Source organism: Musa acuminata, chromosome BXJ3-9 (assembly GCF_036884655.1).
Source record: "Musa acuminata AAA Group cultivar baxijiao chromosome BXJ3-9, Cavendish_Baxijiao_AAA, whole genome shotgun sequence".
NCBI classification, from domain to species: domain Eukaryota; kingdom Viridiplantae; phylum Streptophyta; class Magnoliopsida; order Zingiberales; family Musaceae; genus Musa; species Musa acuminata.
Window position 1 is genome coordinate 1,183,357 of NC_088357.1, and position 106,666 is coordinate 1,290,022.

The following is a 106,666-nucleotide window of genomic DNA, read 5'->3' on the forward strand; positions in this document are numbered from 1 at the left end:
ATCAATCTAATAAAACCGTTACCCTTTTTTAACATAATTTAATAATTTTTTATTTATTTTTGTTGATGGAAGACTCGAGAGGAATTATACACTATAAATGACTCTACATAGATTTACTTTTTCAAGATGAATTCAAAATGTATGAAGAAATTATTGACGTCTTAATCAATTTAATGTATCCCCTTCGAGCTCCCGATATATCATCTGCATGAAAACCGAGGTTAAAAAAAATTTCTAACATAATCTATCTGATACTAATTTAATAGCCTGAGATATATGGGTATGAACACGAATTGCCAAAAAAAATAATCCCTTCTTTATTGTGTTGAGAATGAGCTTTTATACATGATCACAAAATGATAGAATATTTCATGAAATATTTTACGATAAGGTAACTTTTAACTGCATCTAATAGCCTCCCCTTGGGCTCTTATCTATGTGGGTGACAAAGGAAGGCAGCCTATAACCACATATCGTGTACATTGGCCCACGTGGGCAGATGGGTGGAGGGTGACCTCCGTCTTCTCATTTCACCTTGGATACCATGTCACGGTTATATGTTAGTTGATGATTAGCTGATGGAGTACTCTCTATTATTTGCTTATAACCGACCATCTAAACTTTTCATATTAATATAGAAATCCAATTATAGTTAGGGGGATCCCAAAAGCTGCCTCTAAGAATAAAGAGTGACTCGTGTTTGTAAAGTCATTACTCTTTACTACATATGAGATTAAACGTAGTTATCAATCTAATAAAGTTGTTATCCTTTTTTTATATAATTTAATAATTTTTCATTTATCTTTGTTGACGGAAGACTCGAGAGGAATTATACACTATAGATGACTCTACGCAGTTTTACTTTTTCAAGATGAATCCAAAATGTACGAAGAAATTATTAACGTCTTAGTCAATTCAATATATCCCCTTTGAGCTCCCGATATGTCATCTGCATGAAAACCGAGGTCAAAAGAAAATTTCTAACATAATCCATCTGATACCAAGTTGATAGCTTGAAATATATGAGTATGAACACGAATTGTCAAAAAAAATAATCCCTTCTTTATTGTGTTGAGGATGAGCTTTTATACATAATCACAAAATGATAGAATATTTCATGAAATATTTTACAATAAGGCAACTTTTAACCGCATTCAATAGCCTCCCTTTGAGCTCTTGTCCATGTGGGTGACAAAGGGAGGCAGCCTATAACCACATATCGTGGACATTGGCCCATGTGGGTAGATGGGTGGAGGGTGACCTCCGTCTTCTCATTTCACCTTGGATACCATGTGGCGATTATGTGTTAATTGACGATTAGCTAATGGAGTACTCCCTATTATTTGCTCCCCCACCCCCAAGTGTGCTTCAAGGCTCTCGTGAGAAGGGTTCAAAGTGTGACGTTGAGTTCATTTGGAACGTTAAGCTTATTCCTCTTCGATCCATTATTGATTTGGTGGCATGTCTAGTTCGTTTGACATAGGATCGTCTGACATGTCTAGTTCGTTTGACATGGGATCGTCCAGCATGTCTAGTTCGTTTGACATGGGATCGTTTGACATGTCTAGTCCATTGTGCCCCTCGTATCATCTGACACGAGTTCATCTGATACGTCTATCCGGGATCGCCTCCCTCTAGCGTTATCGATGGCGATCTATCATCGACTTGCCCCTCGTATCGTCGAGGGACACACATTGGTTGGATGAGGTCAGGTTTACCGACCTCCCCATCTCTTCTCGACTTCCACGTCTCGACAGATCTAGGGGTTGAGCTTCCCGACCTTTTATGCCTTGGATGAAGGTGGGAGTCGGGCTTCCTAACCTTCATGCCTCGAGCAAAGGCAGGGGTTAAGCTTTCTGACCTCCACACCTTGGCAAAGATGGGGGTCAAGTTTCCCAATCTCCCTTCCTCGGTAAAGGTAGGAGTTGGGTTTCCCGACCTCCCCACCTCGAGCAACGATGAGGGTCAGGCTTCTCGACCTCTATGCCTCGGTGAAGCGGGGGTTGGGTTTCCTGATCTCCCTACCTCAATGAAGGCAGGGGTCAGGTTTCCCGACCTCCCGATCTTTGATGAAGGTGGCAGTCGGGCTTCTCGACCTTTATGCCTTGATGTAAGGTGGAGGTCTGATTTCCCGACCTCCCCGCCTTGGGCAAAGATGGGTATGCACTCTTTTTTTATTATGTGGAGGCATTGTTTCTGCCAGAGGTGCTCGTATACATCTTTTCTTTTCTTTTTTTCAAATTTATAGGCCTTCATGATGATGGGATGCGTTGGGCAATAACCTACCCACCTCGAGTAAAGGAGGGATCGATACTCTACCTCCATGCTTTGGGCATTCTTTCCCTTGTGTCTCCTGCCATAGAGGACTTACTCTCATGCAGGTTAGGTTTTGCTAACTTATGTGCCCTGGACACATCTCGCCTTGTGCCTTTCATCGTAGTAAATTTCTTCTTACGAAGATTAGGTTTTCTCAACTTGTGTGACTCGAGCACATTTTATCATGTGTCTTCTATCATGGTAGGTTTTTTATTACATAGTTCACGTTTTCCTAACTCATACTTTGGTCACATTTTATCTTGTGCCTCCTGCTATGGCATACTTGTTTTATGTGGGTTAGGTTTTCTTAACTTATGCACCTCAAGCATATTTTGTCATATGCCTCATATCGTGGTGGGTTTCTTATTATGTGGGCCATGCTTTTTAAACTCACATACCTCGGGCACATGTTATCTTTTGCCTCCTACTGTGATAGGTTTCTTATTATGTTGGTCGGGTTCTCCTAACTCGTGTTTCTGGCACATTTTATCTTGTGCCTCCTAACATAATGAGTTTCTTCTTACGGATCGAGTTTTTCCGACTCATCCACCTTAAGCACATGTCTTATACCTCCCGCCATGGTGAGTTTCGTATTATGCAGGTTGAGTTTTCTCGACTTACATACCTCGGGCATATTTTGTTTTGTGCCTCTGGTTGTGGTAGGTTTCTTATTATATGGGCCAAGTTTTTTCGATTCACGTGCCCTAGGTATATTTTATCTTATGTCTCTCATCGTGACAGGTATATTTTATCTTGTGTCTCTCATCCTAACTCACATAGCTCAGACATATTCTGTTTTGTACCTCCTGTCATTGTTTTTTTTTTTTACGTGGGTCAAATTTTCCTGACTCATGCGCCTCGGACATATTTTATCTTGTACTTCCCATCATGATGAGTTTCTTATTATACCGATCGGGTTTTCTCTAGTCACGTGCCTAGGGCACAATTTGTCTTGTGCCTCCCATCGTGACATATTTTTTTGCTCTTTTTGAGGTGATCTTCACACATCAATGACTTTTGCACTTTCTAACGTGATCTTTACATATTGATCACTTTTGCACTATCTGAGACGCCTCTTTGTCTTTAACTTACAACATCACTATTACATCATGGTTCTTCTTGATCGCATATGGGATGTCATCATTTATCAATAGTCCCTTATGATCGATAATTTCCATGAGGAGGTGGAGCGTTGAAAAGGAAAAAGGAGACCCAATGCTTGTCGCTGAGGCAAAGGCTCGAGGAGTCATGCTAGTGATGTAACTAGAAGAGACTGAGTGATGCCTCGTCGAGAATTGGGTTTGATGAGGGTCTACGATTCTGAGCTCATCGAGCAAGTTACAAGGTTTCAGGAAGAAGTGATCCTTGTCTTGTCTTATGAGGTGTTGGTCCTTATTGAGTCATTGAGTCTACCTACACGTCTTAGTTATTGTGTCTTTTTCTTATTGCATCGTCGGCTTGTCCAGCAACTAGTCTCTACTTCGGTAGATCAATATCTCATTTTAAACGTAGAGGCCCGACCAAGTTGGTGTAGTCTTTTCAAGTAATAAAATATTTTTTTCCTCAACTTGCGACACCTATACCTTGTGTGTGTGTGTGTATATATATATATATATATATATATATATATATATATATATATATATATATATATATATATATATATATATATATATATATATATATATATATATATATATATCTCACAATTGGCACCAAAGACATGGTAGACAAAGACTTGACGCTCGGGGCATAGTCATCCTAACCTAACCCCAACGGATGCCCTAGGAGTAGAACCTCTTTTAAATTTGCAATGTGTCATATCCTTGGAGGCACCACCTCTTTTGTTATCCCGAGGCAATAGGTTCTGTTTTGGACAACCTCGATGGCTTAATATGACCCTTCCTAATTTGGCGTTAGCTTACCCTAAGATCTAGTTGGGTCGTTGACTTCAGCTTTTCAAAGCATTAGGTCTTGTCTATGGGATGCTTCAATCCGTGACTCCACCGGCTCAGGACATAAGATGAACTTGGCAAAGTGTTAGGGGTCCATAGGTGCACCTTAGGTCGGGCCCTCTTTAATAGGGAGACCAATATTAGGTAGCACTAGCGCGACTCTCTTGGGTTACTTCTCAACTCCCAAATGTCGGTTTTCATTAGAAACTTCATCACCTTATGGTAAATTGACACCACCTTCCTTAGTTTATTCAATATATGTCAACCTATGATCATTAAGTATGTTGAGGGGACATCCGCCACTATGAATTTAGCCAATATTATTTTAAAGTAAGCCTTTTTTTCGAATGTGATGTATAGGTTCATAGTCCCGAGAGGAGAGATAGAGTCGCTAATGAACTTTGTCGGCAAAGAAGTCATAAGGATAAAGTTGTTAGTTGACAGCTTGAGTTTTTGGAAAGCATTAAAGTAAAAAATATTAGTAGAATTACTTATGTCAATTATGACCATCTTCACTCGAGCATTGATCTTCCATATAGAAACTATCAAGGTATTATCATGATTCGAGTCAAGGTATTCTATCTCTTCGTCCTTGAAAGTTATCTCTAAGCCTTACGACTCGATGAATTGTCTCCCCTTGAGATAGGTCCACCAATAATAATATTAATATGTCTCTCCATCGATTCTTGAGGTCGGGGTGAGGGTTCTCAGTGCTTTTAGATGAACCACCTAAGGTGTCTCCAATGTATGAGTTTTTCAATATGCTCTTTCAAGTCAAAATAATCCTCTATGTCATGCTCGTAATCCCAATGGAACTAATAATATTTGGACTCATATCTTTTCGCTAATGGGATCTTCATCGGATAAGGGTCTTTTAAGAGCCTCTACTTTTTTTATCTATAGAAGAACTTTAGTTCTAGTCATATTTAGAGGGGTCAGTTCAAACCTTATGCGAGATAACTCAGGTCATTCGTTTTTCCTTTGCCATGGTGACCTTGGGGTCAAGGCTAATTATGGACACTCCTACTTCACTCTCTAGTGTGACTCATCACGCTTTCCCGAGACCATATCCTCGATGATGACGTATTAATTGGCCCTATGAAGTGCCTCTGCTACAATTGCTAGTGGTCTCTCTATCAACAACCAAAAGAAGGAAAAGAGCTTTAGCCCTATCATGAAGGTCTATATTATGAGTAACTGATAGGTATCTAGCATGTCATGAATTTGCTAGTGAACTGAGTGACGAAGTCTATGAGCATTTCTTCCTCTCCTTGCTTAAGTCCAAGGAGCATTATCATTGATGGGCACGAGCATATATTTCCAAGGAAGTGAAGTTCAAACTCCTTCATGAGTTGAGCAAAAGAACTGATGGAAAGCAGTTTTAGGCGAGTATAACATTCTCATTAAAAGCTGCAATGTGCTCCATCGGGTCAACCCAGCCATTGAACGCCTCCAAAGATAGGAGGCGAAAGTTCATAGGAATTGGTTCCTCTTAAATTTTTCTTAGTGAACGATAACTGACCCAATGGGGGATTGACTAGTATTTCCCCTTTTGATTGTTAGAACTCTTATATCATCTCCTTCAATTGTCAGTCCATCTGTAATAGTTGGATCCATAAGGAATCCTCCGTCGACTCCGTCAATTGGGCCTTAGATTCAAGCATGATAGAGTGATAGTATGGTCCGTTGAATTCCACGATAGGTGATTGAAGTGCGCCCTCGACTGATGGTTCGACGGGTCTTAAGCACTCTTGAGATGTTGGCACCATGTTGGGTTAGGGAACCTCGGCGAGTGCTAGTGTCAGTCGTGGTAGAGCCGATGACAACAACTAAGTTGGTGTATCGCCTCAATGACCTGTATCATGCCTATTAGCGTCTGCACTTGCTAAGTAAGGTTTAAGAATACCTCGACGGGAATGAGTAGGTAGCTTGGGATCATCCTTAGGAATAAGAGACCTAGGTCGTTGACTAGATGCTAGTGTTGCATTGGTGTCTACGTAGCGGTGGATGCACCCATGTGGGGAGAGGGCGACTATTGCTCCTCTTAGGTGAAAGTATTGTGGGTTGGGAGCAAAACCTCTTCGCTCGAGCATTCATTGAGAGGGTCAACGGGCGATTGTTCTTATGACAATAGGCCCTCCTTCTAGTACCAAAAATGTTGAGGGAAGGAGTTATTGACGTCCTGATTAGCTTGACGTGGTCCGAAGTCATTTGTGCATGGTTGTCCAAGGTGCCTTAGAGGTAAAAACTCCGAGCTCTCGAGGTGCCACCTACATGAAAATCAAGGTCGGGAGAGGTTTATACCAAACAATAAATGGACAAAATATTTCATAGAATATTTTATGGGTAGGCAGCCTTTAATCGCCTCCAACAATCTCTCCTTTGCCTCTTATCCAAAATATAGTTTATAACTATGTGCCTTGGACCCTTGTCCACATGGGCAGGCGAGTGGATGGCAACCTATGTCTTCTCCTTCCACCCTTGACACCACTTAGTGGTTATGTGTTGGATGATGATTAATTAATAGTGTACTTTCTATCACATCTTTTGTGCCTTTATAGTATCATCTAATAAGTCATCGTTTGCAAAGGGCTAGAATAAAAAATAAAACTATATAGACCCATCTAGAAGAGGCAATTTCTCTTGATTGAGCTTATCCAAAACCTTATAAATCTATTAAAAATACTATAATTAATTATTAATTAATTTAAATTATCATAAAACTTTATTTATGACCTTAATTATATATTTCAAGATTTCATAAAATGATTTATTTGAAGGTTTCTATTTTGGATAGCGAACAAGAAGGTTTTGATATATTTAAAATAAAAGATGACAAGTCCCTTTTTTTCACTTAGCCTTCAAATTAGGTCTATATATTTTACAATATATGAAAATATTTATATTAATTTATTGTGAAAAAAATGAGAGACATTATCTCGTTATGATATTCCTAAATGGACTTTTTTGCTTATTAAAACAGTGCAAAACACCATATATGAGCTTCAACTAGCTCAAATAATGGCCAGCCTCAATTATCAAGTCTATTTCAAGTTTTATAAAATAATTTCTTTGAGAGTCGCTTTGAATGGAAATTTAAAATATTTTGATAATTTCAAGACAAAGGACTATAGATCCTAAGCTTTTTTCTCACTTAATATTATATATATATATATATATATATATATATATATATGATGGAAAGAATGTCAACAAAAAAGATGATGCATTACTTAGTTACAATGCTTTTATAGACTTACAATATGCTAGTTCATTGAACCAAAATACTATAATGTTATTGAAAAGCATTGTGATCAATCAACTGGAATCTCTTTTATCTACAATCATCAGCTTTAAATTATGATGAAACAATAAAGATTTTGAAATATTTCAATATAAATATTTTTTGTTTATTCTCAAATATAGGTTTATATATCTAAAAAATATTATAATATTTATGATCATTCATTACAAAAGAATTATTAAAAAAAATTGACATGACAAACCTCTAGCAAATGATATTGGGTCCAACTACATCATAATCATATATTAAGACTTATAAGATTCTATCATCGGATCTATCTACCCGATCTTATAATATTAGACTTGCCATACCGAGTTTAGCTTAAGTTTGATAAGCCACTTATAATCTATTTAATAATATAATATAAATAAAATTATCTAAAAATTACACATGAAGAACATAATAGAGATACATATCCAAAACTAATCCAAGTACAATGTTAAGCCTCAAGACTCATCCAATTGGGTCTCCATCATAACTTGATTCATGAACACATGTATATATATATATATATATATATATATATATGTATATATATATATATATGTATATATATATATGTATATATACATATATATACATATATATATATACATATATATATATATATACATATATATATATGTATATATATATATGTATATATATGTATATATATACATATATATATATACATATATATATATGTATATATATACATATATATATATATGTATATATATATATATGTATGTATATGTATATGTATGTATATGTATATGTATATGTATATGTATATATATGTATATATATATATATATATATGTATATATATACATATATATACATATATATGTATATATATATATATCCAGAAATAATTTAGTTGTATCATTGCAGATATTGTCGTGTAAGTGATTACCATAGTGAATTTTTTTTATTTGAAGAATATAATTTAGTAAATCTTAGCCGTTGATTAACTGATCGACCGCTATAAATAGCAACTCGCTTACCTTCACCACTGACCCGTTCTTTATTCTCTTCCCTTGGATTTTGGGGCGGCCGCTTAAAAGCTCGCGAGGCGACTGCTTTCCTCTCCCCTGCTTAACGGCTCTCTGCGCTTTAGCTTCGTGTGCTCTGACCTCTCTTCCGTGGAGGTATGGATTTCCAGAGCAGCAGTGGCTACAGCGTCAGCAGCAGTAACATGTCAGTTCCGTTCCTGTAATTTTTCGGATTATTCGGTGTTGGATGTGATGTTGAAGGGGGAAGAATCATCAGAATGACTCGTGGCTGACTAGAATTGTTCCCCATCATCTGTTTTCTTCTCTCTCTTTTTGGGATTTTTTTCCGATTTTAATTCGATCTGCATGCCTTTGATCTTGATCTTAGTGTTCTCTCCATGTTTTCGCTAGTTCAGCGAGGACATTTCTGCCCGATGCCTATCTTGATTGGGGAAAGGTATCATATTTCAATCGGCTTCTCGTTTGACTATTTGTCCTTCCAAGTTTGAATTTTCAATAGTGCCACCTATTGGGTTTGATTCTGACGTTTTACCGGATACCCCATCTATCCGCTTCGGATGTGAACTGCATGATTGCTCTTTATATTTTTCTTGCTTTCCCTCTTGAATTATGATTCCAAGGATTAGAGATGCTTATTTTCTGTCAATTATGTGCGGAATGTGCCGCAGTGATATGTGGGGATGGCAAGAAGAAGGGTTTTGCCTGCCGAGAGACTCCCAGCTTGGTTTGTTGTCATCTTTATTATTCCAGAATTTTTTTCGGGGAAAAAAGTTTGATATTCGTGCTTATGAGATCTGGAATTCACAATCATAGGTTTACCCCAATGCCTGTGGGGTGATAATAACCAAAAAGACGAGAGTTTGCTGTCTACGCTGGGAGATCAAACTCCGATTAAAGATTGCAGAGATCTAGGCCTTGATGTCATGCATACATCAGGTACACTTCTCAACTTCTGCTTGTCCCTTAGACTGTTTCAATGTCCTATTTTGACGATAGAAAGGTTATATCAGATAAGGCAAAGAAGGTTGTGGAGGAAGGACAAGAAGCATCCCGAGGCAAAAGGCGTCGGATTTTACAGTTTACTTCTGATGCCGATGGTACCACAGCTGACAACGAGCAGCTGTCGGCTCCAGTGCCAATTTCTAAGGTCATTAATTCAACAATATTAATTACTTTAGTTCTTGGAAATTTGTTCTGATCATACTAAAGGATCTACTTCCTTGGGTTGCAATTGAGTTTCAGGAGGATTCAATGGTGGACGATGGTTGCCCAAAGGATTCACAGTATAATCCCATCTGCAGTTCAGGTTTCTCTTTTTGTCTACCTTGGATTTCAGCTTTAACCGATGCGGATATGTTCCTAGTCATTCTCATTAAGAAATATATCTCAGATGATGTGCTTCTGTTTAGCAATGAAGTCTTGGATCAGTCATCGGATGAGTGGTTGGAGTACTTCAATGATAGTGAGATGTACTGCAGCTCTAGTGAAATGTCTGTTCTTTCTATGCTTGATGTTTTTGCTGCTTTGTCCTTTTTCAGTCCATAACCTGAGGTTGTCTTTCATGACAGATCTTCCAGCAAAAATGATCATGCCAAATCCATTGCTCAAGTAAATGTTTCAGGTCAGTATAGAACCTGTGAGTTTTGCTGATGTGATCATTTTTTGCGATATGTTTTTAACAATCAACAAAATGGATACCATATTTCAGAAATCAAATGCTGTTATCAACATATATAGACAGAAATTACTTGGTAATACTTTCAACTGCTCCTTTGTTCTCTCTAGATTTCTGCAATATGGAACCCGATGCAATGACTAATCGCATGCTGGAAATGCCTAATGCTGCTACTCCTAAGATTTCCAAAGGTACGTGTTTGCTTAACGAACTCGGTTTGTGTTCAATCACTAGGTTTTTCTTTCTGTGCTTGATCATCCCTGCCATTATAATCAATTTCCTTACTGTTCTTTCAGGTACAGAATCCTGCATCAATTCTCCAACAAAGTTGACTACGTTTGTTGCCTATCCTTTTACCCTCATAAAACCATGTCAACTTCAAGGGCACTTGACTTTGAACGATATAAATCAGCGAATTCATGCTCCACCATCATCGAGATCAAGAGACAAGAAGGATGATAAACCAACCTTTGTTTATCCAACAAAGTTGACTACCTCTGTCGCCTATCCTTTTACGCTCGTAAGACCATGTCAAGTTCAAGGGCACTTGACTTTGAACGATATAAATCAGCGAATTCACGCTCCATCGCCATCAAGATCAAGAAACAAAAAGGATGAGTAGGTGGCTTCCTTTTAACAATACAAGCGAACAGTGTGGCAAGGCATCACCAAGATCCTCACTACCAATGGCTGCTGACCACATAGGTCCATTCTAAACTATGTTGTGTGCGTGGCATCCCAATGATTCTTTGTTTCTGTCGGGCTTATGATAAATTTTGGGTGGCTACTCTGTAAGTTCTGAGCACAATCCTTACTTTTTACCAGATCCATTGCACAGTCGTTAGTTTGGCATTTCCTCTGAGTCTAAGTTTGTGTGCTCGTTGTATTCGAATGAAATATAAGTTATATGATGCTCCTATTGATTGAGAAGAATGCTTTCACTCCTGACAAAATTGTTTTTGCTCTTGATTATGAGCACTTACCTAACATTTCCTTACTGTTTTCTAGGATAAATCAAGAAGTGATACATGCAGGGTAGCAAACATAATGTCATTCATGTCCATGACACAGCTTGTAGGTTCGATACCTCAGGGTGGAGCCTTGTGGTCTATATTAAATAGGTTGTTCTTAGCCTAAGAAGAGTTTTTGTATGCAAAATGGGAAATTTAGGCTTAGAATTGTTAGATTTTTGCACAACTGGAAGAATCTGATTTCATGACATTGCTTTCAGCATATAGGTATAGAAGGCAGCAGCTTGTCAGGAAGTCTGCTGGAAGTGGGGTTGTTAAGAGAATTGAATGGACTAGCTCACAAGGTACTCATGAGGTTCTTTACTCCTAGAAAGAGCAGAAATAAATGTGCACATGCGATGCATGTGAGGTTAGTAGCTTGTGTTATGGACTGGCCACAAGCCACATTGTAGCCCAGATTTATGAACCGGTCAAGATTAGGAATATGCTGTTGCTGTCTACTGGGAATGAAGGCTTCGTCTATTTATAGGTGAACATTTTATTGACTCTTCGACTTTATTTAAGAACAATATCTTTGATGATAGTATCCATCAAACTTCCATAGACTAATTTAAGCTTAAACTAATCTAAGTCTTATTGTTCCCGATATAAGATTAAATTATTACAAGTACCTCCATAGAGACAGCCGAACTCCTATCTCTCCATGCTTTTAAAGATGATTGTGACTTTGGAAAGCTTTGCTGCATTCATTGGAATTAAGTTTCGTTATGACAATCCCGATCTTATTTGAAGGGAGACATGGACTCAATTTTTCCGCTGCTAAGCTGTCATTTCTGTATGAATAATACGAAAGGACAAAACTTCAAGGGTGCTGCAGATTTCACCGTCGCATCATTTCAAGTCCAATTCTAAATGAATGAAACCATCATGGCAACACCAGTTCCCAACCTAGAAATCTGTAAAGTTGATACGGTCAAATGAACATTCAGTGTCAAATCAGCCTTCATCGTCCGCTGGGTCTCTTCTCCATTTTGACTCATCAAATTTCTAATAGGGTTAGAGAGAGGACATAATTTGAAATGAATACAAACAAAATACTACTACTCATGGAAATATTGTTTTTTCTTTAGTATCGGGTCTTAATTGGATGTTCATATTTAATAATAGGCATAATGATTTCCATTTTCACTATCAGAAGATGAAAATTGATTCCCACAAAGACAAAATTTTCTTATCTACATAAAACCCTTAATAATTTTCGAAAGGAAAACTTTGTGTGACAATAAAAAAGAACCAAATGCTCGTTCTAAAACAATAAAAAGAGTAAAAAAAAAGAAGGAAAAGAAATCATTCGAGATGAAAGCTAGAGAGAGAAAGAAACCAATATGGGCATCATAGCGAGCCGAGAACCCATCGGAACACAAGAGCACTGGCTTTCTGAGATGCCTCCTTTGATCTGCGATCCTTCCACTTTGGCAGGGATTTCTCCGATCGGTTCCGAGAAACCCCCTTTGACGAGAGGAGCGGGAGAAGAGGCGAACCCTTCTCCCGTCCTCCGCCGAGATAGAAAGATCCGATATTAGGTTTGTTCGAAGACGATCATACCAGCGTTATTTATGCCATGTGGCCGGCTGTCCTCGGCCGTCTGATGGATACCTCCTTGTTCGCGATGACGTGGACGGTCACGATTCAATGTGCGTGCTGCGGCAATACGGCTACAGTGCGACCGCCGCCCTTTCCTCGTTCCGAAAGCTACATGTATGGATAGATGTGGCTCAAGTGGCGTAGTTGTGTGAAGCGTTGATTGCATGCGTTAAACGAAGGCGGAGTCTTGAACAGAGGGGTTTGACTCATTATACTTAAGAGGAAGAAGATATTGATATGACATTTTTCAAAAATGAAGCGAATTATAAGTGAAGTTTGCAATATGACATTGATTTCTTCATAGTCTCTTACAGTCGAGTTTGTAATATGCCACATCAATCCGAGTTTTTCCGATTCAGGTTCATTATAAACAAGACTCGCTTCAGATTTGATCCTCGTGGAGTTGACTTTCTTGCAACTCCACACACTAAGGTGTTAAGAACTAAGTCAACTAGTAAGACCTACCACCCTATAACGAGCAAGGAACAGATAAGAATTTTCATAAGAGCCAATTGGATTGATCACCGACTCTAAATGACCAATATAAACTAAATTATTATATAACAATCTTCAGCATCAGCAATTTATTAATAATGTAAGCCAATAATACTACTTTATGGGACTAATTCTGCAGCAAAAGCTGATTCAGAATAGAACTTACAGTGCTGTCTCAGCCTAATACTGCAGCATATCCGAGACTGGTTGGTTGAATCATGCAAATCTGACAACTTTAAGCTCATCTTTTTCTTCAAAATCTGTAAAAAAATAAAAGCTAAAGAAAAACAAATGAATAATCAAACAATCGATAGATGAACACAAGTCACAAATGAACAAAGTCTGTGCAAATAAGGCAAGTCAATTCAAGCTACTTATCTTTAAAGATCCAATTTATGAGCATACATCCCATGTTCTGACAATCTACTTACACTTAATGAAGGCAGTAATGTAGTCAATAAACTTGAGATTAACTTCTGAGGGAAACAGCAGGGGAGAAGCTGTTTATGTTAATTAAAGGTAAACAATAGCACCTTACATCGACCAGAAATTGGCAACTTCCCTTGCCAAGAAAAATAAGGGCCTTTATGCAAAGAAAATTATTAAGAAATAAAACTAAGCTATAATCCTATATATATACATACGCATTAAATAGCCTCAATATTAAAAGTATGAGAGCTTGTATTTTGGATTCCTTGGATCTCAATATTTACAGGACACATGTATTGGCATCAACATCTTCATCATCATCTGACATGGATGAAACAGGGGTGCCTCCCTCGTGTTCCCAGTTGCTATTTGGCATGTGAGTCTCTGACTTCTTTCGCCTCCCTACAGTAAGCTTTCGCTGGTGCTCTGTAAAAAAAACCAACCATCACTAGTTCTGTATGATTCTTAGTTAAGCATGGGATACAATCAATAGAAAATAGCTTCATTTTTACTTTTGTCATTGATTGCACTGCGCGTCTTTTCCAAGAACTCATCCCAGTTGTACTGTCTTAGCTCTTGTTTCTCCTCCTCTGAGAGCTGAAAATTTGGTTCTCTCCCACACATAAAAGCTGCTCTGCAGGTAAAGATGAATACTTGAGAAAAAGAATAAGCAGGAAATAATTGAGTCCTACCTAGAAAAACACAGTAACTCTTATGGCCATGCAATCAATATCTAGGCATGAGATATTGTGAATACTTTTCTATCCAAACAATTAAGTCATTTCAAATAGAGTCGATCATAATCAGTAGAGAAAATTCAATTGAAATAATTTGTACAAGCTGCATCTGTGAGATGTATATCACCTATAAATTATGAATAGCAATATGGGATAATGGTAAAAGATGATATGGATGCCAATACCACAGGTCTTAAAAATGCTTAATAAGATATGGCATATATACAACAGTCAAATTAATGCCAACGATTTATATTTTATGTACACCAAAACACGATATTATTCAAAGAATTAGAGGTTATGAGGATGTGTCCTATACATCCTATAACAAGTAACTAATGAGCATCAATAACTCATCAAGGAAGAAAATTTAACTATATATACATATATATATATATATATATATATATATATATATATATATATATATTAAAAGTATCAATAATACTTGTGATGAAAGGAGAAGATATTCACGTTAATTAAATGAACAATCATTTTGATGCTCAGTACACAATATGTATCACGTCCAACATCAAAAGGGGACAGCCATCCAAGAGAACAAAGTCCTTCCTAAAGTTAATCATAAATTGTCCTTAAGTATCCCAAAAGTATTTAAATATACATTCATATAAAAAAACAAGTATCAAACCAAGTTCACAAAATGCAACGCCCCAGGGCTCATGATTTAAATTTGAGTTAAGAGTTTCTTCCTCAGCAACAGAACTATAATATCAGGTAACCGAATCTAATAGCCTATACCTGTCATACAATCGAGCAGCTTCTTCCTGAGATCCAACGGTCCCTAAGTGAATTTGTTTCTTGTCAACTTTTATTGCTGCTTGCCATTTCATATTTTTGAAATAGACACCTGTCATAATGCATGGTTCCTGATCTTCATAGTGCTTTCTCCTATGTCGTTTTCTGCGTTTGCCTGCAAATGGAAGCAATGAGATGGCATATAACTTAGATGAACACTCATAAGAATAGCTTGAAACAAAAAAATTATCATGCACCAACTAAATGGTTGGATTTTTAGTATCTAGGACAGTTTTCCCACAGGTCAAGGGATTTGATCCCTTATACACACACACACACACACCTTTTGCAAGAGTTTGATATATTCATGCTATCAGAAAGAAGCTCTCAACTTTTTATATTTTTGTTTGATTGTTTCAACAGGTATGGCAAGTTTATTAAATCTGAAATACAAAAAAATATTTGTGCTTTCTCTTCTAATTTGTTTCTCCAAGAAATCATTTTTTCTGATTCTTTTAAGCATCCAATCCCCATTAATAACAGCACATGGAAACTTCTGCCTAAGAAATAAAATGGAATTTGCCATTTTCTTATATAAAATTGTTTTGTAAAAGAAACAATTTGAAATTTTCTTCTTGTACATGAAAGTAACAAAAAATCAGTCATGTTTCACACAACAAGAATTTAGGATAAATTAGTTAAATGAATTATATTGCATTTCAACTGAAAAGTATATTATTTGTCTAATCAAATGTTTCTGACTGTTAGTCACTTATTTTGTCTTTCAAGCAAAAAATTTAAAACAAATTCACCATTATGCAAGAAAATTTATACACAAGAATGTCCCAGATTCAGTGATATCAATATATAAAGGTTTCAATTCCCACAACATCAATTGTATACTTATAACAAACCAGGAAAATTATTGTTTGGCTCCTCCTTTATCGTGCTTGAGCCAAATGTACTCGAGGATCCAGGACATATAGATTCTTTTACCTGTGAAACAACATGATATGCATGGAGAAATTCAGCAAAGGATTTGACAGAAAAATGTTAATAAAATTATAGTAGCTCTCGAGAAAAAGATTTGACAGTAATAAGCTACTGAAGTTGAACCATGTGAATACCAGAAAAAAGGCCTATTGGTTTGAAGAAACTAAGAAAGCACATCAATCAGTAGAACAACCACTTTTTACCTAGGTCACCTTTTAAAGACCAACTTTCCTCTAAAGTATTTGGTGTAGAAAAATGTTCACATTTTTAAAGGAAAAAAAGGTACCCAGTTAAAATTTAATTATGGTAGTAAGTGAAAAATTCATGGGGCATAATGCACCAACTTAGGAAGCAAATCAAAACCAAATAACCATCCTTTTGGAAGTCCATACGCTCTCCAGCATGTTTCATTGCAAAAACAAATTAAAAAACACATACATTTTCTGGCATAATTCATTGATCCTTGTATTCACATCCACACATGCATGACTTTGTGAATGGAATAAGCAGCATATGTCATAGGCTCATAGCAAGCTAAGACAATAAGTTACTCCAATGAGAACTACAGTACTAAACGAAAGACAACACCAAGAAAATGTATCTTTTCCATAAAATTGTCCTTAGCTTTTCGTTGACAATATTTGGATTTATGATCTGAAATAAGGACATATATATAACATACATCTGGTGGAGATTTTGCAGTTGCAGCAAACCACTTCAACCTGTGGCTATTAGTTTGATAATGATAGCTGGCCTTTGAACAGTAAAACTAAAAATAGTGGCATTTGCTAGCAACAATGTATGAGATAGCTGTTCTAGAAAGGGCAATCTTTTCATGTGTTAGGTATCTTGAATCAATTAAGATGAAGAGATAGATTAAGATATTATTTATAAAGTAAAAATTGTGTGATCATCAAGTACAAAAATCCTATAAGGTCATTGTTAGACCAACGATGCTTTATAGGTCGGCTTAATGAAAATACTGAGGTGGATGTCTAAAGTTATTTGAAAACATAGAAAAAAACATATTTTTATTCGTGAATGAATGTGTAGTTTCAATAGAGGATTTAATGAGGAAGACCTATTTAAAATGGTACAGAAATGTGCTAAGGAGACCAGAAGTAAACTATTAATATTAACGGTATGAGAAAAGCCAAATGGAGACCTCATTATTGGAAACTAAAAACAAGAAATTAAATACGTTTAATTTAACTAAGAATATGAATTTTTTTATAGAACTCAATGACAACAAAAGATCCGATAGCCTACCCCAAATAGTTGGGACTTTACAGATTTATTGTTGTTGTTGTAAATTATGGTCAACAAGACATGAGTCGTATCCAAAGCATCATTTATCAAGACATCTTGGAAAAGTTCTTTTGTCTATATGCACGTAAATTTTTAATTGATTATTCTTTCATGATCCATAAAATAAAACAAACTCTGATAAATATTAGTTGCAAGTAGAGCTATCAGCTATGTTATACATTTCATAACTGCTTATCAAACACACAATCAAAGTCAGATAGGAAGAGCTGTAAAGCTTATTTAGTTACCATTCTCTTCTTTAGTTTTCCTTTTCTTCTCGTGCTTAAAGGCCTATGAAAGTAGACCAAATGGTTTGAAAATGACATGGTTTGATGTCATCATCCATGCATGAAGCATATCTTATGTGAGGGCAGGACACTGGTTATTATGCCTAGGAAGAAGAGTGAATCTGTGACTATCTTTCGCTCCTCTCTCTCTTTCTTTCCCATTCTCAAATATTTTCTTCTTTCTAAAAAGCCCTTTCATGCGCTTGTCCTACATTATATCGGTATCAAGGAACTTGGCCTACATCAATTTGCTGACCTAATTTCCAAAAAAACAACTTTCCTACCTAATTTGCACATTCACGGAGAGCCACCAAAGGAAACTGTGATGCCCTTCTGTGTTTGTCTTTTAGGTCTCCTGCCTTGGAGAGTTAGCTCCCGTCTCCTCCAATGAACTAGTAAACTCTCTCAAGAGATTAGGCATCATACAACTGTCCAACTTGCCAGCCACTCTACAACAATATTTGGTAAGATACATTAATCTTCGTCCTTAAATGTTATGAGTACTAGTAAATTTCATAAAATTGTTGGATCATATTACCTCACGTTCATCTAGAATAGCATCTTCCATATTCTCGTATTTATTTACTCTTTATATTTGTGATTGTGATAATATTTCTACATATCAGATGCCAAATTAAACAAAGTAAGAGCTTGCAATTGTTAAGGCAAACTATAATTAAGATGCCTACAAGCAGAAACTTTGAAAATAAAAGTTACTACTATAAGGCTTATAATGTAAAAGAACTGCATATTTTAGGAATCTTTATGTCAAGTTTCAAATTTTGTCAACTTATGTCAAAAATGGGCCTTCAACTTACAAAATAACTTCAGTCAAGGTAACATCGGTCCTAAACAACTAAGGAGCTGAAAAATCACCAAGGAGTTCGTTCAGGTTAAGTAATCATGAGATCGTCGTTAAGTAGATTACTACAATAAAAGAAAACTATTTTTTAAAAATAAATTTCTCTAGGAAAATAACAACACGATGCCATAATGTTGCAACTTTCACATGTAAAAGGAAAATAAGTAATCTTCAATGTGATTCAAAAAGTATATAAAAAAAAACATGCAACATAATGATGCTAATTGGTAAAGCATGGCCATAAAGGAAATTCACATCATGAAAGCAGAGCTTAATTTGTCTTATATGTCTAAGAAAATAGCTTAAGAATGTATAACCTTTCAGTCAGTGGTCAGATTAAGCCATCATACATGTACAAATGACAACACAAATGTTTCATGCAGAACATTAAGCAGAGATATACTGGAAAAAGTGAAAAATGAAACCCAGGATTATAAGTTCGATCTATACCAGCTTTTGAAGGCTTGACTCAGGTGAAGGCATGGGATGCACACTGACTGGCTTGACATGTTGATTAGAATTATCCACAGCATTTCCATTTTCAATCAGCTTAGGAAGCACAACAGGGAAGGAACTTTTTCCTGCAATATCATCTTCGAGCTTTTCACTAAAATGACAAGCTCAATACATGCTAAAGCTCATTCAATTATCAAAATGAAATAGTTCCACTAGCAGATAATCCAAAGCAAGAATGCTGAGAACATAAAATAAAAATCCAACCATGTCCATTAAAAATGTAGTTGACTATGTTTTAAGTCTTCAATTATTACTTAAGATAACAAAACTTCCCTCATTAACCAATATAACTGTTTTCCAGTCACAACAATTAGAAGCTTAAAAGATCATAAAATAAAATATCAGTTTCTCAAAAAAGATCAGAAAATCCAAAATGCAAGTGGATCAAATAGGACAGATATCTTTCACCACAAACAGAAATTAAGGATATCATGAATGAAAAACAGCTAAAAATCAAGGTCCAACCAACAGAAACTGACTCATCAATTCCAAATTATGGAACCTAAAGGGGAAAAGTTCCTTTGCGTCATCCATGCAATGAAAACTTTTCACATCAAACAGAAAGTATTACCAGAACAGAGCCCCAAATATCTTCTTCTCCTTAAGCTAACCATGACCGATCACTGCTAACAATGGAAAAAATAATTAATACGAAATAAAATACTTGTTAAACACTATAACAATGCACAATAAATGAATAATGAAATTTACAGCACAGAGATCGCATGAGTACTGATGTAGAAATAGTTTCAGCTAAGAAGGCCTACCTAATTAATAGACTGGAAAGTAGTAATATATTAGACTAACTATCATGAAGGTCTATCCGATAAAGTTTCTCAGTTTTCGATGAAGCATAGTGGCTTAAATTCAATTCCGCTAAACAAAGGAGCAACTTTAACATCTATCTAGTTGTCAAACTCTTACCAACCCCAACCACATTGAATCAGACTTACTAACCAGCTGAGTAAGTTGTCATCCAACCAAAAGACACCTGTCATCATTGAACTCCATCTTTGATCTCCTTTCCATCAAAGATTAATAGAATTGAGTTCCAAACTAGCTTGCCACTGTCCAGGACAAAGTCTCAGTTCTGAGCACCACAAGATCCATATTCTAGAGGATAAGAGGTTTTGGAGATCTGTCAATAAGAGATGTGATCAAGGAATTGTCAATAAGAACTCCGCTATGGTAAGTTTCGTCAGTCTTGAAGGCTCTGAGTTCAGGTTCAAACTATACTCCATTTTAAATGAAAAGTACACGAATATCTATCGTAATTCTTGGGATGTTTCCTGGGATTTTTCTCTAGAAAGATGTTGGGTTCTATGGGGGCTGAAACTCAATCAAGCTAAAGGAAAAAGACTTTTGGAGTGAAGCCTTGCATCTTTTTGGAAAGAGCTAACTCTACCATGTGTCACAGTTCGGTTGATTGATATTGAGAAAAATCCAGGATTTGACTAGAACAACAACAAAAAGCTCAAGTCATATATTCTCAGACCAATTGATATGGGCCACCATCAAAGCATGTCAAGGCTAACAACCAGAAGCATAGCAAGATACCGCCATGCCACGAAATTAAAATTCTTGATACAAGGCATTTAGCAACAAATTGAATTTTAAGGAAAAAATTGACACTGGAGCTAAAGTATGGGGCAAGTAATTTGGTGTAACGTGCATCACTCTATGATGAATGGTATGTACCAAATGGAAACAAAGGTGATTTGAAAAATAGGAGTGACAATCAATTATGTAAACAACTCTTAACGAGCCTTATTCAGAATTATTTTACTTAAATCAATTTGAGGAGTAAACTGTTGAATCATTCCTCATTCAAATACACCTAGTACATTATTGTAACTATCAAGCCTAGGTTTTAGATGCAATCAAGGAGATCAAATGGGGACTTCGGTGAATAGGTGGATAAGTGCAAATAAGTTTCCCATAAAATCTCAGAAGTTATCAGTAGCCAGAAACAGGTTGTGGATGATACAGTCTTTGGAAGACCAATGTGCATGGAGACAGAACTAGGAAGTTGTACATTCAGAGGGCAGTCCAAAGCGAATCAATGTTGGCTTGCCTGCTCATACTATCATCAGCTAATCGAAAAAAAAAAGGACTATGAAGGTACTATTCAGTCGCAAGGTTCAAATTAAGCAGAAAAATAATAAAAATTTTGAACTAAGGATAAACGAGCTCTTTGAAACTGATTTGCCCACCACAAGGATGTTCGCATCCTGTTGACACCTGAACTCTTGAGTCAAATATCATTCTAACTCGCATTACAGAACAAGTACTAGTCAACGAATGGCATTACCATCATCCATCCGAGCAAGATTAACGGTAAACGCCCCTAACAGAAATTTATCAGGGTGACGACCAACAAAATCCACAATTAACCCAAGAAGGAGTCCTTTTCCTCACAATACAAACTTCCTCAGCACACAAGTCACAAATTAATACTTTCTGAATACATCAGTCACTTGGATTTCCAGAAAAACATCCCAAGTCACCATCCAAGTTGACACCCACCACCTCTAACCAGATGCCCATAGACTTCCTCCGCAATCCGATTCGCCAGCCTCCATCCACCACCTTACGCCCCACGAGCCCCGATGGCGCAAAACCATGAGCCAAGGTGGCCGCCAACCCATCAAGAACGGAACCCGAAATCCAACCCGTCGACTCACCATGTATAGACATGAAAACAAACATCGGAGTCCAAGAAAGGGAGGACGATGGCTTCGTACCGGTTGATGCCGTCCACGGCGTCGAGGCCGGAAGAGATCACGACGCGGCGGCGGGATCCAGGGAGAGACCTAGAAAAGGTGGCGGAGAGGGAGGCTCGGCCCGCATCCACCACCTTTCTTCTTATTCTTCGTCTTCGACTTCGATCTCTGTTTGGTTTCGTCTCCCTTGTGAAGGCATTGAAGGGATGGGGAACGTATGCTGTGTGTGTCTCCTTCTATTACTCGGTGAAATTACCGCCGTATCCTTAATCATTTTGGTGTTTAACCCCATCGTTCGAAGTATCGGTGAAATTACCAAAACAAGTTTTTCCATGGTTGGTTCAGTGCATAAAATTCACTTTTTTTTATTTCTAAAAAATAAAAATCCAGGAAATATGTTTTCATCTTAATTATAAAAATAAATTAATTTTATATTTCTCAAAATTACCATAACAATGTTGGAAGTCTCATTTAAATTATTTTTTAGAAATAAAAGTCTAGAAAGAATTATATCGAGGTCTTACTTTAAAAATAATTTAATTTTGATAATTATCTAAAATTGTTTTTAAAGAAGTTGATTCATTTTGATCGATCATATTTAGTTTAGACGAAAGCAAAATCTTAGACTGATCATGGTACTAATCGGATGATATATTTTTAAATTAAGAGCAAATCCTCACTATTTGATGTCTCTATAAATTTTTTTATTATTATATTTTAAAATATATATATATATATTCTATCAAAGAAAGTCCTTCATCTTTTATGAAAAATATAATTTCGTTTTGTTCTTCAAGTATAAATATAAAGATGGTTGATGCAAACGGAATAACCTTTCACTAATTCCAAATAATAAAAAAATAGTAAACGATTACAATTTGTCCTGAATATGAAAATAATAATTTTTGGAAGGCTTTCATTTTTTTAATTAAACTTTAATATAAATTTTCTTTTTTGGAAAAAATCCGGAGGACAAATCGCATCAAAGAAGAGTTGAATCCAACGGAGGGCAAAAGCAGGAGGGGGCAGACTCGGAAACCCAGCAAGAACGAGAGGCGTTTTGGGAAGAAAATGGGAAAGACGGGGGTATTATGGGGATTACGACATGGGTTTAGGTTTGGGTGAGGCGACAGGCACCGACGGCGGGGTGGTTGGATTGGGGAGAGCAAAATAAAGGGCTAAATTAAGAGAGCTACCTTTCCCCAAGGCGTGAGAATAACGTCCAACCCAACTACCTTTCCCTCCCTAAGCCCGAAGGCACCCACCACCCTTATCTGACGCGCACCCAAATGCGTAGCTAAGAGCTAACTCACACCCAACTTTATTTGGGCAAAACCCGAGTCTAAGGTTTCAAATACCGATTTCGATAGTTTATGAGATTGATATGGTCCGAATTTGAGTGTTTTCGAAGTGGAAATGCTAATCTCAAGTTTGAGGTACCATATTCATGAAGACTGAAGTCGGAAGAGGTTTTTTTGGCTAGACCCATCTGATACCCAAGTTAGTAAATCAAAATATATAAATAAGTATATGTACGAGTAGTTTAAAAAATATAATTTTTTTTTATTATATTAAAGGTGAGTTTTTATACTTGATCATAAATTAGTTAAATATTTTATAAAATATTATGTGAGAGAGACAGTCTCTAACTACCTCCAATAATCTCTTATTGGTCTCTTATCCGCATGGATGAGAGAGCAACTCATAATCACCTATCTTCGAACATTCCCCATGTGGGTAGATGATGGGTGGAGAGTGATATTCTTTTTTCTCCTTTCATCCTAAACATCATGCAATTCTTATGTGTTGGATGAGGATTAGTTAACGATATACTCCATATTATTTATCCTTTTCTAAGACATGCTTTCGAGTTCTTGCAAGAGGGGTCTAACATTTAGTTCATCCAAAACTTTTATATATTGTCCCAAAACTTTATATATTAATATTAATATATATCACTTGATATTATAAACATTATATATAAAGATTTGAATCCAAAACTTTTATTTTGAAACTAATAAATCATTTTTATAGTTGTCCGACATGAATGGCACTCGGATTCAACGTAGGTCCAACATTTAATTCTATAAACGATAGTAATATGAAACTTTCTTATAATATGTTGAGTAATCGAGTGAGATGATAATTATCTTAAGAAATGATTGTGCATCATTGAATTATAAAGTTGCACATTGAATCATCGGATAGCATGGGCATGAGATACTGATTTACTAAGGATAGTCAATCGATGTTTAAGGTCAAGTTGACCTTCGTGGCACCACATGCTGATCCTCATAATATAAGATCCGACGATCGTGTTGAGCTGATAAATATCATGTACCGTTTTTGATAGGAAAAATAAAAGTATTGCAGACTCATCCCATGCCACCTCAACTGCAACTGACGGAAGGTCTGTGCGCACCCATTGCAGCTAAGCGACATAGTGCAAGTTCCTCAGCCCTATCTTTCGGATGAACGACACAAGAGTCATCCCCTATCTATTCTAGGGAGGCCAAAAGTACTGACAAAGCATATCATCATGAGCGTCCTACTATGATATCATCATTCAGAGAATGCACTCGTCAGCTACCATCATTAATGATCTTTTGATAGGGTGAGGGACATCCTAACCCATTGTTGGCCTCACGCCACCAATTGCTCAAGTATAAAACCCAAGCCCCCAAGCCAAATAGGGGCAAGCAAACTCTATCTCAATTCTTCTTAGCTCTACTAAACCCTCTCCACCTACATTATTATCTTGAGCGTCGAAGAGGTCAGGTCGGGATATCCCCTCGATATTGATCGCTTGTACAGGCCCCAAGCGCATCTAAGGAGTACCTCAGAGTGACGCTAAGTATTTTTGGATAAGACCAAGGCACCCCCTGTGATAATCCTAAACTTCATTCAATATACAAGTCGCACCTCGAGACGACCCCGAATTTCCTCCCGTAGAGCCATTGTGAACTAATAACGCGTCAAGAGTCTACCTACCACCTCATCCATCCTAGCATAGGCCTCGATCTGTACCTTCAAGATCGAACCTCAGCCATATATTTAATATAAATATTAAATATATACATATATTTAAACAAATTTATCAATTATATATATATATATATATATATATATATATATATATATATATAATTAGTATTATCTTGTTCTTTATTCTTCGTTCTTTGTACCTCACGGTTCTTCACGGTCAACATCCCCTCTTAGCCACTGTTGGAAGATAAGAGAGCGGCATATGCAAGCTTAGACGGCCGTGATGTTGATATCGAACTTGGAAAGGAAGCGTGATGATAACGGAGGTAATGTTGATATTTGATGGCGGCAGCAATGGTTGGAATATAATCTAACGGAATTGGAAAGTAATAAATGTATTAGAATTTGTAATAACGTCAATATATATTTAAGTTGGTGTGTGAATAATTAATCTTAATAATTAATAATTAATATCTTGATCCTTATACTTTAAAGACTAATATTGATCCCTACACTTATCAAAATAAAATCTTTAATCTTAATTTTTCTTACATCGTTAATTTTGATGATAAAAAAATCACATGTATTGTCACGTGCGAAAAGACACGAATGAAAAGGATAAACATATAATTTTATATAAACTTCTCATCTCATATGAAGAGGGGAGGACGTGCGGTTCGTGGAGTCAACGAAGTACGAAGTAACGCATGTCAGGATGGGGTTTTACAACAGTAATCATAGCGATGACGAGCACTTTGACGGGGTGCTGAGGATCTTAGCTCATGCGTTCTCGTCGGAAAGCGATAGTCTGCATGTTGACATGATAGAGCGTTGAGAGATGGACTTTGGGAAGGAGGAGTCACAGTGATAGTGGACACATTAATGGATGAGCGGGTGCGACGGGGCAAGCAGGAAAGAGAAGAAAAGTTTATATAAATTAATAATTTAAGAGATAATAAAATTATATTTTTATTCTTTTTCATTTCGATTGATAACAAATACAATTTTTTCCGCCGATAAAATTAATAACGTACGATTAAATGTTTTACTATCATAATTATAATTAATTATAATCATAATATATAATTACTCTTGGCATATGAATAATTAATCTTAATAATTAATGATTCTGATATGGTGAGTGCAATTGACTTGGGAGATTATTTGATGTGACAATAATTAACCCTAAGAGTATATGTTTGATCTGTTGTTTAATTTTTGATGTGGGCAGGCAGCTGATCGCTCCCGCCGCCCGATCGATCCGCCGAGAACTCACCAGCAACGATGGCCGGGAAGCCACAACACTCAGCTTTCGCGCCAGCCTGCTCCATCCGGCACTCTCTCCTCGCCGTCGCTGTCCTAGCCCTGATCTGTTTCGCCCTCCTCTCCCTCAGATCGCTACGCTCCCCTCCCCAATTTTCCTCCCCTAAGGTACTGGGAAGAACCACAACAAACGATCTCTATTCTGTTTCAGATTCACCTTTTGTCTTCTTGGTTTCTTACAATGTCGTCGATTCTTGATGTTAAAGATGGCCGTGGCCGAAGTTTCCCGCGATCTGGCGAGCCCGGGATTGTCTTCTTCCTCGATCTACCACTCCCCGGAGGTCTTCTTCAAAAGCTACGCCGAGATGGAGGGAAAATTTAAGGTGTTCATTTACTCAGATGGGGATCCGAATACGTACTTCCAGACGCCGAGGAAACTGACCGGCAAGTACGCCAGCGAGGGCTACTTCTTTCAGAACATCAGGGAAAGCCGGTTCCGTACGGAGGATCCGGATCAGGCAGACTTGTTCTTCGTACCCATATCGTGCCATAAGATGAGGGGAAAGGTTAGTCGTGGTGTCATTTCAGGCTAATTACATATTACCCCGTAGTTAGCTATGTTTACTATCCTAATTCTTATATTTTTAAAAGTTACATTGAGATATCTGTACTTACAAAAATAAAACATTTAACCTTATTTCTCTTTACGTCATCGACTCTACTGACGGAAGATACTGCGTGCTGTTACATGGAGAAAATTATGTTAAAAAAGGGATAAAATTATAATTTTGTAGTTGTTATTCTCACCATCCAAAGAAAATGCTTGCACCCAAGCTGTCTTTCTCCGTCTCTTCGAGCTCTTTAAAGATGTCGGTAACGACGGTTTCCTCTCGAATGAAGTCGGGGAGCTTGAAGAGGACTAGGTGCACAAGGTGAGGGAGATCTGGCATGAGGAAGGACTTGTTGCCGAAGGTGGCCAGGTGGGGTCTATTGCGGATGACGGAGCCCATGATGCATACAGGGAAGAGGCCCAACGCTTAGAAGGCGATGAGCGAGATGCTAAGATCGTGAGTGATGTAGGTGGTCCAGGGGAAGTGGGTGTCAACGATGACAACGTCAGGGCGGTGGAGGTGCTCGTGTTCGGGGCGTGCGAAGGGGGTAGCGACGTCGATCTTGTAGGAATCAAAGGGAGGCAGGGCGTTGATGTTCTCGATGCTCGGGGGAAGGCTACACTTGGAGGAAGGGAAGGGGTAGGGAGGTCGGAGGCGACAACGTCGTCGACGGTGGTGTTAGTAGGGGTGATGAGGATGGTGGAGTCGATGCCCCAGACTGCGAAGAGGCGGGCAATGTTGGCCAAGGGGATCATGTGGCCAGTGGCAAAGGAGGGGATGAAGAAAATGCGGATCGGCCTTGCATTGTTCTCCGAGGCTGCGGAATCCATCACATGCTTCCCAGGTGGAACACGAAACCACTCATTTAATGGTATTTATGGTGCTAAACCTGCAAAGCACGTCCATTTCTTTAATCACACGGGGATTGCGTGATGGATGACCACCAACTTCTTCAGTCTCGTCTTCGATTAGGATCACCTACATCACTTATGATCTTAGCGTCCCGCTCATCACCTTCCAGGCACTGGGCTTCTTCCCTGTCTACGTCATGGTCTCCGTCATCCGTAACATACTCCACCTGGCCACCTCCGACGACAACGAGCCCTTCATTGTGTCGGACCTCCCTCACCTCGTGCACCTAGTCCTCTTCGAGCTCCCTGACTTCATTCGAGGGGAAACCATCATTATCAACATCCTTGAAGAGCTCGAAGAGGCGGAGAAAGGCAGCTTGAGCGTATGCATTTTCTTTGGACGTGAGAATAGCAACTGTGAAATTATATTTTTATTCTTTTTTTTTTAATGCCAGTGACAGCACTTACGGTATCTTTCGTCAGTACAGCCGATGGCGTGATGAGAAACGAGATTAAATACTTCACTTTCGTAAGTATAGGGATCCCAAAGTAACTTTTTAAAATGTAGGGACCGGGATGCTAAACATAGCTAACTACATGAGGTAATATGTAATTCGTCCTGTCATTTCTTGGTTTTATGTCTTTTCTTAGTTATTAAACTCGGAGCTTTGTGTTTCTATGGTTAGTACCAACTGACTACATCGTTTTATCATTTCAGTTGAACAAGATTTCTTATGTGATTTGGATGGATATACTTTTGTCACATCATTATTTTATCATCTATTGTCCTTAATTGCACTAGAAAAGGAACAGAAAGTATGAATCCAAGATGTGACTCTATCTCTGCCAAGAAAACTTTATGGACAAATGACTGAAGATTCAAATTAAATTGGCTCTTACAGGAGACTCAGACAACTGAAGTGGAACATGAAATATGACCCGAAGATAAGTAACTATAAAATTGCTACCCCAGACTCATTCTAGCTCACTTTGGCTCAATGAATAACTTGTAGAGATGAAAGGGCTCACACCTTTGTGCATCTCATGCATGGATGATGAGATCATGCCATTGTGAATTAAAATATGATCTAACACCACTCATTTATTTTGTGGGAAGACACACTTCCATTCATGAATTCTCTAGACTTCAACTGCAATCTCTTCTCCCTTATCATAAACCTCAAGTACAAAAAGAGAAAATTACCAAAAATAGAAAAATGCATTAAATCAAGGCATATGAATTGTTGCATCTTTACTTCTTTAGTAAAGGTTTATTCTATACTTTGACAACTAAAATTCCTTTATAAAATATTTGATTGATAGACTTTTTTTTTTTGTTGTAGTACCTTTAATATTGATGGATCTTTCCTGTAGGACAAAATCTCTAATCAACCTTTGAAATCTTCAATCTAGCCCAAGATGCATTTCTTTTTTTTTTTCCTTTAGAGTCTCTAATGAAATATAAGATAAATCTCCTTTTCTTTTTTTTTGGTTTGTTTTTTCTTCTTCTAGGCAATCTTAGTAACTGATATAGAATATTAGAAGATGCCATATGATAAATCATCACATTTGAAAAAGACCCCCCAAACTAGTATAATTTATTAAATAATAATAATAAAGCAAAATGGTATTGCATCACTCTCACATTTTATATTAAAATTTGGCCAAATATGGAAAAGTTTGTTAAAAGATAAAAGGATGTGAGACTTGTGTGATCAGATGTAACCGTGGGTTCATCTTGTATTTGATTAGCTCATTAGAGAAGTTGCAATGCAAAGAGAAGGGGGTTGTTGACAATCGCTTGGACCAAGTAGTACAAGAAACAAAGGATGGAGAGGAGAAAATACTAGTAGCAGTTATGGTAGTTTTGGTGATGCTGAAAGTCAATATTGGTTTTCCATTTCAACTATGAATTCCAGATATGTAAAGGTAGTATTGGTGAATATAAGCCTTGATCTAGATGTATAAGGATGCTTACTCTATCATAAATGGGGTGCTGTTTAGGCCGAGATGTGACTATAGAGAAGAAAGGAGTTTCTACTATGAGTTAGGAGTTCTAAATGATAATTCCTATATAGAAACATACATTTAAACTGACATTGCTTAGTACTTACTGGTTCATTTGTGCACATATTTCTAACATCTATTACTTTTCTCAAAGCAAAATTATCTTAAAATTAACATTTTATAGATCCACGAATTTTTCATTAATAATGATAATTTTCATCCAGCATTGTTTCACTTGCATGCATACAAATATCTCTGTTTCTCCAACAGATTTATATGTAGTTATTATAATTCATGGCATAATTTGGTTTACCTATATGGAGATTTAGATGATTGAAATTTTGAATTAAAAAGAGAAGGCAGGTGACTTTGCCTGAGGTACACAAATTTGAGTTTGATCCTTCGAGTTATATAAAAGTTCTTTGATTTTAGATGAACTAACATTCTGTGTTGACGAGTATCGGAAGTATCATGGTGTGATCCAGATATCAAGCTGATTCAGAAGCTGATTGAATTTGCTAATGTAATCGATGATGATTGTATATATTCCTAATTTGAATTATATCCAAGGAGCAGAATTTCATAGATTAGCTAATCGATAGAGCCAGTAGTGTTGCTTTATATGGACTTGAAAGTCTGTTCGAACCAAGCACCTGTTTCTGATCATTAAGGTGGGACGATTAGATATGAAGGAAAGTTTAAGAGAAGCCTAAGAGCCAAGAAGTTCATTGGAGTTGCGTAATTTTTGGCTGCCATTTAACTTCTATGATCAATTCATATAATGATGGGATGCATATCAGCAATATTTCTGTGTGGAGTATAGCAAGTGTGCACAGATCAAATGCCTTTTTGTTCCCTTGTGTGCATCAAACGATATAATATGCTACATGAAATTCATGCCATATTTTGTTCATTTATCTATTTGAGAATTCCTCTACAATTTTTTGAGAAATCAAGCTATTTATTTAAAATGTGGAAATTGTGACAAATTAAATATTTTTTTATTTTATTCTATCCACTGGGAAGGAAGGAAAGAGTGGCCATTTTGTAGTGTTGGGTGGGGGGAGGGGGTGTGGAGGGTGAGTCATTCATCATGTCCACTCCCATTCTGACAGTAAGCAAGTAGCCAAGCAGAAACATATTTACTAAGTCTGCACTTGAACATTTAAATTGTTTCCCAGTTAAAGATAACCTTTACTGGACATTAGTTGTTTACCTTTAGTGAACATTTCTCAGAAGCATGAATAGGTCTTATATATCAGTTTTACTTGGGTTGATCTTACAGTCACTGGAAAATTTTATATGAAATTTGGTCGTCTTATTATGTTTGCTGAACAAGAATGCTTTCTACTGCAACTTGTTTGATTTTTTTTTCCTTGTACAAATGATTTGAATTTTGCAGGGAACATCCTATGAAAATATGACCATGATAGTACAAAATTATGTTGAAAGCTTGATTGGTAAATATCCATATTGGAATAGAACCTTGGGTGCAGATCACTTTTTTGTAACTTGTCATGATGTTGGTGTGAGGGCATTCGAAGGACTTCAAATGGTTATAAAAAATTCAATTCGGGTTGTTTGTTCACCAAGCTATGATGTTGGATACATTCCGCACAAGGATGTTGCTCTTCCTCAAGTACTGCAGCCATTTGCTCTCCCATCAGGAGGAAATGATATTGAGAACAGGTTAAATCTGGCTTGGTTTCACCCTACCAATACTAAATTTGAAGCCTGATATATTTTCAATAATTTTGTATCTATTGATGAAAGTGGATGTTGTAGGGATCTTTCTCATTTACCATTCAAGATTAAGATGTGATAAGTACCCAGTCATACTATAATTGCATGTTATTAAAGGATATACATAGTGTACATGTTAGTGGATGCCAAGCGTAGATGCCAGAGCACATCTGCATCCATATTATGCAATGCATAGCATGTGCTATGCAAATTGTCACACATCAATCTCAGGCATACCTTGGAACATTCCCTCATGCAGGCTTGGCATCTCACCTAAATAAATGGTGTATTGTCGCATGGTCTTATCATGTGAGACCTTAATACATTTCTTGATGATTTGCATGCTTTTATAGAGATTATGTGGTATTCATAATCTTCCATCGATTAGACAATTATGTAAATTAACTGCTTGCTCGCGCATTTTATTGAGCCAGTTCATGAAGTAATTGATTTCTTGTCACCAAGGTCATGGGTTGGGTTTACATTTTAACAGATATGGATCTCCTCAAATTTGCCTGCTGTTAACTTCTAAAAGGTTCTTTTCACACTTCATTAAATATGCTGGAGCTCGTGCTAGAGAAGTGGTCAAGGATGTTGGAGTTGATACTAGAGAAGTGGTCAGCTTTACATCCATAGAAGTTGATGAATGTGCAGCATGGATTTTATTCTGGGATTTCTCGTCTGTTAGAATAGGAGTAAGATTATATTATGATATAAGATCAGTTGGTGTTTGTTGAGATGGAAACAGAAGGAACTTTGATGTTTGATATAACCAAATGTGATTAGTTATTTGGTCATATAAGTCATATGGCAATTATAGCAAGAGATTTAATTTCTTGATCATTTTATTTGGTTCATTGCTTTATACCAGCCTACATAAACCAGCTATTTTACATATGTCCAATGCTGATATATCTATGGGTTGTATGATACACTTATATTGATTTATTTAATTTCAATTATTTTTATTATTCCAAATATATGTAAGGGGTTTATTTTTGTTTTTCTATTGGTGCTAGCCTATAGTACAATTATCTTTTTGTCTCATAACCTTTTTTTTTCTCTGATGACTATGATGTTCCCTTGGAACTTTGTTCATAATCTATAAACTTACTTTCATTTACCTTTTATCTTTACCAAACACCAGGACCATACTTGGATTTTGGGCAGGTCATAGAAACTCAAAGATAAGAGTAATATTAGCTCGTGTTTGGGAGAATGACACAGAACTTGCCATCAGCAATAATCGCATAAGCAGAGCTATTGGAGAGTTAGTCTATCAGAAGCGGTTCTACAGGACAAAGTTCTGCATATGTCCAGGTGGTTCTCAAGTGAACAGTGCTCGCATAGCAGACTCCATTCACTATGGATGTGTTCCAGGTTAGAGTCCTACCATTTAATTACTCATGGTTAGATGGAAACTTTACAATTATGACATTATCAAAGGCCTAGCTCACTTGAATCTTTTATCAGCTTTTGGTTGCTTCATAGTTGCAGTTTGCTGACCATGGTTTAATTTTGCAGTAATTTTGTCCAATTACTATGACCTGCCGTTTAATGACATCCTTGACTGGCAGAAGTTCTCTGTTATACTCAAGGAGAGTGATATCTATCAACTAAAGTCTATTCTGAAGTCTATACCTCATGAAAAGTTCATTAAGTTGCATAAGCACTTAGTTGAGGTATGCCATATTTCTAGTGTGAAGACTGGCTTGAAGCTGCTTAAACCTACTTTTATCTGTAAATTACACTGCTATTCCTTGAAATTTTGGAAATTTTCAGTTGTGTTCAATCGAAACCCTAAATGTTAATAAGGTATAAACTTTCAAGTTTCAATCAAATCCTGCAATTGGCTTCCATCCATATTTTTTGGAAATCTGACATTGTTGCACATTAGGGCTTGACTTGCCACCTAGTACAGATGTCAGCAAGAGATGTTGTCCATTGTGCCCATAGCTGTTGGCAAACAAGGCAAGTCTGGTGTACCCTACATTTTGGTTTTTGGACCATGCTAGACATGTCAGACAGTTTCTTTTGTTGAGGTGCTGAGTTTGCAAGTCAAGTCTTTTGAGTGTTATGAGTGCTATACACCAAGGCAAGTCAAGTCTTGATAGAATTTGTCTTGATTGGAACATTATTTGGAATTATAAAGTCACTGAAAAAAATTGAAGATGGACCTGATTAGAATTTGTCCCAAAGTTCAAGAACTAGTGGTGTATTTAGGATTTCATAAACTTGTGATTCTTAAGTTGCAAAAAGAATGCCTTGAAGTAGTCTTAAGTAACTTGGAGTTGTTGTGGTGCAAGAGTGGCTTAAGTTGGATTTTTGGATCCTTGAATGAAGAAATGCCTGAGGATATAAAAAGACTATTGTCCAAGGATCAGCCTATGGGTTAGGCAGTTGTGAGTTGTAACATGAACTTCTAATGGTATAGGTGATGACTAAAGATCTGTAGTTGGAATGTAATTCCCTCGCTTAAGCTCACATGGGCCCATAAATTGTGACCTCAAGGAGAAGAAACAACCATAATGTGGTCATTTCTTGATCATGGTGTCCCTGAAGAGAAAGTGATAATGATTCCATTGGAAATGTTTAGAGCTTCCCTTGACATTACATTCTTTTCAATTTCCATGATCTATCAATATTTTTCACATCATCTTTTCTTCTCACTTCAATCTTTTAAGTTATTCATTTTGGACTACCTCATAGGACTTTCAACCAAGCCCCCCTCCCTTCTTTTTGGTCCATCAGCTAATCCTTTTGAGTCACCACCTCTGTGCCTTTTAATGATAAGACTATGCACACACTCTTCTAACACTTCATATTGGTGGAGTCTCATGCACTTGACGACTCTTTTTCTTTGTTGGCTAATTCTTGGGTGGAGTAGTGTATATTTGTTATGTGGCAAATAGTTTATTACTTCCTAAACTAAGATTTATTATGTAATCTTCTTAACAAAGATTAGATATGATCTTGAACATGCATCAACTTAGCATAATATATGAACTATCTGGATTTTGGAAGTGAAAGTAGGATGTTCCTTAGTGTATCTAAATAATAAATACATAATTTATTATGTATGCGTGACCATAATTGCAAGGTAAATCACCTTGGAAATATAAATTTAAGTGCTATGATGCAGGACATTGAAATAAAGATGGGTTTTAATGTGGGTTGGGTTAGTGCCAACTGTGGCGTGAGATATCCATGTACTGTATGTTTTAAGTGTCATTTCTCTATGTATTGTTGCATAGACTGACAACTTTGTTTTCCAAACAACATAAGAATTACTGTGAGACATTAAGTAGTTTAGGCTGTTCGATATAAGATTACAGGAGAAAGGCAAAAGGAGAAGAGGAAAGGGAGAGTATGACACATGATAAATGGGAATAAACCAAAGGAGCTTGGGAAAGGCAAGCCAAGATATAAGATGGATGTCATAGGTCTGATCTTCCCATGAGCCTGGCAAGAGATGCAATGCAATGAGGAAATGAGAACAAGAAGATTGTTGCTATCTATATAAAACATGTTGAGAAGGGAGTCAGAATACTGTAGAAGGGGTCAGAAAAATTGATCCGGAAGATGCTACAACTATATTTGTTGAGTTTGTTAGTTCTTTACCATAACTTCTTGTATCTATACAAAACATGTAGAGAAGGGAGTCAGACTATTGTGGAGTGGGGTCAGAGAAATTTGAACCAGAAGATGCTACAAGCATATTTGTTGAGTTTGTTAATTCTTTACAATGACTCCTTGTACTTAATTACTTAATTTTTCAGAAACAAAACTAGTATCTTATTAATCCAGATGACGATTTGATGCTAGATATATTGTAATTTGCAAATGGAGCTAGTTTAGCTTTGAGTTTGGGCTACCAAGCCAAGTCAGGCCTTGCATTTAACAAAAATTTGAAGCGACGCCAGCCTTGAAGCCTAGAATTGTTTTAGAGACAGGCCTGGGGTTTGAGGAGGCTCAATATCTCCATCTTTACCTGTACTGTATAGAGTTTTTCTTTTCGTTATTTCATAAATTAGTGCATCTTGTTTAAACTGATTGTGCCCCATCTGTCTGAACATCAATGGCTCAGTTTTAAGCATCATTAAAGTTGCTTCTTCTGATTTCAACTCACTATCTGTACAAAACTTCATCAATATTTCTCCTATAATTTGGGAAATTGTTAACTTACACGGACCTTCAAAAGAGTAAAATGCTAATTCTTTTAGATATCATATTCATTTTTCTTGGATTCAACTAACCATTTTGTGTCATGTTACAGTTGAAGGATTGTTGATACTAAAAATAGTTGAGTAGATCATATGTTTGATTTGATGATAAATGTTTACATTTTCTTATAGTGAGCCTAATAGAAGTTCGAGGATAGAAACTTCTTTCCTGATTTTTTTATCTTCATTGCTGTTCAATCTTTTAACTGTGTCAATTAGCTGAAAGCCTAAACCATGTGTTATCCTAAGACTTCGACATTTAGTAGTATCATGAAGGAAATGTTAAGTAGGGAGAAAAATATGCCCAAGAGCAATAAATTTTTTTGGTTAATATCATGAAAAAGAATTGGCCCATGTATCTAAGGGAAACATGTTGACTTCTTCATAACTGAAATTCATATTATCTCGTAGACCCTTGGAAATTCACCACGGACAAAACCGGAACCTGATTTATGTGAATATATTGTTGTTGGCATTTGTTCTAAAGCATTGCCATATCACTTAAATTATCCAAATAGTATAGTTAAAACAATGGAGTTTGACTCGGTGTTGATTTTGTTTTTGTAGCTTGTGAACTGTGGATAGATCTTCTCCACTGCTTATCAATTTTTAAGTTTGGTTGATGAAAAGTAAAACTTTTTATCTGCAGCATCTTTAATCTTCAACATAGTTTGACAGTGATTTCATGAAATTGGCATGTGGACATACTCCATCAAATGGAGCAAAGACAAAGTTATTGTTAAGTTCCAACTTGACATCTTTATTTAAAAGGCTTATCTCTAATAGCTTTATCAAATTTCAAACACTGCCAAATGCTTTCATGTTTTGATTTTTGTTCTTACCAATACATTCAATCTGTTTTCAGGTTCAGAAGCACTTTGAATGGCACTCACCTCCAGTACCTTATGATGCATTCCACATGGTAATGTATGAGCTTTGGCTCCGACACTATGTCATCAAGTACTGAGTGAGACCAACTTCATGGACCATATATTTGATTTCACTTATGACCAAACTGTGAAATGATCCAAAAGATGCCCCGAACTCTGGTCTATATAGCTACGGAAGGTCTGCGAGAGCATATTCAGTTTTTGCTCATCCATCCCATGCAAGTGGATTAACCAATATTCAATCATATGGAAGTCTGAACAGAGAAGGCGGCAATTCTACAGGTTCAGAACTTGCTTCTTGAGCACCTTTTGTGTTCAGTTAAACATTGATAATTTGGCTCGAGTGACAGATGAGTGTGGCAGAAAGTAGGAAGAAATCTGAACTCAGAGGTAGGTAGCTCCTTTCTTTTACTGGTGCTGCCTGGCAGCTGATCGGGTAATTTAAAGGGCACTCTCTATGTTTTCCTCAGTATTTTTGTTTTATTATGGTTCTTCCCCGATAATGCTGAGTTCCACGTTTTGTCTTTTCATTATATTTGCATAGATTATATTAGTCTTGGGTTGTGCGTTGTAATCCCATCTGTTTTTGTACTAGCCTTTAAACAGATGGGAGATGACAAAACTATCACTGGTGGAAATAGATTTTCTTATTTATTCCATTAAATCTTGTATTACCCTTTTTGCCTTTTTGGCTGGATACAGGATGTCCTTTTTCTGCCTTAAGCAGGAGGCTTTAAAATTGCTTCAGGGGGCAACACTGATCTGCTACTACGATGTATGGTTGATCACATTGTTTCAAGCAGGTTGGCCACAGTCAACAAAGAATTTATGTGAGAGCTTTCTACCGCAACCTTTTCTGCTGAGAGCATTTAAGCACAGAATATAGAACATTCAGATGGTGATGTTGAAGCCTCTGAAGCAAAATGCTGTGATAGATATGATATAAAGTACGTACAGTTTGAACTAACTGGTCTGACTTGAGCCATATTTGTTGCATAATTAATGAACAATTTAACCTGTGCTTGTATCATATCTATCAGTTCACTGCTACAACATTGTTTTAATGCTGAGATGCTGCAACTCTTGAACCATGCAGGACCCCTCATCTTAATACTGCAAATAGATACTGGGATTTATTAACTGTCTACTGCAAGGTTTAGAATAAAATATCTTTGGGGATGAAAATATTGTGGAATGTCTGTCTACAAGGTCTAAATCTATGTAATATTCTCGATGCGTTCTACTATTTTTCTCATTCAAATTTGTCGTTTTAGTTTTTTTTTCTTTTAGGTTGGGAAGAAGCAAGAGATAGGGAGATTATCAGTGTCAAATTGGGAATCATAATTAATTAGTAATCGATTAATCAGAGGAGTTAATCCCAAACATCAGTTGTCATACTGGAAACGTCCATTCTCATTCTATGGTCTATTTATGATCCTTTTCTATAAATTACTAGATGCATTAATCATGCTGATGTCACCAAACCTAGAAGATTTATCTTTGGTTCATTCCAATCATGGAAGTCGGCCTTTTTTTTTTTCTTCTTTTCTTTATCTTTCGTTTTCGTCTTAGTTCTGATTCAGATGCCCTCAAATTCTTTACGGATGACCCTTGGAATCTTTGAGGGGATGTCCTGTAGTTAATTCCATAAAAGTCAAGCTTCAATTGATCGTTCACTTGTTATTCAGAAGGATTTGCTTTCTGCTAAGTCTACATCTAAGGTTTCTGTCCATGCTAGTTTAAAAGCCATAAATGGTGCTATGATAATATATAGTTGAAGTTGTGATGGCATAAGACAAAAACCCGTAAGGGAGTTTTTATCTTATGCCTGTCGTGCTATTTTATTGTTGCAGGAGACTCATGCTAATGCTGAACAGTCGATTAATGCTATTAAGAGCTTTGGAAAACATTAGCAAGGAGATCTTCAAATAATTCTTGCTTGGTCAACTTTACTTTTACATGCCCAGGTGATATTCAAATATTCTCAGTTTATAGTACAGTTTCATAATGATAAACATTTGACTTTTAAACGGATATTTATGCTACTACTTTAATTTTTAATCGTAATAAGTTAATGGATTGATTTATCTGCTCTTCAATCCTAGTTGACTTCCTCGATTCGGATAAGCAACCTCAATGTATCAAGTACTTATTGATTCTTTTATAATATTATATTATTTTCGTGAATGTAATCTGATAGTCAATTGAACAATCGAAAAAATTCAAGATAGATAAATTTACTACTGTTTGGGAAGATTCGTTCACCCATAACCTTTATGTCACTCTTCAAAATTACCTCTTTAGATCATTTGATAGAGTAATAAGATCTTAATGGATTTTTTTTTTTTTGGAAGAAAAAACGTCATATCTCCGTCATGCTTCTGTTCTAAGACGGTAATCTCCGTGATATCTTGGCAACCTTAGTGTATGGTTATCCTTCTTAGCTTCACACACAAGTCTTAGCATCCCTTCTTTCTCCACAGGGAGTACGACTGTCGCCAATTTGCGTACGGGAGTCGGATGACTTCGATCGCGTGGTCTGCGCCATTCCGAAGCCTGCACCGCGAAGTCGGGTCTCCCGAACGTGTGAGCGGAAGACCGTGCGGCGCCCGGCAGGGTTCACGTTCTCTGCGACGTAGCTGCACCGAAGGAGTCGGGTTCGTGGGCCCGGCTTGGTTGGAGAGCGTGGAATGCCCTGAACCCTGCGCCTATTGGGGGTAGGGAGTCCCCACGCCTGGCACGTGCCCGTCGACGGTTTCCCACATGCGGGGCCTATAAAAGGGCGTCGGCTCCATTCCCCCCTTCCTTAGAAGGTGAACGACGGCTCGGGCTGGGACTCCTGCTTCGACTTCCGTCGCCTCTCCTCTTTGGTTTCCTTTTACGGAGCTCGAAAACCCTAGAGGAAGAGGAAACCCCCCGCTCTCTCTCTCTCTCTCCATCTATACTCGGAAGTTTTATCTAGATCGTTTCGTCTCTTTCAATCGGTCGCGTTTGAATCACAGTGACCGAGAACTCTGTCACCGCTTTCTACGGTTTTCGGTCTGGAGATGGAGGCCCAACCTTCGACTCCTGCTGAGTCTCTATACTACGCCCAAAGGGTAATAGATTATCCTCTATGTTTAGGATTGTTCCTTTATCAATATGATAAAGATTGGATTTTGTTTTCTTTTTTGTGTATATATATATGTTTCTGTCTGTCTTTGATTTGGGATCTGGGTTTAGGTCGGTGAAACGTTCGTTAATCGGTATTATCATTTTCTTCGCAATTCTCCGGAGTTGGTTCACCGATTCTACCAGGAAAGTAGCAGGCTTGGCCGTGCTGATGACCATGGCAACGTCACCTCCATCACGACCATCGATGTGAGTGTTTGAGAAGTTCAGATGTTTCTTGTTTCAGATTATCCTTCTGATGACGGGCTCCTCAATCTGCACTCTTGGTTTGATTCTTGTATACATAATCCTCGCTCTGTATTGATTGAATTGATTGGAAATAGGCAATCAACAAGAAGATAATGTCGATGGACTTCTGCACGCTAGAAATAAAAGCGGTGCACAGCCAGGACTCTTTTGGTGGTGGGATGATGGTCCTAGTGACCGGGTTTCTCACCAGGGTGGACAATGTCAAGAGGGATTTCGTCCAGTCCTTCTTCCTGGCTCCCCAGGAAAGGGGATATTACGTCCTGAACGACATACTTATGCATGCTGGAAAAGTCACTCCTCGATTGGAGAACAAGGGCTTGACGAATGGTGTTAGCTCACCTGTTGTGCCCGAGCATGGTTTCTTTCGTGAATACTAGTTGAATTGTCATGTATATTTTTTGAAATTAATCGGTTGGCTTGTTAAGTATTGATTCTGATCGGAATATTCCCTTCCAGGACAAGAAGAAAATGTCTCAGTGCCCATTGTCAAAGCGAGTGGAGTCTGTAATCCTCGGAGCAATGGGGAGAGCTGGAATTTGCAGGAGGAAGAACCAGGTAATGAGGTCGTTGATGAAGTTTCAGATTGTTTTCAGGCTGTGGGGGTTAAATCAAAAGATACGAGCGTTCAACAGGAAATGGCCAAGAAAACATACGCTTCAGCTGTAAGTGTTTTATCTTGAAATGTTGCAATGTTTTTTAGTTGATGGACGTTTGTCTTTTATGTTATGCTATTTTTGGTGGCATGCAATATTTAAAGTCAGAGGCTATAGTGCGGGTTCTTGTTTAAGATGTAATTGATTTCTTTTCATGAACTGAGTAAAGAAAAGTAGGATTGATGATACAAGTGAAGTATAAAAATCATTATTAAGCTACTGTTATGTTGAAAACTTTGATATCAAGATCTAAAATCAAATAATAATATATTTATTTTATGATGAGTACCTTTCGATGTCATTCAGAAAGCTTTTATCTGATTTACAAGCATACCATCGTTGGATCCAAAATTTATAGTGATGTCGATCTCTAAGAAGAATTAGACTCGTTTTCTTCTTTCTTCTTATCCTTCACATGACTGTTATTAACGATGGATTAGGGACAAAGATATGATGAGAGAAGATCTATAATCTCTATAAGTAATTATGAGGGTTCCTCCCATCAAGACCATCTCCTGAGGAATCATATCATAATTGGATTTTCTTTCTATTGGTCGATAATCGTAATCAGAATCCAATTAATTTACTTTTTAGAAATGTTTATGATTGGATTCTGATTACTATTATCGACCAATAGAAAGGAAGTCTAATCATGATAGAATTCCTTACGAGATGATCTTGATGGGAGAGACTCTTATAATTAGTTCTCATACACCCTATAAATAGACAGAACCTCTTAGGGACTAAACACACAATATGTACATAAGTGGATAAGATGGGATGAGGATACGTATTATTATTAAGAAATTACAAATATTCTCTCATCTCCCCTTAGTCACGTGAACTAATCAATGAGAGAGTACAAATATTTTCTCATCATCTCTTTGTCCTTAATCTATCATTCATAACGGTCATGTGAAAGATAGGAAGAAAGGAGAATACGAGTCTAGTTCTCTTTACAGATCGATATTGATGTAGCTTTCGGATCCAACGACAGTATGCTCGTAAATAAGATAAAAGCTTTTTTAATGGTATCAAAAAGTATGCATCGTAAAATAGATCTATTGTTATTTGTTTTTAGATTTTGACCAAGGTCCGCAATGCCATACCGTACCGGAGTTTCGACTTGGGCTCGGTATCGGTACGGTACGGTATACCGAGCGGTACACCCAGGTGTACCGCTCAGTATATTTAAGCGTGCCGAGCACTGTAGCACTGCAGCACTGCTACAGTGCTACAATGTTGCTACAGTGTCGGAACGGTAACAGACGGTCCGCGTATCGGAAGCCTGTCGGACCGGTACGTACCGCCCGTACCGGGTGGTACGGTCCGGTACTGCAGACCATGATTTTGACATTAAAGTTTTTTGCATAACAATAGTATAATGATGATTTTTATGCTTACAACAAATGCTAAGAGAGAAGCAGCATGCCCAATGCAGAAGAAATGATCTTTTAAATTAAATGTACATTTAAAAAAATCTGAAAACCCCTCTGTTGAATAAATTATAAACCTATGATTACGTTATTACTTTTTATTAAAAAAATGAAATTGAGGACCTGAAAAATAACCTCTAAGGTTATGCAATGGAACATATGTAGGACATGAGAGCTCGTCTCCAGAAGACTTTGTTGCACAAGTATTGGTCATATATGCTTGTAGTTAGGTCTTTGACTTATTATACACCTGTGTTATCTACTTACTGTCATGTTATACAAACATCTTGAAATTCAATGAGAACTTGAAGTGATCTAAACATCTTGATAGGTATTCTCTCTTCTAATGAAACACATACTGCCCATCTGTGTCCACAAAGGTGCTTACTGTTTTTAAGAATATATTACATTATTGATCGCTAAAATGGTTTGTTTGAAGGAATTCCTTGAATGCAAGAAATACTTCTAGTCACGTTGACATTCCCTATGGTTGCTAAACTTTGAAAAGACATGTCCTCGACTTATTCGATCAATGTTCTTTTTATGTTTAGTTTGGTGAGAAGTTTCATATAGATACATGTTTCCACCATCTCAAAACAATTTTTAGTCCAAAGATTGAAATATCATATTCCAGCACGTTGATTGTATGATAGAAATTCAGTATGTCTTGGTGGACACAGGTGAAAGCTAAGAAAGACCTTCCTTGGGTTTCAGTGGTGAAAACAGAACAACATCCAATCTCTGCTCCTCCAGCATCTAATGGGCCTACTTTCAGTTCTAGTGCTTCCAGATGGCAGAATATTCAGATGGCAGAATGTAACAGTGATTTTTTCATCAAGATCTTTTTCTATTTCTAGCTTTATAGAGATAATTGTTTAAAAATTGTTCACTCTAATAAATTCAGCTGATGGTCATTCCATATATGTGAAAAATTTACCTTTGGATGCAACACATGCTCTACTTGAGGAGGAGTTCAAGAGATTTGGTCCTATCAAGGCTGGTGGCATACAAGTTAAAGGCAACAAGGTTGTTTTTGGTTATTCAATGACTTATTGTTTTTTGAGGATACCTATCATTCTATGTTTCTCATCATCTAATAATAAACATTTTAAATTGAAGCTACAAAGCACTTGTTTTGGTTTTGTGGAGTTCAAGTTGGCTGGTGCTGTCCGGTGTGCAATAGAGGTCAGTTTCATTTACTCTTATCAACATAACTTCTTTTACATTGCATCTTTAATTTGTTTCTGATGGCGTTTGAGTATACATAGCTCATGTTGTTGATGCTACATTTTCATTTCTGATTCTTCGGAATGCTGTTCTATTTTTCATTTATTATAATGCTGCAGCATACTACATTATTTATATTTTTCTACTCTTTTTTTTTTTTTGCTTTTCTTCATTATTTCTCAGTCACTTTGACAGAGCACAGTCTACTGTTCCATAGGGTTGTTGCTATATGCAAATAGCCAAGTGAGGACATAGAACTTATGGGATGTTGGTATTCACGTGGATGCCTGAATTACAAATGAAAAAAGAGAAGGATAGTAGAAAATAGAAGAGAATATGAGTTTCTTTGACCTCCTAAAAGATCACAGTGATGGGAGCCATATGTTTTCGGTTGCTTCCATTGTCCAACTAGAGTTAGCTTTTTGAGCCTAGGTGTAGAATGACTGCATCCCGTGTGTCCACCGAAATGAATGGAGTTTAGATGTGCAGATTCAAAATCCCATTTAATGAGGAAACTTGGGACCCCCAGAAGAACTTAACTAGTAGTCTTTCAAGCACTTCTTCCTCACATTCCATCATCGTAGCTATTTGTTATGCCAAAATTAAATGCTAGTTCGGTATTGACCCTCGCATGGTTTATGATTCAAAGTCAGATGGTATTTATAAATTTAATATCATCAAATAGTATTTGCTACTTTCATGAGATTTTATAGCACTGGTACTTAGTTTTTGGAGTCTCAATTCCTGACTGAATCAACAACTAGGCTATTTATGGTATTCTATGTGATTCATTTTAAAATTCTATATAAACACAATATATGATAGATTTTTGGACTTGATATTTGCTTTACATTCATGGAAGCTACTAGTACATTTTCTACTGTAATTTTACACACTTTGTTATTGTATCTTCTAAATCCAATTATGTGGATTTATACGTAGTAAAAAGATGAAATTGAAAGATTTTGCTGAAATTCTTCATTTAAAAATTTTCTGAAAAACTAATTTACTTTATATGGAATTCTGTCTATAGATTAAGCATACTCCCACATTCACAAATTACAAGAACCTTCTTTGGATGACACCATTGAGACCATAGACTTCCATGTATGATTAGATATTGTCTCCATGAAAATTCAAGTACAGAATGCTTTTCAAAAACCATCATAACAAAAAGATAAAAGCAGATAAGGTTACATGAAGCTGGTCAAATTAAACAATTGTCAGGTGAGTCCCATCTAGTGCTTTTGATTATTAGCATCTTTTATGTTGATTAATTGTTAATATTTCAGGCTTCTCCCATACTTATAGCTGGCCGTCGAGTCTATATCGAGGAAAAGAGAATATTTGGTTCAGGAGGCAAGTCTGATATAACTCTTTATACGCATATTTGCATACGATAGACTATGTTCGTAATTGTTTTATTTATCGAAGATAACTGTTTGACATTATATCACTTGAGGAAAAAAAGAAGAATAAACTGATGAATTTGAACTAACCGTAAATGACTTTATTTCTTACAATGTCAATGCAGCAAGCAGATTAACCAATTAGGTACCCAACCTAGTGAATACAAAGCAAATTATTGCCAAAGACTTTCACCACTAGGCTCACAAAAGACAGCATCATGCATGCACTTCCTTTTCCAAGGAAACCGGAAACTTTCATGGTCATCCATCATATTGTGCTCACTGTTAGTGTTCTGCAGTTAATAACAGAGGAAGATTCCCCCTCGGTGAAGGGGGTGGGCACCAAAAAGATGGAATTAGCGAGAGGTTCCATAACAGATGAGATCTTGTAGGCAGCGTCGGAAACAGGAGAGACTCTTCAAATGGAGTCGATAACGGATCATGGAGAGTTGATCAAATTGACCCAAATGATGGCCAGGGAAGCCATTACGGATCCAACATCAGTTAAAACTAATGAGCTTTTTTCATCAGGCCCCCTAATCAGTTGGATAATCCAAAGTCATTACAAGGTTTTTAAACTACAAGGTTCATTTTGTTTGGATCTTTGAACATATTTTTGCCACTCCTAAGCAACTAATTTTCTCGTGGCTACCATTTATATTAGTCTTTCAATTTGGTTCTGTTCTCTTCTGCTAGTTTTCCCTCAAAATTTTCTTTGGCAGTGGAAATCTTAAATTTAAGTTTATAGTGCATGTGCATCTTTCATTCAGAATCAATGTTTCCTTTGTTGGCATGTTGTCGTTTGTATTTGAAGTGTTCGATTTGCAACGCATGGGATGGAAATCTCATCCCACTTGCTAGTTTTCATTCATACTAATGATCTGAAAAGTGAGATTCATGCTTTCTTTTGCACATTTTGAGGAATATATATGAAAGAAAAAAATGAAAAACTAATGATGAACACTCACAAGGTTCCAAGGATTTATCGGAAATAAGCCAAATGAGTAGGCTCATTCCCAATATTCCTCGACATAAAAATCACAATCTTTTCTTGTGGCATGCTGCTGTTAATTGAAATAAGTATTCCTTCGATACCTGCTTTGACTATGGCAACCGTCCCAGAAATCCATATTCTTTTATACGACGTAGATTGTTTGGTTGGAACGAACTTATGAGGTTTATAACTGGTTGTTATATAACTGGGTAATTAGGTCAAGTTCTACTTCTAATTAAATTGAAATATCCAGGAAACAAGATAATATTTCTACATCACAATAATGTAAGTCTTTAAATACTGACATGCATTATGATTAACCACCACAGGCAGCGCAGTAACAAACAACAAATAATAATATAGATTTCTGAAAAGAACTACATGCATCACAAGAAATGGTAGGATAAATATTTTGAGAGTACATCAACTAGCGTCAGATAAGGAACATGCTGCTCATTCCATGGGTACATCTCAAAGAAGATTTGGATTGGCAAACAAAATGTTCAACTGTATGATGAAATAAGCAAATTTGTCAAAAGAAAAGGGATTCTTGAACATGCGCCTCCTCACACAAATTTTAGTGTCCTAGTCCTTGTACTTCATTGCGGACATTTGAAAGCCAGGCATGTCAAACGATGCAGAAAACTTTTCGACTGCTGCCTTGAGCTCCTCGATGTCCTTGTTGTTCACCAAACCTTTATTGAAGTCCTTCAGCAGCTTTCCATGCTCCTTCTGAATGCTCAAGCAGAGAGTCACAGCCTGGTGAAGGAACTCGGCAATCTGCTCGAAATCCTTTTCAACCAAGCCCCGTGATGTCATGGCAGGAGCGCCTGAAAAATGAGACATAACCGAAGCAGATCTAAATACACTAACAAGGGATAAGTTTCTCATAGACTCGTGCTGCTCAGAGGTAACAGTAATAAAATAGGTCTTAAATCACACAAGACCTAGAATTAATAGAAGATTAGACAGTTGTGACAGCTTGTATTATTTTCAAAAGGAACCCTGATGAAAATTTTCTTATTATATCAGGATGGCATCACACAGAAACTGACAGAGGGATGGAGATTAAAGGGTCTTGTAATCCGATGTTACATATGCGCTTGCCACACACAAGGAATGTATTTGTTTCTGTATTGATAACACTTGGTGCCAAAGTGGCAAATGAAGGCCATAAAACAAATTTCCAGAATTAAAACATTTAGTTCAACTCAAGACAGAATCGATCTAACCTCAAACCAGCTTTTAACTGAGATATGGCTGCATCAAACATACAAGAAGTACTGATTGCTATTTTCCATTTTACCCAAGTATAAAGCAGATAAGCAAAGACGTATACCATCTCAAAATTCTTGATAAAAATTTGACCCTTTTGTCTCATCTACATAATGTTTTGTTCACCAAGAATTCTATCTTTGATTTAATTGAGGAAGAGAATCATCGCCATATACAGGAGTTGTCATATGAATTTAATTGTGTGAACCAGTTTTGTGGAATAAGTTCACTCGACTAGTTAGTTGTGCTCCTGGTACAAAATGCAGAGTTCTAATTTTATCTGCAGGATTACTAACAGGAGAAAGTCTTGGGTGAATTAAGAATGCTGTGTAATAACTACAAATTGTTTAATATCTACTTAAATATGACATTTCTTACATGAGAAACAAGTATGGCAGAATTTTGAATGGATGCTGTCATACTTATTGCTCATGTAAGAAATGTCATATTTAAGAAGATTTTTGAACCGATTCTGCAGAATATTGAAGACGACAAATAAACCTAAAATATCTCTCTGAAAGTTGAAAACCAGCAATTATTTCAGATATTTCACAGATCAACGTCTTCAGAGGCATTAAAAAACTGATGCAAGTAAATCATGCTCCAAAAGGCAGTGTTCTTACCGATACGGACACCACCAGGAGCCAGTGCACTGCTGTCACCGAAAACTGCATTCTTGTTAACAGTAATATTGCAAAGATCACAGAGTTTCTCCACCTTGTTTCCTACAAATATCCAAGGTGAAGGGAAGAAAAATTTAAGAAAAATAAGTAACAGCAAGCTACATTAAAAAAAATGTAATTGGTTGTACCAGTCAAGCCAAGAGGTCGAAGATCCCAGAGGACAAGGTGATTCTCAGTTCCATCTGTCACAAGCTTGTAGCCCTTGCTCATTAGATAATTCCCAAGAGCAACAGCATTGGCCCTGACCTGCTTGGCATATGCTTTGAACCCAGGTGTCATGGCTTGCTTCAAAGCTACAGCCAAAGCAGCAATCTGATGATTGTGAGGACCACCTTGGAGAGCTGGAAACACTGAAAAGTTGATTTTGTCCTCGAAATCGTAAACAGCATCTTCTGGCTGTCCCTTCTTTGGAGGCTTAGGGCCTTTCCTGTAGAAGATCATTCCAGACCTTGGTCCTCTGAGACTCTTATGAGTAGTGGTAGTGACCACATCACAGAACTCAAAGGGGTTTGCAGCTTCCTACATTGGAGAATACCATTCTAATCAATAAAGTGCATCAATGCACACAGGCCAACAGGTAGTTTCTCATCAAAAATAAAAAAATAAAAAAAACTCTGAAACAAGCAACTTCACCATCATTCTAACTTTCAACTATCCTGAGTCGCAAAAGCCCAATCCTAATGATCAGAAAGATAACCTAATAAGAATTATTAAACAACTAAATACTAGATTGTTCCATAAGAATGAATTAAAAAAATGTATTAATACTCATGATCTTTTGTTGCATCTACAAAATGAAGGAATATGCATCTCAACCAACAAAGCACCAAAACCAAGTCAAAATTTAAGAGTACATACATATCAGCACTGAATTGTCCATGTGTTCTTACCAACAGCTCTCATATGGATGAAAGAAAAAGTATTAAAAACTGTCTTCATTGTCAATCAACAATCAATAATGATAATAAATTTACCAATTTAGTGATTTTAGCCATCATCAATTAACAAATAATCAGGAATTCAGATCTAGTTATCAACTAATGAGAAGGCTCATAAAAAGAGTATACAGAGTTAGTATACGTAATGCTATCTTTACTGGTAGATCTGTTCCATATAATGTTAGTATGAGTTTTGGATAAAAGCAATCAACAAATAGTAATTTAGATATAGTTACCAATTGATGAATAGGTTCTTGAAAAGAGCATATAAAGCTAGTATATTTAATGCGATCTGAACTTGTAGATCTATTTCACATAATGCAAGCATGTGCGTGGACCAAAAGCAATCAACAAATACTCAAAACCTCAGATCTAGATGCCAACTGATGAATAGGTTCTTGAAAAGCGCATATAAAGGTAGTACGTTTAATGCAATCTACTTGTAGATCTATTCCACACAATGCAAGGGTTCTACCAGATCCATCCATTGAAGACGGATCTATAGAAATCTCAGTGAAAAACCGAACGAAACAACACTCGATCAATCCAAACACCATTCTCCCCGATCCATCAGATCTACCTTACCGACCAAAACGCAGAAATCAATTAGAACTGTTTTCGGAGGCCAAATTGTTATCAAGATCTGATTTTTCGATCGAAACCGATCTTAAGAGAAAAATTAAGACATAGGACGAACAATATCAGCATTCATTACCTGAGCGGCTACGAGGCCACTGATGTGAGCCATATCGCAGAGCAACAAGGCCCCGCACTTGTCGGCGATAGATCTGAACTTTGCGTAGTCCCAATCCCTAGGGTAGGCACTGCCACCGCAGATGATGAGCTTGGGGCGAAAGTCGAGGGCTTTCTCCTCGAGCTTGTCGTAGTCGATGTACCCGGTCACGGGGCTGACCTTGTAGGGGAGGCTCTCGAAGTAAATGGAGGTGGCGGAGATCTTCTTGCCACCGGAGGTGTAGTAGCCGTGAGTGAGGTGTCCGCCGGAGGGAAGGTCGAGGCCCATGATGCGGTCATGGGGGTTGAGGACGGCGGTGTAGGCGGCGAAATTGGCAGGACTGCCAGAGTATGGCTGGACGTTGACGCCCCACTTGGCGGGGTCGAGTTGGTAGGCGGCGAGGGCGCGGGAACGGCAGAGGTTCTCGATGGCGTCGATGTGCTCGTTGCCGCCGTAGTAGCGGTTGCCAGGCATGCCCTCGGAGTACTTGTTAGTGAGAGCGCTGCCGAGGGCCTCGATGACGGCGAAGGAGGTGAAGTTCTCGGAGGCGATGAGCTCGATGCCGTGAGACTGGCGCCGCTTCTCGTGTTCGATGAGGTCGTGGATCTCCGGGTCGACGGCGGAGAGCGGCGAGAGTCCCCATTCGCTCACGGACTCCATGGGTACAGCAGCCGGGGCCGGAATATGAAAGCAAAGATGCCGGACGGGGAGAGGGAAAGGGGGAGAAGGACGATGAGGAAGAAGTCTTCCGAGGGGTAGGGGAGAATGGCGTAAATGACGGTGTGGGAAGGGCGTCGGATTTATAGGAGACGATGTGAGGGTTTGTACCCGCATGATTTGGTTGGTTAGTGTGGCAGGCGAAGAGATGAGGGTTTTGCATCGAATTAAAATTACTCATTATATATATATATATATATATATATATATAATTGCTGTATAATAACCCCCATGTTTTACCTAATGATTTTTTAAAGAAAATAGTAAGATTGTTGAAATCAATTTTCATCATTTTCATTTATTTTTTGAAAAAAAAAGGTTTTCTTTATGATGATAACATGACTCATCAGATCTTGTAATGACCAGAAACTGAGTGATAATAAATTTCTTTAAGGGTTGGTGAGAAGAAGACGTCTGGCCAAACAAAGATCTCACTCGAGTTAGGTGTACACGTTCGAGTCATAGGGGCTAAAAACGTCACTTGCAAATAGAAAATATGATGTACTCTTCTCAAAACTGGCTGTAACAAAAAATATTAAAACACTTTGGTCCTCTCGGTAACAAAAACATAAGACAGTCACGTGAATGGTTTAGGGTTGGTGAGTGGCAACTTTTCCAGCTTAACATGCCCACTGCTCAAAGACCAAAGTGGCATGATTGTCTATTTTATTATTAATTATATATTATCTCATATAATTAATTATTTTTATATTTTTAAAAATATATATTGAGATCTTTATATTTATGAAAATAAAATAATGTTTCTCCATCGATTTTATTGATAAAAATATTATAAAATTTATCATTGAATATGACTCTGTCACATTTTGATTTATCATTGAGTATATATATGATATTTTCGTCAACGGAATGGATAACGTGAGTTACTTTAAATATAGGGATCCAATATAATTTTTAAAATATAAAGATTGAGATGTTAAAGATAATTAATCAAGAAATAAAATATAATAGAATGTTTTTTTTTTAACTACTGTACTTTTGTTTGAGTATGCATTGATTCTTTTCATTGGTTTTATTCACTCGATGGTCATTTAAAATGGACTCATTCCTCCTACCTTCCAATCAACAACCATTTATACTCAAAGATCTAATTTGATCTACAAAAGGAATAGCAAGGCCAAAATAAACTAAATTGGAAGTGAAATATAAAATAGTAATTGAGTTACGTATAAAAACAAATCACTCATAATTGTTTCTTATCAACTACGTCTCTTTTTCAAAAGTTAGCAGGCCACTCTTAAGATGATAAAAAAGCAAGTATGTTCTTATCCTTTTGTTCATTATTACAGGATTTGTAAATCTACCAAGATTAGACGTTAAAATTTCTAAAATTGATGTATGTAATTTTATTTTTGAGATAATTTATATTATGAGATAAAAGATAATAGTTCAGCGAGATAGACGATAGACATCCTCCAATTTACCAAGGAAGTAAATATATGTAGCGTATCATTCAAAGATTATTCATGGACTCAAAGTGTGAATCTATCGAGATTTGATATTTGAATTTTTAAATCTTTAAGTGAAAAAAATTTATGAAAAAAGATATTTGATTCTTTAAGTATCCATGATTATCTCCGATAATAATATTCAGATTTTTTTCTTTCAGATGAAAGAAAGAAAAAAAGCACATATATTTTTATTTTTGAGACAGTTCATATTGTGAGATATAAGGACGATAGACATCCTCCAAATTGTTTGAGGAAGCAAATGCATGTAGCGGTAGGTGTAGGTGTGGGTGTAGTGAGGGGAGGGTCAAAAGCTTAGCACCAACTGAAGAATGAGAAGAAGATGAAGTTAGGTGTAGTAGTTCCAAGTTGTCATCAACACCGGCTTATCTTTGTGGATCTTAATTGATGTAACCTTTCATCTTAGTTGCTTCTTCACCAACTGACTTTTTGCCATTGACTTGCACTCCACCTAATATTGCGTTTGGTCATCCATCAATATGTACCCATAAAATAAATATTACAGATGAGTTTATATATTTTTTCACTATACAATTTAGTTTTATTTATTTTTAACTAATTTTAACAATATTATATTTATTTAAGTGTGTTTAATTTGATACTATATAGTAACTCGAAATTCAATCAAATAAGAACATGAGAATGTATAATAATTAAGATTGATGAAATTTTTTTGACTAATTAAACCATGTAATAAATACTATTAAACATGATGATCCTATTTTTTAAAAAAATACTGTAATTGATATGATGAAATACATATTATAATTCTGTTCGACGACATTATAATTAGATTAATCATGTTTTGATGAAAAAAATATTTTAATAGGAGAATATTTTGATCAATTGAAAAATATTATTTGCCTTCTGGTGCTATTCTAATTTTTTTTTTTGATATTTTTTAAAAATATTTTTTAATTTATATAATAGAGTAATAATCTTTTCAAATCATTGTAAAATTACTTTATCAAATTTTATCTTCATCGTTTACTTAAAAAAATAAAAATTTTAATCAAATAATATTTTCGTCATTTACCTTATGAAAAAAAAATCACAAATGATAATGTGGGCTAATTATATATTACATCATCTAGGAATTTCTATAGTTATGAAAGTGAAATATTAAACTTCATTTACTCTAACGTCGTCGATTTACTAACGGAAGATACAACATATAGGAATGATATGAAAACAATAGATAAAAAGATAATTTTCAATGTTCTAATTACGTTTTCTTTCTTATTAGTTGCCAGTTGTGGTGGTGGGAGATAATAATACCACTGAGGGCCACGGTTGGCTGTTGTGGTTGTAGTCAACGAGAACAACACAATGATCGATGAGAAAGACAGTGGTTAATGAGATCGACGTAAAGTTGTCATTGGAGACGGGCTATGTGGAGTCCTAGAGGTGAAGTTGAGGAACTTCTATGATTTCTTGCGAGGGAGGAGGAGGAAGAGGAGCGACGACGAGAGATGAGGCAAAGAGAGAGGAGGAAGAGAACAAGGACAATGGCTATGTCAATGCAAATGCAGAGCAATGCCACTCTACTCTACATCGCCCTGCATCTATGTCAGCGTTGATGCAGATGTAGAGCGATACTCATCCTTCTTCCCCCTTTTCCCGATCCCTAATCCTTCTTCCCTCTTTCATTGCAGATGCAAAGCGATGCAAAGCAAAAGCCACAAATGCCGAAGCATATGCTAATGCTTTGCATCTACAATGGCACTGCTCAACATCTACGATGGCGCTAATGTAGAGCAGTGCTCATCCTTCTCCCCCCTTTTCTCGATCCCTCATTTTTTTCTCATTTTTATCGCTTTGCATTTACATTGGCGCCAATGCAAATGCAGAGCGATACAAAATAGAAACCATCGATGCCAATGCAGATGTTGACGCTCTACATTTACATCGGTGCCACTCGGCATCTGCATCAATGCTGACAAGATGTAAAGCAATGCTAATCCTTCTTCTTCCTTTCCTTGATCTCTCATCCTTCTTCCCCCTTTTCATCGCTCTATATCTGCATCAACACTTGTCTACATCTATATTGATGCTGACACAAATATAGAACAAAAGCCACATACACCAATACTTTGTATTTACATCGACATAAATGCAGATAGAAGGCATCGCTTTACGTAAATATCATGGATACTAATACTCTGGCATCTGTATCAATTGCATTTATCATTACATAGTGATGCCAACGTAGATACCTCATTTTGGACATTAAAATTATTTTTTATTTATTATTTTTATATATACTAATTTTTTTTTATCTATTTTACCAACGATATTAAATAAATAAAGTTAAATATTTTATTTTTATAATTATAAAAAAAATTAATATAAAATTTTTAATTTTAAAATTTAAAGAATATTAAAAAAAATTAACTAACTGGCCCTCGTAGTATCCATCTCCCTTCGATGCGGGTCGACAATATCATCACTATGCACGTGTCCATCACACTTTGCGTTACGTTAACAAATGCTTTCCTCGGTCACTCATATCCCATTTGGCCCATCTCTTCCGTTGGGCCCACTGCACAGCTCTCGTCATCTCGTCCGTCCGTTCGCCCCGCAGCTTCTCTATATATTCCCCTAAACCCCTCGCTACTTACTCTCACATATTTTCCGCCTCCCTCTCCTTGCCCAACTCCTTCGATTCGTTCCAACGATCGGAGAATGGCGCTGCTGGTGGAGAAGACGTCGACGGGACGCGAGTACAAGGTGAAGGACCTTTCTCAGGCTGACTTCGGCCGCCTCGAGATCGAGCTGGCGGAGGTGGAGATGCCGGGCCTCATGGCGTGCCGCGCCGAGTTCGGGCCCGCCAAACCTTTCGCCGGCGCCCGCATCTCCGGCTCCCTCCACATGACCATCCAGACCGCCGTCCTCATCGAGACCCTCACCGCCCTCGGTGCTGAAGTCCGGTGGTGCTCCTGCAACATCTTCTCCACCCAGGACCACGCCGCTGCCGCCATTGCCCGCGACTCCGCCGCCGTCTTCGCCTGGAAGGGAGAGACCCTCGCCGAGTACTGGTGGTGCACCGAGCGATGCCTCGACTGGGGCCCCAACGGTGGCCCCGACCTCATCGTCGACGACGGCGGTGACGCCACTCTCCTCATCCACGAGGGCGTCAAGGCTGAGGAAGAGTACGAGAAGACCGGCAAGCTGCCCGATCCGGCCTCCACGGACAACGCCGAGTTCCAGATCGTGCTGGGGATCATCCGCGACGGGCTCAAGGTCGACCCCAAGAAGTACCGCAAGATGAAGGAACGCCTCGTCGGCGTGTCGGAGGAGACCACCACTGGCGTCAAGCGACTCTACCAGATGCAGGCCAGCGGCGCCCTGCTCTTCCCCGCCATCAACGTCAACGACTCCGTTACCAAGAGCAAGGTATACTTCATTTTGGATCTTAAAGTTTGGGCTTCAATTTTGTTCTGGAAATTCTCGGATCCATAGGTCTCATTTTGAGCTCCAGATCCAGATCCAGATCAGGATCTGAGGAGGTTGGTTTCCCTGTTACCTTAAAACTAGTTTTGATAGTTTGAACCCAGATCTGCTGTTGTCTCTATCGGCTATATAACCTGGAGTTTATGAATCTGGTCGGTGCCATGCTAATCAACGAAGAGGGCAATAGATCATTAACTAAGATCTTAGACTTCCATATCTTTTTAGATCTGAATCCAGATGAACAGTTTCAATCTTAATTTAACCCTGTAATCATAATCAACCGTTTCAGGTAAAATTTCTTTCTCTTCTGATGCATATATATGTTCGAATTTATATCTCCTTTGACTTGTATTGACTTGAAACTGTGATTTTTTTATCTTCATTTAATTTGATCTAATAATATAAGCTTGAGTCACGAGAATTTAGTATCAATAGTATTTTTCTTGCTATCTTATGCCTTTGCATATTCTTTCGCCTGCGTGGAGATTTGTGACTCCTATTTTTCTTGGTCTCGTATTGACTGCAGTTTGACAACCTGTATGGATGCCGCCACTCTCTCCCCGATGGCCTCATGAGGGCCACTGATGTTATGATTGCCGGAAAAGTTGCCGTGGTATGCGGCTATGGAGATGTGGGCAAGGGCTGTGCTGCTGCCCTGAAGCAAGCTGGCGCTCGTGTTATTGTTACCGAGATCGACCCCATCTGTGCTCTTCAGGCACTGATGGAGGGCCTCCCTGTTCTCACTCTGGAGGATGTCGTCTCCGAGGCAGATATCTTTGTGACGACAACCGGGAACAAGGACATTATTATGGTTGATCACATGAAGAAGATGAAGAACAATGCCATTGTTTGCAACATTGGCCACTTCGACAATGAGATCGATATGCATGGCCTGGAGACCTACCCGGGCGTCAAGCGCATCACCATCAAGCCCCAGACCGATCGCTGGGTGTTCCCTGAGACCAAGACCGGCATCATCGTGCTTGCCGAGGGGCGGCTTATGAATCTTGGTTGTGCCACTGGGCATCCCAGCTTCGTCATGTCCTGCTCCTTCACCAACCAGGTATGACACCTACTAAATTATTCTTGCTCTCATTTAAACAACTCATCCTGACTAAGTATGCTTGTTTTTGCCTGGGTATGTGTGCTAAATATTAGAAGCTTTGTATTATATATTTGATATTACATGTATGAAAATTACACAAAACTCTCCATTCATGCATGTTCATGAAAATTGCATGCATACCCGAGTTTATTGGTCATTTGCTTGATCATGATACTCCTGATGATGAATTATTTTAGGAGAATTTAGATGTTCCTACAGATCCTTCATGTAGGAATAGAAAGTCTCAATATCTAATGCTTTGTACTCATCATGAGAATGGACCTCAAATGCAACAGAGAATTGGATCATCGTGTGTATACTTAAATGCTCTTGAAAATATCAAAAATCACAATCCATCTAGCATTAACTGGACTAACTATAATCATAATAAAATCATGGCAGGTGATAGCACAACTGGAATTATGGAAGGAAAAGGCGACCGGCAAGTACGAGAAGAAAGTCTATGTGCTACCCAAGCATCTGGATGAGAAGGTGGCAGCGCTTCACCTCGGCAAGCTGGGTGCCAAGCTCACCAAGCTTACACCATCGCAGGCTGATTACATTAGCGTCCCGATCGAAGGACCCTACAAGCCTGCTCACTACAGGTATTAGGGTTGCTTATGCAAGAGACGATGATAATAAATCGGAGCACTGGCATTTTCGACTAGAGTTTGAGCGATGGCTATGTTCGTTTTGCTTTTCACCTTTTGTCTTCCCATCTTTGCTGGTTCACCTATGGACGTGTGTTCCATTTGGAAGTAATGAGAAATGCTGATGGCATTTTTGGAATAATTTGGCTGATAGTAGTCGGTCGAATGGTCTGATAAACCAGTAATGTTTGCATGGGTACGCACAATCTTAGCTCCCTTCCTTTCTGGAGTCTTATATAAAGTATTTCTATTAATATTTAAGTTTTATATCAACACTAACAAACTTACTGCAATACAAAAACTATGCAAAAAATATAGTATAAGAAAATATTGAAAATAATTTGAGATGGTACAAATGTAGGAAAAAGAAACTAATAATTAGTACATATATACATACTTAGTGTGAAGACAAATTCACATAAGCATCTTAAAAGCTTATCCAATGCTAGATGATAAACCTAAATCCCACAGAATTCTGCTATGACTTCCATTATCTCTTGTGCCAATCTAAAATGGAAGAAAGTTCATATCAAAAGACAAAATGAATTGTCAACTCATTTGCTAGTTCAAGCATCACAAGCATTTGCACAAGCAAATGTAATAGGCAGTATATAGAGGGAAAAAAGAATTAAAGAGTACCATTTGTTGTGAGATGTGATGACAAATTCCTTGTTTATGCAGAAAGATCACTACCCAGACCTGTAAAATGACCATGGAGTGAAGTCTTGACAAGTTAAGTTGATGCAATCATGTGAATGCAAAGTCTGCATTCTGCTTTCTTTGAACTCTGGATAGGGAATACCGATATTTTCATCTAAAAAAGAAATCTGGAACAAGTATACATTCAGTCCTATCTGCATTTCATAAATCAACAAACGGTAATAAAACATTAATTTATATCAAAATCTCATCACTTTCTAAGAATGAAAAACCCTAATCTTCTTCGTGTCTCATAGATCGACCAATCTGTATTATGGCCCAAAGGAATTTAAATAGGAAAAGAAACATGTACAAGACTGGTTCTGCAGATTTACTCTCTGTGCTTCATTCAGATTGGTAGAACAAAGAAGGTTCTAAACCTGAAGCAGCAACAAGCTTATGACAAGTTGAAGCAAAATAAATTAAATAAAATCCGTAGAAGATTTACGATCAACATAAGACACAGTAAGTAGCTTTTGTGATAAACCAACTTGAAATATCTTGAAAAAATAGAAAACAAAGAAAAAAGAGGAAAAGGACTTTCTAAACTTGGCCCCTAAAATATCAATGAGATCAAGGAGTTTAACATAATAAGCAATATTAATAAACAGATGCAGGATGCTCCTACATCTGACACCACCGAACTGATGTCGCAAAAATGCAAATGCATCGACTCGATCCAACAGGCACATGATCTGAGAAGTTTCTCCTGCTATAATTAAAGAAGAAATAGCATCAAGATGAGAGGGTTCGCATGATTCGGAGAATGACAGAAATTCTTTCCACAACATGAGCGCTGCACAGGATCATCAAAAGAAATATCAAGTAGCAGCAAAAAATAAAATCCTAGATCTAGTGCAACTATTTAAATACTAAATTCTTCTACCCAGTAGTATCTTTTAGAATGAAATTAAGAACTCGAAAACCAACTGATATCACCAACTTCCAGTTGGATACAATTGGAGAAGTAATGTCAGACCATTTACATAGACTAATGTGGAACTTCACATGACATTATAAAGCTAAAATGAGAGAGGAATATACACAAGGATATTGGTCAAAAGAATCACCAGGTGAAAAAGGAAAAACCAGCCAGAAAATGAACAAAGAAACAGGCATGCATTGCAAACTCATGCAGCTACACAGGCATTCAACTCCTAGCAATTTACACAAAAATCATAGAAGCACAAATAAAATTAAAATTTTTAGTATACTTCAATCATCTAGAAATTGGATTATATTATAGAATATACTGATTATAGGCTAGGTCCATACCCAAGTACATAGGAAGAAAGACATGTAAGAAACACATTTATAATTGCAACCAAAGAAATTTTACCACATAAGTTTAGAACTCATGCCATTAAAATATTACAGCTATTGAGATCAAGATGCAAAAGAATGGCTGTGCAGAATGCAGATGTGTAGAGTTGGACAGAAGTCACCGATATCGTTGGAACCTATGACAAACCACATCTATTTTAATATTCTTCAACATTGCTGCTCCTGGCTTGTCATAGTCATGTGGAAATTATACTGCAACAATCCACATTTGCTTGGAAGGTTTTGACCCATGAAAATATAGAAGGCTTACAATATCAAGATGATAAAGCTCGGAGGGTAACATCTTAAATTTTCTCTGATCTATGCTAACCATCAGAAGAGAACATACCTTGATTGTTAATTGAAGTTTCTGCTACAAACAGTTTATTACTGGAATCAAAAGAAACCCCAAACATCACATCCAGACAAAGAGAACTCTGCCCTCAGACTAGCAAACAAAACTTCCCATTTTATAACGTATTTTTCAAACTTGAAAGTTGAAAAAATGGTTGTGCTAGCTTAAAAGCAATAACAGGATGAAACTTATAAGGTATAGGAGAAAGTTTTAGCACAAAGCACTATAAAAAACTTTGGATCATGCACCTTCATTCCATTTCCTGCACATCAATGGTCTAAAATTATATTAATTGACTCCTGTATGGCAAATAATGTATCAATCTACAATATCTAGCTATACGCTGGACAAAAATGTTAATTAGCATCCACTAATATAGAAGGCCCCATAAATTGTCACCCATTATAAGGTAATGATGAACCAAAATATAAAATCCTAATGGAAAAGAAGGGTGAGAATTACAAAATTCATAGAAAATAGATTGCATAAAAAGATTGGTGGAAGTAAGAAACTCATTAATGACTTTCATGTCTTGGTCCTTTTATCTTCAACCTACTAACACTTTGTCCTGGAATGAGTCTTACGAAGCTATTCATCAGTTGGATAGTTGAAGTCCTCCCAGGATCCACAGTTTACAACCAAGTTTTAGTTCAATTCTCTTATCCATGCACGAACGAGAACAAACAGGTAGAAAAACAGCGAGAGCATAAAACAACCTGCTGGCTCTTGGTCTTGATAAAATGCTTAAGACATTGGTGTTGCAGCAAAACAGTCTTTTTAATATCATGTTGACATGCGGATAACAACAGTTGTAGCAGTACACATGCTCTCAGATTGTTAACATATGCTCTTACTGATAAGGCCTGTGATTGTTAACCCAGCAACATTACACACAATGACTATAAGATGACCAGACTAAAACCAAAAGCTCCTTTCCTTATTCTTTACTATTTCCTGAAAAATCAAAGAAAAAAATTAAGTTTCAAGAAGTTTCCAACTCAATGAGCAGTTCCTCTTATCAAGATGAACAATAAAATAAACCAAAGCCTAGGGAAATGGAATATTATTCCATCAAATAGCAGAAATATTTTTTCATGTAACATTGAACGGAGAAAGCCCCACATAAAAACCACAAAATAACATTGAACTACAGCTCTGGCAGCAAACAAAATGCAAAAAACAGAACCAAAAGGTCTAGAAAAAATATACAAATATACACACATCAAAATGAGAGAGACCCCCTGTATGAGGCTCCCATACTGGGGGGAAAACACAATTAAAGACCTTGAAGTTGGAGATAAAAGGACACAAAAAACCAAAAACAAGCTCTTGATGCAAAATCAGTAAATAGGATGGAATGGAGAAAAAGTCCAGGCAATTGGCTCTTGCAAAGGGAAAGAAGACAATGATAATTGTGATTTGGGTCAAAAGTCGGTAAGTGTATGGGCAACATCAACATGGGCACCTGCAAGAACAACACAGCGGAGATCACGAGCTGTAAGAGGCCACACAATCTAATACGGAATAGCCATCGATTTTGTTATCTGTTCAATTAGACATTCTGTCCCAGTTTGTATCTTCCATCAACTCATTAAGGGGCATTTTAAGATAAACAGACTCTGTACGTACTTTTGAATTTACAAGGGTGATGTAGAAATCTGCCTCCAATTGTATCACTACAGAGTTGAACCATATCATTCACCTTAAAGTCGATGCCTTTCTTGCTGCCTCCACTTTTATCACTATAGTCAAATTGTATCATGATGATACAATCATCTACCTAAAAATGCTGCCTTTGTTATTTTTATCTTCTCCACTTTTATAACTACAGATACAAATTATATCAATACCTCCTTTATGCGGTCAACTAATATGCTAATAGGTTGATGCCAATTGCGATTGACCGAGGAGTTGTTATTAATATTTCCAGACTCATCTTTAATACCTCTATACACACTGTTCATTTTATCTTAAGTTGTCTGAGGCCGCTATCTTAGAGAGGGTGCCAGTTCTTGAAGGTAAGATTTTTCAGAAGTGACTTACCACTAAATTTGAAAGTTACTTTGGAAAGTGCCTCATCCAGAAAGTGGCACTTTTTTTTATTTCACCACTCAAGGATAACTAAGCAGACTCTGGTGTGATATAACAAGAATGGTCAATATATCCTATAAAGAGGAACTATGGGATGTATTCAAGTTCAGAAGATGATAACATAAGGCAAACATAACATAAGCCAAATACCAAGTGAAAACAGATAGCATTTTAGCATGCTAATCATCAACATTTCATGCCAATGATGGACAGAATTTCAAAGACAATTATGATAGAGTATCATTTGAAGATGAATACATTTCTCATATATGTACTATTTTCATAGTCTCCATTACTATGTTAGCATACATCAAGGCATAACAACTACATCATGCTCAATATATATCAGGTGAAGAATTTATTCTGTAACTACAAGTAACACAAGTATTCTGACTGTAAATGATCAGGTTTAATCCATGATACAAATACAATAAGTGCTCACTCTATGGGAAAAACCAAAGTTTTAGATTTTCCATATGCATTCATTTTCTGTGTCTCTCCTCGTTTTGCTCACCACGAGGATATGCCCTTAAACCAGAGCTTGCCTCTTCATTGTCTGATGATCCTGGCCTTTCAGTTAGGAACTGCTCCCAGAACATATCATTAACTCTAACTGCAGGAACCGCAGGTGTTTCATTACTAGTCGTTGGAGCCTCTTGCAAAGGTGCAGCTCTTGCACCAGCAGAGATCAGCGTGTTGAGTTCATTTTCCTTAGTTGTGACAATATTGTTCATCTCTGTCGAATTGGCTTCCTCTTGATTCACTGCATCTGGTATCCTACTTGAATAGTCACTTCTATCTATTTGCATTGCAGATGATGCAAGTGTCAGACTCAAATGGCATGGAAAGATCCCATCCCCATCATCCGCTGTCTTTGGAAACAAAAGATTCTTCGTTGGACAAATGGATGCTCCTGTATCGCAAAGCTCCAGCGTCTCAGGTGCCAAAGTAAGGGACTCTATTGTACAATGACTACGGTTGATTTGCTTTGGACGAGAGCTGCAAGTATCTTCATTGGAGCTCTGAGTGCTTGCCATGACCACATTGCTGTCTAAATAGGCAGAGCACAGTTCTAATCTCAATTTATCACAAAAATCCTGATTGAGTGCATGGCCGAATTCAAACTTGGATGTGCTGCAATGGTCATCGCATAAGCTGTTCTCCGAATTCTCCTGGCAGTGATCTGCACCAAGTGGCAATCTCCTCTTCTTATGGATCACCGAGAAGTCGATCGACGAGGATGACACCATCTTCACAAGATTCTCCATCAACCGAGGGTTCTGCATGACACGCTGCAAGAAGGCAACCATCTTGAGTTGCCGCTTTTCCATATCTGCTACTCTCCGCTCGACATCACCAAGCTGAATCTTAGTCCCTGAGTGCAGCTGTTCAAACTTCTGGACAGCCATCTGGAGGCTGGCTTTCTCCCTTTTGAGCCGATCAATCTCCTCCTCCAAAGCAATCCTCTCGGAATCAGCAAGACCACCACCCGGCGGGCGGCTGTGGCTGTGGATGGGCTTGCGTCTATAGATGTTCTTGAGCAGGTGTTTCTGCCCCTTGATAAAATCCTCATTTGCAAACTCCCACCTCTCCGAATCAATCTTTCGGAACCCCTGCATCAACAGATTCGGTATGAACCTCAGATTCAGAATCTAGTAAGCACGAAGGTGAGAAATTTCCCAAAACGCCTGCACAAACGTTAATACTTGTTGACCTCGTTCTCCGTTCATCTCACAAACACATAATCAAACTCCTAAAATCATATGCCAAAATCAGATTTTGTGCTCGATTTTAGGTAATTCGCACTAGAACCAACAAAAAACGCAGCAGCAGATTCTACAAAATCAAGCAATCAAGGTGTCATGATTTCGGGGAATCTCTTTCGCTTACGTAAGTATTGAGCTGGCGGATGAAGCTGGAGAAGTTGTTGTGCTTGAAGTAGGTAGGGAGGAGGTGGGCGGCGAAGTCGGGAGGATTCCAGACGACGAAGCTATTCATGGAAGGACTCCACGAGACGACGTCGTTGGTGGAGGCGTCGTCCACCATCTCGTACGTCTTGAGGAGGAAAGGAGCAGGGCCACCGGCGCTGCCGCCGTGCTCACCGACTTCCGTTTCCATCCTTCCTTCAGTCCTCTTCCAGGATGGTGGAGATGGTTGGTGAAGACTCGGGAGGGTGGAAGTGGACTTCGTTGGTGCGAGTTAGAAAAACTGCTCCTCCATCCAATATATTAATCCGATTCCGTCCGAGCTTACAATTGGACTTCATTGGGCTTTGGGTGGGCGGGCTTTCGATTGGACTTCATTGGCCTTCTCGACATCCATCTGTTGATTTTAGATTACTATATATATATATATAATCTTCTTTTTATTATATAATATATATATATATATAATTTTTGAACGAGAAACTATCAAACTAAATCACTTGTTTTGATAACAAACGTGTTCTTTGGTATTATTCTTCAAGAAGATTTATTTACGTGATGATACTCTTTTTGTCGTCATCGAATGTTACTCTTTTTGTCATCATCGAACGTCAAAATTTCATCGATGATTGATAGTATTAGAGTTCATGATATCTTTATATCTTAGAGTAAATGTGTCTTTGGATACTTATATGCGAAGGAAAGAAGCTACGAAAATTATGGATAATTTGTTGTATAAAATACTGGAGGAAGGATTTTACAAAATACTTTGGGTGTTCTTGAATTTATATTAAAATATAAATTAAAAATAAATAAATTTATAGGTTTTTTGTTTCTTCCTTGTATCGTTGGTCTCCTGATCTCAAAAAGAATATTAGCAAACTCCATGGACATCATCAGATCGTGGAGATTTATTGTCAGCACATAGAACAAACGTTTCAGAATAAACGCTTACAGAACTACGACACCTGAAGCTTCAACAACTACAAAGAGACCGGCTGTAGCAAACACGAGGAGCGGCAGCAGCAATTTCATGTTGGGCAGCGGTAGAGGTCGCGACCGCACTGCCTTCCGCCACGCGTCTGACCCGACTTGCCGTTGCAGTTGTAACTCCGGCCACTGCTTGTTACACAGCCTGGGTGATTCTGGTCGAGAGCTCCATAATCAAGGTACGTACTCCCGCCAGCAAGCAGCCTTCTGTTGATCTCCGAGTCCAACTCAAACGCCGAGTCTTCTTCTTCCTCCTCCACTCGGCATCCACGGCCTCCCGTGTCGTTGCAGGTCGAGCGTGCAGCAGCGCCGGAGACGTCCCACGGCAGGACGTCGGCCAAAAGGACCGACGCACACAGCAGGAACAAGTATGGCCGGCGCATCTTCCTCTCCCTTGGTTTCTGGCCATCTGCTCCTCCGAGCTCTAAATAGCCGAAGCCGAGATGGGGGGATGTAGCCGTCGAGGATTGCACAGGACGTGTATTCTACATAGCCATCCAGCTAGGATTGCATGCGACATGTATTTTACGGCTTAGATTCTGGAGATACAAATGCACGTGATGGGTCGGACCATTTTTTCGTTCAAATAAATTTGATTAATTCAGAGGATATTTTTCTATCATCTCAAATATTTTTATTTCGAATTTCTAAATCCTTCACGGAAGGAAATGAGTGGAGAAATCAAACTAGATTTCATCTATCAATAAATAATAAATTAGATGTTGAGTCCGAGCAAATTGATAGTTATTTTTTTATTATTTTTTTCTTCTTTGTTTTCTCCTCTATTTTCCAATCAAATTTCCTAATGTCGTCCAACAAAAACATGACTCTTTAATTTTTAGAAGATAATTCTTTGTGCCTCCTATTCATAAATTCAATTAAATCTTTAATATATTTTTTCTACTCATATAATTTAATATATAAAATTTATTCCATAAACATTACCTCATCTTTTGTGTCGTTTTATATTTTAACTTTATTTTTCTTCTGTTTGTCTTCATCATTGTCAATATATTTCTTAACCAGAATCAAAATACAGGTTGCAAAGTGGGTGATTGGGAGTACTCTTTTAGCCTTCTCGCCACCCCCACTGAGAAGATGACGAATGTACACTAAATCATCCATGAGAGACTGTTTGGTCCGTCTATGCGGAAACTAAATTAAATCGAATATAGTGTAAGAAAATAACAAAAAAATTATGCTTGAAATATAAGGAAAAAGTTATAGTGATAGAAATCTAAAATCATATTAAACATATAACGACAATCTCATCCTCGTGAGAATAATTATGATATCGATATCTCAAAGAGGACTCGATACTTTATTTGTATAAAAAAAAACCAAATAAGTGATTATTTTAGATCTTTAATCACTCAAGATACTAATTTACTCATCATAAAATAGTGAAACACCAGAAAGAACATTAAACCGATCGACGAGCAAGAGTGGAATCGAAATGAAAAAGGTGAGGAAGGAAAGATGCAATAGAGGGGGAGTGATGCGAACGATCGAATAGCATTCCCAATGACTCAACGCAAGTCAATCGTCGGTGGAGTTCGTGTCACGTGGGTGATTTGGGGGAGTCACGTCAGTCACATCGGCCCTACAATAATTCATTAAAGCATGATCTTGTGTTAGTGTCACGAGGCCACATTCCAACTGTATTGGTTGATCCGTAAAAGGTGATCTATCTATAAAGGAAATACCAAATGCTAAAGGGAGTTTGGAAGGATAGGATTGAGACGAAACGGCAAAAATCAAACGAGGTTAGTCCACATCGAAAACGAGACATTAGAGCGATCAAGATTTCTTTGTTTCTCGGGGGAATCCCCATCTTACTCAGGTATAAATTAAGGATGGGATAAATACTTCCTCCAATCCGTTCTAAATCTACGTCACTTTAGATCAACTGAATCACGATAAAACGATCCAATAACATCATTTAGTCGCTTTGACTAGTAGCTTTAGGTCAATTGAATCACGATAAAACGATCCAATAACATCATTTAGTCGCTTTGACTAGTAGCTTTAGGTCAATTGAATCACGATAAAACGATCCAATAACATCATTTAGTCGCTTTGACTAGTAGCTTTAGGTCAATTGAATCACAACAAAATGATCCAATAACACCATTTACATTAGTATTAAATATTAATAATTTGGGATGAGATAAATTCATTCTCCAATCCAATCGAAGTTCTAAATCTACGTCACTTTGACTAGTACCTTCAAGTCAATCGAATCATGATAAAAACGATCCAATAACATCATTTACATTAGTATTAAATGTTAACAATTTGATCCCTTCGAATAAATTTTATTAGAAAAATATTCATCTTAAACCAACATAAATAGGGTAATTATTATCAATAAAAGTCTTTAGTTAGGTTCTAGTCATTATATTAAATGGCATACGCAAATGCACTAACTAAATCATATGTTTTAACTGGTTCAGGAACTAATCACTTTTTTTTATTGGGAGGGATGAATTCTAAAAAATATATCCAAAAATTAATCAAAAAATATATTAAAAAATCAACACAAGATTTAACATGATTCCATAACTTTCACTTATATGGAGAAAACTAAAAGATAAATTATAAGATCGTTGAGTTCAATCATAATTTTCTTCTATACTCTATCATATAAAGTTAGAAGTACTTTCTCTTTCCAAGTACCATAAAAAGACGCACAAGAATACTAAAGTATTGCTCACATTTTGCTCTCCCTCGTCAAAATAAAACTCTAACTTTTATAGTTTACTTCTTTTTGGAGGACTATGATTCTTTGTCCCTTTAATATATGGACTCACGAAATCTTAAAATACTTATCAATTTTAATATTTTTAAATATTTTATATTCTTGAGATGCTCAAGTCAATGTGTTTGATAGAAATTCAATTGATTTCACTTTTAGCTTGAGACTAAGATTGGTTAAATACGTAGAATCCCGCTGACGATCAATTTTGACCTTAATAAAATCTTAGAAAATAATTATTTTTATATCAAATTATTTATCCTTTCTCATGAGGGTTGACTTACTAGTGGGTAATTTGGCATCGGTCATCCAAATCATATCATTCTAGACATAAAAGATCTGCTCCAGCTATTGATTTCTTACAAAATAAAACATTGCTTCTGGGGAAACAATCAGATAACCGATAATTGAGCTGCTAAGAAAGCTAGAACGAAAAGAGTTTTAATCTCATGGGAAGATTCCTTTCCTTTATCAACTCTCTAATCTTTTAGATCGATCATTTTGTAGGATTGTAATAGTTTAATATATTTTATTTATAAATAAGGAGAGCAGTGACGAAATATGAATGTTACTTTATATTTGCATCAGTGTCAACGCAGTTGTCGAGCGATAAAAGGACCACTCGACACTTGTATCATCAATCCTTTTACCACTCGACATTTACATCAGCACTAACGTATATACAGAGAAACGTCGTACGTTGATGTTGACGTAGATACAGAATAATCCTCATCTCTCACCGTCACTCTCCTCATCCCCAATAGTTACTTACACCCCTAACGAAGCCATCATCCGCCACCACCAACACTATCCATTACCATCAACCGAAACATTAAGATTACTAGTTTATCTTTTATATTATGGTAAATAAATCTAACTATTTTATTTTCATAATTATAAGAATATTAATATAATTCTTTTAAGTGAAAAAACTGAAATACTAAGATAACTAACTATATAGGATATAAAGAATAATATCCAATTAGCCTATGATTCAACTTCAAGGAAGAAACCAATTAATTAATCATCTATGCCAGCCTCATACACCACGTAACCATGCAAATGACGTGGTGGGAGCTTTGCACTATAGGCTCAGGCAATATGAACCCGTACGGATCAAATTACACATATAAGACTTATGTTGCATTTTCTACATCTACATTGCATGAATCGCTAACATAACTAGCATGTGGATACAACCAATTCACGGTACATATTGCTACACTTATGTTGTTTGAGGTTACAACAATCTTTTTTTCTACTTGTGATACAAACATGGAGAAGATACCAGTCGAGAAACGTTTCAGATGTTGCATCGATCGTAGCCAGCGAACCATGAACTGGGATTTGTGTCCTTGGAAAAGTCAGCATCATCTCTGTTGCAGAAAGGCTCGAATTCCTCTCTCCATCTCTGATCAGTGAGACTCTCGCCTCCGGTTTTAGCGTCGTTGGACACCGTATCCGTGAGAGCTTCCCTGGGCAATCGTGACTCTGCAAGAAGCTGATTTAGCAAAGAAATCTCTGTGTCATAGTTCTTCTTCAAGTTATCAATCTCCTGGTATTCTAGGAAAAACCAAGTAAAACAAGCTATGTTGCGGTGGATAGGAAAATAAATGACTTCCGATAGGACATGTTATGGAGGGAGGATGTCAACTTCCCTCGTTTGTCGACCAACCCGTATGAATAGTTAAATCCCCAATAATATGATAATTGTAATCATGATAAAATATGTTGAATCTTGAATTTTGATGATGAAACGAATTGATGTGATCTAATATGAGTTTTGAGAGAAGCTTCGATCATGAAGAGACAATTAAAGCAAGAAAAATGGATCGGAGTGAAAAATGTCAGAAGATTGAACGTCGAGCCAGAGGAACGATCGACGTATCGACAAAAGACTTCGGACTGATGTATCAATGTATTAGCAAAATGGCGACGCTGCCACCATGCACACCGACTTTCGTTTCCGTTCTTCCTCCAAACCTCTTCTAGGATGGTAGAGATAGTTGGTGAAGACTCGGGAGGGTGAAAATGGACTTTGTTGGTGCGAGATAGAAAAACTGCTCCTCCGGCCAATATATTAATCTGATTTCGTCCGAGCTTTCATTTGGGTTGGGTTCCACGGATTTGGGTGGGCGGGCTTTGGATTGGACTTCATTAGCCTTCTCGACATCTATCTTTTCATTTTAGATTACTATATATATATATATATATATATAATTTTTGAACGAGAAACTATCAAACCAAATCACTTGTTTTGATAATAAATGTGCTCTTTTGTATTATTCTTCAAGAAGATTTTTTTATGATACTCTCTTTGTCCTCATCAAACGTTCAACTTTCACCGATGATTATTGAAGTATGAATTAGATGATTGATAGTGTTAGAGTTCATGATATCTTTATATCTTAAGAGTAAATGTCTTTTGGAGACTTATATGCGAAGGAAAGAAGCTACGAAAATTATGGATAATTTGTTCTATAAAATACTGGAGGAAGAATTTTATGAAATTCTTTGGGTGTTCTTGAATTTCTATTAAAGTATAAATTAAATAAATTTATAGGTTTTTTTTTCCTTCCTTGTATCGTTGGTCTCCTGATCTCAAAAAGAATATTAGCAAACTCCATGGACATCATCAGATCATGGAGATTTATTGTCAGCACATAGAACAAACGTTTCAGAATAAACGCTTACAGAACTACGACACCTGAAGCTTCGACAACTACAAAGAGACCTGCTGTAGCAAACACGAGGAGCGGCAGCAGCAATTTCATGGTGAGCAGCGGTAGAGGTGGAAACCGCACTCCCTTCCGCCGCCCTTTTGACCCGACTTGCCGTTGCAGTTGTAACCCCCGCCATTGCTGCTTCCACAGACTGCGTGATCCCGGTTGAGAGCTCCCTTAGTAATGTGCTGATTCGCGCCTGCAAGCAGCCTTCTGTTGATCTCCGAGTCCAACTCAAACGCCAAGTCTTCTTCTTCCTCCACCACTCGGCATCCACGGCCTTCCGTCTCGTTGCAGGTCGAGCGTGCAGCAGCGCCGGAGACGTCCCACGGCAGGACGTCGGCCAAAAGGACCGACGCACACAGCAGGAACAAGTATGGCTGGCGCATCTTCCTCTCCCTTGGTTTCTGGCCATCTGCTCCTCTGAGCTCTAAATAGCCGAAGCCGAGACGGGTGGGATGTAGCCGTCGAGGATTGCACAGGACGTGTATTCCACAGCTCAGATCCGTGGGACGAAGCCATCCAGCTACGATCACAGGCGACGTGTAATTTACGGCTCAGATTCGTGAGATACAAATGCACGTGATGGGTGGGACCATTTTTTCGTTTAAATAAATTTGATTAATTCAGAGGATTTTTTTTTTATCATCTCAAATACTTTTTTATTTCGATTTTCTAAATCCTTCACGGAAGGAAATGAGTGGAGAAATCAAACTAAATTTCATCTATCAATAAAGAATAATTTTTTTATTAAAATTAAATATAAAATAAATCTTCTTTAGAGAACAGATATTAATGAACTGAGTTTGCTTGCCATATATGAGTGGTAGAATAGATTAGATGAGTTTTTTTTTAGTCCGAGAAAATTGATATATTTTTATTTATTATCTTTTTTTTATCATTATCGATTACTTTTTCTTCTTCTTTTTTGCCTCCTCTATTTTCCAATAAAATGTCATAATGTGGTCCAACAAAAACATGTTTCTTTAATTTTTAGAAGACACTGCGACACAATCACGAGCTTAGTCATGGAAACCAGCCACCTCATCCACGTCAACCATTGTACCATTATCTTCTCATTATCACACAAGACAATTCTTCCTACCTCCCATCCATAAATTCATTTAAATATTTAATATATTTTTCTACTAATATAATTTAATATATAAAACTTATTCCATAAACATTACCACATCTTTGTGTCGTTTTATATTTTAACTCTTTTTTTTTATCTTCGTATTCGTCAATATATTTCTTAACAAGAATAAATATTTACGATCATCAAAGATACAATATCAAATATGATATTTTTTAAGAATTAAGAGCTTTTCAAATGGAATGAATATTATTATTATTATTATTATTATTATTATTATTATTATTATTATTATTATTGATGAATCATGACGGTTGTTGAATTGAAGTCATGTTCTTGGATTAACTCTATAAGTCGAATTATGTTTGGCGTCTCAATATTTTCTACTCATAAAAAGCTTTGGTTCGCTGAGAGGAGATAACCTATAATTAGTTTTTGGACGAGGGAAGATACAAGAAATATAGGATATAATAATGATCATATATGTTGATGGTATTCTTTTGTATCAATAAACAATCGTGTAATAATTTTATAAATATTTTTATTAGTATAAAAAAGTTACTCATAAGAAAAGTCAATTTGACTAAACATGATGTCTTCCTTCCCTTATCTCATGAATCTTATTCTTCACATAATAGATATCTATGCAAGTTTGACCTTTTAAAAAGTGGATAGTTAATCTTTTTTTTCTCCTATAATATAATAACTATAATCATGATAAAATATAAATCATATTTTTTTAAAAGATATTATTTCATAATTTTAAACATATATATACATATGAATAATCAAACAAATATTTAGGAATAATAATTATTTTTTATTATTACATGAAATATTTTAATCATATGTGTGTGAATTTGCTAACAATTTTTTCCTTTTTTTTTAATGTAATTCGAAGACGAGTCCTTCGAGAATCATCTATATAAAACTAGTGTCGACGGTTTGTACGACACGATTTCTCTAATATTCAAGTTAATTTAAGATTTTATGTTTAGATAAAAATAAAATAAAATAAAATTTAGGATCTCGAATCATATTCTGAATAATATTATTTCGTCCGGTTGATATATGATCACGCGGACTCCCACAACATGTCATGAATCTATTACGAGCAGATGAAATCGTACAGCACAACTTAAGCTATATAGAGAGAGCTCCGAGAACGGAGAGGAGAGCAACAAGTGGAATAACACGGCAAAATAGAACAGAAGCAGCAAACATAGCAAGTTGGAGTGCGTTGCGCTCGAAATCCATCGTCTTTCAGCAACGGAAGTAGTCGCGACCGCACTCCCTTCCGCCGCCCGTCTGACCCGACTTGCCGTTGCAGTTGTAACTCCTGCCATTGCTGCTTCCACAGACAGCGCGATCCGAGGCGAGAGCTCCATTAACAATGTACCGATTCCCGCCTGCAAGCAGCCTTCTGTTGATATCCGAGTCCAGCTCAAACTCCACGTCTTCTTCTTCCTCCTCCACTCGGCATCCACGGCCTTGCGTCTCGTTGCAGGTCGAGCGTGCAGCAGCGCCGGAGACGTCCCACGGCAGGACGTCGGCCAAAAGGACCGATGCACACAGCAGGAAGAAGAATGATCTGCGCATCTTCCTCTCCTTCGTTTTTGTACTTGTTTGAGCTCTCCTAAATGGATGGACCCGAGACTGGTCGGTTGTAGCCATCTCTGATTATTAAGATCATGCGTTCTACAGTTCTTGCGATCATTTCTTTTATTTAGATAAATTTGAATAGCTTAGAGAATATTTCTCAAACACCATAATATTATTATCATCTCAAATGTTCAAACGATTGAAGATTTCATCTATCAGCAAGAACACATACTATCATGATTGACGTGTCTTAATTCTCATTTTAGCTCTCTTTTTATCTTGCAGTCGAAACTCACAGAAAAAGAATAATTACAATAAGATCAGATGAGTTTATGAACTGTGGTAGAATCATTAGATGAGTTTCTTTAGTTATGTTTTCTATCTTTTCTCTCATCTATTTTCCAATAAGATAAGCCATCCAATTTTTGGAAGACCACTGCAGCTCCGCCGACGGCTTGGACGAAGGTACGCGCATCACGGGCTTACCGATGGCCGACACCCTTTTTCGTCTCATTAGCAAACGAGACAGGACGACTCTTCGTCTGCATCCTTCCTTCATCATTCTCCGACATCTCATCCACCCTAAAGCTTTTTACTTCTTTCTACTTCTCCTATAAAATTTGTGAGGCGCCTGTAGCGAGTATACAACGACTGCCGCTCGTAAGCATGAAGACTTCATTTTATCTTATGTTCGAAAATTTATCCTCTAAACTCAGACTCCGAGTAGGATGATCGACGCCGTATATGAATTTGATAGAGAAAACGTCAACACTGCCAACTCACCATTCTACAGTGTTCATATTTATACTCCTCTGCCGACAGACGGGCAAAGGAGCTGCCGCCTTCCCTCTACAGCCGCCAGCGGGAGAGCAATCCACTAGCCCCTGCCCGTCTCGATCCCCGAAGAAGAATGACGCAGGAGATCATCTCTTATTTCCGATAAACCATACTATCACGATCGTCCTTTCCTAACACTACTCATCATGGGGTGTACTTATCAATTACCATCATCAATGAGCCCCTCAAGGATGCAAGGGGTACGTTATCCTGCCATTGGCCTTATGCCACTAGTCGTATAAAAGTTAGCCCTCGAAACTAGAAACAAATAAACTCTTCTAAGTTTTACTAAACCCTCTACACATCTGATTTAATCATCAGAAAATTCGAGTCAAGACATCCTCCATTGCTGATCGCTTGTGCAGGGCACCAACATGACTAACTAAGGCGCACCTCAAGCCAATCGTCGCAAGCAAGTAATGCCTCGAGAGTCCACCGGCCACCTCAGCTTTCCGGTCGATCGTTCCCTCGTGACCCACGTGGGCTTCCTCGACGGATCTACGCATTCGGAAATGAACCTATGCCGTGTTAACTCTCCGGTCAACAGCTCGTTCTCTGTATAAAGAAGATACCGAGATCTTCCTCAACAATTTAGGGAACATTTGAAGCTTGGCTCGTCCGAGGGAGGAGTCGTTCTTATCTGATCAAATCAAGATCTTATGATTAGCAATGAAAAGCACTAATTGGATAACATCATCGACCAAATTTGTTTCCCAAAGCCAACGATACAAAGCAACGCATGCTTTCCGAAGGAAGATGAGGGAAACGAACACCAACGTCGCCACAAGCGTGTTTTCCGGGATCAGAACACAAATTACCCTGATGAACGGCTTCCGTCGGTCACTCTCATCCAGTTCAAGAATGCTTTCACGACGAGAAGCTGTCCAGCGAACGGTAATAGCACACAGGAAGAAGAAGGAGGAGGAGGAGATAACAGTTCATCTGATCACCTTTAATGACCCACGCGGCACTTATTGTAAGCACTGCAGCCGCGGTTTGGCTGGTTACCCGACCGCGCTGGCAAGCATTTGCCGTAGGGCTGCCCATCTCCCGCGTTGCATGCCGGCTTGTCCGGGGCGAGGGCGCCGTAAGAGATATGCCCGCCATCCGCCAGGAAACGACGGTGAGTCTCCGAATCCATGAGGAACTCCGCCTCCGCGTGGCATTCCGCTATGGAGCCATTGCATCCGACGCCCGTCGCCGCTGGCCGCCTTAACTCGACGCCGCGGACCGTAAGCTCCCAGCTGCTGACAGCAACGAAGAGGAGAAGAGATAGGGGAAGAAGGCGTAGCTCGTTCTTCATGGCCTCCTCCGCTTCTCTCGCTTGTCGGAAGGAGAAGGGGATGGTAATGGATTCTTGGCTCGGTGCGTGCGTTATTGCCGCATACCGGTGACAGAGTGTGACAGGTTGCAAAGTGGGTGGTGGAGAGGACTCTTTTATCCTTCTCGCCACCCCCACTGAGAAGATGGCGAATGTAAACTAAATCATCCACTAGAGACTGTTGTTTGGTCTGTCGATGCGGAAACTAAATTAAATCGAATATAGTGTAAGAAAATAACAAAACAATTACACCAGAAAGAACATTAAACCGATCGACAAGTAAGAGTGGAATCGAAATGAAAAGGTGAGGAAGGAAAGACGCAATAGAGGGAGACAGCCGGAAAGAGATGTGGGGGAGTGATGCGGACAATTGAATAGCATTCCCAATAACTCAAGTCAATCGTCGGTGCAGTTGGGTGAAACATCACGTCAGTCACATCGGCCCTACAATAATTCATTAAAGCATGTTGTTCTTGTGTTAGTGTCACGAGACCACATTGCGACTGTATTGGTTGATCCATAATGGTCAAAGGTGATCTATCTATAAAGGAAATACCAAATGCTAAAGAGGTTAGTCCACATCGAAAACGAGACATTAGAGAGAGATCAAGATTCTTTATTTCTTGGGGGAATCCCATCTTATTCAGGTATTAGATAGATAGTTTCCCTTTAAGAAATTAATTAGTTATAACTCTATTTTTTTATCTTAAATTATTTATCTTTTCTTTAAGTTTAAAAATTGTCAATTAAGGATGGGATAAATGCTTCCTCCCATCCCATCGAAGTTCTAAATCCACGTCGCTTTGACCAGTAGCTTCAGGTCAATCGAATCATGATAAAACGATCCAATAGCATCATTTAGTATTAAATGTTAACAATTTGATCCCTCCAAATAAATCTTATTAGAAAAAACATATTTGGTATCAACGTCGAAAAAGCACATCTGCATTAACGACCCTTTTACCATTATGGTATTTATATTAGCACCGACGTAAATGCAAATAAATATCGCTCGACGATTGCGTCGACATTAACGTAGATATAAAACGGTCCTCATCTCTTACCACTACTCTTCTCATCCACAATAGTTACTCACACCCCAAGCGAAACTATAGTCCACCACCACCAACACCATCCATCACCAATTGAAACATTAAAATTATCATTTTATTTTTTATTCTTTATGTTTCCATTAAGAAAATCAATGATTAGTAAAACAAATGAGTAAATAAACCTAAACATTTTATTTTTGAAGGAAGAAACCAATTAATTAATCATCTATGGCAGAATGTCACAGAATATCCAGCCTCATACACCACGTAACCATGCAAATGACGTGGTGCGAGCTTTGCACCATAGGATCAGGCAATATGAACCCGTACGGATCAAATTATACATATAAGTTTGAGATATTCAAGACTTATTAGCATTTTCTACATCTACATGTCATGAATCGCTAACATAACTAGCATGTGGATACAACCAATTCACGGTACATATTGCTACACTTATGTTGTTTGAGGTTACAACAATCTCTTTTTCTACTTGTGATACAAACATGGAGAAGATACCAGCCGAGAAATGTTTCAGATGTTGCATCGATCGTAGCCAGAGAACCATGAACTGGGATTTGTGTCCTTGGAAAAGTCAGCATCATCTCTGTTACAGAAAGGCTCGAATTCCTCTCTCCATCTCTGATCAGTGAGACTCTCGCCTCTGGTTTTAGGGTCGTTGAACACCGTATACGTGAGAGCTTCCCTGGGCAATCGTGACTCTGAAAGAAGCTGGTTTAGCAAAGAAATCTCTCTGTCATAATTCTTCTTCAAGTTATCAATCTCCTGGTATGCCTTCTCGGTCTCCTGTTCTGCCATACATGCTCTTTTCTGCAGGATAAATAAATAAGGTTTCTGTTAAACACTACTATTGCACCGGGAACAGACAAAGGATAACCCTCAATTGAACTCCATGCTCCACCAGGATATAGCTACCTAGAACCAAAAGCTACATGCACATTGCATTATCTAGTCAGTCTTGCTTGCTCGACGAATCAATTAAGTTTCTTTGGCATCGAATTGTTTTCTAAGTAATGGCAAACAATTATACACATCAAACTTATTTAGTGATACACGTATCAGTGATGGGGAAAACGTAAACTTATGCATTAATAAGTTGTAAGGAGAATCATGCAGATGTATGTTACAGCAAACAGAAACATACCTCGGCGGTTGCAACAGCTTCTTCTGTTTCCTTCAGCCGCACGAGCAATTCTCCAGCAGCCTGTACAGCTTCAGCTGTATCTCTAAGTTGAACCTGAAGACCTCTATTCTCATCTCTCCAATATTGCCGCTCCTTTTCTCTGTCAGCTCTAAGAGCAGAAATTTCTGCAGCAAGGGAGTTAATGAATTTTGACTCCGCTCCTTTTACCCCAGCTCTGGCAGCTGCTTTCTTCACATCCTCGATGCCATCCATAATTTTCCTGTGCCTCGCAAGTAGACCAATATGTTTCTCTTGGAGGTCTGCATACTGCTCCAAAATCCTAGCATGACCCTGCATTGCTGTCTGCAGTGCCTCCTTTAGCTCGTCCGTGCACTCCTTCTCCGAATCAAGATCCACCTTCCTCTTTTCAGCAAGCGATCGACTTGCTTCGAGTTCAAGTTTAAGTTCCTCTGAAAGTATGATCCATTCACTCTCCCTTTCGGTCCAATTACACCCATCTGGTTCAATTTTTTCATTGCCACTTGCTTCAGTTGACTCTGATATAGTACAGAGAGGAGTTGAAGTGGTTCCGCATGAATGAGTCAGCTGAAGAAAAGGGCTTTGTTTTCGAGTTGAATTGGAAGAAAACTCCAAGTAATATTGTAATTGACTTCTTAGATCCTGGATCTCTTCCATCAAGACATCCCTCTCACCCATATTAAAAAAGTTCTTAAAACCATCCAGTTCTTCTTGAACTCTTTTAAGCTCGATGTTAAGCCGCATAATATCTGGGTGATTCTCATATTTCTCTTTAAGAAGCTGTTACTTGCAGAAAATAAATAAATATTAGGAAAAACTTTAACAAAGTAAAACTCCTGATAATAGGGCTATCAGGTAAACTGAAAAAATGAAACTCATCAGTTGACGCTGAAGACCTTGTGTTCATTCATGAGAGAAGCAAACTCTTCTTCCATGAACTCCTCTGTCGGCAAAATACCATCCACAAGACTCTCAAGACGAGAAATTTTGTCCTCCCGTGTCTCAGCAATTATGGCACTGCATTCTCGCTCATGCTTATATTGTTGTAACTGCACCAGCCATAGAAATGAGAAAAGCATAGTATAGAAAACCAAAAATATAAAAAAATGGAAAAGATACTCTACCAAACGATTTAGTTGCATGATTTCAGCAGCTTGCTTTGCACAGTGTTCTTCAAGAGCCATTTCTCGCCTGATAGAGCCAGTCAAGACCTTCTTCACTGCCTACAGTCAAAAAAGACATCACCCTAAACCCTATTAAACAAGGTTAATAAATCCATGAACATTTAAGAAGAAATGAACAGAAATCTACAGAATATTCAACTTATGCTTTGTAATGTACCCGAGGAACTTTCATCTTCAGTTTGTCAGTCGACATTGTTCCATCAATAGTTACCAATTGAAGATCAGTGCCATTCTTGGTATCTTCATTTTCATCTTCTGAAGCTATCTTCTTGCAACAACTACAAACATATGCAGACAACTGTTCCATTTCTTCTGGATCTTGAACGATTGTTTGTATGCCAATATCGACCTTGTTTATTGGCACCACTGGCTTGACATCAGTAAGTGCAACAGAAAATCTGAATGATGACCTCCTCACGAATGGGTTAAGCTGCTGGTTATCGAAAATTTGAAGACCACGTCGCAGACTGGCTGCTAAATTCTCAGTCTTGTTTGTTTGAGTTACATAAGTGTTTAGAGGATATGAAGATTGTGCAAGGGATACGTTTAGTACTCCAGAGCCTAATTTCAAATCATCTGCTATAATCTTCTGAGATGCTGACATAGATGATGATGTTCTAAGGCTTTTTCTACTGAAATTTTCAAGCACAGGTGATTTACTCGAAGTAGGCAGTTGAAGAACTAGAGATGTCTGGCTGGGCACAATGCCACTACTGTCGGGAGAAACTATGGAACTTGGGGAGCTAGAAGAATCACGAGTTTGCGCTTCATGGATAATGTATTCCTTTTCCACTGACAGATTGCTTTCGCTTTGTGTGTTATGATCTGGTAAAATATTAGTCCCTTCATCAGCCATATGTACTTCACAAGTATCATTCAGTTGATCATCTCCTCGGTCTTCGGTAGAACCACCATCAGAGTTTACAATGAGTTGGCCTGGCCCTATTTTCTTCAGAGCACACTCTTCAACTGCAAAAGTTTGATCCTTTACACAGCCAGGATCCATCTTGTAGATTGACCTGACATCCCTGGCAACTGTATCATTATCATTAATAGAGGACCTTAGCTCCTCTTTTGATGCAGAAAGATCGACGGATAGTTTTCCTTCACAAGGTAAAGGTAGGCTTGCTTGAATATTTGGCATCTCAACATCACTCTCATCAATTTCCATCTCCACATCATTGTCATCTTTCAGAATAGGTAGTGTTGTAGGACAGTTAAGACTCATTTTCAAAAGATTCAAGCTACGCCGAGCATTCCATGCTGATGAAAAACTTCCGTTGTTTCCTGCAGATCCATTAGACTTCATGCGTAGAAGTTCATCCTATTGACAAGAAGATATGTGAGCAATTTGAAATCTAAAACTTGATGATGCCAAAAGGATAAAATGAGCATCACAGAAGTACCACCTTTAGTTGGCGTATCTGCTCACGCAGGACATTAACATCATCCTGTGTTATCTCATTGACAACTGCTTTGTTCTTTATTGCTTTTGCTCGTTGTGCAAACCTTAAGGTGCTGAAAGTTTCACTTTTGCAGCTGCATATATCATATTTCTCAATCAACACAGAAGAAAGCAAGGGGGGATGAGGTAAAGATTAAAAGCCTCTTTTTATACCTCTGTGATGGTGAAACAGCACAAATCATTGCTAACTTGGCGTTACCACCAAGAGATTCTTGCAATAAAAATGTAAGCCTGGAATCACGATATGGAATGTGTCTCTGTTTCCCAGACTGTGAAACTTCGGCGAGAATATTAATTAAGTTTCTGTGATAACAAAATGCAAAAGTGTTAGCAAAATCAGATTAGAAAGAGTACCCTAATATACATGCATGTAATTTTTCGTCTGCAGCTTGTTGAAACCATAGATTCATGACATGGAAAAAGTCCATGGAAAATACTATGCAGATACAATAAAAGCTATTGCATGCAAAAGCGAGGCCAATAAAGTTTCCTAATAGATTAAGTTACTTGTTCATAGTTATGCGGATAATCCAATTAAGGTCACTAGTCTGCAACTAAATTTGATACAAAACTGTGACAGCCTTTTTCTGTATAATAACAAAGCTTCGCCCAAAATGCCAGTGCAATAATCAAAGGGGAAATTGTGACATTCATGGATGATTTCAGGTTGATAGTTAAGATCATTTGGGTGCCTTTTCAGGGCTTTTTGTACCAAAAAGCATTGGAGAATTGTCTACAGCCAGTGCAGTAAAATTGACTTCCAACATGCACTTGAGCTAGGGAAAACAATACATTAAATAGTAACTGAGTAAACATTGGATGGACATAGGCTGCACTACCTAACTTCATGAAACTTCGATTGACTTTTATCAGACTAGCAAACCAGTCCAACGAGATTTTGTTTTCTTATCCTGGTAGTGGCAACATTATCTTAAAACAGAATCCATGGAAATACTATGATTACTATCTCATGGTTATATCTTATCTTGAGAATTGACAGAAACATTTCATAGTAACTCAGCTGCAACAGTAGAAATCTTAGTGCACTTGCTATCTTCCCATCTTAGAGTTGCATATGACAGCATGTGTAGAACAGTTGAATAATGTTTACATATTTTCAGAATTGCTCCGATCCAATTGATGCAAATCAGAACCAGACACCTAAGCTGAATCTACAATTCTACATGATATAGCCCTTCCTGGCTCCACTAGCATTTTTGGAATAAGCATGGATCAACCAATTCCAACAGATACTAATTAGATTTTGGACTCTGATGACTAAATTCATATGAGAGATTATGAAGATGACTCGTTCCATGACATAATAAGAGTAAGCAGTGAGAAAAAGAAAGAGAGGGAAGGATATTAGGACAAGAGGAGATGGAAGGGGAGGGAAAGAAACTAGGCAATGTCATCATGAAACACTGCTAGCTGATCGTTGTGGCTTCTTGCTTCCTGTTCGTCAAAATAGAAGAACAAGAAGGAAAGCCCTAAAGCTCTTGTGAGTAAAAGAATTTATAGGTAAAATAATAATTTATCTTTTAGCATCTAGGACTGTATAGTAGTTCTATAATTCATATGAGTTAAATAATGATAGAATTTATAGCTGTCTATCAGGCAACAATCAGATGTGCTTCTTACAATAAATCCTTGAGAATATTAGAAGAGAAAAGATCCAAGAAGTCAGGCATGGTAACTGAAAGATTCTCACAAGTTTCAGGTTCCTAATAGAGTAATAGGTACTTCAAAAAGAAAAAGAAGATTACTAGTATCTAACATTCAACAGGTTACATTATAATGATTAATTGTGATTATGAACGATGCACTATAAGCAATTATATTGAGAACATATGAACTGCAATCATACCCAAGCTGTGACAGGGAGCGGTTAATATTCCCTGCTTCCTTCAAGCGTTCCCCTGCTGCACCTGTTTGCTTTTGTCTTTCAGATCCTGCCAGATCAACAAGGTTGATCCTGCTAGTCCTTAAGCTGATTAAACCATCACCTAAGCTCTACGAAATTATAAGGAAAGCACTTTGTAAATCAACAGTGCAACATAAAAGGCTCGACATATATAAAAGTGTTGTCTATGATATAAGAACTTAAAATGCAGTGTCTTTTTAAGACTAAGCAAAGCATGATTCCACAACCTTGCAAATAATTGACAAAAGTTTCACTGTTGAACAAGGAAGCTACCATTTGACCTACATATATTTATATGATTTCTTAATCTGTTAACATCATAATGAAATCTTCATCTCCAAGTGAACTTTGATTGTTAACACAATTTACTACCTTTGTCTGGGAATCAACAATGCAAGTAAATACGCAGTGAGAACGAGAACTCTCCATATTTACGCTGGTTGCACCTGTTCGCCTGTTTGCTAATCCCTGAAAAACAATTGAGAAGTGTAAATATGCATATCATTTGCAGATATCATATCCATAAAGCAAAAAAAAGAACAGCCATGCCACGAGTCTATGATAAGCATCCAGGAACTTGCAAAATGGTTAAAGAAGAAGCAGTGTCAAACAATCAAACAAAAGTAATAAATATACAAAACCATAGAAGATAATAAGATAGAAACCAGAATGTCAAATCTCAGTGGCAAATAGATTTTCCATGACACTAGCTCAACTAATTCTACATAATAGAACTTTGCATGAAAAGACTAAACTGCATGCTAGAAGTAGCTTTAACAAAAGCATTATTCTTCAAGAAGGGACTTATAAACATCATAAAACGGATAATTCAACTATCAATAGTTAAAAAAATCAAATCAGAAAAATTTTCATTAGCGCTGTATGTGAAAACAGAAGCACACAAATGAGCATGCACATACAAAAATATTCATGCACATGCACGCACAGTCACACTTGCTCTCATCAATACACCACAAGCATGCACATAAAAAATGAAACTGATCATATAAAACGATATCTACAAAATAAAACAAAGGAAAAGTTATGTTGGTGTTTTCAAAGTATTCTATAACGAACGGATAAAAGATTACTCTTATTTACAATTTGAACATTTTTTCTTTTGAGCCAATAATCCTGAACACAACTCCTAAAAAGTTCTTTGAGAAATATTAATTGATCAACAAACTACAAAATATGACTTGGAAAAGAAGAGAATCAATGGACCTTCATCAGCAGACGGATCACATCCTTCATTGTATACACATACTCCTCTGTCAAACAGTCAACATAAATGCCAGCTTTAACATCTTCCCTAATCTGAAAGACATGACAAAATTCAGAATTAAATGAGAAAACCACAGTCAGATTAGCAAAAAGAGCAAACCTAAAGTTAGTTCTCCACCTGAAGATTCTTTTGTGTTGGATCCAAAAGATCAGTAATTTGCTCATTGTAGATCTGTAATCTCAACAATCAGACAGATTAAAAACTAACAAACCAACCAACCAAGAAGTACATGATTTGCCGGTAGCATCAGCACACTTGCCTCCAGAAAGGAACAATGACACTGGTAATTCAGCTGCTTGTCGGAATGCTTAGCTTGCTCCTAAGACATATATAATCCTGTAAGCATGAGTGGATCTAAAATACCATGTTGAGCAGGACTACAGAGACTACCTACTTCATTTATGCGAGAAAAAAGCCGCTCAAAAACACGTGGAGTCAAACCCCACTCACTACTCGAAGAATCTTCGGACAAGGCACTCGGAGGTCCCCACATCGTATACGTCTTTCCACTACCAGTCTTTCCCGACAAATTCAGTTCAAAACAACTTATCAGCATTCTTGATAGCTAATTGAGCAGAACAAAGAGACTTGGTCATGTTTGAAATCACAGAGCTGCACCTACCTGCCCATACGCAAATATGGAACTGTTGAACCCGGCCAAGCAGTTCTCCACCAATGGAAGCCCGACGAGTCGAAATATATCATCCTGTTAAGATACTCAAGAGTTCAGAAGATGAGGACTTTAAATGTTAAGCGTTAGGGGGTGCTCGGAAGGTAAAAGAGATGAAGAGAGATCTCTAATTCAAAGTGCATATATACTATTTGAGACTCGCCTGAGTGGAACTGGTATCAGCTACCGAGTCAAAGGTGAAGGTATGGTCAAGGATCGAAATGGAGTTTGAGGAGATCTTTTGTACAATCGGATCCCCTTCTTCCTCTTCCTTGCTTGGCGGTCGCACTCGCACAAGTACCTGATCCAACCACAAGAAACATGTAATTCGAAGACCCAACTGAACAGATGAAAGTAGGGTTTCATGAGGTCTCACCTGAACGCCCGAATCTGACGACATCGAGGGCGGACCCCCATTCTCGGCGAGGGTTTCCAGGCTCAGCTTCCGCTTGAGAGGGTTGCCGCCGTGGAACGAGGGGAGAGGCGGCTTGGGGGGAAGCGGGCTCCGGTTCCTGGCGGAGAGCGGCTTTCCGGGAGACTTGAAAGGAGAGGATTCCGGCGGGGTGGTGTTGGGGTCGACGTTCTCCTTTGGGGCCCGAGGAGGGCGCTGCTTCTGCGAAGAAGGGGTCAGGGTCTCGGAGGGCGGAACCCTTCCACCCTTCGAATTTGCGAGCGCCTTCATCGAGATCAAAGAAGGGGGGAGAGAGGGAGAGAGAAGAGAGGAAGGCGGAGAGATCTGATTCCCTTGAGAGGTGGTGGGCGAGGAGAGGGGGAGGGGGAGAGCCGATTTGATTTGAAATTGAGGGGTGCAAATGTAATTTTGTGGATTTTTTTTTTTATTTAATTGAGGTCTTCTGATTGGGGAGCGGCGGAAGAGTGGACGATGAAGCGACGGGTTTGATTTGGACCGTCTGATCGTGTACAGTTCCAAGGTCCCATTGCAACGGTCCATTTTCTTGGAGTGTTCCACTTCTCCTGTGGGGAAGTGAGTATTGTTTTCCGTTACAATTTAAAATGAGAAAAGATTAACCACAGTAAATTTTGACCCACTTGAGCTGCGGCCTATACGTATAAAAGGTTGAGTTCATCGCATGGCTTTTGGGAAAGTCAATTCTGTTGGAATTATGGATGAAGAGACTTGAAAATTTTCCAAGTTCTCATATTTTAAGATGATATTTGATCATATATTGAGTGTCTTGATACTTGGTTCAATTATGTGAACATTAACTTTTTCATCGTGATTTTTCATTTGAAAAATATCTAGAAGATATCATTTTTATGATATTATTGATAAAAATAATAATTTTTAAAGATGAATTCTCAAAAAAAAAAAAACTTTTGAAATTTAACGTAAAAAACCCTCTCTTAGATTCATCGTCCATAACTCTCATGCATTTATGGTCTTCGTTGGAAGAAGGATGAGATGTAGAGGAGATATAGGGACGATTCTAATATCACTTTCTTTCTTGTGCAAGGATTACAACAAAACACATAGAGGCAATTTCGATATAATATGTGGAGGCAACAATGGTCTTGTGTTTTTTTTGTCCTTACAAAAGGATACTTTACGAAAAATTTGTAAAGTATAGATACTCTATAGAAAATTTTTAAAAGCATGAATTTTTTTAGAATTTATCTTATTTTAAAAATAAATATTTTATTTTTTCAAAATCGGAACATTTACGTCTCTTATTTTTTTATAATTTAGTTTCTATTTTGGAAAAGTTAAGGAGTTTTGAGTTTTCTAAAATGAATTTATTGTCTTCAGAAAATACAATCATTTCTCTATTTATTTATAAAACAAAATTTATAATTATATATTATATATTTTTAGAAATAGTTTTTTTTACCTTTTTGTTGATAAAATAATTTTAATTTAGTGTTGAATTATTAGTAACCAAATTTCTAGAAATTTGGTTACTAATAATTTATTGTTTATTGTTTTTTGTGTTATAGATTTTTTTTTTTCGCTACAAACTGTTTCATGTTACAAATAGTATTATATTTTCTAGTATTTTTAAAATTAATTTATTTTACATTTAAACATTTAAAATTCTTCAATTTGAATCTAAATTTCAAAATTTTTTAATTTTTATAAAACATTAAACCCCTCACAAAACACTGTTTGAGACTGAGTGTTCTAAACAAACTTCATTACACAGTTTAGAGAAAAGTTAAAAACAATCATATACTTGAATCATGTTCATTTCTATCTATTTATTGTAAGCAATATTAAAAGCATGGTTTTATACCTTTTACTTTATTACAAATTGGTAATTAGCTTTATTATAGGAACTCAATAATAAATTTAAAATTAAAACTATGTGAGCTTTACCTCTTCTTGATTTTAAGTGTTATGACTATGATTGATTCAGTTGATGAAATCAATTATGATGAAGTGTAACATTAAGCTCATGAGATTATGCAAAGAAATATTCTTATAAAGAGTCTTTCTACTCTTTATTGTTAACGTTATATAGTAGAGTGAAAAGGGTTTTTAGCTCATAAAATTAGCGAATAAACTATAATATTACAAAAATAAATTAAAATTTGTGTTAATTCTTCGTGAGGTTACGTGAAACTGAGAATTTTTTCTCTATTTAAGGGCAATGCTCAAATTTCCCTTTTCCAATGGATCCTCCTCTCTTCTCGTTCCTTCGTCATCCCGCTCCTCTTGCTCCTCAAAACCCTAACCCTAGTCCAGATCCCATCCCGATCCCTCGCGCTGCCGATCTCCCGACCGTCATTTCCTTACTCACCGACCTCGCCACACTTGCTGAGTCCACCCTCAAGTCCGTCTCCGACTTCCTTTCCCTCCCCCCTTCCTCCGCTGCCGCCGTTGGCGATGGCTTCTGCCGATGCCCTTACGACCGCAACCACTGCATGCCGCCGGAGTCTCTCTTCCGCCACTCCCTCCTATGCGCCTCCGCTCCCGGCGCCCCTCTCCTTGACCTCGGCTTCCTCGACGCCCTACGCTATCCCGGCTCCCTCAAGTCCGAGGCCGAGCTCCGGACGGAGAATTCCTTCGTCCAGTCCCTCCCTGCCCCCGACGCCGACCTTTGCTTTTCTCTCGATTCCCAGCTCGGGGACCTCGGCTCCGGCTTCTTCTACAAGGATTGCCCCGCGGTCGTGACCACACCGGAGCCCGATGTGGCCACGACCTTCACGCTACCCGGAATCTTATCCGCGGAGTGCGCCAACTTTGCGAGCGATCGTGATGGAGAAAGTTGGGTTCTCGGGGAAGGTAAGATTCGAATCCTTCCATCCGAGTATTGGGCGTTGAGATGTGAGGTGGAGGCGTGGAATGACTTCCCGGTTTCTTACTCTTATACGGTACTTCGTGTCATGTCGAGCTTGAATTTGGTCGAGGAACGTGGGTTGTTAAAGAGGTGGGTGATCTCAAATTCACCTCAATTTGGGATCGTGATCGATGTTTCCATGCGGGAACATATATATCTACTTCTGAAATTATGCTTGAAAGTTATTGGAAGAGAAGCTCGTTCCTCACTTAAGTTGTTTTTGGACAACGAGCGGCTTTGTAATCCGAAGTCTCTTAATTTTGAGTGTCCTAGATTGGTGAGAAGCTTCCGTTGGTTGGCATCTCAGATGTCAATTCTGTATGGGGAGATGAATTCTAAGTTATTCGCAACTGGAATGCTCAAGGAGTCATTGGTGCAAACTGGGTCAAGCTTGATGTTAACTAGTTTAGGCAGAGAAAATATGGAAAACGATGGTAGCATTGTTATCAATGATGCTTGTGTTGATGATACAAGGTGTGGGTCTGATGAGTACAAATCATATGAAGACATGAAACTAGAAAATCCTTCCAAAGATGTTAGTAGGGGCCAAATCTTTGTTTCTCAGGTTGCTGCTGCAGTCGCTGCATTGCATGAGAAATCCTTGTTGGAGAAAAGGATCAAGGCCCTACGATTTTCCCAGCCACACTCCAAGTCTCAGCTGTATGATTTATTCTTGCTTCTATTATGTGTTTCTTTTCACCTAACATGTCATTCCTATGCTTGCCTTTGTCCTGAGGCCAGGCTTATGACCTTTTTGCCCCTTAATTTTCGAGAAATATTTGTGATAGTTCTGTTCGTTTTTTATGAGCGCCAGATCAATATTACATGTTTGCTCAACAAAATTGAAAATGTGGAAATTTATGATTATGGAATAAACAAAATTTTCTATCAGGCAAGAGAAGAAAGAATAAAGAGACTTTGGAAAAAAAAGGTAACATGTTGTGGGTCTTAAAATGTTCTGTACATGTAGAGTTATAAAACATAGGCAACTGACAAGACATGTATATATCATTATTACAAAATATTGATAATGTATAGTCTAATTCCTTTAGAAAACGAATTTATTTTTATTGGAGACAAACTTAGATATAAAAATAACAAACAATTAAACTAGCACCAAAGAATGAAAGGGCAGTGTTAAAAGATCAAGATGAAAACATTTTGTATTGGATCTTTCTTGGGAATGAATTAATTGCAAGGAAAATAAAAAATACTTTACCATAGAAAACAATGATAAGTCAGTTAGGTTGCAGGAAGAGGAGACACAAAACTGTTCTCTTCACTTTGTTGTGTAGTCAGGATATAGACACAAGTACCTCCTCTTTTGGAAAAATATCTTGAAAAGTTTCAGGAAGGAGGTTGTGGAGAAGTTTTAAGAGTGCGCCTTGGTGTGAGTGAGTTTGGCTCCAATGTGACTAAGGGTGGACTAATTGAAACAACCTTCCTACTAGCATAGTTAAGTGACATACATTTATCGTCGGTAGGTGCTATATTGGCAGTACTCTTATGCACTGTACATGGTGACTAAAGTTTGAGTCATGAAAACCTCTAAAGTTGAGATTGTGTACAAAGACGAGATTATGTGCTTGTGCTGCCTTTTTTGTTTTGTAGACAAAAAAAAGGAAAATGAACAATTAATTATTTAGAGACATTAAGGAAAACATTAGTTCAGATCGTTTTAAGATTTGCCATCAAACAAACACTAGAAAAGAAGTTTTTGAGGGAAAACACTTCCCTTCAGAATTTTGTAACATAAACCTTAGAGGAGTAAAAATAAGAGCCGAAGATTGTAGAGTCGAGAAAGATTCTTTGCTGCTTTCGTTTCTAGAAGATGGATGCAAAGAACATATGTTAAGGTATCAAGGAATAGAGAGGGATATTAAACACATCTATATTATATAGAAGTGTACCTGTTTCACAATTTCTTCTTGTTAGATTGTTTTGACACTTGACACCTTCATGTCTATGGGAAGCACTCTCTTTGCACCATATGAGAATAGAACGAGAGAAACTACAAATATGAGAGTACGACAAGAGGATAAAGGTAGTGGAAGTTGTTTATACACACAGAAATTGTTAACTATCACCTTGAGGTAACCTATGAGTCTTATGGGAAGTTTACTGAATATCTAATTCATCATTGCCTTCTACTGACAGATTCATCTTTAGTCATTTTCTACTTCCTTCAAACAAGCTTCAATATCTCCCTACTGTAACTGATTTGGAGATAATGAAAAGTGTGTTTAATATAGATGTATGCATCAACTAGAACAAATATTTTTGATGTGTTAGCATTTCGGGTCTTTTGATCCTTATTCATTACACATTTCAATGAGATGTTTCATTACTATGTCTAAAAAGTAAAAATGGTTACCAGAATCATGAAGATTGCTTTTATTTTATAGCATTTCACTATGATATATCTTTTTGTTTTTTTTCAGAATACTGGAACACTCGTATGCATTAGCCAGAGGTTTTGAAGAACGTGGAAAGCGCCCCAATTATAGGCCTGTTCTGGAACATGATGGGCTCTTTTGGCATCGAGCACAAAACCAGGTGAATTATGCATTGACTTTTACCTTACACATGGATATGTTTTGTCATGTCATGTGCAATATGATTTTGATGAATTTTTCAATGTAATTACACGTTAAGGTAGGCTCATGTTGTCAAGTTGTCCTATGAAGCACGAGAATTTAACAAATGCCTTATTTTGTTATATTGTCTTTTTTATATTCTAAATTATATTTTTTTCATATTATTTTTTCCTATAGAGAACAACAATACTTTGTGGATCTAAGTGTTGGGCAATTAAACAACAACATGTACAAAAAGTTTGTGTTGTCGAGATGAGAATGTTGAGATGAATATGTGGAGTTACTAGGAAAGATAGAAAAAAAAATACTTTTAATTATGAAGTAGAAATAATGTTAGTATTACGAGGAGAGATAGAGAAAGACTAAAAAATAGCTTAATAGAAACAATAAATAAAGATTTAAATATTTTAAACTTAACTAAATATATGATTTTTTACAAATCTCAATGGTTGTAAAAGATCCATCTAGCCAATCCCAAATAGTTGGGACTTAAGATTTTGTTGGTGTTGATGTTGATGTATTGTTTCTTTTTGTACTTTTTCTCATTAAAATTATGTTAACTGTTTAGTGATTCACTACTTTCTTTGACTGAGGGGGTGCTATGGGGCTTGGTGAGTGGTTATTAAGATAAAATGAACAAGAATGTGAGAAATGGGTGTGGGGGATTAGCGTCATTAGTTATTTACTTCTTTGCTCAATTGATGGGGGCTTGTTAGGAAATCTAGGCTAATTGAAGAAGCAAGAGAAAGGTGTGCGTTGGATAGTATGGAGTCCCAAGTGTAGAAAGGAGTGACTATGGTGTCAACTAAATAAAAACAAGCGGAGCAGGCCATCATGTTGCTTGATGCCCCCATCTAGAGAGGGTAGAGAAGAGCAGGAGAGCCTACTTTATTACACAGTGCATAACTGTCCACCTACCACCTGCCACTGACTGTGCAATGACCCATGTGTGGTTTGCTCAATGAGCTGGCCATCATGTTGCTCGATGCCCCCAGCCAGAGAGGGTAGAGAAGAATAGGAGAGCCTACCTTATTACACAGTATGTCGCCGTTCACCGACCACCTGCCACAAACTGTGCAATGATTCATTCATGGTTTGCTCAATAAGTGCCACACGTATTCTAGTTAATTTGTGTCTTGTTAGGGTTCGGGTAGGGTATATTCTCTGGATGAGATAGTAATTGGTTTATTTTATATTTTTGTTCTACAGTCCAAATCATGGAGACCATTGGATCCTTTGAATAAATAGTAGATAAATTAAACAATTGAGTTGGGTTGAATTGTAAAAAAGGCCTGATTTTTTATTTGATTTCTATTGGTAGCTCCTTTTACCTATTCCTGTCTTCTCTCCCGTTCTTTCTTTCTTCTTCCTCTCTCTCATTGACCATATAATATTCATCTTATCGATACCAAACAGCATGTTGGTTGATTAGAACTTTGTGTTTTGTTAATGGTGCGTCCGTTCTCTGTCATCCGTTTATCTCCTTACCTATCTATCAAACACCGCTCTACTACGTCATATACCCATATTAGGACCCTAGGAATACTAATTAGATTCTAAAAAGGGCTCTTTTGATTCATCAAAATAGCTACTAAGATTAACTATGGTAATTACTTCAGAAGTAACAACATAATCAACAGTTTATTATCCTATTCTACTTGGAAGTCAGGTTGACAAAGCATTTGGAAGTCTTCCTTCTCCTCGATTTGTAGTTGTATGGTGATTTCAGGACTCACAGAAAAAAGTGCTGAATTCTCCTTTCGATAGTTACATTGTGCTCTTTCCTTTATGTGAAGGACGTTAGGACTATTTGGATAAGAAATCCATCTTTGGACCGCCCAGGTTTCTTCCTTCCTCTCCTGGTCTAAAACTTATCAAAACCCATCTTCATGAATTTCTTAGTGGTTGTACGAGCCCTCACAGGTGTTGGTTTGGGAGAGGATTAGATCATAACAAAATATCATATCACAGGCTGTGTTAGGTTCAGCTTCAAGGTAACTGGTTTGGATATTACCAACCTAGCTAATTAATTTCAATCCCTTTTTTGTATGTTTGCTAATCTAGCTAACCGATCATGTTCATCTGGGCTAGTTAGCGGCGAAATGAGAGGTTTTTTGATGTATGATTGTATGCGCCCCATATCTTCAAGGCACAAATAACACAAGCCACAGCCAAGTAAAGCCTACAACACACCCTGCCACAACTGCCAAAAAAGAACACAAGAGGAAAAAGCAAAATAAGGTGCTTCTAGTTATCATGTTTGTAGTCTGATACATGTATATTATTATGTTGCACATGTAGCTTGGTCTCTATATCTGCTTTAGTATGAGTACATTGATACAAATGTACCTACAAATATTCATTTCCTTTTTTTTTAATGTGTAATTCATAACAGTCTCCATAGGCAGGACACTATTGTCCTTGTAGATGCAATCCACATGTTTAGAGGATTGAGTAAAGCTATGACATAATAGAAGCTTTGAGGTGATATCAGGTCATCAGAAGTATCTTGTCAAATCTGCAGATGGAATTTTGCATGCATGGAGAGGGAAAAAGTTAACATTAACTCTTGATAATCTGTGGACTCAGCATATGTTTAACTAAAAAACACAATATATACCACAATATATACATTTTGTATGCCTTAAAATTTTATATTATTTTCTGTAATTTTCTTGTGCATTCTGACGAGAAGAAAACATTATCTTTTTGGCACGTTTTAAGCATAGAGTATGAGGTGTAAAAATAACTAGTTTTTCAAGTATGATATTCATAACTTATTTTGCAATATTAAAAGATGAATGATTATATATGAATGTGAGCTTACATACATTATGTTAGTACTTTTGCAGCTGAGGAATATTGTTTAGTGTTTGTGATAATTCCTGTACATGTACTCTTAACAGTCTCAACCTTTTAGGTATACAAAGCCGATCACCTAATGATGAGTAGGTTATTTGAGAGCCTTTTTTTTTTTTTTTCATTTTTTTGTTTAGGATCTTGGGAAAGCCAAGACAAGAGAAGAGCTACTAGCTGAGGAAAGAGATTACAAAAGGAGAAGAATGTCATATCGTGGCAAGAAGGCGAAGCGAAATCCAACAGAGGTATGCATTAATAAATTTGGTAACATAAATGAATTTCAATCATTTGTGTTGTATCATTCTAAAATGAAGAATGTGTGAAGACTACTACTTATATTGTGACTTCCAACATCCTGATTTTTTTTGAACTTGTAAATAAAAATTTCAGTGAGTTCTTAATCATGCATCCAGATCCATAAATAGCCATTTTCTTAATATGAAGACAAATATAGCTGCTTGGGTATAGGTAACAAGTATTATGACTACGTCAACTAACCCAAATTGCTAGTTTTGATCTGTTGTGTTATAATGTTCAGAACATGTTTAAAACTTAATTGTTTATATTATGTTGTGCAACATGTTTTTTTTATCTCTGGATTGTCTATCTTGTGTTCACTTTCTTGTCTCAGAGCATTCTTACTGGAATGGTTAAAGGCCCACTTTGTTGCTTTCCTTATAGTCATGTTGATGTTTGCTGATGTACATGTGAAATGTGTATTCACCTGTGCATGCAAGTTAATTGTAATGCATTGAGTTTTTTAATCTTTGTATATTTGCTTCTTTTTGTCATTTTAGACTTTTATTTAAGTGCTAGCATATTCTGATTTTATGTTGCTGAAGGTAATAAGGGACATCATTGAGGAGCACATGGAGGAAATCAAACAAGCAGGAGGTATCGGATGCAATGTAAAACTCTCTGCTGATGCAGCAATTTTCCCAGTCAACCATGATTCCCAGAATGATGCAATTTCAGATCTTTGTAAGTTGCAAACCAGTGACTTGGATGATCCAGATGCAAGAAGAAATACTCGTCATAAAGAATCACTAGATGGTGATGCTATTCAAAGTCATAGATCAAATGTGAACAAAGATTTTCTGAAGTCTCACTCAAAACTGAAGTATGAACAACATGAGCATTGGGAAGATCAAGATAAATCTATGCATGAAAGATGGAAGAATTATGGTTCTAGCAGCTCTTCCTCTCACAAAAGTTTGGCTTCATCACGTGACCGAATTGCACATGAAAAGGAGCATGGTGCTGCAGTTCCACCCAGCAGTAAATATGACAGTATGAATTCTGGATATTTTTCTAGGTCAAGAGATCACATAAATCAATCAACTTTAACATCAAAGTCTTCCAGGAGGGAATACGATCACATATCACGAGATAAGAGTAAAGAAAGAGACAGAACTTTTGGACGACATAGATCAGAGTCAGTGACACAGGACACGTTTGAGGATAGATACAATCCTTCTGACTCATATGATGATTATCATGCCACCTACTCTAATGTTTCTGCAGACAGTACCTATTACTCGTCAGGCAAGGTTTACAATCCAAGAGAAGATGGCAAATATAATCATGAGCAGCGTTCTCGAAGGCGGAGCAAAGATTATAAATAGGTCAATCACTTTTTGATGACGTAAATACTAGTCCCGTATCTATTTTATGATGTCAGTACCTGTTTTTCCTTGTCATATATGGTATTGAGATTTTTCCCTTACATACCTGTGCAGTATTTACTGAGGCATCATGAGTGTTCTCCACGTCCGTATCCTTCTCTGTATCCTCATGGTTAAAGATATCATGTTTGCCTTTTATCTTTGCTGTACAGTTCCTTTCATGTTTAGTTGTGCTATATGACACCTAATCAACAAGGATCAATACACAAGTTGAATTAAAATGAGATGGGTTGGGTTTCTCAAGCTGTTTAACTAATACCAGATTAGTTTTAGGTCAAGTCATAGAACTTGTTTGTTAAGGTTTTAAAATGATGGTATAAATTCGTATTTCTTTAGACTAGTTTTCTGCTGTTGATTTTACATTTTCCTTTGGAGCATAAATTCAGCATGCAAAAGATTTTAGGCCTCACAGCAGTGTGCTGCTACTGATGATGGTCTCCATTTACTTAATGGCTGCAAGATTTGGTTATTGGTCAAAATTCGATTAATCAGTGAAGACTGGGGTTGCAGATGTCTTTTGGCTGTTTGCTGAATTGCCTTCTTTGTTGCATTTTCTGTTTCCTGTTGAATTCAGTTAATGGTTATACATGCTTAGCCTTGCCTCTTTGAATTCCCTTGTTCTGCAGTTAATCGACAAATCATTCATGCTCTATGGTAGTTTTTTTTTTCCTGATATTGGACAACTGTAAGCATTGAATGCAGTGTTTACGATGGTGAACGTACTTCTACTAAGAGAGCGATGTTGATTCTTTTGTGAAGCATTGTGATATAGAATTTTGAAATTTTTATGGTTATTGTGACTGATTTCAACATTTTTGATGTACCTGGATTTGCTTTGGTTTTCTGTGTGTCAAAAATTGATAGTTTCTTCAAGCAGGTTTGTCTTAAGCAGCCTACCCTAGACAGTATTTCAGTTTAAGCTGCCTCTTTGTTTAATTCATTACTTCTTTTGCCCTTCTGCAGTATTTTAATTCTTTTGTCCTTCCTGTTTGAACTGCACAAGACAGTATCTCAATTAACTTACAAATTACAAAAGATTTGTTAATTCTTTTGCCCTTCTGCAGAAAGGACTTCCTCTTTGGTTTACTTCAAAATGTTACTGTGTGGATTAGCATTACTGCTATTGTATGGATTTGCTTAAGCATGCACCAAGTACATATTTCACGGAGAGCTTATGGTTGGAGGAGATTATGAAGTCAGCTGACTGCTTTGGGAGCAGTTACTAGAATGGGTTCTAGTCGGCGCATTATTAGGTATGCTCATCCTGGACCAAGTAATGTTTCTAATTTTGGGTTTTTTTATGCCAAATCCAGGAATTATCTTGAGGATGATTGCTTCATAAATTTTGACTCTTAATTCATGTAAGATGAACTTATTGTGCCCATAATAGATCAGCATTTGAGGCTGTCAACATTTAATTTGGTAATTTTTCATCTATGTTCATCTGTTTTTTTTATATATCCCTCTCAAGTTAACACTTGTTGCTATATCTACGGTGTTGGTAGATACATGTTGGACTACTATTGAGTTAAATACAGATACAAATAGTTACTTTTTCTGTATGTTTTTCCATACCAGATAAATTACTTAGTTATGTGGCCCCTTGGTCGGATGAGATCAGATAGATAAGAACCTAAGTACTATGGATTTGCGTTACTTGCAATATAACTCATTGTAGTACATTGCAGAAGTTAATCATATGGCTAGCTACACGTGGAAACAGGTAAGATTTACTCGAATAAACATTGGCACTAGTGAACTCTAATTTAGTAAGCAAACTTTCACGAAGAAAACATTCGAAATTTAGGTTTAAGAGTTGTTAATAGGTCTTGATAGTACCTTCCCTATTTACTTCCAGTTTGATAAAATCATGTAATGTGGTGATTCAATTAGGAGAATAGCTGAATAAGCTTTTCGTCAGAATTAGAATAACTTTGATGGTGATATTGGAAAAGATGAAACATCAAAATGGTGATAGAGTCTATGTTTAATGTTCAAGTGAAAGTTTGAGTGAGACAAGAAATAATGAATAGAAGGCAAAAGAAATAGTTATTCTGGGGGAAAATACAGAGTAGAAAGAAGTTAATATAACCCCTTTTATATGCTGAGAGGGTCCAATGAGTTTGTGACAATAGCCTTAGGTTTCCCAGACTCTTAAATTCCTCCTTAGTGTTAGGAGGGACTCATGAATAGGTTGGACTGCTGTCAGTAATAGATTGAAACAGAGTGATGATACCCTTTGGGCCATAAGAGGGAGTTATTAATTTCCTAGTTTGTCATAGTCATGGCTCAATAAATTTTGCTTTAATTGCATCATCTTTTCTTGCTAGAGACTGATTTGTTGTGTTTTGATGCATGTTGGGATTACCCTATGGGCTCGGATATCAGACATGAGGTCCATTTTCTAAGATGAATAGATGCCTTGTGCATTTGGATATGCTTAGTGAGAGTGGTCAGTGGGATGTCATAATCCACAGTGACAGAACAGATGCTACAGGCTGACTAAAGGTCAAGTTTCCCACATCCAAATAATGCAAGTGAAGCCACATCTTAGAAGAGTGCAAAGTAAAACGTCAATCCCACTTTTCCTAATTCTGACCTCTGTCAATGACCACCGTAGTTCTTTTTCGGTGGCGGGCAGTGGTTCGCAAGATCCAGCTGGAGTTAGACCAAAAGTAGGCGCTAACGAGCGCATGCAATTGACAAGGATCATCCAGTCTTAATCTGATTCAGAGTGATTGACACAAAATCACTATTAAAACAGTTTTCGATTCTTCAACATGTCCCGAGTCAGCTTCGGTTTAAGCTCAAGTCTATTTTGGAAGTCAAATGAATTCATGAGCGGTATGTTCGATAAAAGCCTATTTTAGTCTTCAAGTTCGTAGAGTTGAAGCATAAGATAGGATTCAGACGATCAAAAAGCTTTAGGCCAATTAACGTCTCTGAGGTGTTTTTGGGGAGCGAATTAATCTGTGGGAGCAGTCATGCAGGATTGTATGATTGTTGAGCATTGTACAGTTGGTGCCATCGTGCCGATCATATAGGTCACATGGCCGATGTGTCAGAGTTGACATGACATATGAGTAAATATTAGATTGATAATTATATGACGTTTCAGATGCCTACATGTTAGGTGCCTTGTAAGTTTGTACTTTAGTGTCTTTGGATTGTGAGATTATCCATGTCAGGTCTGTACTTTAGTGTCTTTGGATTGTGAGATTATCCATGTCAGGTCTGAGGATAATTAGTGCTAATCATGCAAGGACCGAGGATGAATTTTGTAGTTGGCTACGAGAGTTACCTCTTGCCTTTGGATTTTTTTTTTTTTGGTTCGCTGTGGTGTCCACCAGGAAAGTTATATGGAACCCATTTAGCTTTTATTTATAGAATATTTTCTTTGTTCTTGAAAAAAAAAAAGTGTTTGATGCCCAACGAGGGATTAAGGGATCAGTTGAATCCCACTTTATCGACGAGAAAGAGGTGGCCATGATTGGTCCTAATACCACCTCATCCACTGGGGGAGGATAAGGACGTGCCCTAGAAGAAGAGGCACATTGAGCAAGTCACTTGGCTTGTTCCTTGGGAGGTAGTACCCAATAAGTCTTATGAGTTGTACTACAGGACAACAGAAGCAGGAGAAAGAGGCTGCCACATGGAGCAGGAAGAGAAGCATGACCTCATGGCATTCATGAGAACTGCTCTCCCTTTATCTGCTCATCTTGTTCTCTCAAATAGGAAAAAAAATATATGGAAAAAAGGTTTCCAGGGTCAACATGTTTTGATATGAACCAAACTTGGTTTTTTGAACTAGATTTTATTGAATCAACATCAAGGCGATCATTAAAAAAAAATGATAAAAACAAACTCTAGCTAGTCAAGTATTTGACAATCTTAACACTCAAATGTTTGTATGAAAGAGAGGCCTAAAGAACCATTTCAGATATGAACAATTTCATTGTTTCCTTTTGTTCCTTACAATTCAAGCTGTATAAGAAGTAACTTACAGAATTGGGAACCAATCAAAAAGTCAATTAGAAAGAAGATCTACAAAAGACAATGACTGAAAACACTTTATGATTCTACTCATCTTGTGCAAAAATATTGCTAGAAACTACAAATTATATAGAAAAATAAACAAATTGTGGAGCTTACAACTATAATATTTGGTCTGGTTGGGGTGTAGTTAATCCACTTATCAAAGATTCATGGTTCAAAATTTTATTCGATGATTTTTTTATATTTAAAATATTAGTCCAATTATGATATATTGGATCTGCTTACAAATTTTAAAGATATCAAACAACTTAGCAGGTAAGGTTGATAATTATGCTTGTATCATATTTTTTAGAAAAAAAAAAGAAAAAAGAAAAAAGATGGAGGTTGGTGATATTCCTCATGCATGAGAATGGATGTGACCTGGCAGAAAGACAATTCAGGTTCACAAGCACATCCATTTATGACAGCTGGAGTCTTAACCAAAGATTGTTTTTTAGGAAATTCTTTCTGTTCACAAGTGACCATCATTGTACCAGAAGGGGAGGAAGGCATGCATCAGAAGAATGTCTTCTCTTCTATGAGAATATAGTAGGATTAAACAATGCTGCATAGTTGGATATGGTAGAACTGACATGCTCATCAAAAGATGAAGACACAGAGAAAAGGAGAAAGAAAACACAGACAAGCTGTGACTGCAGGTGCAGCAAAGCGCCAAAGTTAGGGCCAAACTCAGTGTTGCATAATTGGCACAGTTACAGTCTGCCGACAACTGTGATTGGTTGTGGCTTATATCATCACAGATTTCATCTCATCTCTCTCTCTCTCTCTCTCTTGTGTGTGCTTGTGTGGCACAGTGACAAGGTGGGGGGGTCCATTTGGAGACCATAGTCTGAGGTAGCTGACCATGCGAGTAAAATGATGTCTCTTCAGGAATGATGAGAGAGAATTATAGTGAGAAAAAAAAAAAAGGAGCCCCTGAGCTATTGACAAAGTATTGAGATAAGCATGTTCTTTTAATGGTGTCCCATATGAATCATTAAAGCCTAGCAATGGGGTCCTATCTCTGTCTATTACTGCCTATTGTCACCATTAGTTGATATCCACCTACTTGTGGTGAATCACTTGAAGATTCTATATGAATCTAGAAAGCAGGTAGGCTCACCAGACCCTTGGAATATAATGTCAAGAAGGATAGCAGTGTGGGATGGGAATTATGAGCAACTCAATTTGTATTTTGTGTTGAAATCGAGAATATTATTTTTCTTTATAACATAGGGTGGTTAAGAAGAAGGAAAATATAGCAGTCTACTTCCTGTTGGAATATATAATTTAAGCAGTTTCTAAATATTATTACTCTAGTTTTAGAATTGAAAAAATAAAAAAATCCAACTTATATCACAAGAGGAAGGTTATGTTGTTGTTTTTTTACACCTAAAGCATTGATCTGATGATGATATAAATACTCATTAATCAAAGGTTGAGAATTTGATATCTTATCTGATAATTTATATACACTATCAAGATATTGTTTTGGTGATAATGGTGTCTTAAAATTACTTATTAAAATAAAGTTGAGGTTTCAAAATATCATCAAAAACTAGTCTTTCGAGTAAAATCTTTGTTTGTTGATGTCAAGATTCTAAGATAGGATCTTGTTTTCACTATTTACCGTTTGGGAAAAAAAAGAAAAGATAACAATGTGGAGGAAATATGATCAACTCAATGTGTATTTTATATTGAAACAATCCTTAAATAAAAAGAGCATTATTTTCAATTTATACCAATATCAACTGTCTCTTCACACGCACACATAAATTTTTTTAAAAAATATAGAAAATATACAATTGACTAGCAAAATAATTTTTTTTTTGAAAATAAAAAAAATATACAATTGACTAGCAAAAGAATTTTTTTTCAAAAGTATGCATCATCATGTATCAACAAATTTTTTTCTTCCAAAAAAAAAAAGTATAATTAATTAAGAAAAGTACAACATCACCATTCGCATCGAGATGAGCCAAAAAAATCAAGTTCATGAGACCACCTCCTCTCTTCAAATACCATTAGAAACATTAAACCTAGCATCGTATTTACATGCAATCGATTAATCCCGTTAAGGTTGACCTCCCGCATCCTAAGGCAAGACAATGGCAGTTTCTTGCGAAGATAAAGATAGAGGGAAGAAGATGACAATATGCTCTTTCCCATTCGGTCTTCTCCACTTTCAAGCGGAAGATTGGACGTAAAGGAAGCAAACGGTGGTCTTTAGCTATCATTCACTCACCCGGAATTTATGGTGGACTTCAAGATTTCATGCGACTTGGAGGTTCATTCCACATGGCCCTCCCATCCCCACATTTCATGGGAATAAAGGAAGCATTCAGTTGAAACTCTCTTCGGAGTATGATGATTACATGTCACTTCCAAGAGTAAACAAAAATAAATTAAAAGGTTTCACTCACAAACATAACTGGTGGATGAGTTGACGTTCCATTTTTCTTTTCTTGTCTAATTCATTATTTATTTATGTAGAAAAATAAATCCTGTTTATGATAATTTTTTATTCTTTTCTCACATGTAAAGTTTAATAAAGGAAGGCCATTAATGATGAAAGCTTTATTCTAACATCAAAGCCAAGTAGATTTAATCGAGACTAGTTTTAGATTGAATACTCGAATAATGATTTCTCTTGAAAAAGGATTCTTTTTTTTTTAATTTGATGTCTTATTTTTTTTAATATCCTAAATGAGATATTTATATATATAGAAGATATTTATATAAAGCACCGCTATGCCAAAGACGATACACATAGAAGACATAAGAGGAAACAAGAAGAGCAGCGAAAAGAAGATCCAAATGGATGGAAGACGGCCAAAGTGGATTGAATGATTGGCAGTGCCACCTCCCGAATGACATGCCACTGAGGAGTGTTTGGTGGACGTGTCACACACAGTGCCACGCCACAGAGGAGACCAATTTAACGGTGCCCATTTGGGTGCCCCCATCCCATCTTGGCTTTGACTCCCACCGAGACTGCGGACACCTCCACAGTGACATGGTGGCTCCTTGCCACCTGATATGATGAGCCAGCTTGAGACACATCATGTGGTCAGAGGAATGATATGGTTCCAGTGGACCACAACAGAGCTCGAGATCTCTAATGGAGCATCTCCACCATTCGAATGGATAAGATGGTGCATAATGATCCCCTCTCTCTCTCTCTCTCTCTCTCTCTCTCTATCTATCTATGCTTTTTCTTGCCTTTTTCATGTTATCATCATTGCATTTCGTGAAGGCCATGAGATGTGGCAATTGTGGTGGTCGCAATACTCCTATTTATATATATTTGATGTTGGTGGCAATTGTTTTTTACTTACGGATGTATAACTATAACTAGTTGGAATGAAATTACATAAAAATATTATTATTTAAGATCCTTAGTGTAAATTGTTGGTCAAAAATCTCAGTTCAAGAAAATCCTAAAACATATTAATAGTTCTTTTTTTTGTTAATCTTTTTTGGTTTAAGCATATAAGTATTGTTTGTTGCCTAATAAATTTTTAGCTTGCCTTCCTATTTGCTTATTCAATCTATCATTTGAATAATGGTTATTTGCTTGTGCATTTGTTTATTAATATTTTACTATATCGTCTTAATGAATATGAGATGGTATAGTAATAAAACGCTTTTTAAGGTTCGATGAAACATAATTCAAACCTATATTTTTCTTCTAACTCAAATTTTATGTTTTCCTTATATCAATCGGGTATCAGAGCAATAAAAAATTAAGGCTAAAGAACACAAATCATGAATTAATGGGCATACCAATTCAAACTACCGATCTCAAGAAATAATCACTTTCAGAAAAAAAAAAAATTATATGTAATCATTTTTATTGAGGATTGAAAATCTTACTTGATAAGTTGTTGATGATACTAGCTGATAAAGACTTTCTATTCATAGCAAGACTTTCTACTTATAGCTTATATTCATTTTTATATTACTCAACAAAAATCCTAATTTTGATCGACTACACATCACTTGTTTAGAAATAGTCTAATTGAGTCAAATATAGCTATATTGGTGATAATATTCGTCCCACCATCATCATCATCATCATTATTTTTATAGTTAAATTCAAAGTTTAGTGAATACCATCACATAAAAATGATAAATACTTAAATATTTTTTAAGAGTTATTTTTTATTTGGATGATTTTTCTATAAAATATTTTATTTTGAATATTTTCCAAAAGGTATTTACTCCTCTTTTATTAAATTTTTTTTCTTCCAAAAATACATCTAATTTTAAAATATCTAAAATACCTCTAAAAAAATTTTTCTCAAAATTTTTCATTCATTTTTATCAGTTTTTAACTGTTATAATATTTTCTATCATGTTATTATAATATCATATTTTTCGGCCTATAATTAATTTGATTGAGGTTATTAGTCTATTTAGATCATTTACATTGTTTTAAAGTAGACTTTATAATATTTTTATTATGATGATTAAAATATTATAGTATGTCAAAAATAAGGTAATAAATCAAAATATTATAATAAATAAAAAGGAAATAATTTGAATATTTTTAAATAAAAATATTGTTTTGAGAAAAAACGATTATCGATTTGAAAATATCAAAAAATATATGTAATTTTTTAGAAAAATAATCTTTTTTTATTTATGACCTAAGCATTTCGAATTTTAAAATGACAAATATACTAATGAAGTACATCAAACAAATCATTGCGACTGTCCCAACGCAGCCTATCAATCAATACGTTCCACCGAGATGCGATCACCTTATCCTACTCCGGCGGTGCAACCGAACGTTTAAGTTCAAAGAACATAAATAAGTTTATTTCTTCCTTGCTTTAGACTTACTTATTTATTGAGTTTTATGGTGTTGGGCGCAGTGGTTTCGTTTGCTTCAGCCTTCGGTTTCACTTCCTTTCTCTCCCTCCCCTCTCTCTCGAACTCTAAAGAGAGATGATCGAAGCGGAGGGCGACGAGGAAGCCGACGAAGTGAGAAGGTACCTTCCCTGATAACTTCGATCGCGTCATCTTCTTTCCGCAATCGAGTTCTTCTAGCGGTGGCGCCGATGGCGAAGTCCGGGCCCGCGGAGTCGGGGTTGGCGGCGGCGAGGGTTGGGGAGTTGAAGAAGGAGCTGCGGCGGCTTGTGAGGGCGATCGCGGAAGAGGACGACAGCAGGATCGAGAAGTTCGAGGGGGCGGCGAGGGCGCTCGCGGCGCTCAAGGACCTCCGCTTCCGCGGGAGCGGGAATTCGAATGGGGCCCTGGCGAGCCAGCGGAAAGCGGAGAGCGAAATCGAGGCGGTGGTCGTCCCGGAGCACTTCTTGTGCCCCATCTCCGCGGAGCTGATGAGGGATCCCGTCGTCGTCGCCTCCGGACAGGTTCGATATCTTACCCCTGAATCGTCGGGTTCGCTGCGTTCTGACTGTATCGAATTCGTTTCTGTTGAAGAAATGCTGTTATCGCATGAATTCTTGTTCTAACAAGATTAGGCTTTTGATGATTTCTCTTGAAAATTCAATTTCCCCCATCTGCCTCGCTCTGTTTTTGTTCGTCTTTTAAGTTCCATGTTGCTGATTTATACTTCTTAGAGGAGTTTGATGCAGAAATGTGTTTCTTCTGTTCTTCCATGAGTTTCTCGTCCTGAAAAGTTTAGGCTTTGATGATATTCCATCAAAACTCAAAATTTCCCCTTCTGTTTAGCTCTGTTTTTGCTCGACTTCGAGTTCCATGTTGCTGATTTATATTTCTTGCAGGAGTTTGGGGGGGGGGGGAGTTGATTTGAGCTGCAATATCAAATATATCTTTCGATAGATGATCTAAAACCTTGTTGTCTCCTCATTCAGTCCAATGTTCATCCTCGGTGCTCCTCCTCCGTATTGTCGGCTAACTCCGTAGGGAACTATTCCTCTTATGGTCGGATTTACCTGTCATGGCCTCATACTTCACCGCTTTGTCCATATCTTGTGCAAACAAGACCAATATTTCTTTTAGATGTTAAAGAATGAAAGATTGGATTTTGATTGTGTGCTGTTTCAGTTGGATTCTTAGATTGAAATGAAGGAAAATAGAAGACACCACCTACTACCACTACCTTGAAGCCTTATGCTTTGACTTTGCTGTCAAGACTGTCAAAAAATGTCTTCACCTTTGCTACTCTGCTGCTTGCCCTGTCTTAACTTGCACCCAAAGCAAGGATTTTTCTGTTCTTTTTCTTCCTTTTTTTCTCTGTTAATTTTGGATGAAGCACCGGAGCTTTAGCAATTCGCTGAACACTCCTCGATTTTTGTTTGGTTTCATGTGATGAGACTGGTTTGGCACACCCATGGTCACAAGTGCTCGGTCGTTTGTGTCTTGTTGCAGACCTACGACAGGGCTTTCATCGAGGAATGGCTGAGTTCTGGGAACCGAACTTGCCCGCAGACTCAGCGGGTCCTCGCCGACACCACCCTCACCCCCAATCACCTCGTCCGCAGCATGATCTCCCAGTGGTGCATCGAGCACGGCGTCACCCTCCCTCCACTGGATCAGGGGCAAGAGGAAGGGTTGATCACAGGAAAGGAGCGGAACGCGCTCAGGAGGATCTTCGACAAGATGTCCTCTTCTTCCTCCGTCCCGGAACAGAAGCAAGCGGTCAGGGAGCTCCGCCTGCTCACCAAGCGTAACCGGTCGTTTCGCGCACTCGTCGGGGAGAATCCCGACACGATCCCGCAGCTGCTGTCGGTTCTGTCTGCTCCTGGATTGAGGTGCGATCCCGAGGTGCAGGAGGATACCGTGACGACGATCCTCAACCTCTCGATCCACGACAGCAATAAGAAGATCGTGGGAGACAACCCCCAAGCCATCCCTTTGCTCATCGATGCTCTGCAGACGGGGACGATGGAGACCCGTAGCAACGCCGCCGCAGCGCTCTTCAGCTTATCTGCCCTCGACTGCAACAAGCTCAAGATAGGCGAGTCGGGGGCGATGAAGCCGCTGGTGGATCTGCTGGAACAAGGCAGCCCGAGCGCCAAGAAGGACGCAGGATCCGCCATTTTCAACCTGTGCATGGTTCACGAGAACAGGGCGAGGGCGGTGAGGGGTGGGGCGGTGGGCGTGGTCTTGAAGGCCATCGGTCACCACTCGCTCGTGGACGAGTCGCTGGCGATCCTCGCGCTGCTGTCGAGCGACCAAGACGCGGTGGAGGAGATCGCGAGGGCCGGCGGCGTGCCACGCTTGCTCGGCATCGTGAGGGACAGCCCGTGCGCGCGGAACAAGGAGAACGCGGCCGTCGTTCTCTTCTCGATCTGCATGCATGACAGGACCAAGCTGAGGGAGGTCGGGGAGGAGGAGGAGAAGCACGGAAGCATCTCTCGGCTGGCTCAGAACGGCACGTCGCGGGCACGCAGGAAGGCGGCCGGAATCATAGACAAGTGGAAGCGAGCATCGCGCAGCACGCATTACTCGTGTTAGGCGTCGACGTACGCAAAGAAATAAGGAAGATGCACATCATGTAAATAATAGCTGCTCTTTTCGTTTCAAGCTCGGTCGAGTTGTTGGGTATAAGCGAGAGACTATATTGCTGTTCTACGAGTTCTTCTGAGACGTAGGAAGTAGTGATAGTGATAGTGTTGGTTTTGCCTCGGAATCAGGCTGCAGGACCCGTCCTTCCTCCTCTTCATAGATATGAATAGCTCGTGCAGATTTGCCGGTTTGCTTCCCTTTTCTTCTGCTCCCACATCGTCGATTACTGCTTAGGAGCACTTCAACGCGTGTGACTGCTCGGGCCGCGTAACACGAGCTAAACCAAAGGTGGGGGCGGCAGAGGCGGAGGCGGCGTCGGTGGGTGAACCGCGCTCACCTGCTCCGCGGCGGTGACGCAGCAGTGGGGTACCCAGCGCAGCACCGCCGCTCATTGATTGCGACCACCTCCGCCTGCTGTTGTTCACGCGCTCATCCTTCTTTTGGCTGCTGCTTTCCATCTCACACCCCCCGATTCACGGGTCGAAGGCCGGTGGGGCCCTCTCCTTCGGCGCATGCGACGTCGGACTCCGGCGGATCTAGATTTAGCTGACGACCACAGGCCCCTGTAGCGTCCCCACCACAAAAACCATTTCTCCTTCGCCTTACGGTGGCTTACAAACTTCATCCTGTTTGTTCGTACCATCTTACCCCATGCAATTCAAAACATATTAGAGATAGAGAGAGAGTATCCTAATGGAGAACTCTTGATTACCCTGCTCATGTTTAAATTCGATTTGATCGCATGCATCTTTACCCTCAGATTTCCTTTGTAACGATGAAATATGTAAGATAAGTAAATTAGAAACACTATTATTAAGAAAATATGAAATACTTTATTAGATGCACTATCATTAAACAAATATTTTTTTTATATTTTCTAAATATTATTGAATAAATCATTCATTGGGTTGAGCAGTCAAAATCTCATCTTTAATCTGATGGCAGAGTTCAAAATCTTTTCTTATAATTATTTAAAATATAATTATTATTTTTATATATTTATAAACCTATTAATAAATAAAGTCCGTACTCCAAAGAGAGGAAAATGAAACGAAAAAAAAAATAAAAACAAATATAAGGTATTAATAATAAACAATTGTAGTAAGAATTTGGGAAATGGGCTGTTGGGCTGGAGATTAAAGTAGCCAAGCCAATAATGGGCTTCATGGGCCATGTTCTCCGATTCGTCTCAACAAAGGGAGAGGATCTATCTACTAAAAAATGAGATGTGACATTTTTGCTCTTTTACGAAAGTGACTTGGATGTTGGCTTGTTCATAAAAACAAGCTAACATTGAAGTCACCTCTCTGAGAGTTATCACATTCACATTTCTTCCAATATAATAAAGTTTTATATGGGCGCTTAATGATTCCGATACATCAAAGTTGTGGGGGGAATGATGTTGATAGTAAGCTTGGAGTAGATTTATAGACTTTGAATTTATCTAATGTGATGTTGATATAGACTAAGATCGATGTTA

The 106,666-nt window shown here is 37.7% G+C and overlaps 12 protein-coding genes across 28 annotated transcripts; 6 read left to right on the forward strand and 6 right to left on the reverse strand.

Annotated features, from left to right (window-relative positions):
- The first annotated feature begins 8,583 nt into the window (after nucleotides 1-8,583).
- Nucleotides 8,584-11,184, forward strand: LOC135649203 (protein XRI1-like). 2 transcript variants are annotated; one of them, XM_065167381.1, is made up of 9 exons: nucleotides 8,584-8,760; nucleotides 9,245-9,300; nucleotides 9,390-9,512; nucleotides 9,587-9,723; nucleotides 9,819-9,882; nucleotides 9,967-10,066; nucleotides 10,145-10,197; nucleotides 10,362-10,442; nucleotides 10,548-11,184. In XM_065167381.1, the coding sequence occupies exons 1-9, from the start codon at nucleotides 8,714-8,716 to the stop codon at nucleotides 10,871-10,873; spliced, it is 987 nt and encodes a 328-aa protein (XP_065023453.1). In that variant the 5' UTR covers nucleotides 8,584-8,713; the 3' UTR covers nucleotides 10,874-11,184. The 2 variants fall into 2 exon arrangements, with proteins under 2 accessions (XP_065023453.1, XP_065023455.1); XM_065167383.1 differs by having other exon boundaries at nucleotides 9,967-10,045.
- A 2,651-nt stretch (nucleotides 11,185-13,835) lies between these two features.
- Nucleotides 13,836-22,180, reverse strand: LOC135649367 (ethylene-responsive transcription factor-like protein At4g13040). 2 transcript variants are annotated; one of them, XM_065167643.1, is made up of 7 exons: nucleotides 21,994-22,180; nucleotides 19,821-19,872; nucleotides 19,184-19,314; nucleotides 16,198-16,279; nucleotides 15,287-15,458; nucleotides 14,303-14,424; nucleotides 13,836-14,216 (listed from the first exon to the last, which is right to left on the reverse strand). In XM_065167643.1, the coding sequence occupies exons 2-7, from the start codon at nucleotides 19,861-19,863 to the stop codon at nucleotides 14,071-14,073; spliced, it is 696 nt and encodes a 231-aa protein (XP_065023715.1). In that variant the 5' UTR covers nucleotides 19,864-19,872; nucleotides 21,994-22,180; the 3' UTR covers nucleotides 13,836-14,070. The 2 variants fall into 2 exon arrangements, with proteins under 2 accessions (XP_065023715.1, XP_065023713.1); XM_065167641.1 differs by having other exon boundaries at nucleotides 19,184-19,326.
- A 3,989-nt stretch (nucleotides 22,181-26,169) lies between these two features.
- On the forward strand, nucleotides 26,170-37,622 carry LOC135649185 (probable glycosyltransferase At5g03795). Of its 3 annotated transcripts, XR_010501180.1 has the most exons (7): nucleotides 26,170-26,388; nucleotides 26,487-26,786; nucleotides 31,092-31,378; nucleotides 32,580-32,812; nucleotides 32,957-33,114; nucleotides 36,521-36,935; nucleotides 37,248-37,622. XR_010501180.1 is itself a non-coding variant. In XM_065167349.1 (6 exons), the coding sequence occupies exons 1-6, from the start codon at nucleotides 26,242-26,244 to the stop codon at nucleotides 36,620-36,622; spliced, it is 1,227 nt and encodes a 408-aa protein (XP_065023421.1). In that variant the 5' UTR covers nucleotides 26,170-26,241; the 3' UTR covers nucleotides 36,623-37,219. The 3 variants fall into 3 exon arrangements, 2 of the variants coding, with proteins under 2 accessions (XP_065023421.1, XP_065023422.1); XM_065167349.1 differs by lacking the exon at nucleotides 37,248-37,622 and having other exon boundaries at nucleotides 36,521-37,219; XM_065167350.1 differs by lacking the exons at nucleotides 32,957-33,114; nucleotides 37,248-37,622 and having other exon boundaries at nucleotides 36,521-37,219.
- Nucleotides 37,623-39,363: 1,741 nt separating this feature from the next.
- Nucleotides 39,364-45,370, forward strand: LOC103997211 (nuclear transport factor 2). Its single transcript, XM_018818071.2, has 9 exons — nucleotides 39,364-39,643; nucleotides 39,768-39,905; nucleotides 40,040-40,322; nucleotides 40,422-40,627; nucleotides 42,735-42,870; nucleotides 42,959-43,080; nucleotides 43,174-43,239; nucleotides 44,574-44,640; nucleotides 44,990-45,370. Exons 1-9 carry the CDS (start codon nucleotides 39,593-39,595, stop codon nucleotides 45,070-45,072), a joined length of 1,152 nt encoding a protein of 383 aa, XP_018673616.2. The 5' UTR covers nucleotides 39,364-39,592; the 3' UTR covers nucleotides 45,073-45,370.
- A 652-nt stretch (nucleotides 45,371-46,022) lies between these two features.
- LOC135649705 (serine hydroxymethyltransferase 4-like) lies at nucleotides 46,023-50,153 on the reverse strand. Its single transcript, XM_065168379.1, has 4 exons — nucleotides 49,296-50,153; nucleotides 47,771-48,161; nucleotides 47,583-47,684; nucleotides 46,023-46,514 (listed from the first exon to the last, which is right to left on the reverse strand). Exons 1-4 carry the CDS (start codon nucleotides 50,145-50,147, stop codon nucleotides 46,270-46,272), a joined length of 1,590 nt encoding a protein of 529 aa, XP_065024451.1. The 5' UTR covers nucleotides 50,148-50,153; the 3' UTR covers nucleotides 46,023-46,269.
- A 3,979-nt stretch (nucleotides 50,154-54,132) lies between these two features.
- On the forward strand, nucleotides 54,133-56,870 carry LOC103996699 (adenosylhomocysteinase). The gene is made up of 3 exons (XM_009417664.3): nucleotides 54,133-54,916; nucleotides 55,500-56,036; nucleotides 56,481-56,870. Exons 1-3 carry the CDS (start codon nucleotides 54,206-54,208, stop codon nucleotides 56,688-56,690), a joined length of 1,458 nt encoding a protein of 485 aa, XP_009415939.2. The 5' UTR covers nucleotides 54,133-54,205; the 3' UTR covers nucleotides 56,691-56,870.
- A 2,606-nt stretch (nucleotides 56,871-59,476) lies between these two features.
- On the reverse strand, nucleotides 59,477-63,386 carry LOC103996700 (heat stress transcription factor A-5). Of its 2 annotated transcripts, XM_065166811.1 has the most exons (3): nucleotides 63,087-63,386; nucleotides 61,639-62,809; nucleotides 59,477-60,059 (listed from the first exon to the last, which is right to left on the reverse strand). In XM_065166811.1, the coding sequence occupies exons 1-2, from the start codon at nucleotides 63,312-63,314 to the stop codon at nucleotides 61,679-61,681; spliced, it is 1,359 nt and encodes a 452-aa protein (XP_065022883.1). In that variant the 5' UTR covers nucleotides 63,315-63,386; the 3' UTR covers nucleotides 59,477-60,059; nucleotides 61,639-61,678. The 2 variants fall into 2 exon arrangements, with proteins under 2 accessions (XP_065022883.1, XP_009415941.2); XM_009417666.3 differs by lacking the exon at nucleotides 59,477-60,059 and having other exon boundaries at nucleotides 61,515-62,809.
- Nucleotides 63,387-64,152: 766 nt separating this feature from the next.
- Nucleotides 64,153-64,494, reverse strand: LOC103997212 (protein RALF-like 33). Its single transcript, XM_009418384.2, has one exon. It carries the CDS (start codon nucleotides 64,492-64,494, stop codon nucleotides 64,153-64,155), a length of 342 nt encoding a protein of 113 aa, XP_009416659.2.
- Nucleotides 64,495-71,951: 7,457 nt separating this feature from the next.
- On the reverse strand, nucleotides 71,952-72,362 carry LOC103997213 (protein RALF-like 33). Its single transcript, XM_009418385.2, has one exon. It carries the CDS (start codon nucleotides 72,360-72,362, stop codon nucleotides 71,952-71,954), a length of 411 nt encoding a protein of 136 aa, XP_009416660.2.
- Nucleotides 72,363-75,771: 3,409 nt separating this feature from the next.
- On the reverse strand, nucleotides 75,772-83,963 carry LOC135650241 (kinesin-like protein KIN-12A). Its single transcript, XM_065169503.1, has 16 exons — nucleotides 83,588-83,963; nucleotides 83,375-83,512; nucleotides 83,164-83,247; nucleotides 82,936-83,058; nucleotides 82,801-82,860; nucleotides 82,659-82,712; nucleotides 82,481-82,573; nucleotides 81,629-81,724; nucleotides 81,200-81,345; nucleotides 79,486-79,635; nucleotides 79,277-79,406; nucleotides 78,025-79,191; nucleotides 77,808-77,906; nucleotides 77,580-77,732; nucleotides 76,666-77,463; nucleotides 75,772-76,331 (listed from the first exon to the last, which is right to left on the reverse strand). The coding sequence occupies exons 1-16, from the start codon at nucleotides 83,891-83,893 to the stop codon at nucleotides 76,035-76,037; spliced, it is 3,894 nt and encodes a 1,297-aa protein (XP_065025575.1). The 5' UTR covers nucleotides 83,894-83,963; the 3' UTR covers nucleotides 75,772-76,034.
- Nucleotides 83,964-85,827: 1,864 nt separating this feature from the next.
- LOC135649897 (U11/U12 small nuclear ribonucleoprotein 48 kDa protein-like) lies at nucleotides 85,828-96,934 on the forward strand. Of its 12 annotated transcripts, none has more exons than XM_065168841.1 (7): nucleotides 85,828-87,170; nucleotides 88,952-89,066; nucleotides 92,104-92,211; nucleotides 92,809-93,256; nucleotides 93,330-93,401; nucleotides 93,491-93,611; nucleotides 93,706-95,109. In XM_065168841.1, exons 1-6 carry the CDS (start codon nucleotides 85,843-85,845, stop codon nucleotides 93,589-93,591), a joined length of 2,172 nt encoding a protein of 723 aa, XP_065024913.1. In that variant the 5' UTR covers nucleotides 85,828-85,842; the 3' UTR covers nucleotides 93,592-93,611; nucleotides 93,706-95,109. The 12 variants fall into 12 exon arrangements, 9 of the variants coding, with proteins under 9 accessions (XP_065024913.1, XP_065024915.1, XP_065024914.1 ...); XM_065168843.1 differs by having other exon boundaries at nucleotides 94,716-95,109; XM_065168842.1 differs by having other exon boundaries at nucleotides 93,491-93,591.
- Nucleotides 96,935-102,537: 5,603 nt separating this feature from the next.
- On the forward strand, nucleotides 102,538-105,300 carry LOC135649846 (U-box domain-containing protein 9-like). The gene is made up of 2 exons (XM_065168730.1): nucleotides 102,538-103,064; nucleotides 104,047-105,300. The coding sequence occupies exons 1-2, from the start codon at nucleotides 102,753-102,755 to the stop codon at nucleotides 105,133-105,135; spliced, it is 1,401 nt and encodes a 466-aa protein (XP_065024802.1). The 5' UTR covers nucleotides 102,538-102,752; the 3' UTR covers nucleotides 105,136-105,300.
- Nucleotides 105,301-106,666: the final 1,366 nt, after the last annotated feature.

Bases quoted from the DNA above. Each gene is read 5' to 3' on its own strand.
- LOC135649203 (XM_065167381.1), top strand. From the start codon at position 8,714: ATGGATTTCCAGAGCAGCAGTGGCTACAGCGTCAGCAGCAGTAACAT. The intron at 9,513-9,586 runs GTACACTTCTCA...AGGTTATATCAG, and splicing joins TGATGTCATGCATACATCAG to ATAAGGCAAAGAAGGTTGTG. The intron at 9,724-9,818 runs GTCATTAATTCA...ATTGAGTTTCAG, and splicing joins CTCCAGTGCCAATTTCTAAG to GAGGATTCAATGGTGGACGA.
- LOC135649367 (XM_065167641.1), bottom strand. From the start codon at position 19,863: ATGGTTAGCTTAAGGAGAAGAAGATATTTGGGGCTCTGTTCTG. The intron at 14,425-15,286 runs GTATAGGCTATT...CTTTACCTGCAG, and splicing joins GCTGCTCGATTGTATGACAG to AGCAGCTTTTATGTGTGGGA. The intron at 14,217-14,302 runs GTAAAAATGAAG...TTTTTTTTACAG, and splicing joins CAGTGCAATCAATGACAAAA to AGCACCAGCGAAAGCTTACT.
- LOC135649185 (XM_065167349.1), top strand. From the start codon at position 26,242: ATGGCCGGGAAGCCACAACACTCAGCTTTCGCGCCAGCCTGCTCCATC. The intron at 26,389-26,486 runs GTACTGGGAAGA...TTGATGTTAAAG, and splicing joins CCCAATTTTCCTCCCCTAAG to ATGGCCGTGGCCGAAGTTTC. The intron at 26,787-31,091 runs GTTAGTCGTGGT...TGAATTTTGCAG, and splicing joins GCCATAAGATGAGGGGAAAG to GGAACATCCTATGAAAATAT.
- LOC103997211 (XM_018818071.2), top strand. From the start codon at position 39,593: ATGGAGGCCCAACCTTCGACTCCTGCTGAGTCTCTATACTACGCCCAA. The intron at 40,628-42,734 runs GTAAGTGTTTTA...TGGTGGACACAG, and splicing joins AGAAAACATACGCTTCAGCT to GTGAAAGCTAAGAAAGACCT. The intron at 42,871-42,958 runs GTAACAGTGATT...TAATAAATTCAG, and splicing joins GAATATTCAGATGGCAGAAT to CTGATGGTCATTCCATATAT.
- LOC135649705 (XM_065168379.1), bottom strand. From the start codon at position 50,147: ATGCGGGTACAAACCCTCACATCGTCTCCTATAAATCCGACGCCCTTC. The intron at 48,162-49,295 runs GTAATGAATGCT...TCTCCAATGTAG, and splicing joins GTGGCCTCGTAGCCGCTCAG to GAAGCTGCAAACCCCTTTGA. The intron at 47,685-47,770 runs GTACAACCAATT...GGATATTTGTAG, and splicing joins TCGACCTCTTGGCTTGACTG to GAAACAAGGTGGAGAAACTC.
- LOC103996699 (XM_009417664.3), top strand. From the start codon at position 54,206: ATGGCGCTGCTGGTGGAGAAGACGTCGACGGGACGCGAGTACAAGGTG. The intron at 54,917-55,499 runs GTATACTTCATT...TATTGACTGCAG, and splicing joins ACTCCGTTACCAAGAGCAAG to TTTGACAACCTGTATGGATG. The intron at 56,037-56,480 runs GTATGACACCTA...AAATCATGGCAG, and splicing joins CCTGCTCCTTCACCAACCAG to GTGATAGCACAACTGGAATT.
- LOC103996700 (XM_065166811.1), bottom strand. From the start codon at position 63,314: ATGGAAACGGAAGTCGGTGAGCACGGCGGCAGCGCCGGTGGCCCTGCT. The intron at 62,810-63,086 runs GTAAGCGAAAGA...CTGTTGATGCAG, and splicing joins TCCGCCAGCTCAATACTTAC to GGGTTCCGAAAGATTGATTC.
- LOC103997212 (XM_009418384.2), bottom strand. From the start codon at position 64,494: ATGCGCCGGCCATACTTGTTCCTGCTGTGTGCGTCGGTCCTTTTGGCC.
- LOC103997213 (XM_009418385.2), bottom strand. From the start codon at position 72,362: ATGGCTACAACCGACCAGTCTCGGGTCCATCCATTTAGGAGAGCTCAA.
- LOC135650241 (XM_065169503.1), bottom strand. From the start codon at position 83,893: ATGAAGGCGCTCGCAAATTCGAAGGGTGGAAGGGTTCCGCCCTCCGAG. The intron at 83,513-83,587 runs GTGAGACCTCAT...TGGTTGGATCAG, and splicing joins CGTCAGATTCGGGCGTTCAG to GTACTTGTGCGAGTGCGACC. The intron at 79,407-79,485 runs GTATAAAAAGAG...TGATATATGCAG, and splicing joins GCTGTTTCACCATCACAGAG to CTGCAAAAGTGAAACTTTCA.
- LOC135649897 (XM_065168835.1), top strand. From the start codon at position 85,843: ATGGATCCTCCTCTCTTCTCGTTCCTTCGTCATCCCGCTCCTCTTGCT. The intron at 87,171-88,951 runs GTATGATTTATT...GTTTTTTTTCAG, and splicing joins CCACACTCCAAGTCTCAGCT to AATACTGGAACACTCGTATG. The intron at 92,212-92,808 runs GTATGCATTAAT...ATGTTGCTGAAG, and splicing joins CGAAGCGAAATCCAACAGAG to GTAATAAGGGACATCATTGA.
- LOC135649846 (XM_065168730.1), top strand. From the start codon at position 102,753: ATGGCGAAGTCCGGGCCCGCGGAGTCGGGGTTGGCGGCGGCGAGGGTT. The intron at 103,065-104,046 runs GTTCGATATCTT...GTCTTGTTGCAG, and splicing joins TCGTCGTCGCCTCCGGACAG to ACCTACGACAGGGCTTTCAT.